Source organism: Mirounga angustirostris, unplaced genomic scaffold, assembly GCF_029215605.1.
Source record: "Mirounga angustirostris isolate CCGP_5_RB_7025 unplaced genomic scaffold, mMirAng1.0.hap1 SCAF_1, whole genome shotgun sequence".
NCBI classification, from domain to species: Eukaryota; Metazoa; Chordata; class Mammalia; order Carnivora; family Phocidae; genus Mirounga; species Mirounga angustirostris.
This window is the reverse complement of record NW_026991709.1, coordinates 75,104,827-75,249,005: the sequence shown is the minus strand read 5'-3', so window position 1 is coordinate 75,249,005 and position 144,179 is coordinate 75,104,827. Positions and strand designations below refer to the sequence as shown.

The window sequence follows — 144,179 nt, the reverse complement described above, 5'->3', positions numbered from 1 at the left end:
GTACTGAATGGAGCACTGGGTGTTATACACAAACAATGAATCATGGAACACTACATCAAAAACTAATGATGTAACGTATGGTGATTAACATAACATAATAAAAAAGAAAGACTAGAAGGAAGTAAGGAGGAAAGTGTAGAGCTGAAGGTTTTATGTGCTTAATTCACAACCCACTTCTGCATATTTAAGTGGAATATTTTTCACAAAAGAAAATTAATCTATTTGCCTTTCTTTACCAGTTTTGTTTCCAGTAACTACACTTGTATTAACTGTCCTCACAGAAAGTCTTGTCACTACCTTTTAAGGCAACCAACGTTTACAGGAATCTCTGAAGAAAAAATTTTCTCAAAAAATTTTTTAAATATTTTTTATTCCTAAAGTTAAGATATTGTCTAAGAAATATAAAATGTTTTTTTCTAGTTTTCATTTTTAGTTTTAAAGGATAACAGTTTTAAAAGAAAAAAATTACACATACTTTGACTATGTTTCTGTCTTTGAACTAAAGTCATTTGAAAAAATAAATAAATAAATAAAAGTTAATATTGATAAAAGAAATGTTTGAATAAAAATTACCTGAGTGTAGATGCATCCTTAGCACAGAGGATGGCAAAGTTACCCAGACATGACAGAGTGAATGCTTTTGCAAATACACAGATAAAACTAGTTCATTACTACTTAAGATACTGACTCAAAAGATTTTATTGTCTCCTTGCTTTTCGTTCAAATGTGAAGCATTTTAGTGGAGACAGATGAGAAATTTTCCCAGAAAGAAACCTGGAAACCCCCCAAAATGATAAAATACCAAAAAAAATTAATAAATTTTCTGCAGTCTTCTGGGTCATGATATTCACTCTTCAATCTTTTGTGGTAGGCAATTTGCTCAGTGTGAGCATTTCCCATCAAGCCAGGCTTTTCTATAGCCCCGACCAAATGAAAGCTGGCAGACTGTGCCATTTGTCTTGAGTATTGTCTAACACAGAAAGAACAAGGGGTGGTAACCACAACTTTGTACTCTGTTAGTGGACAAATGCTTATTTGAAAAATGTGTCAAAAGACCACAATAAGTCAAATGGTTGGCTGCTTTGACAAATATGTGTATGGAGAGAAGCTCACTCTAATCATAGATAATTTAGATCAGAAAATAACCTTAGAAGTAATTTAATCTTTCCCATTTACACACAAGGCAACAGATCCAAGGGCATCCCAGAGAGAAAACTTTTCAATATGCTGCCAGTGATAGAAGGACATCAGTGTTTGGTCTTCTGGGGTCAGAGGTGTTATTTAATTTTAACCTAGAAAAATGTCGTAGAGTTGGATTTTGCTGTATCCCACATCCACGTGAAATCAGAAGTTACATTTACTACTAACATCCTAATTTTGCAAAGTCCTCAATGAATAGTCTCATTTTTCCTCACACGTTTGCACTATGCTAAGAACATTGAAAATCTCATTATTTCACAGGAAGAGCAATGGAGGCCCACCAAGTGCAGTTGATTTTGACTGGCCAAAGACAAAATGTGAGCCATGGGTAAAATCCAGATTTTTTGATTCCCAAGCTTCTATTTATATCTCTGGGAAAATTTGTTTTTCAATGGGAAAATCCCTATAAATAAATAACGAGGATTTATGCAATTTTATTTTCACTGCCAAAAGAACTGCTCTAACTTTCATTGACTTTTTTTTTTAAGATTTCATTTATTTATTTGACAGAGAGAGATAGAGCAGGAACACAAGTGAGGGGAGTGGGAGAGGGAGAAGCAGGCTTCCCAACGAGCAGGGAGCCCGATGCAGGGCTCGATCCCAGGATGCTGGGATCATGACCTGAGCAGAAGGCAGATGCTTAAGGACTGAGCCACCCAAGCGCCCTTTCATTGACTTTTTTTTTATTATGTTAATCACCATACATTACATCATTAGTTTTTGATGTAGTGTTCCATGATTCATTGTTTGCGTATAACGCCCAGTGCTCCGTGCAGTATGTGCCCTCCTTAATACCCATCACTGGGCTAACCCATCCCCCCAACCCCCTCCCCTCTAGAACCCTCAGTTTGTTTCTCATTGACTTTTAAAACCACATTTAAGCAACATGGTCTAGTAAAATTGAATTCCATCTAAAAAAGAGAAACTTGATCCCTCTTCTCAACCCATATCATGTAAACCAAATGTATTATGTTCTGATTTGGTTCCTCTATGTAGGACAAAAGGCTCGTTCCTTCCCATCAAGGAGGTCAGTTAGATGACAGTAACCTCAAACTCTCAAGCTGGAAGGGAAAATAGAGAGCACTATTTTAAGTTACTATTTTTCAAACATAAAGAAATATATAAAAGTTTCAATGATGTTGTTTGCCTAATAAATCAACATTAAATTTAGCTCCCCTGATTCTCAGATGAAGAGCTATTTCCACTACAAAATACATTGAAAATTTTAAAGAAAGATCAATACAAGTTACAATATTACAAGAGCAGAAACTTATTTTTTCCAACTTTACATGGTAAATATTTGTAGATGTCATAGATTAAATTATTTCATTTAACCTAAGTATCATAAATATGTTAGAAATCTGATAAATACAGTCAATGAATAATGTGGGTGTTAGCATCATCCTCCTGAAAATACTATGTAGATTTCCCCATGCATTATTTTTTTCCAAATCTCTGCAAACACGAATTTCCGTCCTAATGTGTTATTCTCTGAGCCATTCTCCTTTCGTAAGTAACTTATTCATGATCTCATTGGATAAAAATACTGTTTTCTTTCCCCAAATGTACTTTAAGAATATGCACATATTAGTTAATTGATTGTATTACTATTTATACATTCGCTACCTTTGGTCATAGAGTAGAAGTAAGAAAAATGTGCCTCATAATTAGAAAAAAAATAAAGTGTTGTTGAAATAAATTTAGTATAATGTTGGTTAAAATTAATTTACTTGTGAAGAACAGCCTCACAGATTACATTTAATTTAAAACAGCAACTTCTGAAGAGATGTTTAATGATTACATCGTACTAATGCCTTAAAGTATTATTTTGATACTGGCAGAAAAACCAAGGCAATGCAAAGAGGAGGATAAGGATTATTTACCCATCTGTAGGACTTTAGACTCATGTGTACATACCTTGGATCAGATATGGCCGTCCATGCACCAATTCCAAAAAAATCAGTACAGATAACAAAGTTAGGAGTCCAAAACAAAGAGTGGCTGAAAGGATCTTGTTCATGTTAAAAATCTTCTTCTGTGCTAGCAGAGAAACTGGACTCTCCCAGTCAAGATGCATACTTCAGTGGCTCTGGAATGCTGCAGAGATCACTTTTAAAAGGTGGCAAGTGAGCTTCAACTACAAATGATCTGGACAAAGAAAAAAAAAAACTTATACAATGTAATGCATTCTGTCAACATGATTCACTACTTGGAGAAGTGACAAGTTTGCTACTGGGTCAATAACAGGAAGAACCCAATCGATACATCTCATACCTGCCCATTTCACTAAAAGCAGGCATTCCTATGCACGCCCACGCACTCAGACACATACACAAGCTTAGAGCCAAAATTAGCAATGTAGAACCTGTTGGTTAGATTTTCATAACAAGGAAATGGGAACAAGGCCTTTCATTTGACTAATTTAGAGCCCCACGGAGGTCTTCCTAATAGCCCATGTTATTTGCACCCACCGCTTCATTTTTAACCAAGCAAATAGATTTGAGTTGGGAAGAGCTCAAATTGGAAATGAATGATAATGGGAACATTAATGTCTTACTACATTGAAGAAGGATGGTTTCATTTTGCTGCAACCAGCACTTCTAGAGATTAAAGCTAAATCTAATTAATTCAAAGTTGGCAAATGTCCCGTCAATTACATTCTTTAGTGCTTGTTTTAATTGTAACGGTTTTCTTTTTAAGTCAAAGTCTTTCAGTATATCAACAATTTCAATTTTATGGCTCCAAAGATGTACTAATGACCTCTGGCCTTGGCATTTACTTCTGTCGGAGGACTCTCAATGCATTAGCTCTAAAACTGACTCAGTTCCCTGTGCATAAAGGGCAGCACGTGATGATGTGTAAGAAGTGCAATATCCCAACTTTTCGTGAACCCATTGCTTTAATAAATTCCCTGAATAAAGTGTCAACTACTTAGTTTGATATTCAGGCTTGTTTTTCCTTCATAGGCTCATTTCCACTACATGTCCTTCTGCACCAGTCACAGTAGGCTTTTAATTCCTGAACATATCTTGCACTTCCTCACTTCAGAGCATTGCTGACATATTTCTGTCTACCTGGACTCCTTCATTCCACCACCATTTTACCTACTCATCCCTTAAGCCCCTGATCCAATGCCACCAGCTCTGTTTAGTCTTTTGGATCTTTCTCTTTTTTGCTTTCAGACGTTAACAATTTTTCTTTTTACCTCCTTTGGACTACCACAAAACTGCTTAGGTATCTATCATTACTCCAAATCCATTCTTCCTTTCATTACAGTTACGTATCTTGTGTGTCTGCCTCTCCTATTAAATTATGAATACTTGGAGGGCAGTTCTTGTCATAGACATTTCTGTCCTGATTTGCAAATTTCAGAGCGATTCAAAGGAAAAACAATGAAAACATACTTGATTTGTGAATAAGAAGTAACTGAAATTTCTGGTAATTTAAAGGCAAAAATGTATAATGCTCTTAAACTTTATATCTAGGTATCAAGCTAAATGAATGGAAAGAAAAATTGCACCTCCTTAAATGTCTGTTTTCTCTTGAGCCTAAAAATTCAAGAACAATGTGTTTGCAACTTGATCCTTAAAGCTTATCATACCTCAGTGTTTCAAAACCTTCCATCATTCAAACATATCTTGATACCATCTATCATTACTTATTTAATAAGTTATTTGGATTACGTATTTTAACTCTAATTTTTTTAAAGTATGTCAATATGGAAAATGGGAAATGAGTATTACTTAGTGAACAAAGAATATACAACCATGATGAAAAATAGTATAATGGCAAATAATTATTAAAGAAAAAAGTAAAAACAAAATATAAAATACTCTGATAATAAATCTGATCAATCATATATAAAATATATTGATAATAAATCTATTAATCCAAAATGAAGACCTGGCAATAAATAACAAATGAAATGCAAGTTAAATATGGGTCAGTATTAAAAACATGTTCAGCTCATGGTTCCTTAATTTTAAAAAAGTGTTTTTAAATATAAATAAGATTGTTTGGATTTTTAAAAATTTTTGTGTTAAATAGCAGCACAAGGAACCCCAATTCCCATGGAGTTTGCCTTCTTAAAAGAGGCAACTTAATTTAATTGCCTTCTCTGATAAGGTTGGGTACTGATGGCTCATTTCCTTTTTTTTTTTTTTTAATTGACTGAAAGGGAACTTTTTATTACTTTTCTGTACAGAAAATTCAACAGCATCCACTCAGCCCAGTTTGGTGGGCAGTTCTTTAGCCTTTGTCTTTTCCAACTTGCTAATTCAAGCCACCGACTTTGGACCCAGGACATTGCCTCTCCAGTGATGGTGGATCTCATTATATCCGCCATTGTAATTGGTCCTGATACCTTCCACCAGCTTAGCCAGAGCTCCCCTGTCTTCCGAGTTAACCTGTGTGAAGGCAACAGCGATGCAGGTCTTCCTGTAGACCAGACGCCCCAGCCTGGCCTTCCCCTTGATAATGCAATAGGCAGCCCCCATCTCATGACACAGGGCGGGCAGGAAGACAACCAGCTCAGTGGGATCCACGTCATGTGCAATCACTACCAGCTGCGTCTTCTTGTTTTCCACCAAGGTGGTGACAGTATTAACCCCAGCTCAAAAGACAGGCGGCTTCTTAGCCCAGGCCAACAATCTTGGCTTCTTCTCTTGCTCTGTCTCTGGGCTAGTTTAGGCATTTGAGTAGCTGTTTGGTGGTCCAAGTCCTAGGTGAACTGGTTAATCCCGGGAGGCACTTCTAGACGTTTATAGGGAATAACCCTTTGCTGCTGCAGCCAGATGTAGCGGGGCCATTTGTCAAAGTGGGTGAGGTCCCTTTTGGGCTGGATGTCCCATCTGATGCCAAGATTCTTGGGCCTTTTCTCAGACCGGGGACTGACCATTTTCTTGGCCTCCTGCTTCTTTACAATAGCAGGGGCTGGGGCCGCCTTCTTCCCCTTAGCCTTCTTTCCTTTCAAGGTCTTGGATGGCTGGAAGAAAGAGCACTGATGACTCATGTCTAAACAAAATGTTATGTATGACTTTTGTTCCACAAACATTTGTTTCAGGAAATCTCATGTAACCCCCCTGAATCTTCTGTCATATTTTAGCTGATATTGGCGAAGTGATGAAAAATAAGTTCCTTATCTGACCATTCCATCTACTTTGGGGAAAAAAAGCCCACGAATATCCTTAACTAAATCTTTTATCTCTCAGTCTCTTAATAATCAAAATATTTTACTAAATTCTTCTCATAAGTATATAATCTAATTAGTTGTTCAAATAAAAACAAACTTTCAAGATTGATTGTATTAAACAGATAAATGAAGTTAGAATATTTATTTCTGGAGTCATTAGCATACACAGTAATAGTACATAATTGCCACTAATTGAGCCATCATCCATGCCAGGTCCTATTCTAAGCATTTCACATATAGTATAGTCCCTCAAAAATTATAAAGTTGTTTTGATTTTTCACCTTTTACAGCAAAGGAAGAAAGTTATGGAGCCAAAAGGAAACCTAGATCTACCTCAGAGTCATACCCTTACCCACCCATGTCCATGATTGGGAAAACATAGAAATGGAAAGTGATTGGTTGTTCCAATCAGAGAAATCCCAATTTTAAAGGAAACTTACAACATTTTGCTTCAAATTTTCAAAAGCAATCCTCTTGATCACTTAGTCTGTATCTCAGTTACTGCTTCTAAACATTTCTATTTTGTCAATGAAGACATTGTCATTATATTATAATGTACAGATAACTCTAAGATTCATTTACATCTTAACTATTCTCATAATGAGTGACAGGAAAAGCACAGATAATTAGGGTCCATATGGTGACTCAAATACATTTGAATAATTACTTTCTGACTCTATTAAACAGTTGGGCTTTTTTCCCAGTGAGTAAAAGAAAATTCAACAATTTCATTTTGAACTGCCTCTGACCCCGTTATTTCTTGGTAGAATTCCTAACATACAGTTAAATGAGTGAAAAAAAACAGCAGAGAGAGGGAGAAGGCAAAAGTAGAGGCTCTGGCATTCTGATAGATGTGTGCATGGATTTTTTTTTCATTTAAAAGAGTTCAGAAAGCCCTTATTTGTCAAAATAAAATAGAAATAAAATAGAAATGTCTATTCAAATACCTTTACAACTTTTTAAATTGGGTTATTTGTCTTTTTATTAAGATGTGAGAGTTCCTTATATTCTGGATGCCAGTCCCTTATCCAAAACATAATTTGCAAATATATTTGCACATTCTATGGATTGTCTTTTTACTTTCTTGATAATGTCCTTTGAAGTGCAGTTTTTATTTGGATAAACTCCAATTTGTTTATTTTGTGTGTGTGTGTGTGTGTATTTTTAGTGTATCTAAAAACCATTGCCTAATCCAAAGTCATGAAGATTCATGACTGCATTTTCTTTTAGAGTTTTATGCTTTTAGCTCTAAAATGTAGGACTTTGACCCATTTCGCACTAAATTTTGCATATGTTGTGCCATATGGGTCCTACTTTATTCCTTTACATGTGGATATCTAATTGTCCCAGCACCTTTTGTTGATATGTGGCTTTATTTCTGAACTCTCAATTCCTTTCCATTGATCAATTTGTCTATTCTTATGTCACTACCATACTACCTTTTTTTTTTAAGATTTTATTTATTCATTTGACAGAGACACAGCGAGAGAGGGAACACAAGCAGAGGGAGTGGGAGAGGGAGAAGCAGGCTTCCTGCCGAGCAGGGAGCCTGACATGGGGCTCGATCCCAGGACCCTGGGATCATGACCTGAACCGAAGGCAGACGCTTAATGACTGAGCCACCCAGGCGCCCTATACTACCTTTTTTTTTTTTTTAAGATTTTGTTTTTAAGTAATCTCTAAACCCAATTTGGGACTCAAACTTACAACCCTGAGATCAAAAGCTGTATGGTCTACCAACTGAGCTGGCTAGGTGCCCCTACCATATTATCTTGTGCTTTGTAGTAAGCTTTGAAATCAGGACATGTGAGACTTCCAACTTTGTCCTTTTTCTGGATCTCTTTCATTTTCATATAAATTTTAGAATTAGTTTGCCACTTTCTATAAAAATGGCAATTGGGATTTTGATAGGAATTACATTGAATTTGTAGATCGATTTGGGAAATATTACCATCTTAAAAATATTAACTCTTCCAATCCATGAACATAGTCCTTCTAACTGTTTATGTCTTTAATTTCTTTCAAAGCTATTTTGTAGTTTTCAGTGAACAAGTAATATCCCCACGGAATTTGTTTATTTTTTAGTATAGAAATAAAACAAAAGTATTTTGTCACTTCTTTACTAAGAAGAACCATGAGATATAGAGACCTCTCTGGCAGAATCCAGGGCAGAGTAATAATCATAATAACATATACACTTAATATTGAACACCAGTAAGAATTAACATTCAGAAAGGGCTTTATACCAGTAGATGGGCAAGGCAACAGAAATTTCCAGGCATAGACATATTGTAATGTGGGAGTTTAGCCTGTTTTCAAGTAGGACTTTTGATAATGGTTGAAAGCATAAAAGATGTCTGAGTAGAAGTGAATAGAGACTTTGATTCTGGTCAAACTGGAGGCTTAAAATCAAGGTTCAGATAGAAGTTTCTTCCCTTATAGCACATGATGCAAAACAAAACATCTTTAAAAAATGTAACTGAGGTGAAACCACAGTCTATGGGAACAGATAGAGAGGAAAAACTGGGTTAAAAATCCAGGATCTCACTGGGGAGGGTATGTGCTCTGGTAAGCGCTGTGAATTGTGCAAGACTGTTGAATCTCAGATCTGTACCTCTGAAACAAATAATGCAATATATGTTAAGAAAAAAAAAAAGAAGAAGAAGAAGAAGGTAGCGGGAGGGGAAGAATGAAGCGGGGGAAATCGGAGGGGTAGACGAACCATGAGAGACGATGGACTCTGAAAAACAAACTGAGGGTTCTAGAGGGGAGGGAGGTGGGAGGATGGGTTAGCCTGGTGATGGGTATTGAGGAGGGCACATTCTGCATGGAGCACTGGGTGTTATGCACAAACAATGAATCATGGAACACTTCATCTAAAACTAATGATGTAATGTATGGGGATTAACATAAGAATAAAAAAAAAAATCCAGGATCTATTAGCATTGTCTAAGTCTACAGATGTTAAGCAGCAGGAAACCAGACTCTTAGAATAGCAATCAGAGGAAGAAACCATCAAGAAAAAGGTTTAGGCCTCAGTTTAAAAGATAGACACCCTGGCCATCAGCAAATGCCTCTAAACTCACCCTCTTCCTTCAGCTACCATGGTGATAGTAGCTATAAAGATGATCTATCCTCACACCAGGAATTAGAATTTCCGTTTGCCACTATCATTTAAACAAAACTATCTCTCTCTCATCTTAAACAACAATAAACTTTACTAGACTACTCACAGTGTCTTCTAATTACTGTCCCTACTTTCTCTCTCCATCAAGGCCGAACTCCCAGAAATAATTTCCTTCCTCTGGTTCTTTCCCACATATTTACTTCAGCCCACTTCAATTTTGCTTTTACCATTCTGTTTCCAGCTCTACAAAACAGCTGTCTCCAAGAATCTCATTACTGCCAAACTCAATGAACCCTTTCTGGTTCTCCTCTCCCTGGATATATTTTTCAGAATCTTCTTCACTGACCATAGCCTTCTCATTGAAAAACTCCTTGGTTTCCTCCTACTTTTCTAGCCATTCCTTTTCAGTTTCTTTTAACATTTCCTCCTCCTCTGACCTTTGAAAGATGAACTTTGTCAGAGTTTTGTTCTAGATTCTCTTTTCTTATCATGCTTCAATCTCTTCCAGGAAATGCATAACTTTAATTGCTACCTACATGCCAGTTACTCCAAAATGTCTGCCTCTCCTCACCTTTTTTTTGAGTACCATACCTGGATTTTTTTTACAAGGTTCTCAACCACATCCAAAAGTGAACCCTTCATTTTTCACTCTCATGTTTCACTTCTCTTCCAAAGTTTACTACCTGAGTGAGCAGCATGGTCATTTACCCAGTCATTTATTCAAGAACTCTTTTCCTCTCCCTTATTCCCCAACTTTTCTACCCATTTGCCAAGTTCTGTCATTATACCTCTTAAGTATTTTTCAAATCTTTCCACATCTATCTTTTTGGCATCTTCCTAGACTAGAAAGCCAACATCTCACACCTATCCTACTGACATACCATTATTACCAAGTGTCCTTATACCCACCATCACTCCTCTTTAATCCATTCCCCCACAAAGCTTTTAGAATACTCTTCTGGAAATGCAAATACCAGTCTGTAATATTCCTACTTAAAACTCTTCAACCCTTCTTTGTTACACTTAAGATAAAGATTGAAAGTCATAACACAGTCCATAAAGTCCTGCATTATCTGCCTCTACCTACATCTTAAATTTGTCCAGACCCATCTTTCCCTTACTACAGTTCAGCCACAATGATCTTTAATTCTTCAAAAATGTCAAGCTACTTTCTCCCACAAGGACTTTGTGTCTGCAGGGAGGCACACTCCCTCTCCCTACTTAGACACACACACACACACACACACACACACACACACACATATTCCATTTTAAGCTTCAGTTAAAATTCCTCAGCAAAATCTCTCTGATTTTTCCAGTCTACGTGAGTCTGCCTGTCATAGCTCTCACTGCACTGTACATTTCCTGATTAGTGTCTCAACTCTGAAAAGTTACTATGTATGTTTTTCTGCATTATCTGTCTTTATTGCACTATCAGATTCAATATGTCATGGTTTCTGTTTGCTCTGTTTATAACCATATTGTCAGCAACCACAAGAGGACCTGGTACATAATAATCCCTAGCAAAATATCTAATGATTAAACAAATGAATAAATAAGTAGAGTAAGAGTCCATTTGTAGTGCTGTTTTGCTTGGGTACCTCCCATTAGTTTGACTATTTCAAATCCACCTACTAAAGGGAAGAAGGCTACTGACTCTTCTAGATGCAGAATAAGGCTATTTCAAGGAAGATGAAAAGACAAATGTTTCCAAAATAGAAAGGGCCGAGATTTACAAATTCTGAGTCTCAGTGCTCAGAGGAAAAGAGGACAAGAGAAGGCAAAGCCTGGCATATTTCTGTTGTTGTTTTTCTCCTAAATAGAGGAAATAGGTGGCATTGAGCAAGTGAGGTGAAGGGGGACCAAACATGACTTTCATGTAATAGGCAAATTAACTAATATGTGAACATCTGTATAGGCCATGCAATACATTGTAATGAAGTTCACTCTGCTTGAGAGAGAATGTCAATATCTGTGAGGAAGAACAGTGTTGAAGCCAAGAGATGTCAGAAAAGGAAAGTGACAGGCATCCTACAGATTCACTGGAGGTCTGAATCAAAGCTTCTTCCAGAGGAGCAAAAAGCATTTTTTTTAATGAGAATCTCTTCAAATGAAGATCTTCCCTGTAACTTCTGTGCCTTTTCTCCTTGTGCGTGACTCTTGGTCTTGAACTGCAGATTAAAGGGTTTGTCCCTTAGAAGTGTCTAACTCATAGAAGAATATATCTGTGTTTGACCACTTTCCTGCCTTGACGCTTATTAGGAACTAATCTCGGGAGTCCTGTTAGCTCTTCTCTGACCCTGATTTCAGCTTTCTCCTTTCTCTTACTCTGAGAGCTGATTTAGAACTTGCCTCACTGTGCAGTGGAGATAGGAGAATATTTTCAAGAGACCATTCTTTTGTCCACACAGTTCCCATCGCCTAAAAGATCCTTATCCTTCATTATTCTACACGGGAAACTCACTAAAAAAGGAACAGTCAGAGATCCAAGATTATATTTTCCAATTAAGAATTCCTCGATCTTCTTTGGGCAGAATTAATTGCTTCTTCTTCCATATACTTCAAGGCATCATATAACTTGTGTTATTGAACTTGTTGCATTATGTTTGTTACTAATTAGGTCTGTGTGTGGGTCTCTCTCTAAATCTGAATTGCTTAAGCATAAGGATAATAATTCCTTATTGTTCATTGTAACATATACCACCCAGCCTGTGGTAGGAATTAAATGAAAAAATAGATGTAAAATATTTAGCATGACTCCTGGCACATAGTTTGTGATTGCAAATGCTAAAGTGAATAATAATTCCACCACTGATTATCCTCATTTAAATAATCTCTATTTACTAAAAAAATAATTTTAAGAAAACATTATTCATCATAGTAACGCACTTAAAGATATATTTACATTGTCATCCAGCCAGGTTAAATGTTCTTTGGTCACCTAGTTAAGAAAAAAGTTAACACCTTCTGCCTCTGCCACATAACATTGGTACTTCCAAGCTCTGGGCTTCAATCTCTCACGTAAAATGGTGAGGTTAATTATATCTGACATCTCTTCCCCTTGAACATTCCATGGCAATATTCTGCTGAACACTTTCTTAAAACCTATTGTTCTCTATTTGTAGTATGTATAATCATCTTGATTAAAAAAAGAAAAAAGATAATTCAAGATTAGTTTTGTACATTAACACATCCAACATAATATCTAGCACAATAATAGAACTTACAAAAAATTCATTGATGAATGATGAAAAAGTCACTGCTTTGTTTAACTCTGAATGGTTACTCTTTGCCCTCATAAATCCTGTTGTATGCATTTGAGTTTATCACTTCTTTTCCTTTCATTTATAGGAGTGACTGCTTCCTTACCCATAATATGTCACCTTCCTCTCCTTGACTGAGCCATCTCCTCTTTTTTAGGTGAATTGCATCAAGTCATTTTGGGTGACCAAACATATTTATGAATTTACAGAAGACTTAGTCAAACCAGCAGGAGAACTTGTTCCATTCTAGCTGATGGCCTGAAGATTTGAATGAAAAACAATAAATTCAAACATCCTTGGCTTTACATAATCCACTTTGCTCAGTCCTATATGATTCACAGTGCTACCTCACTCTCCACAAATTTCCTTTCATTTCTCACCATAATATTTTTTCAAGATTTCACTCTCAGAAACCTTCTATGTTATCAATACATTAAATAATGAATAAAGATAGATATTGAACAATTCAGTTTTATTAACTAAATTCTTGGTGATATCGATACATTTATAGAACTTCAGTCCAAAGAGCAGTACTTTAGGGAGAAGATGCCATTATTGTAATGAGATTTCTTCTCTTGACACAAACCGTTAGGTGGAGTCAATATTTATGAAGCTTTTATCCTGACTTGTGTAATTTGTAACTCCTGCCTGGGTATGACTTTTCATCTCAGTTGTTCTTAAGTCCATTAACTACTATAACAGGATGAACTCAGATTTATTGCCACTACCTGGAGCTTTGCAAAGAGGTGTGAGTTGAAAGCAAGAGAGTCCTTGGAAATTGGAGGACAGAGAAACAATCAATTTTGTTGGCTGTTGAGATTCAGCTCCATAGATAGTTTTGGTATAAGACACCCCCATCAGGTGCAACTTACATCCCTTGAACAGATATTCATTCCCTCTAAGAGGGAAGAATTTAAGACAAGATTTGGACAGTAGTATCTAAGAACACATTCCCTTTCAAAAAACAAAAACAAAAACCTCATAGTTGATTCACAAGTGTCTATTTATCCCCAACATTATGACCATCAGTGAGGTAAGTGATACGAGGAATACAATCACTCAAGAAGCTGTGTTCCATAAGGGAAAAGACCCATCAATAAGATTCATAAGGTCTAAATTCAATCTCTGATATACTACCCATGAATTTCATGACAATTGGTGAGTCCTGATTTCTTTTTCTTCTTCCACATGCAGTGTTCTTCCTAATAGTTCAAGCTGATGGTACAGTGAGCAGTTGTCTATGGAGTATTATGTGCATGGCCCTGACCCACATCCAATCTATTTGTAGTTACAGTTTTCACTCTAGCAAGACATAGACTAGGGTGAGCACACTTCTTTAGATGCAAGTTGGTACCAGATCCTTCACTGGAAAATTGCAGAAGAGAGATATGGCTGATGACTTTAAAAGGAAATCTAGTAGAGCTCCCTGAAACAGACTTCATCCAGTGAAAGACAGGGATGTGGAAAATAAATATGCTGGCTTTCTTGACCTTGACTGGGACAACTGTGACGTATGTACTTCACTGTCACCCCAAGTTCCCTAGTGGATTATGCTCCATTTGCCCACAGTGGTAACTTGCTTGATAACATACTGTTTGGGCTTGCTTTCTTTCCCAGGCTCACTTCTCCTCTCCCCATCAGATTTCTTCTGATATTTCCTTCCAAATAATTTACTTTCATTTGAATCCCTGTCTCAAGGTGTACTTCTGTAGAAATCAAATCAAGAAACCACTAACACAATGTGAATATAATATTCACATTTCGTTTTAACCTCGATAAGGAAACTCACCAAATATATTTATATCATTTATCTTTTCCCTCATTACCCCATAAGATAAAGAAAGACTACATTGCTTTAAAACATAAGGAGTTATGTTAAAATAAGTTAACTTCAGAGATAAAATCAACCTGCTCACTGATTTCACTGTCTATAAATTAGACATAATGATGATTGAACTCTAGCACATTTTATAATTAGCAAACACAGTCTTTTTGTCATGTATTTTGTTAGTTTATAGCTATTCTTGTTTTACCCCAAAAAACGTACATCAAAAACATAAATACAACAGTTTCCACATTAGCTTCAAAAATTGCCCAAAGTATCATAGAGATATTAATAATAATCCAGAAGACGTGCTTGACGGTTCTTAAGCTGCTTGAGCACTAAAAAGTCTCTTCTGGTATGGAGGAGAAATTTTCATGCTTAAGGTTGCTGCAGATTTCCTATTAACTAATTCCCTGAAGAAGCTCTAGTTCACCTCTGGCAGACCGTTCCTCTTCAGCACATGAGGGATGGGCTGCTGACGGGAAGCAGAGTGCACCGCACATAATTAAACGAAAGAGATTCCTAGTAATTACGTGACAAGAAAGAATCAGCAATCTCTGCTCCCCAGTTTCATTAGCTAATGAATGCCTGGACAGGCACTAAGTCATTTTATTGATGCAGAATTCTGTTCCTACCACTCTGTGTGAATATAGAATCATAGATTCTTGAAACCTGAGCTTCCTTTGAATCCTTAGCTTGACTTTGAATGTACTCCATGGTCTGGCCTCAACCTGCCTCTACCGTCTCCTTGCTGACCATGGCTCCATATGCCCTCCATATTTCTAATACACTGTGTTTTAGCCCAAATTTTTCCAAAAAGAAATCCTGAGACAAAATTACGTCTGATGTTTTACTGGAGGGTATTAAAGGCTGGCAGAATATACCACCTCAAAATACGCCACTTTGACATAAGGATTATTTAGAGTTAAAGACATTTGAAAATCAGCAGGTGCAAGAGGGGAGCTGTGACTCCTCTTTTTCTACCTGAAAGCAGGAGATTAAACCCCAGATAGGAAATATCCCTCCAATATCAGGGGGGATAAGAGCCTTTTTGTGCCCTTGCCTGCTAATTCCAACATCTGGGTCATCTTGGTGTCTGTGACCTCTGATGCCTTTTTTTCTTAATTATTCATCACATTTTCCTACTCCTTTACAAGTTTTTGGTAGATGATTTCTTTTTTCTGAACATTTTGAAATACACATTTTTAATCTAATTTGGATTAGATTTTTTTTTTTTAAATCAATTGTTGACTTTTGTCCTGGCAGATAGTTATTTATTAGAAGCTCTCTTTCCTTCTGTCAAGGTTTGGTTTTAGACTTTGTTAGATTACCTAAAGAGTAGCCTTTGCAAGTAAGCTATCCATATAACTTATGGCCTCTTTGGTAACTTACCTGAATGCCAAATATATTAATGAGTTCTCTCCATTCTGAATGGGTCTTTAATCTGACATTTCTATCATCTAGTGACCTCTTGAATTACCATTCCATCCACTGTTCTAGGGATACTGCTCTCTGTTAGGCCTCGCAGAGTTTCATTTTGCATATGTGCAGGCTTCGTCCAAGCACTTGGGAAATCCTATGTACAGTAACCTCTTCAGTACCCTACCCCACACGTTCCAATCATGTCAGCAGCCCTGCACTCAATTCTGTGCCTCCCCAGAGAGACTCTGCTTGGATTACACCCCCTTTATTTATTTATTTATTTTATTTTTTTATAGTGAGAGAGAGTGAACATGCATGGGGGGTGGGAGGGGGACAGAAGGAGAGGGAGAGAGATTCTCAAGCAGGCTCCATGCCCAGCATGGAGCCCAATGTGTGGCTCTATCTCACAACCCTGAGATCATGACCTGAGCCAAAATCCAGCATTGGACGCTTAACTAACTGAGCCACTCAGGAGCCTACGCCCTTTTTATAAACATTAGAAAATTGTACCAAGCTACAGAGTTGGCAAGAGACTGGGAGGCTCACTTCATGTGTCTATCTTTCCACAGGGATCATACTACCTATTGCCTAGGACTTGAAAACAGTTGCCACATATGTTTTCTCTAGCTGTATAGTTGCTTATGCAGGGAGGATGTGTTTTGAACTATTTACTCTATCCTAACCAGAAATGCAAGCCTAAATAGGTTTTTAAATTTTGAGTTATGAAATACATAATATTTCCTATGTAAAGGAAAAAATCGAAAATAATACAGTCACCACAGTACCACACCCAGATTCAAGGTCAACATTTTTCCATATTTGTCTCAAATATGTGGCCCTTTCTCAAAGAATTGAATCTTCACAGATACAGTTGAAGTATACTCTTTTGGTTATCTATGGATAATCTATATTATTAATGATCTAGATAATCTATATATCTATAATATACCACTTTACAGCTTATTAGCTTTAAACAATAACATTCATTTATTTGTTTAATATTCTACAAACTGGGCAAGATCAGTGAGGACATGGTCCCACATGGCTTTACCTAGAATGTCTCAGGTGGGTTTTGAAGAAAATGCTTGGCAATTATCTTGGTGTTAGCTGTCAGTTGGAAGCTCCACTAGAGATGTTGGCTGGGCATCTTTATTCCCTTTCACCTAGCCTCTCTATATAACTAGTTGAGCTTCTCACAACATAGAGATATTAGGACAGTCAGATTTCTTTTTTTTTTTTTTTAAAGATTTAATTTATTTTTTTGACAGAGACATAGAGAGAGAGGGAACACAAGCCGGGGGAGTGGGAGAGGGAGAAGCAGGCTTTCCACTGAGCGGGGAGCCCGATGCGGGGCTCGATCCCAGGACCCTGGGATCATGACCTGAGCCGAAGGCAGATGCTTAACGACTGAGCCACCCAGGCGCCCCAGGACAGTCAGATTTCTTACAAGTCCACTGACTTCTTTCTAAAAGTAGAAGTTGCCTAGTCTTCTTAGTGTCAGAACTTACAAGTCTCAGAATGTCACTTCTGTTGCATTTTATTGATCAATGTCATCAAGGTCCAGCCCAGATTGAATAGGAGGAGAATCAGACTCCACACTTTGATAGCAGCTACAATGTCATTTTGCAGGATGGCATATGTGATAGGAAATGATGCTGTGGTCACTCTTACAGATACAACCTTTGGCACATATTCCTCACATCCCCTACTTCTTTCCCTCAGAGGTGGTCACTGTAATTGATATGTATCCTTCTTTTTTTTTAAAAAAAAAGATTTTATTTATTTATTTGAGAGAGAGAGAATGAGAGAGAGAGCAGGAGAGGGAGGAGGGTCAGAGGGAGGAGAAGCAGACTCCCCGCCGAGCAGGGAGCCCAATGCGGGACTCGATCCCGGGACTCCAGGATCATGACCTGAGCCGAAGGCAGACACTTAACCATCTGACCCACCCAGGTGCCCGATATGTATCCTTCTTATTCATATTTTTATACTGTTAGCATAGCTCTTTCTAGCACTGAATCCCTTTTATACATCAAGCATTTTCCACATAGAGCCAAGCAAAATATTGAGGAAATTTCACAAATGTGTTATAAGACAGGGATTCCCTCGATGTGTTTACCCAAGAATCTGCTAAGGCCATCACATTTCTGATGGCTTGAGCTTCACAGATTCATCCTTTTTCCTTCTCTCAATTTGAACTTACAGCCCTGCCTTTCTAGTTATAGGTATCATGGGAAAAATCACATGTAGAAAAAGTTTCCTAAATTATGGGTCTCGTGCAGAAAAACTAACAGTGTGGTTCATCCTTTAAAGGTAGATTCCAGTCTTTGCCAGGTTGAAGCTCTCCTCTTTATTAAGACTTTTCTCCATATATAATTTTTGTTGTTGTTGTTAACCTTTGGTTGAAAAAAATACCTAGAGATAAAAAGTTATACTGATCTTAGTGATTACTTTGTTAACCTTAAAAATAAAATAGCCAGTATTTTATCAGCAAAATGGGTTTACTGAGGAATAGCAGAGAATTACAACTTGGAACGTGCAAGCTATGGAAAAGCCATAGGCGAGTCCCACAAACAAGAGAGAAGAGGGTTATTTCACAGAGAAGAAGAAGGAAGTTGGAAGGGGTTGTTTTGGGTGAAAGCAAGAGTTCAGGGTAATGATGGTTTCTCATTGGCTGACTTGCAAGGGTAGTTGATTACTTGTAGGAGCAGCAATGTACATCTTTCCCTTTTGGGGCCTGTAATTGGTGATACTTTCTTGTTGATTATGCTTCTGTTGGGGTCTGTCATTGAAGATTCTTCCTATAACTGACATTTGAATGATGGGGTTCCCCTTTTTGTGCGCCCCCTTCTAGCCTCGCATTGCATTTTAGTGAAGTTTCCCTTTATTAATTTTCACAAGTTGTAAATAAGTTTATCACAACTGTACTTGTGTTCATTTAAAACATAAAATATGCTTTATGAGAGATTTGTAGTTTATGCAGTCTGCATATAATTGATGTGTATATGAATTTATGAAACTTAGCATAATAACTCCAGCGTACAAAGCTCAGAGGTTAGGCACGTTTTACCATAGCTCATACTACTGAACTTGGCTTTCTCGTGTTAGTTCATGTTTCTCCTTATGCTATGCTCCTTGCACTAATCAATACTTGTGCCTGTATGCTTAATATCCCTGGATGTGAAAATGGTTGACATCCTACCCTAGTCCCTGCCAAATCTTCTGGATGAGATTCTCTTGCCCTGGCTCCATATAGACTCACTTTCTTCATCACTGTTTGGATGGAAACACCTCCCAAATGACAGTGGTGCCCATATATTTTTTTTTTCTTTTCCACATTAGAAATGTATTTACCTGCAATAAATGAAAGGCCTTTAAACAAAAAATAGGCTTCAGGATACAACAGTATAAGCTACAGATTTCTCTTTCAATGTGAGATTTCTCTGTTTCTCTAAAAATTTTTAAGTATGTCTACTATCTATTAAGGTCTCAGTTTTTTCTTAAAACTCATTTCTGAAAAACACATTTTTATTAAAAAACTTATTTTTAGGGGCTCCTGGGTGGCTCAGTTGGTTAAGCATCTGCCTTCAGCTCAGGTCATGATCTCAGGGTCCTGGGATCAAGCCTGTGTTGGGCTCCCTTTCCCTCGTACTGCTTGTGTGTGCACGCCCTCTCACTCTCTCAAATAAATAAAATCTTTTTTTAAAAACTTACTTTTAAAAAGATTTGTTTGATCAACATAGTCATTATCTGCTTTAATCATTCTTTTTTTTTTAAGATTTTTATTTATTTATTTGAGAGAGAGAATGAGACAGAGAGAGAGAGCATGAGAGGGGGGAGGGTCAGAGGGAGAAGCAGACTCCCTGCTGAGCAGGGAGTCCGATGCGGGACTCGATCCCGGGACTCCAGGATCATGAGCTGAGCGGAAGGCAGTCGCTTAACCAACTGAGCCACCCAGGCGCCCTGCTTTAATCATTCTTTACCAAATACTTTATCCAACAATTTATTCAACACATATTTTATGAGCAGATACTGTGTGCCAACACTATTCTCAGGATATAGTAGTGAATCATACAAAGTTCCACTCCTCTTGGTAGACTGGATGGACACAATAAACAAACATTTAAACGTATAATATCTGCAGAGATAACTGGTTTGGAGAGAAAAAAAGAAGCATGAGCAAGATATGGAATGACAGAGATTAAGTTATTATTTTAGATAAAGTCAGGGAGGGCTATCTGAGAAAATGGCATTTGAGCAGATACCTGAATAAAAATAGAGAAGCACATCCTGCAGTTATTTGGCAAGGGGTGGGGCAAGGATAGGGGGCTTTCCAGGAAGAGGGGCTAGTTAAGTGAAAAGGCCCTTGGGAGAAAATGAAATAAGAAAAAAACGAAAGACAAAACAACAAAAACTTTTCAAGAAGGAAGGTAGGATCATATCTCTTAAATAGTAATAATAAGTTACTTAGAGAAGGGCTGAAAACTGAGCTTGGGATTTGACATCATGAAGGTCATTTTTTATGCAATAAAAAAAATTTTTTTGGAGTGGTGGGCCTAAAAAGTATGACTGGAATGGGTTCAAGAAAGGATGGGGAAGTAGCAAGAGGAGATCATTGGAATAGATGAGTGTTTCAAGGAGGCTCGCTGTAAACAGGTGCAGAAAAACGTAGTAATAGATGAAGGGGAATTTTAGGTCAAAGGAAGTTTTTGTTAAGGTGCAGGAATAACAGTACACTTGAATGTTGTTGTAAAGTATTTACCAGAGAGGAAAAATGATTACTGTTGGAGAGTAATATCCTTGAAAAAGTGAGAGGATGGGATGTAATCGAGACTGATATTCAGCAGATGTGAATAACTACAGACATAATGATGGCCAAAATACTAACGCTTTCAGGCTGGTTTATAATTTAATGCTGTCTTGAGCCCCCTGACTGCCCCGACCCCCACCTGGACCACATCTCCTTTTCCTTGGGACTCCCTGGGTCTTCTCATCATCCAGAAACCAAAGGGTAACAGCTGGAACAGGGGGAGGATCCAAAACCAGCTCTGTTGCCATGTTTGTACTTCCACCATTCTGGTTATTAAGTGTTTTGAATATCACCCAAGGATCCAGTGCACAGTGGAGGTGTTAGTCTTATAGAGGAGAAATAGACAGGTGGATTGATAGATTTGGAAAGGGTGAGGTTGAAAGTCCTCTTTTCAATTCTTTTATTTTCTTAGTAGTCTAAGAAACTAAGAGTAAAGAGGGGCAAGGGATCGTATAGGTAGGAGAGAAGAAGATGTGCAATTAATGTCTAATGGCATAAGAAGAAATAAATTGGTGTGGGCAATATGCAGAATTTATAGTCAATTAGCCATGGTTGGGATATTGCCATGCAAGTAGGAAAGAGGAAGACAGAGGTAAGGGAAGTGAGAGTATCTTGTAGGGTGTGATTATAAAAATAGGTCATAGACTAGTTAAAACAGAAGTAGGAGTATAGAGGCAAGTGAGAATCAGTACCAAGGTGGTAGGGCAAAGAGATGATAGGTTCTGCTGCTGTTGAAGAATTGTTGGAGTTGGGGTATTAGTAGGAGTAAGTTGGGGAGATAGAAATGGTAAGTGGAGAACGGCTGTTCAAGATTGATGAAGGAGCACAGTTTTTAGTAATGCCAAATTCTAGTGAATGACCCTGAGAGTTTTGGGCTAAGATGGGGTGGGGTAAAAAAATCACTGGGCATAAGGAGGTTAAGAAAAGAGAGATCAGGTTGGGAGAAAGACTGTCTATGTAGACATTGAAATCACCAAGTTACATGATGATGGACACAATGAGAAAGAAGCTATCATCTTGAAAGAATAAGAAGTTACCCAAGGGTATGTAAATAACTACCATAGGAGATGTAGGGAGTCTGAGGGTATGAACTTCAAAGATGCTAGACATATTTAAGAATGGGGTGCCAGGCACTGTTCTAGGTATTAGGGATAGTAGTGAATAAAACAGATGAAAAATCCCTGCCCTCATGGAGTTCACCATCTTGTACCACTTGGCTGTCTCTTGAGTGTTCTGGTTTTCCTACTTGACTTTTTTTTTTTTTAAAGATTTTACTTATTTATTCATGAGAAACAGAGAGAGAGAGAAGCAGAGGGAGAAGCAGGCTCCCAAGGAGCAGGGAGCCCGATGAGGGACTCGACCCAGGATCCTGGGACCACGACCTGAGCCGAAGGCAGACGCCCAACCGTCTGGGCCACCCAGGCGCCCCCTACTTGACTTCTTATGGCCAAACTCTCCCCATTCCAATCCATGTGTTTTGTTATTCCCAAATTTCCCCTCTTCACATAGAAAATGTATCATATAATTCTCCTTTATAATAATCTACTCAATTAGTGGTTTGATACTATCTTATAAATAAACTCTTATTTCTCCCTGTGGCATTTGAGTTGCAATTTAGCTCTGAATTTCTTGTTTGAGATCTGCTTAAAATTAGGGATTTGTACCTCCTCTGGGAAGCCTATCTTTTGATTCTTTTTACCGCAAAATTGAGTGCTCGCTTCGGCAGCACATATACTAAAATTGGAACGATACTGCAAAATTGACATTTCAGGACATTAAAATACATAAACTAGTTATAGGAATTCACTATGCATTCATTTCCTTTTAAATCATCAAAAGACATTTAGTCATTTCAGTCTTGTGCTGGAAAGTGCTGATCCTGTAACCCCGAGCTCTAACTGCTCAGGTCAGGGTTAGATACAGAGTAAGGGTGGAGGTGGAGAAGGATAGCCTGACTTTTGCGGGGATTTCCAGGTCATCTGGTCCAGCAACAGAAAGGGGCTTCTGGTCACTTTTCATTACTTTTTCTGTTGAAGGCGGCTAATTCCCTAAATAATAGACATGACTTTGTATATATTTATTTGTTTTTTCTCTAGGGCAGAAATGTGGATGTTTTTAAGGAAAACAAAGCAGTGACCCTTTGGCATATCTTATTTACCATATCAGTCAGAGTCTAAGCAGAAAACATAAGCCACACTCAAAATGGTTTAATTGAAAAGAATATAATGAAGGACTATTACAGAGGTGTGGGTGTGGTTCAAGGAACTAGCAATGGGTGGTAAGCCTTTACAACCCTAGGCCTGAAGGGGCACTGGAAGAAAATGGTATTATTAGAGACCCATGAGAGCTATAGCCATGGAAAAGAAGCTTCGGGACAGGCATTATAATCAGAAGGCCAGGGTATGGCCAAAACTTTGGCCTAGTTCGAGGGGGAGAAGAGTGTAATTCATAGGCTGGTATTTCTCTCCTGCCTTCTTTTGATCTTCTGACAGCGCTTCCCATTGGTCTAACTCAACAGGAAGCACAAGGCAAGGAGGTCCTGGTGATGTATTCATAAATGTCAGCTCCCAGGGCAGAGTATGGCAGAGAAGCGGAGACAATGGATTTGGAGAGGGAAACCAAAAATATCTATTACAAATATTCTCTACAACCATAAAGTAAAAAAAAAAAAAAAAATCAGTAGAAGGCAGGAACTTAAAAATCACCATACAACTACCTTCCTAATATTATCACCTTCCTATTCAAACATTTAACTTACTGAGTGTTCTTTCTGCTTAATACTGGTCAGCAAACTTTTTCTGAAAAGGGTCCCATAGTAAATATTTTAGATTTTGAAACCTAAGAGGCCAAATTGAAAATATTACATTGTATTGACATAATCACTTAAAATTGTAATCCTAAAAGAATAATCCTAAATAATAATCCTAAAAGAATAATCCTAAATAATCCTAAAAGAATAAAATGCAGTCATTAAAATCCAGTGGGCTTGGGGCTCCAGGGTGGCTCAGTCAGTTGAGTGGTAGGACTCTTGATTTTGGTTCAGATCATGATATCAGGGTGGAGGGATCCAGCCCCACTTCAGGATCCACTCTGGAAGCCTGCTTGAGATTCTCTCCCTCTCCCTCTGCCATTCCCCACCCTTCTATTCTCCCTCTCTAAAAAAAAAAAAAAAAAAAAAAAAAAAAAAAATCCAATGGGCTAGATTTGGCCTGTGAGCCATAGTTGATCACGCTCTGGCCTAGAAAGTCCTAGAAAGTCTTCTAAATTTTTGTTAGCCTACATCTGCCTATTTTTTAAATAGCCAGTCCAAATAAAACCTCCTCCATGTGGCCTGCCAGACTGAGACTCTTTGAGTTATGAATGAAAGAAAATCAATTTTTACAAGCTTAAGAGAGTAAAATTACTAGCTTAAATTTGAGAGGATGTTGGAGGTAGATCCCGGAATCCAGGAGCCGCAGGCATCCCAGCTATTCCAGGCATTGTAGTATCAGAACATGCCCTCTTTATCGCTCTTTTCTTATCTTTGCTCTTTCTGTAGTTTGGTTTCATTGTTACTAGTGAGGGCAAAGCTTCCCCATAGAAAACATAAAGTACTTGTCCCTCTTTAGGCAATAATCCCAGGGAAGTATTCTGCTCGACCTGTCTTGGTCACACACCCACCCTTCGATGAACATGTGTGGGTGGTGGTGGGGGTGGTGGTGGTGGTAGGGAGGTTCTATGACTGCACAGGCTTGGGAGAAGAGCCCACTGCTGAGGACGGAGTCCCAGAGGGAGGGAGAATTCTATTGCCAGAAGATGCAGACAGGATGTCTATTTTTGGGAGATGGAAATGTCACAATTATAGTCCAATATGTGACATGCCATAAGAGAGACCATGTCTGAAATGTCTGAAATCCGTTTTATCACCCCCAGTACCTAACATCACATTTGGTAGACAGTCGTGCGTTTTTGATGAATGAATGACTCAGTTCCCCAGCTGGTTGTGAACGCTCTCTTCTCTAAACTGGCCCAGATATCAGCTGTTGTCTAGTTCTACTGCAGGTTGTCTTGGAGGTTTTCCTGTCCATATGTTATCCTTTCCCTAATCCCGGGAGGCAAAGAATGCCTGAGACAGAGCCAGGCAACAGGAATCTCAGCCCCGGAACCAGAGCACAGAATGCTGTAGACGCCGGTGACAATACCGACTATGTTCTGGGTAACCCAGGTGGCCCTTTTGTTGAGGCCTTCAGGACACAAAGGCCCCACCGACAGACGCGACCCTCCGAGGATAGGGAGGCCCGGGGGCGGGGGCACAGCGGGAGCCCCAGCCTCGGGGGCGTCGCACCGCCCAAAGGAGACAGCAGGGAGGCGGCCGCGGGCGCCGATCTTCGCTCACCAGCCACTCGCAGCTGCGGTTACAGACCTGCAGCCTCCCTCCCCCTCCCCACCCGGGCCCGCCCGCCTGCCTTTCTGTCTCCTCTCTCCCTCCGTACTGGACGGCCCGGGTCCATTTCCGGGCTCCGGATATTTGGTGTCAATCGGGCTGGGGGCGCGGGAGCAGGTGGCTGCGGCGGGGTAGCTGGGCCGCCAGCCTGGGGCGCCGGGACGGGTCTCCCGCCGCCTTTGTCGCCAGCCCTTCCGCGGCGGCCGCTCCTCCCCCCGGTCGGCGCGCGCTGCCGGCCGGACTTTGCGCCGCGTCGGGCGCTGCTGCTGCGCGCGGGGCCGCGCTCGGGGCCGGCGGCGGCGGGCAAGCGGGCGGCGAGCGGCGGCCGGGACCCCGGCCCAACATGGCTGAAGTCACCATCGACCAGTCCAAGCTGCCCGGAGTCAAGGAAGGTAGGGGCCGGGGCGCGAGGCGCGCGGGGCCCCTCGCCTCTCCCAGCCTGGCTCTCTGCGGGCGGGGAGGCCGTCTTTTTGGACCCCGAGGCCCTGGCGCCCTGGTCGGGGACAGAATTGACTGAGGCTTTACTGTGGTACCTTGGGCGAGTCATTACGTCCTGAGCCCAGTTTCTCGTGTGCGAGGAAGTGGGGGGAGAGAGGATAGCACCACCCTCAGCAAGTGGTTGTGCAAATGTTCTAGCGAAGAGCAAAGCGTTGGTGAACGCTCAAGAGCTGGGTAAATCTGACTTACTTGTGTCCTTAAAAATCAAGGCCCAGCCTAGCTGGCTTGAAGGCTAGGAAGTGGGGAGGGGTTGACACTCAGTTCCTTGTGGAGCCTTTGTTTTGAAACTTGACTCTTTCCCTCCTTCTCGCCACTTTTCCTAGCCCAGCGCCTGGCTGGCTGACTTTCCCACCTCCCTCAAGGTTTAAAAGTTTAGTCTTGGCACAGCCCAGCGTGGGCAGGCTGATGGGAAGCTGCTATAAGCATTTTCTTAGGAAAAGCAAGGGGTAAGGGGGAACGGAGGACTGACTGGTGACCTTGATTTTTTTAAAGGCTCTTTATACTGATGTCCTGGGAAATTACGGTTGATCAGTACTGGTCTGGTTTAGCTACTGGCACTTAGCCTTTTGACTTCCCTCCCCTGCTCTTGGTTGACTGCTCCAAGATCTAGCATTTTTTTTGTTGTTGTTGAAATTTTGGGTGCTGGAGCACCTTAACCTTTAGTTATCTTTGGCTCTTCTTTGGCCCCGGAAGTGTGGAAATCCCAGAGTGCTATCCAGGCTTGCAGAGGTTGTCTTTGTTGTGAATGTCATTTGTTTCAGTTGAACAATGTGGCCTGGGGTGTCTTGGGAATGTGGAATTGAAAATAATAATTTTTGCTTTCTTGGAACTGCATGTTTCACTGACAACTTGATTTGACTCTGATGGTCTTGTGGGTGTTCAGGCCGACCCCAAAGTACCAAGTAAGCTTGACTGCTTTTTTTCCCAGAGTTCGAAACACTGGGAGATAGAGTAACTGGTTTTATGTAGAATTTTTAATGGGGCCAGGCTTGTCCTATTGTTCCTGAAGGGTATTAGAGCTTAGGCCTGAGATCTTTCAACCTTTCAGTTTCTAGCAAGGCTTTGGTGAAGATTCAGGTATTCACATTCAAATGTAGTTTTCACAGCACTGTCAAGTCTGGTGCCTGAGTGAGAGGAAAGGCAGATCTACACTTTGAAAGTCCTAGTCTGGGGCGCCTGGGTAGCCCTGTCGTGTACCGTCTGCCTTTGGCTCAGGTCATGATCCCAGGGTCCTGGGATTGAGCCCCACTTCGGGCTCCCTGTTTGGCGGGAAGCCTGCTCCTCCCTCTCCCACTCCCCCTGCTTGTGTTCCTTCTCTCGCTGTCTCTCTCTCTCTGTCAAATAAATAAAAATCTTTAAAAAAAAAAAAAAAGTCCTAGTTTCTGAGATTGTCTGGTTGTACTTAGCCTTTTGGGTAGGAGTTTTATGGACAGATGTCTGTATGTTGGACGTCCCTAAAGAAAAAGTGACCCTGTATAGTGTGTCGTGCTTCCTTGGGGGTGGGTGATGAGTAGAGTGAACACTGGAGTTCAAACACAACCTTAACAGGTAAAGTATTAATCCTGTGGTGCTGTGATTTTACCCAGCCCCTTGTACCTGTCGCTGACCTGGAACAAACTCGAAACTCACTTTCTGTATATGCTTTTATATGACTCTTAGGTCTTCTGGTTTCTAACCAAGACATGAATGATGAATGATTTATTCTAGTACATTCTCAAGGAGTTCAAAAAAACACTTTTCATCTAAAAATGCAAGATGTTTCTATTCCTAAACTCTGGAATTTTTGCACATTCAAATTGGCTTTCACTTTGCATAATGTGGTGTTTGGCAATCCAGTTTGCGTGATATGGTTAAGTAGGAAGGAAATTTGGTGTGGCTCTTTCATTAAGTTAGAATTAAATACTGATTGATTTTGAAGGTGGTCAGAAATTGTTGAGATCATTGTCTTTGTAAGCATCTGACTTTTCTGGTTCCAAGATCCTCAAAGGAAATGATGTATTAGGCTAGGAACCTCCTATTGGTGGTGTAGTTTTTGATCTAGGAAGTATTCAAGTCTTAATAAAGGGTATCTTTCTCTAATATAACTCTTAATTATGGCCCAGTAACTCCCTAACAATGCCTTTGAACCCTAATTTAAAGAGAATAAAGGTGGTGCCCATGTTTGGATAAAACATACACATTGAGACTGTTCTTAATACTGAAACTCCAACTCAGTTTGTAAGGAAAGTTTAGTGGTAAATTGCTTAATATCCTGGCATAGATTTTTAAGCTCTGTTTTTAAAAATCTGTCTCCTCCACTTCTCTTTTCAGTCTAAACTTTGGTAGATTGATATACAATTACGATTTGGGGTCATAGGGTGGATTTCAATAGAGATTAAGAATAATGCAGTGGATGTCTGTGGCTTCCCACTGCCTTTTCTTTGGGAGAGGTTGAGGAGCCTTGTGACCTTTGTTGTGAACATGTCAACAGAGGTCATGGGTAACAGCTGACATCAGGGAATATTTTAATATTTTAAAATTTTCTTTTCTAGGTTAAAATCCAGTGCTTGCTTGTTTAGTTTTAAGGTGGTCAAAGATGTTCATCATTTGGACAGACCTTTAAAAAAACCAAAGTTACAGCAGTATTTTTACCTTAGGAAATCTCTTAAAATAGGAGATAAAGGGACACATTTGAGTTCATATGTAGGTGAAAGGAATTAAGTTTAGCTAAATGTCAACACATCATTATTTCTGATTTAAAAGCACATTTGGAACACATGCATACTTTTTGTAATGGAAATACTGTTGCCAATGTTTAGGAATAGTCCTTTATTTCTTCTGAAACATTTGAGCTTCTACCCAACAAGATTTGAAATAATTCCAGCTGTTGTTTTTTAAAGTATAACTCAAATGCATCATGCAATTTGCGAATGTTAGACAAAGGTGTAGTCAGGTTCCAACAGTATTCTCTAAGTTTCTTAGTTTAGATCCGAGCTGGGTATGTATTTTTCTAAAAGTGAGTGCTTTTCTTCAGTTGACAGACTTAGGTTTTTGGTCAATTTTAGCTTCTTTGCTGAATTTTCTTTCTTTCTTCCTTTTTTTTTTTTTTTTTAAAGATTTTATTTATTCATTTGAGACACAGAGATACAGAGAGACAGAGAGAGAGAGCATGAGAAGGGGGAGAGGGAGAAGCAGGCTCCCCCCTGAGTCAGAAGCCTGATGTGGAACTCCATCCCAGGACCCTGGGATCATGACCTGAGCTGAAGGCAGACGTCTAACCACCTGAGCCACCCAGGTGCCCCCAAATTTTCTTTCTGACACAATAGTCCAGACCTCTCACTTTCCTTTTTTGCCCTTTCCACTTAGATTCCCATATCACTACTTAATTTGGAGTAGCTCATTTATCATCATACTCTTGACCCTTCTCCTGTCTAACAGAGTTTTGACCCTTAAAGTGTTGGTCCAAGAGCTAATGTTAGCCTGTCCATCAAAGCCATTTCTAGACCCTTTTAAACTTTTACCAACTCCTTTGTAATTTTATAGGCATTAGAGTTTTCCCATTTATAACCATTTAGCACAATACACCAACCCTCCCATCAGTTCCCAGTGCCAGCCTTCTTTCTTCTTCTCTTGCAGCAGTAAGAAATGCAGTATGTATTATATGTCTGTACTAGTCTTCAGATGGAAAGTTCCACCATCTCCAGAGTTGGTTAACTCTGTGTGTGGGTGCACATCTGAAGTCAATGCACCTAGTGATTTTTCTTGAAGTAAAAGCAGCTAGCTGTTCTGAAAGAAAATATTTTTTCTTTTATGAAAGATAAAGTGTAATACATTTTCAAAAATATGTCTCGAAAGCACTGATTCATTTTAGGTCCAGGACACCCCAGTGACCTAATGAGGTAAATTAAATTAATGGTACAAATCCAGAATTTTAAGGGGAAAGATACAAAGTTAGGTCTGGTGTAGTAAGTTAAGCAAGTTTTCCCAGAGATTTTAAGCATATCACGTGCACACTAGGCATGTAATGTGAAGGCATTGTCTGTGAGATATATAGCATCTGGTTCCAGGGCAAACTCACTTTCTCTTTTCTTCAAAATTCTATAGCAAGTTTTTATTGTTACTGTTTTTTAAGGAGACAGTGGCTGGATCTACTTGAGTTGGGAGATTTGTATCTTATTTATCTTTCTTTACCCTCGTCTGGCTTTAACATAGCCAGGAAATATTCAGCAAATATTGCATATGTGAGTGAATGAATGAATGAATGAGTGTATTATTAAATGCTCCCTGTTGGTTCAGGAATCATACCTCTGGCATAGTATATTATTATTATATATTAAAAATAATATTTATATTCCTTCTCAGAGTCTCGGCTCCTAAAGGGCAGGGATAATGCCTTTTAACCATGGGCTCACAGATCACAATGCCAGAATTAAATTTATAAAAATTTTTTTTTAATTTTATTTTTTATACCAAACCTTTTAATCTTTTTTTCTAATGTTTATTTTCTCATAGGTGCATCTTAAAAACAGATTTATCCTGTATAAATATATAAAACATAAAAAGTAAAAAAAAAAAAAAAGCTATGCTCTTCCTTCTGTCCTTGGAGGTAATCATTATTAAGAATAAAATTTTAGTGAAAACACCTAACAAATGCTCTTTTGTGGTTTTGATTTTTATTTGAGTAATAGGTTTAATGCACTTATCTCACAATTTGGAAGTTGGAAAGAATCTTAGATACATATTTAAAAAAAATGTGTGCCCCCTGTTGCACAAGGGTAGTTACACAATAAAACATGCCCTGTCGTGCATGGACATGATCTTCACTGTAGTGGAGAGGCAGTTGTGTAGAGTTCAAGGAGTTGCTGTAAAGAACCCTCTAAATTCATACTGCACCCAAAATGCCTCTCACATAAAAGAAAAAGAAAAACTCTTCCAGTATGTTGTTATATGCAAGGATGCAATACTTTCTTGCTTGAATGAATTTTAAAAAATGGATATAGCTGTCATTTGTAAATTAAGATTTTTTTTAATAAACTTTTTAAGTCATTGAACTTTTTTTTTTTTTAACTAACAGGTACCTAAAGAACAACTTCTTCCTTATGTCAAACTGTAAAGTTAATTGATTTTTAATCAAAGGATCTCAGAGTAGAAAGCATTAAAAACCACTAATCTAAGCCAACCTCCTCATTTTCCGGAGGAAAGTCTGAGGGCTAGGATGGGGAAGTGAGTTGTACGGAACTGCTGAGGTTAAGTAGCTAGGAATTAGCACATTGGGACTAGAATTAGAAACATTTAAAGCTGCAAATATTCTCTCCCTTCCTACGTTCTCCCTCCTCTCCCATTTTCTCCCTTCTCTCCCACCTTTTCCCTTCCTTTTTCTTCCTTTTCCCCCTTCCGCTCGTCATTTCTGTCTTTTAAATTATTTTGTCGATACTTAAGATTAATTTCTAATGTGTTTCATTAATACTGTCTTATGCTTAGAACAGTAGAATGAACATAATGACAATTTCAGAGATGTTTTGAAGTTATTTTAGGGATAATGTTTGATATGAATGTTAATGAGTTAATATCGGCTTTATTTTATTTTTTAATTAAAACCTTTTTTTAGGTTTTATTTTTGATTCATCAAATGAATTACTGAGTAAACTATGGGAGGTCACACTCCTGCCTCAATGCTCTATCTAAAAAAAAAAACATGCATGTCTTCTCTGCTGTATTCAGCCTGATGGGGCTCAATTTTAAAGGCTTGGGCACTTTGAACATAGAGAGAAATAAACTCAAAGAAAGCCATAGGCCGTGGTTTTTCCACAGTCCTTGTCAGGGGTATAGGAGTTTTTAATGAGATAAATGAATTTGTCTTAGTGATAAAAAGCTATGTAATATTCTGCTCATAAAGAAAGCATTTATAGATACCACAAAACTTTAGTAAACTCTGCTTGAAATCTAACTACAGGAGCGTATTTTTAAAATGAACCATTAAAAAAAAAAAGAAAATAAAAAATAAAATAAAATGAACCACTCTCAGTCATGGGGGAAAAACAAACCTATCGTAGCTATATTTGCAGTTTCAGAAGTAGCTAGTGGAAGGTCTATTGAATTAATATTTTTAACTGATGACCCACTTAAAGGTGTCCTGTGCTTCAAAATGTAAAATTAGGATACCCTAGATCTTGAATAAGACCTACAAAGGATAATTGGTTTATACATGCAGAAGGACCTTGGGGATTATTGGGCCATTTATTCCCAGATGTTTGAATTTAGAAATCAGTGCAAAAGAATTCCCAGATATTACTGTTAGAAGTTATGACAAACACACACACACACAACCATTTATTTTGATATCCTTTCCTTTACAAGAAAAACCCCCATATACATTAAAGTACATATGCATATGCATATGATAGTTGGTAACCATACACTGACATAAAAACAGTGAAAAGTTTCTCATAAAACAGAACCAGGTGTAATCAGTTTTGTTTATATAGCAGTGTTTTTTTTCTTTTTAGTCAAGTTCATTGAGGCATAATTTATATACAGTAAAAATTCATCCTTAATTTACAGTTCTGAGTTTTGACAAATGTATAGTCTTGTAATTATTCCAACAATCAAGATCAGTATAGTTACATAACCCCCAAACTTCTCTACCCTGTTTTCCTGTCTCCCACTAGCCATTGATTTGTTTTCTGCCGCTATAGTTTGTTCCTTTGCAAAAATGTCATATCATTTGGATCATAGTAAGTACTTTTTTGAGTTTAGCTTCTTTCAGTTAGCATAATGTATCTGATACTATGTTGTATGTATTAGTAATTCTGGTTCTTTTTATTGTTGATTTCCAGGGTTTGGCTGTACCACAGTTTGCTTATCTGTTCACTTGTTGAAAAACATTTGGGTTGTTTTCACTTAGGGTGGTTATAAAGTCCCTATAAACATTTGCATATAGAGGTTTTTTTTGGTGAAAGAAAATTTTCATTTCTTTTGGGTAAGCACCTATGGTGGGATTGCTGGGTCATATGGTGAGTGTATGTTTAGCTTTATAAGATACTGTCAAACTGTTTTTTGAAGTGGTTGTACCATTTTGCATTCCCACCAGCAGTGTGTGTGAGCTCCAGTTGCTCTCCTTGCCCAGAGTTTGCATTGTCAGGGTGTTTGTTGTTGTTGTTGTTGTTTTTAACTTTTAGCTATTTTATTAGGTGTGTAATAACACGTGGCTTTAGTCTGCGTTTTTCTAATGACTAATGATGTTAAGTCTCTTATGTTATTTACCATTTTTATATATTTGTTGAAGTGTGTTCTAAGCTTTTGGCCCCTTTTTTAAAAAAAATTAGATTGTTTTCTTTTTATTGCGTTTTGAGAGTTCCTTATATATATTGTGGAGTCAGGTCTTATATCAGATATATATTTTGCAGATGTCAATGGTTTTTAAACCTTCGTGCAACATTAGACTGTTCATGTTGAGAGCTTTACTATAAACACATTCCTGGCCCTACTAGATACCAGCTAAATCTCTTGGATATAGTCCCAGGAGTTTGTAGTTTTTATACCCCGATTATATACTTGGACTTACACAATGGACATTTGCAACATACTGACTGAAAATACTGTGGTCACCCTAGTGCAGGAATCCTCCCTACTCTAATCTCTCAAGCTTCTGCAGTGGCAACTCATTTCTCTGTTAGTGTTCAAGAATGAGCAGCATTTTTTTCCCTCTCTAGTAATTGAAATTTGTTCCTCTAAGGTAGGGGTCTGCACACTATGGACCATGGACCAATGCAGCCTACCCACCACTTGTTTTCTCATAGCAGGTGAGCTGAGAATGGGTTTTACGTATTTTAATGATTGAAAAAAAAAAAGAGGAAGAAAGATTGGTGACATAGGAACATGCTATGAAATTCATATATCAGTTTCTTTTTTTTTTTAAAGATTTTATTTATTTATTTATTAGAGAGCGAGCGAGAGAGAAACAGCATGAGAGAGGAGAGGGTCAGAGGGAGAAGCAGGCTCCCCGCTGAGCCAGGAGCCCGATGTGGAACTTGATCCCAGGACCCTGGGATCATGACCTCAGCCGAAGGCAGTCGCTTAACCAGCTGAGCCACCCAGGGGCCCCATATATCAGTTTCTATAAGTAAAGTCTTATTGGAACAAAACCGTGCTCATTGTTTGCCTATTGCCTGTGGCTGCTTTCATGCTACGAAAGTAGAGATGAGTAATTGTGGCAGGGACCATATGACCAGCAAAGCTTAAAATTTTTATTATCTGGTACTTTATAGGAACAAATAGTGGGTTTTTTTGGACCATTTTTGATGAAACTTTAAAAAATCTTCCTTATTTAACTTTTTTTGATACTTATCACCATGAGCATCAATTATAACTTTTCTTTAATATGTCAGTGTTGTTGGGGACTATTGCTGATTGAACTCTTATGATAGTGTATTTTATATTTGTAGTGACTTTTAAAAATACAGACATACCTGATTTTTTCTTTTGAGGAAGAAAAACTTTACACTCCATATATATTTCTAGGTACTTCAAAATTGATTCTCTAGATAGAAGCCATGTGTAAAATAAGAGTATGTCATATGCCAGCTCTGAGTAAGGGTCTGTGGGCTTTCATGAGTGAAGTGCATGAATAAACAGATTGAACTTTTTAAAAAAGTTTGCTTATGATTTTTAGCTTATTGCTTATCACTGGCTCTCTTCAAAATGTATTACTGACGTTTGCATGAAGGAAGTGTTACTTCGTCTTCTTAGAAACTTCTGTCAGAAGTACCTAGGTTGATTTACCACTCCACTTCGAAGGCTTAGTGTGTAATGATTGTTTCCAGTCTCAACACAGCTCCTCAATGACCAAATACCAGGGGAGTCTCCATTGGACTTTTTTGGCTTTTATTTTTCTAATGAGTCATAAAGGCTGAGTCACTTTCCATTAACTTTACTTCAGGACTTTTAACTGCATATAGAAAAAGTGTGAGTGGTTTATAAGGGTATCTTTCCCTCTTCACTGCCTCCCAATCAACAACATTTGTTTTTGTCTTTGTTTTTTTTTTTAATGACTATATAGAGGAGTCCATGATTTACTTTATTGTATTAATTACAGTAATATTTTAGTAGCACTTTTCTATCAAATGCTTTAAAATGTTAGTTTTTTTCTTTCATATTATGAAGGTCTGTAAAATATAGAATGTTAGGGTTGACAAATACTGTCAAAAGTCTTTATTGCCTAGGTGGGAAACCTGAAGTAGAGAAAGAAGAGACTTGATTAAAGATCATTGTCGCCCCATCTGCACTTCTTGAGCTTGGTCTAACATCTGGGCCAATAGCTATTTGGAAAGAACTGCCCATTCTCAGTGTCTACATTTACAATCACTTTCTGGCTTTGCCTACAAAAGGTCCCTTATCCTATCAGTGATGGCTAGATTTTAACTTGACATGTCTGCTTCTCTTGTTTTCCCAGGTTTCCATGGTCAGACCTTATTATTTCAAATTGGGTTTTAGTGGACTCACAAAGCATTTCTTCTTTTCTTTTTATAGTTACCCCATTAGAGATTCACAGAGCCAGTCTTCATAAGGTCATTTTGGCTGTGTGTGTATGTTGGAGAAGAGAAACTGGAGATTTAGAAAATGGTTGGGGAGCCATGGATACACCCCAGTTTACTGTGCTTTTAACATCCCTGAACTCCAGGAACTTGGTGTCAGTGACTTTCAAGCTCCCCACACTAGGATAACTACTAGGCTTAAAGACAGGGTTGCCAAAGAATTTATAGGCCAAACCTAGACACTGTGAGTAAAAGGGATGATTCTAATAATTTCACCAGAGTGGATGGATACTGGTAATCACACAACTAAAGGAGACATTGCTGAAATACCACGGGCAGTTGGATGTGATGACTGAATGAGGTCCTCTTCTGGATATGTGAAGTTTTCATTGGCATTTAAAACCCAAAGGGTACCTGTCTATCATAGATTGTCTTGAGGTTCTAAATTTGTTTTCTGTTTCATAATTGATTACTATGTAAAACATGAAAACTTATTCTTTAGATTATAGAATAGAAATCATTAGGGTGTCATTCAGCTATTCATATTTGGGTTTATCAGAATTTTATTTTTTTTAGTTTTCTTTCTGTTCCCCATTTATGGGTTCTCTCCATATATTCCCCCCAAAATGTAAAGAACAGATGTTGAAAAGATTTGTGCCAATTAAAGGGAGGTAAGAAATGCAGACATTTCTGATTCCTTTACTTGGCAATGTGTAATATGCCTATCATTTTTTTTTATTTTTAAATATAGAATAAGACTACCTTTTTACTCTGCCAAGCATCTTTTTAGTAATTGAGCTCTTCCTAGAATTATTTTGCAGTATTTGCACTAGTTTACTGATACATTAAATAATTCATCCCAATTGAAATCAGACTTATGGTATAAAATTTAACTTCAGCAGACTGACTTCTTTCTAAAGGGAAATACCTTGAACCTAGACTTGTAAGACCTGGTTTCACATCTCCTATTTACCACCTATTAGGTGTAAGAACTCAGAGATAACATGCAGTATCTCTAAGCTTTAGTTTCCTTAGCTGTTTATTGGAGATAATATTCACTGTGCCTAATACATGGGCTTGTGATGACAGTTAACTGAAGAAATGGATATGAGAACTTTCTGTAAAAATGTAGTGGTATACAGTCAAGCTCTTGATGACATTACTGTTCAGATTGCCTTGTAATACTTTGACTTTTTCACTTCTTCCAGACTGTTGTTCCTGTGAGCCCTGTTGCTCTACCTGGAGTTTCTTTCTCCACTATCCAAATTCGGCCTGTTTGTACACCCTCCCACCCCCACCAGGTCTCGCTCAAGTGCTCATTTTCTGTTAAGTCTGCCCTGCCCTGTTTCTTCTTTTCTGTGATTTCTTCAACCCACTTTGAACTACTTACTTCCTAAAGCAACATGATCATTCTCTGTATTAATTTACTCTTTCTCTCTCAACATGAGACTGGCGGCTGACTGATTTCAGTATTTTTGGGGGATCCTTACATATAGGAGATATCCAGAAAACTTGTCAAACTATCTGACAGCTTGTGCTCAGTGGGCAGACTGACCTGAGCTAACTGAACTGATGACACTAGAGTAAGAGCTATGATCATTTGCATGAATTCATAGGGGTAGGAAAAGAAGACTAGGAACAAGTCGCTTTTACTTTTTGTTGTATTTTTTTTTCCATTTCTCAAATTTCTGTAAGATGTTGATTGGTATTGAGGTTAAATCAAGGCCTGAAAACACACAGTAATTTCCTTTGCAGACAGTGAGCTTACTTGTTTATGGATTGACTTTAGTTATGTAAAATAGTGCTAATGTTTGCATATTTTCCAGGAATGTTATATGGTATCATTTTGTCACTGTTACTAGAGAATCCAGTTAAGTTTCTTAGATGGTGTTGGGGTCCATTCATAATTTTTATGTTTACTATTTTCTCTCAGATTTATTTTGACATAAAGGGAGCAAGTTTCTTATAAAGCTTGACTAAACGGATCAAGCATAACACGTGTTTTTAAAGTTCTTGATTATAAGGGGAGATAATTGTGAAGAATCTGAAAGTTTTGGGTTGGAGACCAAAGAGATGGATGCAAACTTTGAGTGATTTATGATCAAAAGAAGGTGGGAAAGCATGAGCAAGAGCTCAAGAGTTTTTGCTTTGGGCATGAATATGTCCAATTGTACTTAATTTGGAATGATTTTCTAACTTAGGGCACACTGTTGAGTCTCTTTCAAAGAGCTTCATATGATATATTAGGAGTTAACACTGCTTTCAAAACAGGCAGTGCTATAAAAAATAAATTTATATTTGTAGGCAGCTATTATTTTAATTTTTTAAAAAAACCACCAAAATAATTTTGACTCCTTTAAAAAACAGTGAAGCAAGTAAATCCTGTAGAGCAGAAAGGATTTGGACAACTTGTCTTCCTGTTCACAGACGCAGCTGCCCCTGATTTTCTTTCACTTCCTCTGCAGGGGAATTACATGATAACCAAATATACTGTAGAATGTACTGAAGCCAGTTTCAGTAGCATTGCAGAGAGAAATCCAAGGCATTTTAACACATTCCACTCGAACTTAAAACATTTGGTGATCTCTGAGAAGCATTCTGAATATGGAGGGTGCTCACTTTCCCAGACTGTACTGTGATCATCTGGCCCCACATAAGCCTTTTAGTTAATGACACAGTTCACATTTATATTCATTGAACACTAAATGACTGATAACATGGTCTCATTTTACGAAGAAAGCAGTATTTGGTGCAGGAGAAACACAACAGTTATTCTATAGGGTAGTCTTTTATATAGGCTGTGATGATCACATTTTTGATGATATGCTTGTGTCCAAGAGACAAGTGTATATCACTTACTCTGAATCAAGTACATTTCATGCAACCCTATGTCTAAGGTGGATGAATTCTTTTTTTTTTTTTTTTTTTTTTTAAGATTTTATTAGAGAGAGAGAGAGAGGACGAGTTGGTAGGGGAAAGCGCAGAGGGAGAAGCAAGTTCCCCGCCGAGCAGGGAGCCCGACCTGGGGCTTGATCCCAGGACCCTAGGATCATGACCTGAGCTGAAGGCAGATGCTTAACGGACTGAGCAACGCAGGTGCCCCAAAGTTGGATGAATTCTTAATTTGGACTGTTTCCTTACAGCTCAGGACATTGAGGTTTTAATTTGGAAAGTGACTTGTCAGAGGTCATGTGGTGAGCTGCTGACAGAAGCAGAACTAAAATTCTGTCAGATGTCTGGAATTAAGAACAAGGCTCTTTTGTACTTGTGTGTTCCTTATATGCTGTAGTAAAGTTAGCCATATTTCCATACACTGGGCAAGAAATATCTATATTTCTTATAGTAAAGATACCAAGATGTCATGTGGATTTGGCAGAAAGTCTTCACTAGAGCAACTCAAAGAACAGAAATTAGGAAAATCCATCTAGTTTTAGGCATGCACTGTTTTTACATGTTAGTGTGTTTATATTTTGACCAGTTATACCTCTACTCATACCCTCCTGTCATTCTTGAGGTTGATTAAACTATTAATTATATGACTTTCGTATATAATTCTACTTTGCTTTCTAACTCGATATTCAATTAAAAAAAATTTGAAGTGATGGAGCTTATTAAACATTTTATACATACTGATTTTCCTTTGACTCAGGCCCACAATATGTGTAGGAAACATTCTCCTTCAGTTGGACATAAGTTAGAAAGAGCTATAGAAATGTAGTAAGCTGTTGATTACAGTTTAATTCTTTGCCAGAAAACATTTCTACACATCACAAGACAAAGCAATGATTGCATATTCTATTATAGATTCTATGCTAGACAAGTGACTAGATCTGTGTTAATCAGTGACTTAGTTAAGGGACCTGACTGGAAGAAATACTTAATGGGACATAACTATGGAACCTAAGAATTCCTTAATTCTGATGCTGCCAGTAATAATAGGTTCCATTTATTGAGTTTCCTTTTATTGAGTGACAGATGTATTCCTTGGCCCCTCACTTAACCTAATTCAGTTCTCAAGACATTTATTCTCATTTTACAAAGGAGGAACCTGAGGCTTAAAGAGATTAAATAACTTGCCCAGGGTCGTTTATAGCCATTAAGAAAGCAATATTTGAATCCTGATCTGTATAGCTCCAAAGTTTGTTTTATTTTGTTTCCCTCTGAAATAACTCTTCAACAGTAGGAAAAACCCAAAACAGAATAATGTTGCCACTTTATATACTCTTTATTTTTGTATTATTGAAGAAATCTCAGCTTTCTTATTGGAATTTACTTCTATGCTTCAGGTTTTCTTCTTTCTTACCATAGTAGTAGCTGTGTTTCCAGCTCTCTTTAGGAATAGGGAACCATCAAAAGTGCACATCTAACTTTTAAGTACCATTAAAGTGAACACAAATTTTTCTCAATAAAATAATAATAATAATAATAATAATGATGATGATGATGATGATAATGATAGGGCCTCCTAGGTGGTGCAGTTGGTTAAATGTCGGACTCTTGATTTTGGCTCAAGTTGTGATCTCAGGGTCTTGACATCAAGCCCTGCATCAGGCTCTGTGCTCAGTGTGGAGTCGGCTTGAGATTCTCTCTCCCTCTCCCTCTGCCACTCCCGCTTATGCGCACATGTTCTCTCTAAAAAATAAGTAAATCTTTACAAAATAAAATAAAATATCCCCTCTGATGAACTACACAGAGAGCCAAAGTGGTTGACAGAATCACTTTTTTTTTTTTAAGATTTTATTTATTTATTTGACACAGAGAGAGAGACACAGAGAGAGCACACAAGCAGGGGGAGCAGCAGGCAGAGGGAGAAGCAGGCTCCCCGCTGAGCAGGGAGCCCGACGCAGGGCTGGATTCCAGGACCCCGGGATCATGACCCGAGCCAAAGGCAGATGCTTAATCGACTAAGCCACCCAGGCGCCCTGACAGAATCACTTTTTAAACTCTTGGCACAACTCCCTGTTATCAGGGTAGGGATTTTCTAGGTGTGCTTTGAAATACAGGCCAACTTCTTTCAATTTACTGTTGGGTTGCTTCCTTCTGTTTAGACGGTATTTCTAGGAAATCTGATTTAAATGTAAGCCAACTTGTATTATAATTAGGAAGATAAATCTCTTGATCTTCTGGGGAGGCATTCCCCTAAATTCTAAGAATGTACCCATGATCTCAAGATATCTTGTAGAAAAACACATTTCTGGTCAGTAAACATGACCAATTATTGAGCATATGGCAGCATACCAGAGTGAAATTCCAAAAATCTCAAGATTTACCCATTTGTTTTTTATTCATACTTTTAGATTTATATGATCTAAGATCACTAGAATTGTGTGTAGAGTTCTGACAAATGGTTACCAGAGTGGAACTGTGAGTAGTACGATTTGCTTTATGGGAGCAAGATTCTAAGAGAATCTTTTTACCATGCCTACTTACCCCATGACTGATACTTGAAACAGAATTTTGGGGCGGGGGGGATTTTGAGTATTACTCTTGATTTTTTTTTAAAAATTATTTTTTTAGAGAGAGTGTGAGAGGGGAGAGGGGCAGTGGGAGAAGGAGAGAATTTGAAGCTGACTCCATGCTGGGCAGAGCCCCACTCAGGGCTTGATCTCATGATCTGAGATCGTGACCTGAGCCGAAATAGAGAGTCAGACGGTTAACCAACTGAACTACCCAGGCGCCCCTTACTCTTGATTTTTTGAAATTGAAATGTGTTTACTAATCCTAATAGCAAAGAAAGTGCTAGCTAAAGTATCTCCTTGCAGAAGAGAAGTTGAAAGTGGAAATATCTGACTCAGGGTAAATAGAATTTGCAGTAGCTAGTACTTAAGGAAACTCTCTTGTCATATGAAGCCAATAAACCAAAATGGTTTTCTTTTCTTGGTGTAAACTTGTACTTAAGTTGGGTTGGATGTGATCTTTTGGGTTTTAATGGGCATGACTGGGTTTATCCTACAGGGGTTTAAGGAGATGGGTGGCTTTTCTTTCTAGGCTAAGGCAAACAGAAACCAAAACCATTTGAGGACTGCCAAACCATTTGAGGGCTTGTTTAAATGCCAGGAAAAGTGCCACTCAAATAGTGGAACAACAGAAGGTTGGAGTTTCTTTAGGGATACATGCAATAAAAATAAAAGCAATAAATTCTTACAATCTGGATATTCTTAGTGGAAAATTGCTTTGAAAAAAAAATCTGCTACTGCTTATCTAAAGGTATTTAAGTATTTTGGGTATCTTGAGGACTGCTTGTGGTTATTAAGGGTCTGTTGTTTTCTACGTAGAAAGTCTATCTCCATCAGAATAATTTGTGAATACTTTTTTTTTTTTAAAGATTTTATTTATTTATTTGACAGAGAGAGAGACAGCGAGAGAGGGAACACAAGCAGGGGGAGTGGGACAGGGAGAAGCAGGCTTCCTGAGGAGCATGGGGCCTGATGCAGGGCTCCATCCCAGGACCCTGGGATCATGACCTGAGCTGAAGGCAGAAGCTTAAGCGACTGAGCCACCCAGGCACCCCAATACTTTTTTTTTTTTTTTTAATGTACAAATTTCCTGCAGTGCTCAAGTACTTATAGTGGCTGCTATCACTCCCATATTTCAAAGAGCAAACGTAAGTTATATTAATTTGTTCAAGATTATTCATCTACTGAGTGTTACAGCCAGGACTGCAATCAGAGTAAGAGTACTTAGTTACACTGTACTGCATCCTTATGCAGTGAGTATTCACTGAATACAAGTGTTCTGTGTAGTGTATTACAGAAAACACTGTGTAAAGAGTTTCATCATTTTCTTTTTTAATTTTTTTTTAAGATTTTATTTATTTATTTGACAGAGAGAGAAACAGTGAGAGAGGGAACACTGTGCAGGGGGAGTGGGAGAGGAAGAAGCAGACTTCCTGCTGAGCAGGGAGCCCGATGCCGGACTCGATCCCAGAACCCCGGGATCATGACCCGAGCCGAAGGCAGCCGCTTAACAACTAAGCCCCATCATTTTCTAAATGTAATTTTTTTTTTAAGATTTTATTTATTTGAGGTGGGGGTTGGGGGGAGGAACAGGGGAAGGGAAAGGGCAAACAGACTCCGTGCTGAACACAGAGCCCAGTTCCCTGCTGGATCCCAGGACACTGAGATCATGACCTGAGCCAAAACCAAGAGTCTGAAGCTTAATGGACTGAGCCACCCAGGTGCCCCTCTAAGTGTAATTTTGATAGCCATCTTTTTATGTTCAATTAGGAAATTTTAAATCCATTTAAAAAATAAATCATTTTAAAGCAGGAGTGATTTCTTTTAAATCATTTTTGTGATATTAAAAGTAATTATTTAGCTGCTGTGTAAATTCATATATTTCTGAATTGTTCTGAAGTGGAGCATCCACGTGAAATGTAATTGTTCTTTAAGGAGTGCACCAAAGACAGTAAACTTAGGAGAATCTTCTCCACCTTTGATCAGTTTAATTTTCAAGGTCATTTGAGGTTCACAAATGTACATTTGCTAATTAGAATGCAGAGTTCTTCAGTAATTGGTTAAGTAAGTATTAGTGTTCCGGTGGGTTTATTCAGTAGCCCACCAGTAGGTGTATTTCCCAGAATTGAATTCCTTTAACTGTATTAAAAATCTGTTCACTTTCCTTTCTAAGTGGAGATTTGCTCACTTTGTTTCTGTGACATAAATCTGCAGAGTAGTTGTTTGATAAATGTAGAACAACTTTTGATTTTTTTCACTCTGCTGAAGTTAGCAAAATTACCATCACTTTATAGTTGAAGAAAAAGGAATAGGAGAAATAACCTTACAAGAATTTTGAAGATAAATCAGTGGCTAACACAAAACCAATAATATATTCAAAACCCTTGGTTGCCCATACTGTAAAGTGAGTTACATCTGTTAGTTAAAATATAAGTGCATATGCACGTGTGTGTGTACACATGCCACGGATGATAAAATGGCTTTGAATGCTACTGAGTGGTTCAGTTGTCTAAGTTAGCAATAACCGATTTATCACACTGTGATTATTGTTTAGAGCAGTGCTGTCCAATAGAGCTTCTGTGGTGGTGGAAATGTTCTGTATTCCACACTGTCCAAAATGGTAGGCATCAGCCCCACATAGTTATTTAGCACTGAAAATGTGGCTAGTGAGACTGAGGAACTGAATTTTTAAAATTAATTTTAGTTAATTGGAAGAAATAGCTACATGTGAGTAGTGGCTACCATATACAGTATGGGGAAAAGATTGTGACCCTAGTGGACAGAATAATGATGGATCAATAGAACATTCAGATTTGGTCTAGTTTAAGGAAATCTTTTCTAACATCTGTTCCAACATCGGATGATGTAGATGTACATCATATGGGATTTTGAAGGGAGCCTCACTCATGATCACTTGGTGGGAATGCAAGGACAGACCCCAAGCACCAGTTTGTTGGGAAGGCAGACCAAGTGACCTCTAGGTTGAGCTCCTTTTGAGATTATGGGATGCTTCTTGAGAAGAAAGGAAGCTCAGTTTCAGTGATTTGCGTTAGTATCTAGATCTGCTTTTTCTGAAAATAGACAAGGTCTGAGTTGTAACTTTTCTTGAGTAGCTTTTTTTTTGTTACTGCCAACACAAAAAAGTTTGGCTTCAGAGTACTGATCCATAAAGTTGATGCCTGCAAACACAGGAAGCTTGTGAGGTTGTTTGTGTTTGTGGGTATTTTTTTATCCTTTATGATAACTTGAGTCAGGTATTTCCTTATGGGAAGTCTTACCTGACAGTTCTACCAGGATGGGTAAATACTGCTCTGTTTCTACCCTGCTACCTTCCCTCCCCCCCGCTTTCTCACTTTTCCTCTCACCCTCAATCTTTTGCTCTGTCAGATGGAAATTTCTGACTCAGGCATTTTCACTTTTCCAATAAGTTACCCAGTTACTCTGTGGTCTCTGATAATGATGTAGATGGTTTGTGATATTAAAGTAGTACTTCTGATTTGAGGACTTACATTATCTCAGCATTTTCAAAACCCACTTGCCTGCAATCTAGTGTGTCTGCGGTTAACTATAATATATCCACTTGCCAAACAAGTGGTTTGGGTTACTGGGGTTTTCATTTAACTTGGAATTTGGGGGATTAGAAAAAAAAAAAAATAACTCAGGAACCGATTTTAATAAATTGCATCAGAGTGAAATGTTGGGATTAAATCAATTGTTTTGCTTTTTAAAATGTCTCTTTATTGTGCTTAGTCTTGTGCTTTTGTTGAAGGGGTGTGTGTGTGTGTGGCTAGGCACACGTTTAAAACTCATGCTTCAACTATTGATGATGTCCATTATATAATTTAGTGCTTCCTATTTAAGTTCTAGCATTATAACAATTTAGTTTCTTGTTTGCTGCTAGTAAAACTTTTTTTTTTTTTTAAGATTTTATTTATTTGTCAGAGAGGGAGAGAGCACAAGCAGGGAGAGTGGCAGGCAGAGAGAGAAGCAGGCTCCCCGTGGAGCAGGGAGCCTGATGCCGGACTCAATCCTGGGACCCTGGGATCATGCCCAGAGCTGAAGGCAGACACTTAACCGACTGAGCCACCCAGACATCCCAAAACATTTCTATTCAGTGAAGAACTGGTGTTCTTTGTTTTTTAGATAATGAAAACTGAGCAACTTTCATATTTCCCTGCTTGCTTTGGTTCTCAGGAAGATCAGATACAAATTGGGGGCCTTATGTAGACTTTATATTTGCTAACATACTTTTTTCCTTAACAATAACAAAAATAAACCTTTGATTCTGTTACCTTAAGGAAACAGTATAATTAAACTGAATGAAGAAAACATTGCTAGTGCAACTCATTTTTCCTAGTAAATATTTGTTGTTTCATTGTTTAGATGTGAAAATTAGATTAAAAACATATATTTTATTATAAAATATTATTAAAAGGATTATAAATAATAAGACTACCCTTCATGGTAGATAAATTGGAGAATATAGAAATGCTTAAAAAGGAAAATGAGTGACATTGTAATTCTATAGTATATGATCAGTGTTAGGATTTTAGTGTTTATCCTTCCTAATATTTTATGAAGTTGAAAAGTCAGTTATGTCATCTATAGTCAGAAAGTCTCCCAAGATCAGCCCATATAAAGCAGAGTACCTTTACTTGTGCCTAGTTCATATGATAAGCCACATGGATAGTCATCTATCTATAGGGTATATAAAACAACAGATTTCAGAGTGCCATTGTTTATACAAAACACCCCCCTCTACCCAAAGCTGGAAATAGGATCAGTGGATAATCTCTATAGATTGGCAAGTTTTACCTTTCTAAAGACCCTTTTACTTAGAGTTATTTCCAGGGGGACTGCGTTGAAAGGAAATGGGCTTCCTGGGGCTGAAATATTTAAGAGGGTGGTTATTTGGACAGGATAAGGCTAGACTTGACAACTGCTAAAGCTCTTTCTGATAATCAGTTTCTATAAAGTGATGAATCAGCACATTTTTATGAACAATGTTTGAAGTTTGGAAATATTTGAACAAACTAGGGAACCTGGCCTATCATCCAGGGCCTTTATTATTCTTAGAGATATTCACATGAGATTAAGATTCTTGATACTCTAAAACAGTTTGGTGCCGTCACCAAAGCAGTGGCTTTAGCAGACCAGATATTTGGTAAACTTTGCAGAAGATCCTGAGTTACACTATTCTGGTCCTTGTAGAGGTTTTTATGAAAAGGGTAGCTTTCTATCTTTAATATTTGTGGCAGGATAATTCACCTGGAAGATGTTTTCCTGTTACAAAGATCCCCTGCCCTTTTTTTTTTTTTTTTGCTTCTTCCAACCTTGACCTGTTTTCATTTACCTTAATTTACTAACACTTTCTAATTTTCAGGACTATTTGGCAGCCTGCTACTGTAGAGTATTTCTGAAGACATGAGGAACTTTTTCTCAAGTGATTCAGGACGCTAGCTCCAAGATTCTGAAAATTCCTATCAGCACCTTAGTACAGATTGCATTCTCTGCTTCAAAATGCCATGTACATCCTATGTATCCTGTTGGGTTATTTAGCTTAACACATATCCTCCTGTATAGATACATTTTTCATAGTCTGGGGGTCTAATCTTAGAAATAACACTTATTTGTGTGATCTTGGCATTGTTATTCCAACTCTCAGAGCCATCATTTCTTCTTCATTAATTGAATTATGCGTTTAATTGCGATCTAAAGGGACCAACAATTGACCATCTGTCTGAGTGTACTACCTTTCTAGATATTCTAGGATTCTATCAGCTTCTATCCATTATAATACATATATCTGTAATTTGGGTGACGGAAGCAGAAACCCTTTACTGTTATTTTATTTTTAAGATTTATTTATTTATTTTAGAGAGAGAGTGAGCAAGAAAAAGGGCAGAGGGAGAGAAGCAGACTCCCCGCTGAGCAGGGAGCCTGACACGGGCTTGATTTCATGACCCCTGCGATCATGACCTGAGCCAAAATTAAGAGTCGCACACTTAACTGAGCCACCCATGCACCGCCCCCCCCCGCCTTTACTGTCATTTTAAGTAATGTGGGTAGACATGCAGCTCCTCAGCCTTTTTTCAGGTGAGCTGGAAGGTGATGATGGCTCATATCTGCAAAAAATGCAGTATTTAATTGTACATCATTATTTTTATTAGTCATCTTTTTTCTTAGGAGCCCTCCTTTCCACAAGTATTTATTTGAAAATCATTATCTCAGGTATTGTGATAAATGTTGGAGAGAAAATGACCCATAATATTTTTCCTGCCTTGCAGGATCTTGAATGTATGCTGGGGAAACAGATAGGTAAAGGTAATTATAATCTGATTAGTGTTATAGTACTGTATTTACTATATGCTGTGAAATCACCAGGGGAAAAAAAAGCATAGGTGAATCTGCTGGGTGTGTGAGAGTCAGTTGTGATGGTTTGGGTTTTATTCTATATGATTGGATTAATAGAGAAATGACATTTGAATGAGGGTTTTGAAAGTTGATTATGAATTTTTTAGACAGTGGAGAGGTGCCTCAGGCAGACACTCACACAATCTGTATTATGGTGACTAAGCTTCCTTCAGACTTTCAAGACTCTCCTGTTCTCTGTGTTCTACACCCACACCAACCAACCAAAACATAAACCAAAACCAATAACCATAAAAATCCCCAAACAGTTGAAACATTGGTTAATAGTACTTGACTCAATCATTTGTACAAAATGTGGATGAAAGTCTGTCTTTCATAAAGGAATTACGGAAATCTATGTGCACTTTGCAGGTAGTTTAGTAAGGGGGGCAGTTATACTAAGGATAACTATTACAGAAAAGTGGATCTGACTTAATTCTATCATGGGTCTCTTCTCAGAAGGATCCTCTATCTTCTAGACAGAAGGAATAACCATACTATATGGGATAGAACAGGGGATTTGGAGACTTGATCAGAAAAGTAGTCCTGCCATTGGCTACTTTGACTAGGAACAAAATAAATGAGGACAGAACACAATGTCGTTTACCAATTTTTCATCAGCCAAAATTAGGTGCCACTCTCCTCCTTCTGTCATACCGTACTTGGATTTTGTTAATTTCAACAGGATGGACATCTAGGACACTAAAAGTCAGAAGAATCAAAGGTTTCAGTTACCCTTTATTCGCTAGTAAATTAATTGCTCAAACATCACTGAGATCTTATTCTCATTGTTTCAACCTTCTGCCTGAAAGGGAAGTTTAAATTGTCAGAGTGGTCAGTGACTCAAAGCTATGTCTGCTATTTTGGGACTCATTATTGGGGCAGATGGTTAAGAGAGTGTCCACAGTCTGCAGCTGGGCATCCCTAAGAAGCTCCCGGGCTGATGGTGGTGGTACTGGGGGTAGGGGTCCGTTTTGGTGTTGGTATCAGTGTTGGTGATATTGGTATACTCTTAGTCCCTTCGTTGGGGACTTGTCATTAGGGTGTTCTTTTGTAGGGCAACAAACAAAGGCATAAGGATTTACATATGTTATTTCTTCATTCAAATTGTCTTCAGCATCTCTTGGACACAGTAGTCTGAAATTCATTAATACTGTTTTTGCAAAGGGAGGGAAGCTCATTGATGTTGGGTGGAGAGTGGGGGACGTGGGGGGAGATGGTTAGATCCCAAAGGGAGATTTTCCTCAGAATTTCCCACCATACTCACAGCTGAGGGATTTTCTTGTAGATCACCCATGAAACACTGCAAATGAAAAGAACTTTTTTATTGCCCTTGTTTTTCAGAAGTGAACACAGACTGATTCCTCGAGACTTATTCTTGGGAGATAGACAAAATAAGTGAGGTCCCATTTTTTTTAGGAGACTCTCTGAGGTCCCATTTTTATTGCTCTATTTTGGGACCTAGAATCCACCTTCTGAGCGCATGTACCAGCCTTACCTAAATTCTTTTGTATCCGCTATTTCAGAGAACTGAATGCAGATTTGTCTTATTTACTATTACTCTTTTCTGACATAATGAATTATAGACTCATTACTTCTTCCAGGAGTTCTTTGAGCAGAAATATTTGGGGTCAGAAGAACTTGGTTTGGTTTCCAATTCATTTGTTTATTTGTTGGGCTATCTTGGTCAAGTTACTTTATTTCTCTGAGCCTTCGTTTCCTCATAAATAAAATGAGAATATTGATAAAGCCTTTACCTTCAGGTGGTTAGGAGGAATAAATATGAAAGTACATTGTCATCAACAGAGTGCTCCATCAGCATCAACTGTGGCAGCCTGTCATTACCAAACTTTTCAAGACAAAATGTGTTTCTGGGATATCATCCTCATTCATAGAGGCAGTTTTCATGTGTACAGAACAAAGGAAAGCAAGTATCATCCCTGCTCTCAGTGTAATGAGTATGTATTCCATCTGCTGCTAACAGCATTTATGCAAAAATAGAATAATTCACAAGTTATACCAGAACATAAAAGGCAATACAGACACAGTTGAAAGAAATAGTTTCTAGTGAATGTATTATTAATCCAGGCATTTGTATGTGGGTGGAAGCTTGTAAAGATTGACTCATTAGAATTGTATTTTCAGAAAGTTTTGGGATGTGGGTAAAAGGACAGAAGGGGAATGACTTCTTCACTGTTTTTGTGGTTTGTAAGAGTTAATTGGTCTCTCCACTGAGAATGCCTACCCCTTTTGCCCTTATAAGAATTTTAACCTTCCTTTGAAATTTGTTTTGTATGCTAGTTACTTTAAGGTTTCTTGATACCTCTGTCTGAGTCACTCCCATTCCTTATACTTACCTCCAGTTCATAACAAGCATAACTCCTCCATTATTTATGCCTTCAAAGAATATTCTGTAGGTCTTTATAACATTTATTAAATTATATTATGTTTATGTACTTTTCTGTCATCTCTACCTTCTTGATGGCTTGGAGATGATTTATTTATCCTAAAAGAGAGCTCAGCAAGTGTTTGTCGAATGAATGTTTTACTAGATACATGCTATGTCTTTTATTTAGGGAGATTCATAAATGAATGAAAATCTCTCTCTTCAAGGAAAATGGATGGGGGGGGTTGTGTGTATAAAAATCCCACTTATTTCTGAGATTTGCTTGGGTTAATGTAAACTAATTCATTGTATACTTATGTGCATATATCTGGATTAAAAAAATCACTAAAACTCTCTTTCATTTAATGGGAATGGGAAGGTTTCTAGTTTTTATTTAAATGATATTTGAAAATTTTACAAGTCTCGGTGATGCTGTCATAACAACAAGCTTAATTCTATTCACAAAATTGTGTTCTTCTTTTGTCTCTGGCATTTTTACTGTTTTTTAACTTTGTTGACCAGTGTTTCTTCATTGTTTTTCCTATTAATATCTCTTGAAGTGTTACTACATGCTACATCCAGTGTTGATTGTGTGGAAGGTGCAGAGAGTAGTCCCACAAGGTCCCTGCCCTGAAGAGTTTGCAACTGGTTGTGGAGGCAGCTGTGTATTTGAATTGAAGGATAAATATGTTACTTTCTGTTGATCCTCTTCAAAAGCAAGGAGGCAGAGTTGCATGGTTATCAGTTTTCAAAGGAGACTTAGCTACCATGCCCTAATTGTGGGGAAAATACTTGGGGTTAGAGGGAAGTCTGAATAGGAATAAGGGGAGTGATGGCATTGCCTTAATGGCAAGATCAGCCTGGAATTTGGGTGAGTGAAAGTGAACATAGGAGGGAGAAAGTTTGAGAAGGGGGAGGATAAGAGTTCAGGGTCCAGGGGTACATCTTTTTTTTTTTTTTTTTAAAGATTTCATTTATTTATTTGACAGAGAGAGAGACCGCGAGAAAGGGAACACAAGCAGGGGGAGGGTCAGAGGGAGAAGCAGGCTTCCCGCTGAGCAGGGAGCCCAATGCGGGGCTCGATCCCAGGACCCCGGGATCATGACCTGACTGAAGGCAGTCGCTTAACCACTGAGCCACCCAGGTGCCCTTCCAGGGGTACATCTTAAATTTGCCTGCAGGGAAAGGTCAGGTATGGTGAATTTATTCTGTTTACCCTCAGTAAGGTTTATACTGTTTACTTGGAAGTAGATTAGGGAAGGAGCAAAGACCTAGGCTCTGAACTTGGCCTGGCTATGACATTTTTCTATAATTGCCCGTCTGGTTACTGATTTACAAAGCTGGCTGGGTGTGTGATTGTTTTCCAGCTTGTAGTAGAGTCATGCTGTGAAGAATACAGAGGCACATCTTGAAGGGAACTAAAGTGGATGCAGAAGAAACTGGATTAAACACATAATACTTGGTATAAATGAGATTATATATTTGGAAGTTCTTAGTAAACTGAAGTGCTAAGTCAGTGTATTGACAGTACAACTCTATGTATGAGTGTGTGCACTTCCTTGTAGTCATTGAAGATCTTCTAGATTCTCTTCTAACTCAAGCCCTAACCCAAATATGCTCTAAGAAGATTTAGGATCAAATCACAATAATTGAATATAATTTGTTCTTGTTTAAATATTAAGAAATCATTGAGAAGAGTCATTGTTACCATAGCCAGTAATTCATAAACTCCTTGCACCTGTTATGATATGTTAATGTGTCTCCATGTTTATGATTTAGCAATATATGCTGTTGATGGAATTAAAGATGTCGATTTTTAAAAAGTTTGTATTTAATTACAGAATTTAAAATGTAATATATAAAATATTACAAAAAGCAAAAGAAATACAGAAACCCACAAACCTATTGGTCAAATTTAATAGATGTTACTATTTGCCTTAATTGCTTTAGTCTTCTCTATTTTGTTCGTAAAGCAATAGAACTTCATCTGATACAGCAGAGACACTCCTGCCCTTTGTCTCTCTCTGTAGGTGAACACAATTCTAAATTCAGTTTGTTTCAGTGTTGTATATTAAAAACATATTTTTATTACAGGTGTTTATAGCCATAAACATTGTGTTTTTAATGTTGCACTGACTAAAAGAAAAAGATATTAAATATTGCAGTTCTTCACATGGTTATCCACATGGAAAACTGCAATAATTTTATAGGTTTTTAATTTTATTCAGCATGACATTAAAAATATATAAAATATATTGTTTGACATAACTTTCTGCCCTGATAACATAAATTGAAGTGGCTTTTAAGTTTTTTTGACTGTAACCTACAGGATGATTTATGTTTTATATTGTGGCCTAATACACATCATATATATGTATATATACCTGTGTGTGTGTGTACATGTGTGTGTATGTGTGTAAAACTGAAAAAGTTTCTCCACATACTATCGTTTCCTCCACTGTGTATGTTATACTCTATTCTCTGGCCTATTCATTTGTAAATGCTTGTTCTAGTCTTAGTAAATTGATTTTATGACCTAATAATAGGTTGCCATCCATGAATTGGAAAATATTAATCTCAAGAATCAATCTAATCTTAATCTAAAACTAATACTGACTTTAGTATACAGACATAAACTTTCATAGTACAATAAAAGCACTTCAGATAATAAGGCAGCATATTAAAATAGCATTCTTTTGCACAAGATTTGATTACATCCATTTTGGTTAATTGATTCTGAATATTTGTTTTCTGGGAACTAAATCCTACATGTCTTAGCCATTTAATCAATTACTATTAATTAGCTAAGCATTTGGTCAGTATTGGATGTCTCCTCTGGTCTTTCCCAGCCTCCTGGTCTGCCTGAAGTCCGGGAGAGCTTTCACGGTGTCAGGAAAGGAAAGAGCTCTTTCGGGCTCAGGCACTGACTTCTCGCCTTGTCACTAACAAACTGCATACAACCTTAGTAAGTCCTTGGTTCCTTCGGGCCCTCATTTTCCTCACCGAGTAATCGAAAGGGTTAACTAGCTCATTTTTGAAAGCACTTTCATTCTCTGAAATACAGACTAGGATCTGGGACACAGTTGTTAGAATTTGCTGAGAATATATCTGATGTTAAAGAATAGGACTTTCTACTGGAATTACTAGTTTCACAGTTGCATTGGAACAAGGGGTAAACAGGTCATATATAGTTTAAATGGTTCTTGGGCAGAAATGATTCGTAAAACCATTTTGGAGTAACCTTAATGTCCAAGATCTACCTACTTTTTTATTGCATTATTTCTCAGGTACAGGGCTACATGAATGTATAATGTCAGCATATGTAAGTGCTAAGAATGGCAAAGATGTGCTTCTTTATTCCATGTTAGTTAAATGTCCTCATAGGCAAATCCAGAGCTGCAGAAAGAAATCTATAACCTCTGGTATTCCTATGGTACAGTTTTCTGAGTCCTACCTATTGTAGTAGTTTATGGCTTTGAGGAATTTTCCTTTTTTAATGTGAGTTACATGTTTGGAATAGAGTAAGAAGGTATCACCTAAACTACATGTCCTTAAGACAAACAAATAAAAAGCAAATTTCATGATACGAGTCCTTCGTAAGTATTGTTTTATGTATATGCTTGTGTTAAGAAACAGGGGTTTTGGGGTAGAGTGGACCTTGGAGACCATCTCTTCCCATTTGCTTCTAAAAAGATAGGCCAATGAGTGCTCCTGCCTGGATCTCCAAATCGAGGCAACATTAGGGGCAGGTTTCTGTATCCCCTAAGGTTCCTATTTTCTTTTGGTATACAGATTCATTTTAGGGAGCTCTACATTTAGAGAGACCTAGGGAGCCAGTTCTAACTCATGTCTGAGGGTGTGGACCCATTAAAGAATGTGATTATCCTTGAGGTAGAGATCTGTTCCTAGTCCCAAGGGACTAATAAAGGGGTGTTTTTCCTTAGGGACACCAGGCTAGATGTCAGTCTCTGGGAGAGGATCCCCTCAACCCTAGATGACTGAGGCAAAGGCTAGATTTCTCTTAACTCCTCTGACAATGCGAGAACTCAGTTTTCTCTCAGCTGCAGTATGCAGAACGTTCTTGTCTCTTGAGTTATGGCAGCAGTTCTTGCCCTCTCTTAATAGGTGTGGATTAGAATTTCTGTACCTCTGGGTTCTGATTCTATGGTTAATATAGTTAGGCCAGGGACCAGAGCTAACCGTTATTTTGTGACACCCTGTGCTTGGCACTGAGCAGGTACTATGTGGATTTTTGTGAATGAAGACTTAATACTAACTAGTCACTGTTTTGCATTGCATGTTATAAAGTTGATCATCCTAAAATACTTGAATTTATTTTTGAAGTAAACACAATTCTTTTTTTAACATATATTAAAATATCACCGATGAGTCTTCTTGTTTGCTTTTCTTCCTTCATCCTCTGCAGTGTGCCGAGATTTTGCTGTCTTAGAGGACCACACCCTGGCCCACAGCCTACAGGAACAAGAGAGTGAGTAATGGCCCTCATTATGTTCCTTCTGTTTTCTTTTTTAGTGGTAGCTTGAGGCAGGTTTCTTAGGGTGAGGCAGGAGAGAACAGCGTCACCAGGCCACACTGTCGCATCTATCCTGAGGGATTTATCTAGGCAAATGTCACCTGCGTGGAGAACGAAATTCTGGGTATTTTGAAGTATGGCATCTGCCAGGGAGGAGGAGACTGTTGGGTAGATGGGAGGAAAAGAGGGACTTGAACCTTTTCTCTTGCCCTAGTGTTACAGGAGGGAGACACTATCTGGCATCTGTTCCTTCCCCTAGAAGAGGGGCCTGAACCAGATCTTTCCAGGCATTGGCAGTATCTAGATTGAGGATTTTTCTTAATATTTATGTATGTAATTATGGAAGCTAAATCTAAGCTATATATGTTATATAAAATACATATTTGTGAATATGTAATTTGAGACTCATTCATGTGTCAATATAAAAATTAAGTCTTGAAAAATGTAGTTTATAAAGAGAGTGTCAACTGTGGAGCAGGAGGAGCCTTGGCCTTGGCCTTGGAGTATTTGTGTGGAAGACCTGGTACTATCACTGTTTGCCATGTGACCAAGGGCAAATTACTTAACCTTTCTGATCCTCACTTTTATTAATGGAAAGATAAGAAGAGTAATTCCTCTGCTGCCTGTTAATATAGCATTATTGAGAGCATACAGTGAAGTTGTGGATGTGAAGCTCTTTTTAATGGAAAAGCTCTTCTTCAGTTATTGTGAGGCATAGGATTAATAAACCCAAAAAACACAGCATTGTCATTCCTCTCTTCAATCTTTCTTTCCAGTCGAGCATCATTTGGCATCGAACATTCAGCGGAACCGTTTGGTCCAACATGATCTCCAGGTGGCTAAGCAGCTTCAGGAAGAAGATCTGAAAGCTCAGGCTCAGCTCCAGAAGCGCTACAAAGACCTGTGAGGATTTGGGGTGTGGGAGGGAGTCATGCTGGGACTGGTTTTCTCTGTGGAGTCAGCAACCAGGGCAGGGAAGAAGACTCTGTGTCTGTCCCTCTCATGCCTTTCACTATTAGATTATAAATCCTGTTGTGGCTATCCCATAGTTTTCTTTGATTTGAAAATTTTTGTTCACTGATGGAACACTTTCTAAGTTTTGGGACATGTGGATTCTAGTATGAACTCTTAACACTTTTAACTGTATGACTTTGAGGCATTTGGTCCACCTCTCTGAGTCTATATTCCTTCCCTATAGCATTTGGAAAATAATCTCTGTCCTTTTTGCCTCATAGGTTGTTTGGGGGAGTCCAGTGAAATACTGGCTATCAAAGAACGTTATGAGTTGTATTGGATTCCTTTCCTCTTTCCTGGTGGTGTTTGCTGCTCTTATTTTCCTTGAACCTCTTGCTTTTCAGGGAGAGGCAGAATCTTCTGGAAAGCTCTGAATTACACCCTCAGTTCTTTTTATAACTTCTGCAACTAACAAAAGTTCTTTCTCAGTCTTCTCTTAATAGGTTAGAAAAATGGAAAGATCACATCTAAAGTCTCTTCCAGCACAATGACTTTTTTTTTTTTTTTAATGTGCTTTGAAAGCTCACAAATTGCATTACTTGAGAGTGGCCCCTATCCCTAAATCTCAGATGGTGGATTTTATCACAAGGTATTGTTTGGAGGAGGAAAGGGTAAAGGAAGAAGTGAAGGGACTCTTAATTTACTGTAGTTCATGTTCAAAGAAACAGGAAAACCTATCATTTTTGCTGTTTTGAGGAACGGTTTGTCTTTGTTTTATTACTCATAGAGAGAATTTTAGTCATCATTTTGTTCAGCTTCCTTAGTTTGGAAATAAACACTCTCACTGACTCTTGCTCTGCCTGTTACCATGAAAGGCACTGGAGACCTCAGATAGGAATAAAATGTAGCCACTGCCTTTAAGGGCCTCAGAATAAAACTCTGAGCATTGTAAATCTACAGATACCTGCACAAGCCACAGGGAAGAATTGGAGAATATGTTTCATGCCCATGAAGAGGGGAGAGACTGGAAAAACCATCCCAATGCAGACAGTACAATTAATCTGAACCTTGATGGTTAATTAGAAGTGTGTAGTCGTAGCTGGGGAAAAAGATTCTAGTCAGAGGAAGTAAAAGGGAAGATAGGAGGTAAAAGAACCTGGAATCTCATGGTAGCTACACGAAGTTTAGTCTTGCTGGACTGCAGGGTGTGAATAAGGGCATGGTAGGGGATGAGGCCAGAAAAGTAGACAAAAGCTGGGCCAAAAAGTTACATAAGTTATATTTTTAGGAATTTAGATTTTGTAGATTTTATATTATAAACAGCAGAGAACCTGTTAGGGTTTTCATTTTGGGGCCTTCTCTGGGGGCTGGATCATTGAAGGATTGTGGGGGCAGCTGTTAAGCAGTGGTCAGATGAAAAGATGGCGAGGCTTGATTTGAGGGTAATGGCAATAGAATTAGAAGAGAGATTTGACGCGCCTTTGTGTGGCTCAGTCGGTTAAGCGACTGACTCTTGATTTCAGCTCAGGCCCGGATCCCAGGGTCATGAGATCGAACCCCACGTTGGGGTCCATGCGTAGGGCAGAGTCTGTTTGGGACTCTCTCTCCCTCTGCCCTTCCCCCCTGCTCTCTCGCTCTCTCTCTAAAATAAATAAATAAATCTTTAAAAAAAGAAAAAAAGAAAGAGACTCGAGATGTGTGGAGCTTCAGGGTCATAACCAGAGGGAAAGTCAGAGCCAGAGCTAGAATAATATTCTAGAGTTCTCAGTTATTGCCCTTTACAGGATTCACAATGCTTTACTCTGAAGGGCAGTTCTGAGGCTGGCGCAGAGGTTTAAGATCCTAAATTAGGGTAATGATCGTATAAAGAGATTATTCAGAGATTATCGAGATAAAACACTAAATATAAATGAGGATTCCGACAGTGATGGATTATAGGTCTTAAATTAGAGGAGAGCCAGGTATTACATTTCTCCTTGGGACTTCAGGGTTTTAGAGGTATTTAGAGCTGAAATAAGTAAGTTAGAAAGGAAGTTTTTCTGATTTTCACACCCTGGTAATTTTGACGTTTGCACATCAGTGGATGAATGAAATGCTGTAAATATTAATGACCTGGAACGTCTCACTCCGTCTGCATCCTGGGGCCCCTGTCCAATGTCAGGTTTGCCAGTTGTTGACTACTCCTTTCTCACTTGATTTTTCTTCCTCAGAATTCTGTATAATTGGCTGAGTGTACTGGACCTGGTCCTTCATGGAAGTATGATTTGAAGTTATTAAGCTCAGCTTAAATCTCACTTCTTTAATTTTTTTTTATTATTTTTAAAAAATTATTTAAATTCAATTTAGTTAACATATAGTGTATTATTAATTTCAGGGGTAGAATTTAGTGATTCATCAATTGCATATAACACCCAGGGCTCATTACATCAAGTGCCCTCCTTAATGTCCATCCCCAAGTTACCCCATCCCCACACCCCCCTCCCCTCCAGCAACCCTCAGTTTGTTTCCTAGAGTTAAGAGTCCCCTATGGTTTGCCTCCCTTCCTTCCTTCCTCCCTTCCTCCCTCCCTCCCTCCCTCCTTCCCTCCCTCCCTCTCTTCCTTCCTTCCTTTCTTTCTTTTCTTTCTTTCTTTTTTCTTTTTTTATAAACATATAATGTATTATTTGTTTCAGGGGTACAGGTCTGTGATTCATTAGTCTGACACAATTCACAGTGCTCACCATAGCACATACCCTCCCCAATGTCTATCACCCAGCCACCCCATCCCTCCCACCCCCCACCACTCCAGCAACACTCAGTCTGTTTCTTGAGATTCAGAGTCTCTTATGGTTTGTCTCCCTCTCTGGTTTCGTCTTGTTTCATTTTTCCCTCCCTTCCCCTATGATCCTCTGTCTTGTTTCTCAAATTCCTCATATCAGTGAGATCATATGATACTTGTCTTTCTCTGATTGACTTATTTCGCTTAGCATAATACCCTCTAGTTCCATCCACGTCGTTGCAAATGGCAAGATATAATTCCTTTTGATGGCTGCATAATATTCCATTGTATATATATATATATACCACATCTTCTTTATCCATTCATCTGTCCATGGACATCTGGGCTCTTTCCATATTTTGACTGTTGTTTATACTAGGAAGTACATCTATGTCACTTTTGACCTTTAACATTTGATTTGGACTTGTCTTCTCTGCTGAGCTTCTGCTTTCTTCCCATCTGTTATCATCTGCATATAATTAATAGTTGCTAACTCCTGTACAGATTTTACATGAGTTTGGGAGATCCGAGTAGAGAAGTCTTTGAAAACTAAGACCATGATTTTGTATATGATTCTTAATTGTTAGAAGTGAGTAAATGAAAAGACGATGTATAAATAAAAATTGTTCTGAGTAGATTTTCAGTTCTTTGGTTTGAGTGGTTAAGAATCCGAAAATATTAGACCTATAAGATGAAGTCGTTAAGTCCACATACTTTTATAGCTGGTAAATTGCCCACGAGAGGGCACAGCTTTCTGGCTGTCAGTGACAGGACCAGAAATCAAGTCTGCAGCCACCTTCTGCAGTGGTTTTCCTGTTGATTCTGAGGATCTTGCCACCCCTTACTTGTGCTGTCTTACTTTCTCTTCCTTCCTTTCTGTCTTGTGTGTGCATAACACATGTGTACACACCTGCGTGTACACACACATCTTCCACCTACACCTCTTTCCAAGCATGTTGAAAGTGACCCATTTCCATATAGAATAATGAGAATAATTTTTATCCTTTCAGTTTTGTCAGAATAGAGTATATGGGTTTTAATTCCTTAATTGCAGTTAGGATTATTGCCCCTACAGCACTTTTGAATTACAAAATGTTGTTTGTTAAACATGGAGTATACCACCAAGACTGAGATTCACTGAGTATTTTTTTTTTTTTTTTTTTTTAAGTAGACTCCACACCCAGCATGGAGCCCAACGCAGGGCTTGAACTCAGGACCCTGAGATCAAGACCTGAGTTGAGATCAAGAGTCGGACACTTAACTGACTGAGCCACCGAGGCACCCCTACTGAATATTTTAAGTTCACTTGGCAGGGGGACAGTGAGAAGATATATTTGTTTAGGAAACAGACCGCATCCATAAGTCACAAATGTAATTTTATTCCATCATCTTTTTAAATAGTAAACTCTATGCATGTTTCTGCTCTTCATTCTTAGCTAACAATTTTATGTAAAGGTTGGTCTCCAGAGCTATTGCATTCGGGAGTTTTGGGCTGTCCGTCGACTTTTCTTGAAACCTGAAGCCAAAAGACATGTGCACTTGTAGCCACCTCTGAGAGATCCAAATCCTATTTTGTGTTTGAATTGCTGTTTTAAGGATCTGTTTCTTCCACCAAAATCATTCTCTTGTTTCTTCCACCAAAAAGTATTGTGAGCCTCTGAGTGCAGAATGAAGATTTCCTTATGTTTGTATCCTCAGTGTTGAGCATAGTGGCTGGACCACAGCAGCTGTTATTTAAATCTTTGTTGAATGCATAAATGCCCAAACAAAACAAACTGTGCTGGCCACAGTATTACATTTGATTTTCTTAGGGGCCTGAGTATTAAGAAAACTGGCATCATCCAGAGAGGTATCTGTTGGGAACTGAAGCTGGGGAGGAATTTAAGTATTAGTGAAACTGAAAAATACATCTAATTTAAAAATTTATAGAAATCACTTTAAAGTCATACCAGCACCTCTAAGTGACCACAGTGACATTTAGTGAACTCTCTCCCAATTTTTTTCTGTGTACTCCATATCTATATTTCGATATTTGTGGACATTAATCTCATAGTTGATGTCTCCTTTGCATATTCTTGAGAAAACATGCCTCTCTGTAGAGTGGCCCCAGTATGATGAGGTGATTCAGTAGGGTAGAAAAAGCATGGGACTTTCCATTGTAGTGTCTGGGGATTGGATTCTGGTTCTACCACTTATTTTCTCTGTGATCTTAGAGAAATGGTTTCACTACTCTGGGCCCCAGATTTTTTATCTGTAAGATGTGATAATATCAACCTCTTTGCATCACTCTTGTGAGGATTAAGTGAGATAAAAAATGTGCTATGGGCTCATAGTGAGTATCCAGTAAATTGTGTTATATTTATAGAAAAATCATTCCTTATTTATACTATTTTCACTTTTGTTTTTTAGTGAACAACAAGACTGTGAAATTGCTCAGGAAATCCAGGAGAAGCTGGCTATTGAGGCAGAGAGACGACGCATTCAGGAGAAGAAGGATGAGGTACAACCTAAATAACGCCCCTCCTCCCCAGCACAGAGGAAGGGCTGCTTTCAGTATTCACGGGCTCAGGGTAGGGTTCCCGGAAGGGCAGCAGAGCTCTTGTCTTTGGGGGTGCATAGTCCAAGTATTGCCTTCCATGGACCACCTTTTATTGCCCCTTGATAACCTAAGTGAAATCTTAAAAAATGACGGTAATTCAACATAAGGTGTGAATTAGTTTCCTAGGACTGCTTTAACAAATCACCAGAAACTTGATGGCTTAAGACAGCAGGAATATATTCTCTCACGGTTCTGGAGGCCAGAAATCCAAAATCAGGGTTTTGGTGGGACCCTGCTACCTTCTGGGAAAGATGCTTCTTTGCCTCTCCCTACCTTCTGGTGGCTCCTGATAGTCATTGGCATTCCTTGGCGTGTCACTGCATCCCTTCCGTTTCTGCCTCTCTTGTCACATGGCCTTCTTCTTGTATCTTTGCGTCCTCTTCTTGTAAGGGAACCAGTCATTGGATTGAGGACCGGCCCTAGTCTAGTATGACTTTCTCTTAACTTATTACATCTGTGAAGACCCTATTTCTGAATAAGGTCCTATTCTGAGGTACTTGGTAAAAATGAATTCTTAGGGGACACTCTTCAACCCAATACAGGCTGTATGTCTGTGGGTTATTCCTACAGTCTTAAGAGAGAGCAGACGGGAGTGTAGGCTGAACAAGAGTCAGGGGGTGTCATTGTGAGAAGCCAGGAGCCACCGTTGCTCTTACTCTTCGTTGTTCGTGGCTTCACTCTCCTGTGGGTGCTGCCTCAAAGAACTAACTCATTTGTTTGATTCTGTAGGTATTTTTAAATTGTATTGTTTTTAAAGCTGAAAATGACTAAAAGTAGCAATAGCGTTTTGTTGGTAAGAGGACTTGAATTTGCAGTTAAATATTACTTGCCTTTGTGTTGGACTTTTAGCATTTTTTACAAACAGTTCTTGTTCAGTTTGTATTGATTCTGTGTCTGCCTTGCTGTTCTTGGCCACAGATTAAGGTTATATTTAGGAAGAAAATGATTTATAATTTTAATAATAGAATGACCATATGATTTATTGTATGTGTACTCAAATACTTTTCTGGGTTAAAGGGGGTGCTATTAATAATTACATAAACTGGGCCTGTCCTGGGTACCAGCACACGTGGTCACCCTATTAAATAGGTGGGATGAGGGCCATCAGTAAACTAGCCTGGATATATTGCTGCTCCCACAGAGCCATCCTTGTTCCTGTAAGACTCCTTGTTCTATGCCAGGTGAGCATGAGACACCTGGTATGTGTGTATTTAGCTGTGTCTTTAAGAAACAAACCATGATTTTGTGATAATCAGAACTGCAAGTAAGAATTAGGGGTTGCTTTTTAGCCTTCCTGTTATCAACACAGGAACTCTTTCTTACTACAGGATGTGTTGCCTCTCTGTAGTCAATACTTTGCTTTGGGGATGGAACTGGGAACTGAAAGAAGTGATTATATTTTCTAAACAGGAAAGCTTCTATCTTAAAAATAACAGAGTAATGAAGTTGGCTTCTTATAAATGCTACTGGTGTCCTGTGATTTTTTTTTTCCCCCCATTCAGGAAAAATAGGAAAGAAAGAGAAACCAAAACACTTTATTTAGGCATGTAGAATCTAAACAGCAATCACAAGAAATAGTCTCATGGTAATACTAGATAAAGTAAGCAGTTTAGTGATTAACTCTTTTTCAAATGAACTAATTAAGACTTGAAGAATCAGTGACTAGTCCCCAGCTATAATAAGATGCCAGAGAAATGTCTGTATAGTTCAGGTCCCCTGACTGACTGCTTCTGAGACAGATGTCCTATGACACAACAGAAAACATGTAAACTTTGGAGTTAGAACGCTCTGGATTTGAATCTTAGCTCTTTAACTTTTAGCTGTGACTTTCAGAATCTCACTTAACCATGTAGAACCTCAGGTTCCAAATTGGAAAAGCCATGATAATTGTACATATCCTGGAGGGCTGTTGTGAGGTTTAAGTGAGATCATGTATGTAAGGCCTCTGGGACATACTAAGTTAATAATTTCTCTTTCTTTTTTACTTTCTTGCCAGTCGTTTCCACACCACTAGGCCCTTTATAACAGCGCTGATTTCTCTTATAGAAAGAGATGTGTGCTAAATTAGAAAGGGGGAAATAAACAGGCTTAAGTGTATTCCAGTCTGGTGTGATCTGAGCAATCCTCAAGCATTTCCTTGCCTTTGCTAGCCTCCCAGCTCGCTTGCCTTCCAGTACTGTTTGACCTGCTCTGATGGCCCCATTCCCCAGTGCAGTGGAGAGATTAAAGGAGAAATCCAGTTGGGGGAGATTTTGTGAGACTAGCCTTAAAAACTCCATTCAGACTCTTTGATTTTCCAGCTGATGCCTTAGATTAGAAGATGCCTACCATGCCGAGATATTCTCTTATCAATAGATAGGACTCTTGGGCGCCTGGGTGGCTCAGTTGGTTAAGCGACTGCCTTCGGCTCAGGTCATGATCCTGGAGTCCCAGGATCGAGTCCCGCATCGGGCTCCCTGCTCGGCAGGGAGTCTGCTTCTCCCTCTGACCCTCCCCCCTCTCATGCTCTCTCTCTCTCATTCTCTCTCTTAAATAAATAAATAAAATCTTTAAAAAAAAATAGATAGGACTCTTAGTTGACTGGTATGTTACTAATATTAAGTGAACAAAATTTGAGTAATAAAGCTTGTCATTGAAGGATGTATGATAATGCCTATTTGTTTATTTTAGTCCCTGTGCCTCACAGAGGAGACTGAGACTGAGATGAGATAATAGTGGAAGTTTTTCTGGCCAGCTCTTAAAAAAACATTGCCTGTTACTCATGAACTGTCCTAATTCTTTTTTAAAAATGTTTCTCTGGGGGCGCCTGGGTGGCTCAGTTGGTTAAGCGACTGCCTTCAGCTCAGGTCATGATCCTGGAGTCCCTGGATCGAGTCCTGCATCGGGCTCCCTGCTCGGCAGGGAGCCTGCTTCTCCCTCTGACCTTCCCCCCTCTCATGTGCTCTCTCTCTCTCATTCTCTCTGTCTCAAATAAATAAATAAAATCTTTAAAAAAAATTTTTTTTTCTCTGTCTATGCTCTTCTATTTCCTTGTAGAGTCTGCTTAGCTAGTAAGTTCTTACTGAACAGCAGGGCTATGGAAAATTCCTCTCTGATCACCCACATCTCATTTTCAGAGATTTTTGGGGTCAACTCTCTTCAGTAGTTTATAACCCCCAAACAACCAGATGTAGAATCCAAGGCCTCTTTTCCCTTGGGGCAGAGTATTTTTCCTGAACAACATTGTACATGAGAAGTTATACAACTCTGTGTGGGTGAATTACCATTTCTGGCTTTGTTATGCTGTAATTTTATTGTGCTTTTTAACAGAGCATAGATGTAAGGAAAGTAGCATTTCCATGCAGGGAGACAGATGTAGAAAAGTTTTTTTTTTTTTTTTTTTTTTTTTTTTTTAAAAAAGCAAGGAAGGGAAGAAAGAAAGAAAGGTCTTCAATATTCTTATCAGATTGTAGCCTCCCCTCTCCTGCTTCTCCCCTACTTTCCCCCTTCTCTTTCTTTTTTATTTTTTTCTCCCATCCTTCCTCCCTTCCTCCCTCCCTTCCTTCCTTTCCCCCTCCCTTCCTTCCTTTCCCCCTTTCTTCCTTTTTTTTTTTTAAACTTTTTTACGTAGTGTGACTATGGTTAGTTGCATTGCTCTCTAGGCCCCTGTTGAAGCAGGGTTATAGCCTTTGGGAATACTGGACTGTATGAGTTTGTAACTAAGAAAAGTGGGCTAATCCCATTGGGATCATTCTCTTGGGTTATAGCATAAGCATTTGTCATTGTTTCGTAAAGCTAAGGAATGTGTGTTTAGTTGATTGAAGTTATTTTTAAATAAAACTCTTAAGCATATGTGTGTGTGTTTGTGTATGTGTGTGTGAATATCTATAGATACACATGTGTCTTTTGAACCTAGATCCAAATATATGTGAATGTGCAACTATTTTAGCGCAAAACTTTTTTTTTTTTTTTTGCTTAAGTAAACAGCATGACCATGTTATGAAAGATCTGTGGCACTAGTCCAACAGTTTGAAGCCATTTATAATATGAACTGTTCAGGGATAGACTTAGTAACCAGTTTACATTAAAAATTAATCTAGTGTGAACCATGGTACTTTTTCATAACATTCTTAAAGTGATTAGAATTTCATGTTCTAAAAGAATATTTATGTAAGTTGGTAATATTTAGAGCATAGCTCAAATAACAGTACATTTTAGCTACAAAAAAAAAAAAAGATGCCCTATGTTTTGGCACTTTAAAAATAAGATTATACATATATGGCCAGAAAGGGGGCATGAGTAGAAGGTTTTTGGTTGAGAAAATTCTCCTCTCTTCTTATCTTGGTCATAAGGATGTTTTTACATCCATAGAATTGGTATGTTGTTTTCTGGTCTTACACCCTCTGAAGATTATACCGGTTATGAGTTCCCTACTGAATTAGATGTTAATTGCTAGTTGATAAAGAAATGTAGCAATCTAATGGAGTGGCTTTCTTTTTTTTTTTTTTTTCTTTCCAATAGTCATTTGACAATCACATTGTTAGATTTCCTTGATTGTTTTTATGCCAAAGATTTCCTCATTTTGAAACCTACTACCATTGAGGAATAGAAGTGGAAACTTTCAGGGAAAAGTAACCCTGATATAAAATCATATAAACCAAAAAATAGCCTAAGGAATCCAATATAATAGTTTAGTAATTTTTTAAAAATTTTATTTATTTATTTGAGAGAGAGAGTATGAGCAGGGGGGAGGGGCAGAAAGGAAGGAGAGAGAGAACCCCAAGCCGTCTTCCCAGTGAGTGTGGAACCTGGTGCGGGGCTCAATCCCAGGACCCTGAGATCATGACCTGAGCTGAAATCAAGAGTTGGACACTGAACCCCCTGAGCCCCGGTGGTTTCCTAATTTGTCATCTACTTGGGAAAGATGTTTTAGGCTCCTCTGGGCTCTGCTGCACCTTGTTTGTGATATTGCCTCTCTTAGAACACTCACCTTTGCATGTCTTAAATTACACTAATCATTTTGCTTCTAAAACTTAATAGGTAAGAACTTTGAGAATATTGGCCATATATCCTGTTTCTCTATAGGTCTGTAGGAAAATGTTTGGCTTATTGAAGGCAATCAGTAAAACTATGTTTTTATTAAAATGACTTTTTTTCTAGCATCTAGAGATCCTTAACTGTGTTCTGTCCTGTGCTCACAGTTTCACATTTTCAAGATTTGGATACAATGGTGAATTTTCATTCCAATAAGTGTATTTACCAGAAAGTCTTCTAATTATGGAGTTTTTTTGTGTTTTGTGTTTTTTGTTTTTTGTTTTTTTACACATGAGCCCACAGTAAGCCTACCTGATTAATATGATTAATTAAAAAATAATTGAAAATGACTTCAGAAGGGCTTATGAGTTCTTTTAGGTTTGTTTTCTCAAGTTCTGTTTTGTGAAACAGTAATTCCATAAGGTTTATACTTTTTATGTAAAAAGCTTCTTTCTCAAAATAAATTTGAGTATATTTAGGTTATAGGAAGATAACAGGTTTCTTTTACCAAAGTTTTAAAGTAGGCTAATGTGCTTTTTTTTTTTTTTTTTAAGATTTTATTTATTTATTTGAGAGAGAGAGAATGAGAGAGAGCACATGAGACGGGGGAGGGTCAGAGGGAGAAGCAGACTCCCTGCCGAGCAGGGAGCCCGATGCGGGACTCGATCCAGGGACTCCAGGATCATGACCTGAGCTGAAGGCAGTCGCTCAACCAACTGAGCCACCCAAGCGCCCGCTAATGTGCATTTTAAAGAGTTAGATGTAATACATGCTTTCCACTGAGTGCCTTGTGTTTTTTGGAGAACCTTTAGAGACTGGGGTTCTCAGGAACAGAGCTTTGGAAATGCTGTTCTAGACTAACCTTTAACAGGAAAGAAGCTGAGGAGGACCAGGGAGGTTGTTTATGTCGCGGGTGACTAAGCTGCACATAGCACCGTGACTAATTGCCATCTTCAGTTTGTTTCAGGGGAGGTTCTATCTCCTGACATCACCTCCCTGAAGGCAGTGCATAGTAATACTGGAGAGGGGGGAGGGGAACGCACTTGGGCCATGCCTCAGCTCTTAACACAGCAGTCCCTTGTCAGTGACGCCCTGATCCTTTCCCTCATAGGCCTTGGCAGCCTATCCTCTCACCCAGAAAAGAGCTGAGAGCTTAAGAGAGCAACAGGTGTGGGTGCTAAGGTGCATAACTGTTACTTTCCTTGATGAAAAGCACTTTCTTTGACTAGCTAATGCCCAGTCAAAAAGCGGCATCATCCTTGTTTCTTTCCTGGTTCTTCACACAGAGAACACGGCTTTTTATTGTGTATTCATTAGGACAAAATTCACTAGCAGAAAAGCAAGTATAAGGTCTCTAAAGCATAGTTTAATTTCATAATTTCTGCGGGCAGTTGGACCTGGTAGTTTTCCTTTATATTTTTACTCCATTACGGCAAGGGAAATTTCTTGTTTCCTATAAAGCAAACCATTTGTAGTATTAGGTTCTTAGTAAACATGACGGCAACTCAGGGAAATTTTGCATTTTCTTCCTATTCTGCAATAAGAAGTATAGGGATTTGGAAAACTCTTCTATAATAATACTAGCTTTGGGAGAACAAGTTATCTGTCTCTTGAACTGATTGATATATTACTTTTTTTTTTAAGATTTTTATTTATTTATTTATTTGAGAGAGAGAATGAGATAGAGAGAGCATGAGAGGGGGGAAGGTCAGAAGGAGAAGCAGACTCCTGCTGAGCAGGGAGCCCGATGCGGGACTCGATCCTGGGACTCCAGGATCATGACCTGAGCCGAAGGCAGTCACTTAACCAACTGAGCCACCCAGGCGCCCCGATTGATATATTACTTTATAAGACATCAAATATGATGGACCTGGCACAGGGGCTATACCTGGTAACAGGTTTATTAAAATGATGCATTAGGGAATCAAGACGTTTGACTTTAAGATTGATTGGTAATGTATGTGTATAAATCGATGTGTGTGTGTGTGTGTATATAATATGTAGATATAGATATGTACATATATCTATAGATATGTATGTATGTGTGTGTATATACATGTCCATATATAGAGAGATGATTGAGTAGTTGATTGGTAGAAAGGTATGTATATCTTTCACAAAAATTTATGAGAAGCTTCCAGCATAGAAATCAGTTAAAGATATTATATTAATAGTATATTCGTAAGTTTAAATTTAGATATTCATTTAACATAAGGTCGGATTTGTAAGGCCATTTTGGTGAACATTAAAAGCTGAGTGTGTGGATAATCATTGCTGATTTACCTGGCTACGGCATCCATCATGTTTCTACACTGACATGAAAGTAATTGATTCATTCAGATGAATTATCTTTGAAGTTTGCCTTCCAGTCTTAGTATATTCTTCATTTGACTTATTTGGAAAATTGCAAAAGGGAGAGTAGTAATGAATTCTTGCTTCAAAATTTATATCAACATCTAAGCACTTCATGTATTCCTTATTATAAATATAAAGTAAGCACCTCAAACTACCTATGATTGTTATTTTTCACCAGGGAGTGCTGTTGCATATTTGTTTGGTCTTTAAGAATCTGGTGACACCTAGGGACCGTCTTTCCCAAAAAGTGTACATGGAACAAAGTTTATGTGCTGCTTTGTGGGTCTTTCATAGAAATAAGCTTCAGAGTCAGAACACTGTTACTCTCTAGCTCAAACCTTTAGTAACCCTTGATCCCTTACACTGTGGACTCCAGACTTGTTGAGATTATGTAAGGAGTGCCTGTGATCCAGTCTCAGACTGTTCTTCTAGCCTCATCTTTCTCTGTAACACCCCACCTCCTGTGTTCTAATGGACTGTTGGTTGTTGCCCATTAAAACATTCATGTTTTTTCTGAGGTTGTTCTCCCTCCTTACTTTGCCTATTGGAATCCAGTTCAAAACCTAACGCAAATGCAAAGACTTGCACTAATTAACTTAAGCAGAAATAAGACTTGCCTCTTTTATACTCACATTGACATTTTTACCCTCTTATTGAGGCATTTATGATTTAATGGTATTGTAGTTATTTGCACATACCTTTGTTTTCATACAATGATGGTAATCTTTTGGGGGGCAGGATCAGAATGTTACTCATCACTCAATAACTGCTAAAAACTTGCCTGGAGATGAAGCAAGGGGGAGACAGAAATAATACTGTTTTCTCTTTTTTCAGTTAAGACAATGGTACTCTAATGCAAAGCTAAATCAAGGATCAGCTGAAGAATTCTTTTATAAAGTTTTAAAATTAAATTATACACACTATTTATAAAGTTGCATAGATTACTGCACTCTTCTCCATCCAGACTTACTGAATCATCAGCTTGGAAAAAGGGCCCACAAATAAGTATTTTAGAAATTCTGTTGTATAGCCAGCTTTAGGAATACTAGGTTTGTAGGTCTCCAGATTGAATTAAATTTAAATTTCAATTAAAAAAAAAAAAGCCTTTCTTGTTCATCTGGATCATGTGCCACTCCTGTTGAGCAGTTATGTATGGCATTTGAATAGCATGAGCTTAATGCCAGAAAGTCTGGAAAGCTATGGACAGAGCCCACAAAAGCTTGGCAATGGAATATCAAACCACTGACTTGTAGGGCTACTGGATGGAATCTGTTCCATTGTAAAAGATTTGTTCATTTTCTGGTAATATTGATTAGCATTCTCTTTGTACTTGCAGGACATAGCTCGCCTTTTGCAAGAAAAGGAGTTACAGGAAGAGAAAAAACGAAAGAAACACTTTCCAGAGCCCTCTGGATCCAGTGCTTATGGAGATAGTTACTATTATGAAAATGGAGGTAACAATGGCTACGTTATGATTTACTCTGCCCTTAGACTCAACCATAAGACACCCCTTTAAATTTGTCTGTAAAGTGACCTCAGGGCCCATGTGGATTTGTGGCCAAATACTCCCTGAATCTAATGAATTCATCTGTTCCTTAGTTGAACGACCAGAGCTATTTTTATGGCTCTTAAAACAACCGTGGTTTTGTAAGATTTGACATGCATTCTGTTGTGCTGTAGCCACTTGGAATGCTGTACTACATTCTAAGCACATAAACTGGGGTGTAGAAAATGGGGATGAGTCTCTGGGCTTGATCTTTCTCAAGGAGTCTGGGCAGAATGTCCGAAGCCGCAGAGTGCCACTAATAATGAAGATGGTACATCATGCATCAGTTGGGTAACAAAGCTTCTTTCCATGCCTCTTGTGTTTCAAACATAGGCCAATGAGAATGTGTGCTGATGACAAAATTAAATTCAAAGATACTGTGTTCATTATTTGTCCTTGATGCTTCCTTGCTGTTTGATTGCCATACAGAAAAATTCCTGAGGGAGAGAAGTCCCTTCCGAATTTCTCTTCTCTCGTGTCTGCTTTTGCAGTGTGGTGGTGGTGATGGCATTGTCGTGGCAATTGTGGTGCCGGTGATTCTTTATCTTAAAAGTGTGTTGGGAAATGAGTATTTGCAAGTATTGGTCCATCTCTTTTAAAGATCTGTCAAAGGAAAGACATTTCTTACCTAGTATCAGTGTTTATTGTAGTTCGGCTTGGAGACCAGACTTAGGATAACAAGTAAGTAAAACCTAAAGCATCTTCTAGAGAGTAAAGATACTAAGGTCAGTGATTCCCAAGGCCCTTGTGAGCTAATTATCAATTACTTCTCTATAATTTCATTGGAAAAAGGAAGTAGGTATTTGTCTTTGACGAGGAGAATGAAAGGGATGCACATGTAGATGTTAGGATTATTATAGTTGAGTACAATCTTGCCCAGTCACGCTCTTAAATTTGTTGTTATCGGTAGAGCTCGGCTCTATTGCAGTTAATAAGCAGGTTGATTCTCTATTTATTGTTTGTGCTCTTCTTCCATATGTTAAATGCTCAGCTCTTTTTTGAAAGACATTTTCCTTATGCTGGTATTCCTAATGAAATCATGTATTACATCATTTAAAAAGAAAAAAAAATATTGCCATATATTTCTGTGCTAGACACCAGAAGGTAAAGAGTTTATTCTTGAGCTTTAATTAAAAGCTTAGAAATGTGCTCTGGTAGTTTTCATTTGTTTTTATTTTTATTTCTGCTCTGGAATCATGTTCACTGCAAATAAAAGCAGCTGTTTAAAACTATAAAGTCTATAAAAACATTAGGATGGCAAGTAATTAAGTATACTAAAGTATTAATTTGGCCTTCCTCTATTAAAACCTTTGACTGATTTCAATCAGGGCTCAAATCTGGTTGTTTTAACCAGAGTGATGTCATCCTCTAGGGCAGGAGACTATGTTAAGAATTCGGTTTTTCAGGGACACCTTAAAGTAAAAAAAAAGAAAATCGTGAAGTTGTGACCTCCTGAGCATATGCATATAAATATTAGAATTCCTCTTCAGTTGTGTTGTTGTTGAGAGTTTATAGATTGCTGAACATGTGTGATCCTCATTCATTTGCCTTTGAGTCAGACCAAGTTCCATAGAAACCACATTATAATTCAGCTCATATGCAGTGGTCTTTTCCCAACACATAGGGATATTATTTAATTGCGCTTCTCTATCTTTATGTATACTATGATTTTTGCCTTAATTACATAATAATTAAAGTAGATCATTATAGAAATGGTTTTCTTTTTCGCTTTTATTTTACTTAAGCTTAAATCTTAAAAATGATCATTTATAGATTTTCTACAAATTTGAAATTATCTAAAACATATGTCAGATTTATATCAGCTGAAAAGGTATGTCTTGTTCCTTTGCGAATCCATGTTTTTCTTTCAAAGCCATACCTGTATCATAGGTGTATTAGTAATTTTTTTTAAGTCATGGTCTTTGGAGTTATAAGACCTTAGTTCAAGTTCCATGCCTTCCTTAGAATAACTGTAGTGTTGGGAAGTTATCTACTGTAAACACACTAACCTTTTTCTCATCTATAAAATGGAGATTTTAAAAATACATCCTTCACGTGGATGTTGAGAAGGTCAAATAATGTAATTTTGGTGAGGACTTAAACTCTAAAGTACTGTTGTTTATGCATATATCAGTATTATGTATATAACAGTATCTTGCATATCTATGCAAAAATCATCTTATTCTGAAAGACAAACATGGAAGCACACAGATAAAATGTGTACATATATGTATGTGTGCATATAAATATATATGCATTGGCTATAAGTAAGTTAATTATATTTGCCAAATAACTTGGTCCCAAGAAACATACAAGTCTCAGTCCTTTAACTGGATAGGGTTTCAAAGGATTCAAACAGATTCCCCAACCCAAGTCTTTTCTTTCCCAGGTTTAAAGATACCACAAATGAACTAGACGGCATATATTTTTTCCTGTCAACTCTGTGAAAATATAGTGCCAGCTCTGTGCTAATTCTTGGAGCACTTCTACTTACTAAAGTAGAAGTACTAATATCAGTTAACTTTTTAGAAAGAATTAAAAGCAACAACAAAACAATCATAGCCTCACATATCCATGTCAGAAATAAAAGCCCTTCTTGTTTTTTGGGGGGCAGGAAGGCAGACTTCATTCATGCAGCTCTCTGTGAAACACTGGTATTAACACTAAACCATAGTTCCCCAGATGTGGTCATCGTTTAAGTAGCGAGTCAGTAGTATATTAATAATTCACAGCAGGGCGCCTGGGTGGCTCAGTCGTTAAGCGTCTGCCTTCGGCTTAGGTCATGATCCCAGGGTCCTGGGATCGAGTCCCACATCGGGCTCCCTGCTCCTTGGGAGCCTGCTTCTCCCTCTGCCTCTCTCTCTCTGTCTCTCATGAATAAATAAATAAAATCTTAAAAAAAAAAATTTAAAAAAAAATAAAAAAAATAATTCACAGCAGTAGTCAATTGATTCTTTCTCAATTGTTAAGATATACTTAAAATAATAGTTTGGTAAAAGAATAGATACTTCTCTGTCATAGAGAATAATTGTTCTGTTTCACTTTTATGTAAAAAATAAATTTAATAAATTCTGCAGATAATTTTGTAAACTTTTTAGAAGACAGATTTTAGTTTAGATGTCATCTTTGAAGCAGATTTCCGTTTCTTCTGGAAAGCTCGAGAGGAAACAATTTGAAGTTTTTGAGAACCCTTATGGCATCAGTGATACATTTAGCACGTATCTCCTCTTCCTCTGTTCCTTTATTCGATTAACAATAACAAACTTAAAAAAAATGAAACAAAACCCCTAAAAATTAAGAAAATGTATAGTTCATTATTTCCTCTGTATCCCATCAAATTGGGGTAGCTCTTGCAAATGCAGTTCAGCTAGTGGGTAATTTCAACAGGGAATGTATCTTAGCTAACTTAGCCGTTTTCTGTGGAATGAGGATGTCTTTTTATTACAGAATGTACTTAGAAAATGTTAAAATAAATATGCCTTGCAAAGTGCACAGTAACATCCTTCCTTTGTTTTCATAGTATGCTCCTGCCTCAATGAGACCTAACAAAAGCACCACTCTGTGTGCTATTTTGTGTTACATTGAGGGACTTGTATAGTTAGCACACTCTGTATTTTTCTACAAAGGGTACAGTATCATTTTTTGGAATGAATGTCAGGGTGGAAGTGACTCCTCTTCCCGTATTCTGTTATGGCATCCCTTTTTAATTTTTTCCTCTGCGGAAGTTAAGGAAGTTTGGGAGCAGAGTTATCTAAAGATAACAGAGTCATTTACTCAAAATTCTCTATTCCGTCCTTTTCCACATTGAACTGCATGGCAGGAGAGAGTGGGGAAATACTAAAATCTGGGTCATTTCTCCAAACTAAATGGAAATTAGCAACATTCTGATAGAGATTTATTGTCATTTCCAATAAGAATATTTGAAAGCCTCTTCCTGGAAAACTTAGTTATCACCAGGCTTAGTTGTTCTCTGTTTTTAAGACTCCCTCACCCCCTATTTTCTCCCTAAAGTAGTTCCAAATTGGTGTTATAAGTAGAATTTAACATTTAATGGCTGTGGGTTTTGTTATTGGCAAATATTAAAGTATTGTATTAACTCCCTGGTCATAATCAAGCTCTTCCTTCAGATACATTTCATATAATTTTATTTTAGTCTTTTACGTTTTTGACTGGGTACCCAGAATCCTTCATGTATCCACAGACTGTTCCAATAAATGCCTGTCCCCTCTTTTCAGTTTGTTAAGTGGAAAAAGTAGTCTTCTCCATTTTAAAATACATTAAACTTGGGCCCCATCTTTCCTGTATAGTGAGTTCATACTCTCATTAAGTTAACCTGCATTTCTATTTTTCACATCCCTGCACTTCCACTCAGACCAGCCACAGTCAAGGAGGGCAAGGGAATTGGGTTCTGGAGTCTCAAGGTCATGTAGACTCCAAAGTGATGGAAACCATGTGAAGCAAAGGAACAAGAAACCCAAACATCCAATGGAGAACTTGGAAGAACTAGAAGATCATTGTTCATCAGGGAGATTTCTCTCATCCTATAGCTTGGGCAAAGTGAGGGCCAACTCCCAAATTGACACTGAGCAGCGTGAAAGGAAACGGTCTGATCATGAGAGACTTCGGAGACCTCCGCTTCCCAAGATCAGTGGTGAGGTGTTTCTGAGCACTGGATTTGATGATGGGGAGGCTAACAGTATCCATCGAACTTGGAATTGGGAAAAACAGTCCAGACACCAAGACCAACTTTCACCCAAGTCTTCACAGAAAGCAGGGCTTCATTGCAAGGAAGCTGTATATGGGAGGGACCATGGGCAAGGTGAGCACAGAGAAAGGAGACACAGGCCCAGGACTCCTCCCTTCTCAGAGAGTGAGGAACAGCTCCAGCTCCGTGACACAGGTAATGAAGGACAGTCACCTTGAAAGTCCTGGTATCATGTATATGCATACAAGCAAATGTATTTAATAAGCATCTTAAGCAACCTATTCTTTCTCTCTAGTTTGTACTCATGGCTTTAAAATGAATCCTGGAGCTAAATATTATAAAAGGTATCTACTTAATAACAAGTTTATACTAAGAGGAAAAATATTAGTACCTTTTTCCTGCTGCCTTCTAAGAAAATACACCAATGCCTTACAAGGTCTTTTAGCCCCAGATTGCAGTGGAGGTGCCCACCCCAGCTACAGTTCTTCATGTGCCAAGACCGTATACCAGAGAATCAGATACCAAATCAAAGCTCCTGAATTTCGGGTTGTAAGTCAGATGTGTTGACACTGCCTTCATAATATTTACCTAACTAGAAAACCAACAAGGCTGGAAATACTAGCTTCTCTTGGTCTCATCCTTCCCATTTGTAAAGTGAGAGATTGAATAGGCAGTCTCTTATAACAGCATATTTCTAATTGTGGGCCTTAGGCTATTTTTGTCAGAATCAGGTGGGCTGTTTCCTAAAGAGGCAGCTTTCTGGATCTCATATGATCGTTTCTGTAGTTGCTCCTGGTGATTTGGACTTGTTTTAGACTTTAGAAGCTGTAACCATCTTCGACTCTAAGGCTGCAGTTGGTGTTCTGAAATGTCAGCATCGGGTATGTTCTTGGCATTTGTTTGCAAGGAGGTGAATGTTAGACTTGAGCCTCAAATTTCTGGCATCTTTGAGGTTTAACTCTGACATCCTTCATTGACACAGTAATGGTTCTCTCTGTTCTTACCTGGAAACTGCTGTGGTGATGTTTTCCTTGTGGCTCTACCACTCACTGTAAGTCGTAAATAGACCATAATCCTCTCCCTGGTTCTATTTTACTCTTCCTGAAGTTTTACAGAGACACAAGGGTTACTGGGGAGTACCATGGAGGCATCTGTTCTTACTTTCTTCCTTATCACTGCCCAGCCAACCTCTACTTCTGGGTCTGGAACTGGCTTCTGTGTTGCAGATTCAGGTTGATTCAGTTGGTTTCTTCTATCATGTTATCTCTGCCTTTGATGTTAGTCATTTAAGTTATTAAAAGACTTGGTCATAAAGAAAATGAAACGAGTTCAGCAACCATATTGAGTATCTGCTGAAAATATTCCTGCCTCGGGCTTTATGTTTGGGGATAAATGCTTGGATCTGAGCCTCAGGGGCATAAGTCAAACCAGAAAGTAGAATGAATGTAAACAAACAATTGCAAATTAGATATACTTTGAACAAAGAGCTATGTGGGAGTAGAGGAGGCAGTGATATAATCTATCTATAGTAAGTTATACTATCTATACCCAAATACAGAAAGACATGTTGGAGTCCTAACATGGGGGAGGATTGCTCCTACCTCTACATTCCTGATTCTGTGATTCTGACTTTTTAAGTGTGCTCTGAGGGCCGGTTAATCTTTATGGCTTTTAGTTATACTTGAGGCTTTCTTAAACAGGCTTAGGAAGGGTAAAACTAATATGAAATGAAACACTGATTCACAACCCTCCTACTGGAATTGTGGGTAAACTCCCTCTTCCCTGCACTCCCCACAAGTAGTTTAGAAAACACTGTGGCTAGGCAGGTACCAAAATGTAGCTGCTAATCTGTCATTTTGTATTCAACTTTACAAATTTTACCTTCCTAGAGACCTGAGGCATTTGATTTTGTGACCCCCTAGAATAGAAGATTACTGGCAATCTTAAAATGCAATTATTAAATACTGGTGTTTATTCTTGTTTTTGTAAAAGCACAGTTTAACTTAAAGTTGTTAGCATAGGCCAAGGTTTTATTTAAGTTAGTAATGAACAAACTAGCAGGGTGACAAAGAGCTAGTTCTCACAATTTGCATAGTCAGTTGAAAAAGGAATGCAAAATACAATTGCTAAATTAAATATAAGATTAGTTAACTTTCTAAAGGTCAGTAAAACCCTGTCTCCTTGAGGGTAACTTTTCTAATGAGCTATTAAATCATAACAGCTTATTACTTCCTGCAGGTTAACTTCTAGCCTCTCAGGGCCATAAAACATTTGTACCCTTCTGCTGTGACATTCCCCAAGCTTCAGACTGGCTTATTGAAAAAATATTCTTGCATGATATCCAAGAATCTATCAGTCCTCATTTTACCTTATCCCAAGTTTGGGATAGATGTGTCTTCAATATTAGTACTTGCTTATTGTGTGAGAATTTAAAGGTAAGCTTTATTTGTGTTTGTTGGGGGAGGTTCTTGTGTCCTTAAACTGGAGAATGATGAACAAAAGAGACAAGCAAGGATTAGATTAAGAATTGAATGTGCAGGGGCGCCTGGGTGGCTCAGTCGGTTTAGTGTCCAACTCTTGATTTCGGCTCCAGTCATGATCTTAGGATCATGAGATCGAGTCCCCTGCCGGGCTCTGTGCTGAGTGTGGAGCCTGCTTAGGATTCTCTCTCCCCCCTTCTCTCTGTCTCTAAAAGAAAAAATAGAAGAATTGAATGTGCAGCCGTTAAGTATGGCTGCCCTGATCTTTTTTTTTAAAGATTTTATTTATTTATTTGAAAGAGAAAGAGCAAGAGAGCAGGGTGGGGGACAGAGGGAGAAGCCGACTCCCCACTGAGCAGGGAGCCCGACTTGGGGCTCGATCCCTGGGATCATGACCTGAGCTGAAGGCAGCCGCTTAAACCAACTGAGCCACCCAGGTGGCCCTCACCTGATCTTCTGAAAGCTAGTTTTTGGATTGTTTAGGCTATTGAGATAAGAGCAGCCATTCTATTAATTTCCTTTAATTAACTGTACTTTAAAAATTTTTAAGCATCTCTGTTTTCTATAATGTACAGCCTTCCAATGTAGTATCTGAAGTTCTTCTTACATACTTACACGAGCTCTTTTTACCTCTGGTACAGCGCATACTGCATTTAGTGAGCAGTCCTGCCAGAAATCTAATATTGAGATTTTCTGCTTGTGAGACATGTAAATTCCAGTGATGTATCAATAGTTCAAATAAACTGTTTCCCCACTAGATATTTGGGACTTAGAGAGTATTACCTCAAATACTTACTCATTAACTATGCATTCATTCATTCATGCATTCATTCATTTATATTGAGGTATAGTTAACATACTATATTAATTTCATGTATACAGCGTAATGATTCAATATTTGTGTATGTTGCAAAATGTGTCACAGTAAATCTAGTTAACATCATATACAGGTACAAATTTTTTTCTTGTGATGAGAACTTTTAAGATGTACTCTCCTAACAATTTTCAAATATGCAGTACATTATTATTATCTATAGTTACCATGCTTATTTATTTATAACTGGAAGTTTGTACCTTTTGACCCCCTTGACCCATTTTGCCCACTCCTTACCCTCTGCCTCTGGCAACTGTCAGTCTCTTCTATGTATCTATGAGTGCTTTTCTTTTTTTATTTTCTTTTTTCATGATTCTCTATATAAGTGAGGTAGTAAGGTATTTGTTTCTCTCTAGCTGACTTAGTTCACTTAGCATAATGCCATCAGGGTCCTTCCATGTTGTTGCAAATGACAAGATGCCCTTTTTTATAACTGAATGATATTCCATTGTGTGTATAACATCTTCTTTATCCATTCATATGTTGATGGACCCTTAGGTTGTTCCCAGGACTTAGCTTTTGTAAATAATGCTGCAGTGAGCATGGGGGTACGTATATCTTTTTGAGTTAGTGTTTTTGTTCCTTTCAGAAAAATACCCAAAAGTGGAATTGCCGGATCACATGGTAGTCCTATTTTTAATTTTCTGAGGAACCTCCGTACTGTTTTCCACAGTGGCTGTTTCAATTTATATTCCCACCAACAGTGCACAAGGGTTCCCTTTTCTCCACATCTTCCCCAACACTCATTATTTCTTGTCTTTTTGATAATAGTCATTCTAACAGGTGCAAAGCGATACTTCATTGTGGTTTTGATTTGCATTTCCCTGATGATTAGTGATGTGGAGCACCTTTTTGTGTACCTGTTGGCCATCTGTATGTCTTCTTTGGAAAAATACTTATTCAGAACGTCTGCCCATTTTTAAATCAGATTGTTTTTTGCTATTGAGTTGTATGAGTTCTTTATATATTTTGGATATTAACCTCTTATCAAATTTGTAAATATTTTCTCCCATTCCATAGGTTGTATTTTCCTTTTGTTAATGGTTTCCTTTGCTGGGTAGAAGTGTTTAACTTTGATGTATTCCCAGTTGTTTAGTTTTCCTCTTGTTGCCTTTACTTTGGTGTCAAATCCAAAAAAATCATTTCTGAGAGCTTATGTTTTCTTCTCAGTTTTATGGTTTCTGGTCTGTAATCCACTTGAGTTAATTTTTTTATATAGTATAAGTCCAGTTTCATTCTTTTGCATGTAGCTGTCCAGTTTTCCCAGCACCATTTACTGAAGAGACTGTCTTTTCTCCATTGTATATTCTTGGCTTCTTTGTCATAGGTTAATTGAACATATATCCATGGATTTATTTCTGGGCTCTCTATTCTGTTCCACTGACCTATGTATAATTTTCTTTTAAACTGCCTGGAAGTGACAGTCATATCACCCTGTCAAACCAATTAAGTCTGAATGTCTTCTAAGTGTCTTTGAAAGATACTAAAACAAAATATTTTCTCAGTGAATTCTGTGATGTAGAGTAAGAGTGGAGAAGGTTTAGTGTGTTGAAATCTGAGCACATCCCACTCTGTTGTTTCTTTCACTGGTGGCAAAATGGAAGGAGTAAGGCCTAAGTGTGATCTTTCCTGTGAGACTCAGTGAAGCTTTGAGCTGCTTAAAGAAGTATCAGTTTCCTATAGATGGGAGAATAGTATCACAGCCTTTTTTCTACCGACTTTGTCCAATTTCCAGTTCCCTATCTAATTTCATTTATTTCCCCTGAAATACTGTTTTCTAGTTATGACCGAACTAATGGTAACTCAGGGAGGTTTATATTTCATTTAAATATGGTCCACTCTTGGGAATATCTCTCTTTTTCCTGACTGTCCCAAACCACTCAGAAATCTGGATTAGAGCCAGCCCAGCCCAGCAATATAAGAGTCAGTAGCTCTAGAGATGATGGGAAGTTGAAGTGGATTCTGTATTCTGAATAAACAGGTGCTAATAGGCCTGAAGCTAAGAAAGCCAGGTTTAATAGTCTGTATCTGTGGGGAAGACAGATGAGTCCGTGGCTTTTGGATTTACCACAAAGCTAGGTATAAAGCTCTATAAAGAGAGACTTCACCAGATAATTTAAATTTCTTAATGTGCCCAGAATTTAGTTGTATTTTTTTTCTTCCCTTTTGTCAGTGTAGTGAGGCATTTCGATAAAAATTGTTTTAATGTATGGTTATTCTGATGGCTATAATACAGTAAACTAGTAGTTTCAATGCCAATTTCAAACAAGCATCAACTATTAGGATTTAAAACAATCATCCAGAGTACCAACGGCCGGATTTAAAACAATCAACCAAAGTACCGACAGCCAGATCTCATCCAGGCTACTTAAATTAGAATCCTTGAGGTTTGAGTCAAAGATTTTTATGTTTATTTAAAGCACCCCAAGTGAGTTTAATATATAGCTAGGGTTGACAACCACTGATACAAAGAAGTAGGCAATTAGGAGTAAATTTTCTTTCTCCCTTCAGTAGTTCATTTACTGGAAGTCACTGTTCCAGATGGTTAATCTTGTTCATGGCATTAGAGATTTGTATTACTTCTGAATACAATACATTCACATTGTTGAATAATTGTAATTTATACAGGATACCAAGAGGGATATATCTGCAGTTTTGAAATAAACATTAGCAGTTACCACTTGATTAAAAGTTATAAAAGGAATACATGTTGCTTATAACATTTCAAAGTAAAATGCCAAAATTTCCCATCAGTTCCCCATGTACCTTTTCCCTCAGAGGAATAGAAATCTAAGGTCATTCATTATGTTCTCTGGTATTTCCCTTACGTTATATCTTGCCTAAAATTTAGCTTTGAACTAATCAAAGCTGTAGGAAAGATCTAAAGGCAAGTGGGTTTGTTGACCATCAGAGCAGAAGCTATGGTGGAGTCACTGGTCGGCTCAAAGGTACTGTCACATAACTCCCAGGTGATACTGTTTCTCTTTCCTCTGAAGTAAAGTATGCAAGGCTGAGTTAAATAGAAGGAAGACCCTCATTTCATCCAGTCTTGACAGTTTAGCCTCTTTAAAGCTCCCAACTCTGTACCTTTCTTTATTTTTTATTTCAATGACTTCACCTTTTTTTTCACTTGCTGTTTTGCAAAAGCCTCACTTAGAGTTCATTGCGTGATTTTCTGCTGTTGAAGAAACTATGTGAAAGGGGAGTTTTTTGCCTGGCAGTTTGTGTGGGTAACTTTGTTTCAATGTGTGGATAATCTGCCTTGCCACTTCTACGCCTAGGGGAAAAATTATTTCAGGCGCACCCTACCCTGAATTCTGTGGTGGTCCCAGTATTGTCAGTGGTAGATACTAAAGAAGAACTTCTTTAAGTTTTGCACCTTTTCAGAAAACAAGTGCAGTTGCCTCATTACATTGAGTTTTTCTAGGAATGAAGCCAAGAGGGATGAAAGAAGCTGTCTCTACTCCATCACAAGTGGCCCACAGAGATCAAGAATGGTATGATGCTGAAATTGCCAGAAAACTGCAAGAGGAGGAAATTTTGGTGAGCAAATTTTCATGCAAAAGTTTAGGTGATAATCACTAGGTTTTCTTGAATTGAATCATTCTTGAGATTATGTAATAGGCATAATGAACCTTTATGAGTTGAGAAGCTGGTATCTTTTTTTATGGGTGGAAAAATCCACACAATGGGAATAGACTGTCCAGTTTCACTTACTGAGTAAGCATTAGCAACAGAATTCCATATCCCTCTCTCTCTGTTATTGAGTTCAGATAATCCTTTAGTAATCTGCTTTGGAATTTGATAAAAATAGCCCCTGCTCTGGCTGGTGAAAGTATACCAACTAAACTTGAGGGATGTTAACTACAACTGGTTTGAAATACCGGTTTATTTTTTGGAAGGTTTTTTTTTAAGATTTTATTTATTTATTTGACAGAGACACAGTGTGAGAGAGAGAGAGAACACAAGCAGGGGGAGTGGGAGAGGGAGAAGCAGGCTTCCCGCTGAGCAGGGAGCCCGATGCGGGGCTTGATCCCAGGACCCTGGGGTCATGACCTGAGCCGAAGGCAGATGCTTAATGACTGAGCCACCCAGGTCGCCCCTTTATGGAAGACTTTTTAAAATGGACAGCACAAATGGACAGCACAGATTCTAATTAAATTACTCTTTTGTGTATTTTCTATACCCTAGGCTACCCAGGTGGACGTGAGAGCAGCTCAAGTAGCGCAGGATGAGGTGAGTTCATATTAGTTAATAAGTCTGTTTAGCCAGTACTCTTTAGAAATATCCCAGGAGTTTTTGCCCACAACTCTGCAGTCAATGGTATTGACTGGATTTTGTTTAGGAAATCGCTAGACTTCTCATGGCTGAAGAAAAGAAAGCTTACAAGAAGGTCAAGGAGCGGGAGAAATCGTCTTTGGACAAAAGGAAGCATGACCCTGATTGGAAGGTAAGTTCTGTTTATTGTTTTTCTGATTTTTATAATGGGGACTTTGCTTTTAGGATAAGTTCTGCGACTGTATTTAGGGTATACAAATTCTCTATTGCGTATATGAATCTAATTTGTAAAAGTGACTTCATTACAAAAAATCGTAATTCTTCAAAGTAACTGTGAAAAGATAACTGCTAAGATTGAAAACTCATTCCATTGATTTTAAGATCAGTTGAGGTGCAGGTGCCTCTGGTCATGAGCAATCTTAGTTTTACTAATATTTACCTTACAGGAGAATATAGTATTTTCACATGCTTTCCTATTTCTCCAGTGGCCTTTTCTTTCTCTTTCTCCTTTCTCTGTGTGCTTATATTGTCCATCCATGATCACATACCCATTATTTCTCTTTCCTCTGACATAACTTGATCCATGGCAGACTGGTAGATACCACCAGCAACCATTGCTTATGTCAGAGAGTAGGAACTGTCTAGCAAGAGCCTGGACTGTCGTCTTCCCCTCATTAATCAGAAACACTAGACAAAATAGTGACTGCAGTTTATTCTGCTGTAAAGTAATGTAATTATTGTACGTGGTGGTTGCACGTCCAGTTTCACGGACTTGACTCTTTAGTTACTGTGTGCAGTGCACCACTCTGGACTTAACAGGGACGGTCAAAGATATATTTTCCTCATAATACTGTATAATGTAGGAGGACAAACAGGACAGTGTAGACAGCTAACAAATACAAGGTCAAGCTGGCTGAAGAAAGCAGAGTAGAAGAAGAGCAGAGTTGCAGGGAGGAAGAATTCCTAAGGTAAAGGGTTTTCAGAGAGGGAATTTGTACTAGGCCTGGGAGGATGCAGCTAGGCTGTGTATTCGTGACGTAGTGATGTTTAGCACTGTTCTCTCTTTCTCTCTCTTTCGAACAAATTCCTCCCTTGGGTCTCTGGTTCTGTCTCAGTTTCAGCACTGATTAGGAGGAAAAAGAGGACTTAGAAACCATGATAATAGCATTGCTCTACTGTTTCCTGCTGCTCAGTTATTCAGTTGTCAGTCTGAAAACAAATGAAAGCATTATTAATTATGTATAGGTCTCTCTTTCTTTTACCCTCTTAGTAATTCAGGATTTTTCTTAACAAATGTATTTCATTTTAGTAGAAGGGCTCCCATATGCTTCTGCTATATAAGTTAAGCTACAAATAATTGCCTGGGAGTTACTCAATTCTTTGTTAGCTCAACCATGAAGAAGTTAAGTATTTTTAAGAATTGCAAATCAGGCAAATAAAAGGGGAAAGCCACATTTCTAGCAAGTATCAAGACTTCTTTAATTTCTACATTCTGTAATTGGTGCTGGTATAGTTCTTCTCTTAGAAAGGTTGGATTGAATGTTCCTTAGTTTCCTGGCTTGAAAATCGCCATCCCCAAGTCAGATGTTCAGAAATAAGTTTAAGAGCACAGACCTACATTCCGTAGACTCGGGAAGTTCTTGTCAGCTGCTGCGCAGCTATTATGTTAATAATGGGTAGCTGGCACACTGCTGTTGGGGAGCATGTTCATGTGTAGTTAGCCCACTGATCTGGCTGCCCTGACCGCTTCCAGTGTACGTATGTGACTATAATTTTTTTTTTAATCTCTGAGTGGCCATGTGTAAAAATACTGTAGGTTGTTTAACTGAATATAAGTGTAAGTTGAAATTACTAGAGTTTGACATGATTTAGATATTTTCTAAACCTAACAATCTTTCTGTTTATTTGCCGTTTTCTATATGTGTGTTTTTCTTTCTCTCTCTTTTTTTTTTTTTTCTGTCCTTAGCCAAAAACAACTAAATCGGCACACTCAAAGTCAAAAGAGAGTGATGACCCTCACCGTTCTAAGAATGACAGGCCAGCACGGTAAGATGCCACCTGAAAAGGGGAGTGAGGAACTTGACTTTGGGGTGAGTAAGGAGATGTGGATTGTCTGAGAAGAGTGTTCTTTAGAGAGGAGATCCAGATGTCGGCAGTTGTAAAGTGATATCAAGTCTTGCAGGATTATTCTCAAACTTTGTTTCCATTCTTAACCTGGATCGAACAAGTCAAATCAGGAAGATTGTAATTTTATAGAACCTAGGGCGTATAAAGAATGATGTGTTTTTTGTTAGGACCAATTCTTGTCTTTGGATTCACTGTCCTCAGCTAAGGAGGGATGAGCTTAACCATTTTCCCAGTAAAATCTCAGGTTTTAAAGTTCAAAGTTTTACCTATGCAGGGCTGGAGTTTCATGGTCACGCTGGTGTGTGCATGACATTTACACATGCTTAAATTAGTTTCTGCATTCTCAAAGTCTTGGCAAACACTTATTTGAGGACATGGTAGACTATTCTAAATCCCACTAGATCAAATAGCTGTGGTTATGGTGTATGTACTTTCAGACTTCTCTCAAACAGTCTGGGGTCATAGTTCATGGAGCAGTTGCTGTCTTTCTACCTCATACCTGAAGTTGGCAATATTTAAGTCTCTGGGGAAGCAATCCTTTTTTTTTTTTTCTTTCTTTTTGTTCTTTATTGCTTTCCGTTGCTTTTCAAAACAAAACTTGACTGGAATAGAAAGAATATTATATACAAAAAGACAAAAGTAACACTAAATTTAACATTTGAAAACTCTTTTAAAACTTTGAATATTGGTCCTAATTATTAATTTATGTATTAACTTTTATCACATTGGAAAATATACACTGTTGCCACTCATTGCCCACACTTAAGCTGCTAGACGTGTTGACTTAAAGTGAATATATGTAGGGTCCTTAAAAGGCCAAATTCTTTTGGGATGCCTGGGTGGCTCAGTCAGTTAAACATCTGACTGTTGATCTCAGCTCAGGTCTTGATCTCAGGGTCATGAGTTCAAGCCCCACATTGGCTCCTCCACGCCCACCTACTTAAAAAAAAAAAAAAAAAAAAAAAACTGTATTCTATTTTTAAACCCATGGGCTTTTAGAAGATAATATCCTTCAGAAAACTACATCAGGTTTGTAAGGCTCTTAGGGCAACAGTAGTATATTCTGTCAGTTGTTTAAAGTTGGTTCTTGTATCTTTTAGTTAAGCACATGGCCAAAGGTTTTTTTTAAGGCCGACTTTATTTTCATCCCTGCAATATCCAAGTAAAGTAAGAAGTAATTAATCTCTTCTCAGTATAGGCATGGTTTATTATGTTTTCTTTAGTCAACTGAATTAAAATAATCTTTTGGGTTTTTCCGAGTCTTCCAAATTTTGGGGCTCTTTAGAACACTAATAATTTTGACATCAGATATGATAGACCAATCTGGGATGTCTATCTAAAAAGATGTATTAAAGTTGAAAACAAGTTTCTGAAATGTAATAGTTAACTTTAAAAATATTTGGCATATTGAAGAGTGAATAATCAAATGAGCCTATATTAAAAATAGCTATTATAAATGAGTGAAAGTGACCTATGACTGGTAGAACTGAAGTCTTTTTTGACTTGAAGGGAACACTTGTCTTTATCAGTTACAGAAAGAAAAGTCAAAAATACCATATCATTTGTTATGCTCACATTAATTATGTATTATATATGTATAACAAAAGGATGAAAAAATAAAAAAAAATAAGCCAAATACCGTTTGCAAGTATAAGATACACACGTGTGTGTGTGTGTGTGTAGTCTTGAATGCAGATACTGCTGCTGATAAAAATACACACCTGTGTAGCACAGCAGAGTGTAGTAAAGAGCACACTGATTTTGAAGTGCAGTTGAGTTTGAGCCCCACCCCTGCCACCTAACAACTGTCTGAGCTTGGACAGATCACTTACCTCCTCTAACCTAATCTCCCTCTAAAATATGTGTGTGATACCTGCCCTACAGACTTGTACTGAAAGTTAATTGAGATCATCTGAGTAGAACCCACAGCACAGTCCTCAGTATATACACAAGTTTACATCCTGTGCTGACCTGTGTCAGACTCCAGATACCCAGCAAGAGACCTGGTGCTTAGGGACTGAGTGGGAGATTTAAAATCACTTGTCTTTATTCTTATATGACAGAGCCCTTTGTACCAAACTCACCATAACTTTCTGAACTGCAGTATACTGACGCCTTCCACATGGCATATATGGTTACAAAAAACATCCTACCACGTGGTTATATATTTGATGTATTCTGTTACCTCATCTGGTTCCATGCTTTAATGCAACATTTAAGTGTACCTCTGAGAAACAACAACCAAAAAAAGGATTTTGTTCTTATCTTCATCAGTGCCAAATGTTTGCAAGAAAATCTCTGTAACATGATTTTAAAATAATTAAAATTTTGGAGTAGCAAAAATTCCCCAGTGTTTTTTACATTTTGTCTTCTTTTGACATGAAAAGTTGCCAATGTAGGACTGTCCTTTCCTTCTCTAAGCTCTGCTTTGCCACCTAGTGGATTGAGCGACTTTGCTCTAGATTTTATATGCTGACCCATGTCTTCTCCCTCCCCTTTCCTTTTTTCCTGTCCTCCTGCTACCCTCACCCTCTCTCCATTTTTCTTTCTTCCTTTCTTAACTTTCTTTATTACTTCCCTTCTATCCTTTTCTTTTTTCTTCATAAAACCTACCAAAACAAAGTCGATTTCTCATTAATGGCAGTGGTCACACATCTCATTTATGTTTGTTTCTCTAGTCCTTAGCACAGTGCCTCACACATATTAGGTGCTCAGAAAATACTTGTTTTTATTGAATTATGTGCATCAAAGCAAAGGAACAGTAAAATAAAATAATTTATTCAAGGTCCCGCAGTAGACAAGGAACTAAGATGAGAATTCTCCTACACTGTAGCTTTGCATTTCTACCAAAATGTTTTACCATGTATTCCAATGAGAGGTGGAGTTGTGGTCACCACTTATTAGAATATCTCTTTAAATTCTGACTTCCCTTCAGGCCACCACCACCTACCATGACAGAGGCTGAAGATTTGGATTACACTCATTTTACAAACCATAATTCCACACGTCATTTCTCAAAATCAGAATCCTCCCATAAAGGTAAGAAAAATATATATGATCAAGCTTAGGATTTTTTTTAATAATCCTCATGCTATGCTGGAAATATCAGATGATATCTTATAGATTGCTAGAGTGGCAAAATAAGTTATCCTTCCTTTTGGAAGATTATTACAGTATTCTTCATTTGTTAAAAAAAAAAAAAGATAAAACAGGAAACAAAACACCTTAACCTGAATGCAAGATTGTATATGTATGTGCATTTTCCTCCAGGGAGAATTTGTAGCTTTCATCAGATTGTTAAAAGGGTGACTGTAAACAAAACAAAGGAGCAAAGGGAAAAGAAAAAAAGAGAGTCAAACCAAGAAAACAGACTCTTAACTATAGAGAATAAAGTGATGGTTATCAGAAAGGAGGGGCAAGGGGGGGATGGGTGAAATAGGTGATTGGGATTAAGGAGGGCACTTGTGATGAACTCCAGGTGCTATGTAGAGAAGTGTTGAATCACTATACTGTACACCTGAAACTAATATTACACTGTATGTTAATAACTAACTGGAATTTAGATAAAAAGTTAAAAAAAAGAAAAATTAAAAAATAAAAAATAAAGTACCTACATACATACATGTACAATTCACACAAAAGTTTTATCACACGAAAGAAAATCAGGGCAAAGGAGATGAGGAAAGAATATGAAGTCTAAGTTGGACCAAATCTTTATTGTATTGTATTGTATTTCATTTTGTTTTATATGTACCAAATCTTTAAAATGAAAGGAATAGATAGGTGAGATTCAGTGGGGTGGAGTCCGGAGCCAACTACTAAGAAGACGTCTTTGGTGCAAAATGGTGGTTTATTAAAGCATGGGGTCAGGACCCATGGGCAGAAAGAGCTGCTGCACAGGGGTTGTGAGGGGTGACTGATTATATACTATGGTGTTGGGGGAGGTAAGGAAAAGGGAGGTTTCAGGAGAATTTTCATCTGCTAAGGAGGACCTACAAGATACCAAGATACCAAGATACCGGAGGCCTTGCCATTGTCAAGTTAATGTTGTTTTTCACCTCTAGCAAGGCATTAACATTAAGATTAGGAGATTCCTGGAAGAATGTCACACATGTCCCACTCAGGAGTGGGGGGGTGGGGGAGGTTGTAGGTTGTCCGCTTATGTTTTGTCTTCAGCCAGCCTTCTGTTGCCTCATCAGTTGCATGTAGCTGTTCTTCCAAGCATACACAAATTCACTTATGTGTATTTTTATGATACTCATAAAATGAAATAATGAAAAGGTAATTCTTATATTAATTTTTTCATCTAAAAATGGAAGTGATTTTAATAGTGTCAGTGTTGTCAGGATCATATAAATTAAATACATGAAAGCACATTGCAATAGACTTTACAAATAGTGGGTCCTGTAAATTGATGTCTGTTGTTTGTTACAGCTTTTGAAGATTTCTTAGGTCATGTTTTTATTATCCTTTTCCAAGTCTTCCCAAACTTAATTTTTTTTTTCCAGTGGTCATTACAGAATATCAATGTACAGAGCTACTCCAGACTGACTAGATCAGAATTTCCAGGGGAGGGAGGTTGCCAAGCATTTATATTTTTTTAGAAAGCTCTCCTCACCCCAACCCTCTCCATTCAGACATTCATCCAGTGTTGATCCGACAAAAGACATTATGTAAAAGATGGAATTAGTTGGACATTACCAAAACAACCCCATACACTACAATTTCCATCAGTTGGTGGACTTTCCATCATGGCTGGCTTAACTGGAAGTATCTCATGATTTTTTTCCCTCAAATTGATGCACTACTTTTTAGGGGAGGCCCTTTGTCTTTGACATACATTTGATATATAATACTGAAATAACACAGCGACTCTGTATGTAAATATTTTACAGTAAAGAACAAAGAAAACATGCATAGAAATAAAGATAAATGATTTTGCCTGAGCAAGGAGAAAGCAGAGCATTTCTGAGGTTTTTCTTTAATGATGTTTCTTCTTCTTTTCTCCTTTCCAAGGTTTCCATCATAAGCAGTAAAACCCTAGGAATCTGCCTTGAGAACGGACTCACTGTAGCAATCATTACTGGATGATATAGAATGCGTTCCACACTCATTTTTTTCCCTCCTGTGTTTGTATTCCTGGGATTTATCTTCAAGTGTTCTTCTGGCCGTAAATAATTTTAATTCATTTAAAAAGTTTTGGTTATTCCTGATCACTTGGGCAGTACAAGAAAATCTAGCTTCTGAATATTGGCCACCTCTCTGCTGCATATGCTTCCTGGGATATAGTATCTAAAAGCTCTGTAAAATGTCATTTTTGTTAGGTGTGGAGTACTGGTATCTAGAGACTAGGCTTTATTTAGCAGTTAGAATTTTGTGGAGATTATGATCAGAGTAAAACAATGTTTGGATGCAATACAGAATAAAAGAATATAAGAAATAGCTTTTTTTCGTGCGTTAGTATATGGTATATTGAAGGATCTTTTGCTTTTTGTATTCTTCAAGAAAATAAAAAAAATGACAACCATAAAGTATTAAAACAAACAAACAAAACCTGGAACAGTTGGAACATGTTTTTGACCACCAGGACTAGCAGTTTTGCATATCCTTATAAGCTCTCCTGGGAGAATTGGCCCAGATGTCATTCTCTGACACTTTCTCTGCTTCTGCTGAAGAGCAAATCTTTTGGAGGCCTCTGGGCACTGGGCTATTTATTAGTATTTATTGGCAAAAGTTTAATTCTATGAACTATTAACTCAGGTCTGTGCAAAGTCAACTGAAAGTGAAAAAGTGAAAAACTTTGTACCCCTTCTCTTCTATTACATTTACATATAGAGCCCAGGGAAGTGGAATTGGAAGGATGTTTATATAAGTGATAATGCCAGCATTCTCTCTGGACATAGATAAGTTTTCCTCTTACTTAAAAAACAGTGGTGTTTGTTGGCAGCCACTCAAAAAATATTTTATCTGTCAGTAATCAGATTAATTCAACATGAAGTTGAAGTAGAGAAAATGGTTCTTTACCCGGGTATTGGCTTTACATATTCATTAGTGATACATGGCATTGGATTCCTTTGTACAGGACCTTTAAAGCCCTCTTTGAGAAATCTTGTCTTTGTCCAGCCCTTAACCTTGTGGAAATGCTTATTTTCCCATACTTGTTAGTTAACATAAATGGCAGTCACACTACACATATATAAAAATGTCCCTTCGGCTTGACTTTCCATTATTTTTCATTGTATAAATCTGATGTTTTTGACATTCCAGTGTAGTGTTTGTTTAGGAAAGAAATACGCAGATGACTAGAGAAAAAGGTTGTTAATCCATTCTTTTCCCACTGGGAACTGCCTATTGTTTGCCTTATCTTTCGGGATAGTCTTTCAAGTCAGGCAATATTCAGGAAGCTATTTAGAATAGTTTCTCAGAGTGGATTTGGGTCCTTTCATTTTGAGAAAGATCTTTAGTTCATAACGTTTTTGGATTGCAGAAACTTGGGTAAAAGGTTGCTAAGAGTCAAGTTTTAGGGAAATGATCATCTAGAAAGAAAGAAACCCTAAAAGATGAGTCATTTTTAAGAAATGGGGAAAGAGAAAAACAAACAGGACTTTGAATGACGCTGATGAAATGAATGAAGCAGAGTTAAGTAAGCAAGGGCTGATGAGATGGAGGTCCTAGCCTTAGTCACATTCTATAGGGTGCTTTCAGTATCCAAAACTTAGGCCTTGTTGACTTCTAGTAATGCTATGTTTTTCTTTGTCTGCCCTGTGATTTTGCTTCATATTTTAAAAAGTTTTTTTGTGGTAACTTTAAAGAAAACACAATGTATTTTTATTTTGATAGGCAAATGGGCAACATCATTTGCCATATTTTTATTTCATAAATGTTTATTTTTCTATCATGCAGTGATCAGATTTATTTACTTTAAAAATTCTGCATTTGTCTTGCTTCTCATGTACTTTATCCAATCATATTTATTACTGTAAAATGCTATCTGGAGGTATTTTCATTCAAAAAAATGTGAGGCCATTTAACATTTAAGCCTTGGATGTTAGTGTTTCAGCTGTCTTAGTGAGCGGCCAGAGGTGATGTAGTTCCCTGTGACACCCAATTCAACATCTGTATTGAAAATCTGTTACTTTTTTTTTTTAGGTTTTTAAAAAATTAGAATTTTAAAATATTTTTATTTTTTTTGTAAAGCAAACACTTTTTAAAGAGTATCAGAGTAATTCTTTTCTTCTTCTTAGTTAAATCCTCTAATTCTCATTCAAATATTATAATTATTATCTTTAAGACTATAGAAGTAACTAACAACTATATTAAAAGGAACTGCCAAACATTCTTCACTGTGTTCTCTGCTTTTCACTTGGTTGTATTTCTATAAATGTGGGAACGTTTTGTTCCTCTTTATACCACTGGACCACACACAATTTAATTTTTAGGCCCACAATGTATTATGCTTTAATGTTGTGATGTAAACTAATATGCTGGCCTTGGCAATCTTTCTGTACTTCTTTTCTCTGGAGGCCCCATTAACACTAGTATTGCTGAATGAGCACAGTATGTTTTGAGCCTTATCATAAGGCTTCTGGATGTGTACACCCTCTTCCCCCAACCTAACTTTTTGTAATTCATTGCTTGGAAGCAAGGTCCGACAAGGGTCAGATTAAATGTTCTGAGTTGAAAAAAATTTGTAGTGTGAAACCATTGTTAGACATAATTATTTTGCAGGAGACTGGACAGTTGCTACATATGCTTTGAAAGAATATTGAGATTTTTAGAAAGTGACTTTGCATACCTTTGAATTACTTTTTCTTGAGTGACTTTACAACAACCAGCAACAGACTAACGAACTTCAAAAAAGGCATAGGTTTTTGATCATAGAGAAACATCTAAATTAGAAAAGAAAATATGGATAGATGTTTCCCAGGAGGAAAACCTTTTCACATTTGCAGCGGCCACTTGGATCTCCATCAACATTTTCCAAGGTGACCTTGGGCCTTGTGTTCCACTGAACTCACTCTAGAAAATTGTGAACCGGACCTGTTTTCCCCTTTCCTTCTCTACTATGGTCTGCAGCCGAACTGGATGGTGAATAAAGTCATTGCTGACTCTGTCCACACATTTCCATTGATGTCAGGACTTTTCAGTATAAATATAATTAACTTTTAATGGATAATTATTTTCTTCAATACTGTCAGATATTCTCTAATTTTTGTCTTGTGCCAAATTGTTCTTTGGAAACACCTGCTATATAATATGGTGCATTCAGTTTACCACATCAGTGGTTAACATTTTAGGGCCTTGATTTTTAATGGGTGTTGCCTTTGTATAAAAATCACTTTGGGGAATATCAGGATTAGTCATTTATTCAGTGATGGTTTTTTTGAAAGATAACTGGTGACTGGACGTAAGAGCTTCCCTCTCAATAAGGGGAGTGAGACCCCCGTGTAATCAGCTTTCCGAGGGACTGAGAACAGAATAGAACTTGCACTGAAAGGCTTTTTTTCCCTTTTGGGGAAACAGTATTTGTGTGAAAGGAACACCGTTCAGGTAGATTTCACTGCAGGTGGTGTGCCATATTCTCATAATGCAGGCTTTTTAGAAACAATCATAAAATAACCAAAACCTGGTCTTTCAGCCAAAAGGAAAAAAACAGATTTTTAAAGTACTTTGTCCCTTACTTACTGCTCATAGTCAGAGAAGCGACTAGATAAAGTGGTCCCATTTTCTCCTCATATCTGGTGGTGCCTGTGAGTCTTAAAGCCATAACTGCTTATCTTACTGTTGATAGAATCCTGTTTTTCTCCTTTAGCTTACAGGGAATGTGGTCAGGGAGAAGCGAACTGGAGACTGTTCTGATAATGCTGCACGGGGCACAGTGTCACCCAGATTCCTGGTCAGAGAATCTCATTTATCTCTGATGATACTTAGGATTATTAAAGGGGAGAGTCAAGGCTTTTGTTGCTCCTGACATTTAACTGTTGTTAGAAATGCTGCAGTTTTCTTCCAGAGAGGTCAAAAAGGAAGGGGTAAACTGGGAAAATTTTACTTCTTACAGAGTCACTTTTCTGATGAGGCTTGCACTTTTTGCCAGCAGTGTCTCGAGGAGCAGTATTGCCTTAAATTAGTTTGATTCTGACCGAGTCAGTGCACTGTACTTCCTATATGTGAATGACCGTCAACTCTCCATTGAGATACACAATTCACTGGTGATCCGCAAACATCCTTGCCATCAGAAACTCTGGATTCCCTCCCACTGAGCTATGGGTGACCTATACACTGATAGATACATCATTTCATTGAGTTGCCTCTCAGTCTGTGAACGAGCAGTGGCATGGCCAAAACAGGCTGGCGGAAGGAGAGTGAGAATTCCCTTGCCAGATGCTCCCGGTTATCACTTCCTGAATAGAGAGTTGACTGTCTTTCTGTTCAAAGTGACCATGTAGAAGATACTTCCAAAGGCTGTATTGTGTAGCAAAGTCAATTATTGTTTTGTGAGGATTTCACCAACCCTCTTGTGTTTTTAAATGCATACCATTGACAAAAAAAAAAGAAAAAAGAAAACCAAACGAAACAGAGACATTTACTTGAAATGGGAGCTCCTTAGATGTGAAGAATGTTTCTATTTTATTACTTTTAGAAGAAAATTAACCAGGAAAATTTTTGCTGTGGTAAGGAAAACACCAGAGTGTTTTTATAAGGTTGTGTTTGATGCCATAAATTGACAGAATCATCTAAGTAATCATGTTGATTTGTTGGAAATATCTAGTGCTGGAAACCATCTTCTTCCCTTCTGTATCTGTGAATACTGCCTAGGAGCATGTTCCTAATGCATTTTATATGCTATTGTTTATTCTTGGCAAACTAGAGGATGGGTTTCTCCTTTTGAATAACTTGCAATAGCAAAGTGAGCCGGCACTGCCAGCATTTCAGATGAGGACCGAATTAATTAGGCATTTTAGTTAGTGCCCCATTACTCATTGCTGAGGTTCATATAGAAAGAAGAGGAGAATTGAAAGACAGGGTTCTTGAGGGACATGTCCTTCACAAAAGAGCAAGGACTAAGAGCAGTAAAAAGACAGCTAAGAGAATATACCATTACACATTGCATACTTAGGCTATATTTTTGTTGCAGTGAATTTCAGACCATAATTGCTAAAATAGTTTCTAGCTATTAAATTTAGTAAGAGGGTTTTTGATGTCAGAATTTTTTTTTATTTCTGATTGAATTAGCCCCTGAAATCACTGAATTAGCCCCTGAAACTTTAGCTCTTGCTATAAACTGAAAGCCAAATGCCCTTTTTCAGAAGTAGCTAGATTTTTCACCTGCCTCTTAAAGACAGCCCAATATTTGTTTCATGAAGTATTATAAATAATGAGGAGATACAGTGGGAAGGTAGCATATAGGTGTTCCACAATAAGAATTCTCTATAATAGGGTTTTCCTTAAAAAGAATCCATCCCAGAACAACATTATATTTTGAAAAGGTGCTGGATTATAAAGTACAGGAGTATGCACATATAAATCAAGTTGCTCAGGAAATGAGAGGTGGTGCTGTCATTTGTCTTAAAATTCAGAAAAGTGCTTTCCTGAGAAAAATTGCATAGTGCCCAGGCAGTTTTGGATTCTTTGGTAAGAAGCCCTTTGGCATCTGGAATGTGGATATGTTTAAAAAATGAGTGAGATGTTAACCCAAGTGCTCATCAACTTGTAGCCGAGCCCCAGAAGGAAAGGCAGCTTTGAAATAGCTACTTCATGGAACTGAACAGAACCTTGATGGAATCCAGTTGTCTGTCTGAGGACAGAAAACAAAGAGGCCACCTCAAACCACATGCCTATTTAGAGATTAGATGAAACTGTGAGGGACACTCTCTGGATGCCTTAAAGGTGACTGGTGTTGAGTACTGGTGGGTATGTACACACCCATCTGGACTAGGCTGATGGAAACCGTCTATTTCCGTTCACCTTCACACAGCACAAGTCGTTCCTGTTGATGACCTCATTGAGGAACACGAGAAACATGGTGCTGTTGACTTCCGTGTGTCTTGGGAGGTTGAGGTGGTCATGTCAGTCAGCACTCTCCAGTGCTCACGCCTCCCTTAAATGCCAGTTCTACATCTACATTAGTTCATCTATGCAAGCTTATGTTTTTATGGTTTGTTTTCTACACTCATGTCCCATTTGATTGTTTAAATATCAGGTTTAACATTAATATTATGAATAATTTTTAAACCAAAGTATGTATATGTCTGTGTGCTTGTTTTCCTGGATGGTTTGAGGCAAACACCAGTCTTGTCCTTCTCTCTTAATAAAGTCATCCATTTCTTAACAATGGTCTCATGTTTTCTTTACTGCATTCAAGACTTGGGAAGCTCTGGGAGGAGGAGTATTTTTTCTTTATGAAGTAACCCTAATAGATATTTGTTTAAAAACAGTAGAATTTTCTCTTACTCCAGTTGCATCCACATTCTGTAACCATGTATAGCACTGATGATGATATCTAGTACGTGGAAATTGTCAACAAATACTCTCAAATCTGATGCTGATACCTAGTACATTGAAGTCCTCAACAAGTATTCCTAAATCTGAAGTTGCTTAGAGAAGTGGCTTTGTTTTGTGTGTGGTGGTTGGTGTCTTAGTTTGATGTATGTGGGTGAAAAACAGGAGTGGATATTCACAGAATAATCTGTATGACTAAAGACTCCATGAGTGCAGCAACTCAAGTCTGCACTGTACCTGGTACTCTGTGGATTTTGAGAAAATAGATAGAAGTACAACTACCGCTAAACTTTTTATCTTTTTTTTTTTTTTTTTTTAAGATTTTATTTATTTGTCAGCACAAGCAGAGGGAACGTCAGGCAGAGGGGGAAGCAGGGTCCCCGCTGAGCCCGATGGGGCTGGATCTCAGGACCCTGGGATTATGATCTGAGCTGAAGGTAGTTGTTCAACCAACTGAGCCACCCAGGCGCCCCTAACTTTTTATCTTTACAAGTTTGTTTCTTCTTTTTTTTTTGATTGATTAGCCGTGATACGGAAACCGATGCTGCAGAAATTAGGAGGTATCTTGAAAATATGATCCTATTTTTCATGACTACTAAATTTTTAAAGAGATAACTAGCTTCCCTGGAGCACATTCTCTAGGCCTTAGTTTCTTCTCTGGCAAATATAATAGGAAATCTAAACAATCTCTGTAATATAGCTCTACTGATCTCACTACCAGATGCATAAGACACACCAGTGACATGCAGTGTTGAAGAAAGTTGGTATATTGATTTCAACCTTCCTTTTCTAAAGAATTGCTGGATCAAAGTTGACCGTGAAAGAAGTAGACATATCTACAGGCCAATTAAAAAAAATTAAATATGCAATTAAAGTAGCTCCTTTTGGTCTGCAGTAGGAGGAGGTACCCAGTATGATTGGGCGAATTTTGTGTAAAGTGGCTGAGTCTGATGTTAAACTGTGGCCATGTGTGGAGAGCTCGGCACACTAGAAAGCCCCCCCCCCCCTTTTTTTTTTAAGATTTTATTTGACAGCGACAGCGAGAGAGGGAACACAAGCAGGGGCAGGCAGAGGGAGAAGCAGGCTTCCCACTGAGCAGGGAGCCCGATTCGGGGCTCGATCCCAGGACCCTGGGATCATGACCTGAGCAGAAGGCAGACGCTTAACCAACTGAGCCACCCAGGCGCCCCTAGAAAGCCCCTTCTTAAAACACAGGCAGCCAGGAGAACATTCACCTCCTACACCTTGGAAATTGGGTGAAGTCTTTATAGAAGTCTTTGGATTACTACAAGTCACAGGGTAGGGGTAGGGATTTGGCTCCCCATTATATCTGGGTTACCTGCTTAAAGACATAAAGGCTTCAACATAGTGTACTAAATACATCAACAGGAATAAGGAGACCTGGGTGCTAGTCCTGGCTTTGAACTTGGTTCAGGACCTTGGGACACCACTTAACCATCTCTAACTCCGTTCTTTTACATAACAGTAATAAGCACATTGCAGCAGTCTAACATTCTAGAATTCCTGCTATCAAAGGCTACGGGTTCCTTTAAGTAAATGCCCCAGAAAGAGTAGCCCCATACAGTACTGAGGGCCTGGAAGGTCACAAGGGCTTCTTAAAACACTTGGCTGAAAGGCCTCCTATCTGGTCATGTGTTCTTTTAAAAACTTTTTTTATTTTTGATAAAACTGTATCGTGTACAATGATGTTCTGATGTGTGTATACATTGTGAAATGATTAGCACAGTGAAACTAACACAGCGTCAACTCCCTCATCCTTTGCTTTCGTGGGGCTGTGTGTGTTGGGGGTGGGTGGGGTGAGAGTGCTTGAGAGCTACTCTTAGCAAATTTAACGTATACAATACAGGATGATTAACCATAGTCACCAGGCCGTATGCTAGATCCCCCAAACTTAAACTGAAAGTTTGTACCCTTTGCTGACCATGCGTTCCTGGTTGTACTGTCCCATTGCTCTTACTTCCACAACCAGCAGATTGCCAAGAAACAATTTTGGTTTTGATTCTATTCTCTATTCTCTATTTCATTCATCTCCATTCGAATCTTAATTTAATTTTCTTCTTTCTAATAATTTTCAATGTAGTGGTGTTTTTTTTTTTTTTTCCCTAGCTCCACAAGATGTAAAGTTAGGTTATTGATTTGAGATCTTTCTTTTTAATACATGCATTTACAGTTATAAATTTCCCTCCGAGTATTGCCTTTGTTGCATCCCATAAGTTTTGTTATGTTGTATTTTTTGCTGTTTTTTTTTTCTTTTCTCCCTAAGTATATTCTAATTTCCCTTTTGATTTTTGTTTTGACCCATTAGTTGTATAAAGATGTGTTGCTTAATTTCCACATATTGTAAATATTCTTACTTTCTTCTCTTGATTTCCAGCTGTATTACTTTGCAATCAGAGAAGATACTTTGTACGATTTCAGTCTTTTAAAATTTATGTAGACCGTTTTATGGTCTGACATAGTTTCTCTGGGACAGCATTCCATGTGCACTTGAGAAGAATGGTATTTGGTTGTTGGATTGGGTGTTCTATATATTTGTTAGATCTGATTGGTTTACAGTGTTGTACAAGTGCACTATCTCCTTATCGATCTTCTACCTAGGTGTTGTATCCAAAGTGGTGTATTGAAGTCTCCAACTATGTATTTCCCCTTCAATTCTGTTAATGTTTGCTGTATTTATTTTGAGGCTCTGTTTGGTGCACATGTGTTTATAATTGTTATGTTTTCTTGATGAAATTGACCCTCCTATGTAATATCCTTCTTTGTCTCTTGTAGCAGTTTTTCACTTAAAGCCTATTTTTTCTGGTATCAGTATAGCCACTTAGCTCATTTTTCCTATCTTTTCACTTTCAACCTATTCATGCCATTATATTTACAGTGAGTCTCTTGTAGATAGCATATAGTTTCTTGTGAGTTTGTATGTCTTGTGAAAACTGGACAGTTGAATAATATGGTAACTCTGGACGTCATGTTCTTCCTTTTCCCCAGGGTCTTTGTTTTTATTTTACAGTTTGATTGTTGAAGGTTGTTGAAGGTCAACCTTCACTAGTCATTTGTCTAGTGACTTTTCCTTTTTTTTTTTTTTTATTAGAGATTGTATTCCCTTCATTTGTGGTCTCTATAGTCTCTGTTCCTTAGGTTTTGTTCATCTTGTGTTTGATGGAGATTTTCTTGAACACTAGAGGTAAGGAAAAGAATCTCTTTTAAGGTCTTTGCAGATTGGCTCTGTTCTGAAGCCTTCCTTTAACACTTAGCTGGATTTTCACTGAGCCTAAGGTCCATCTGAAGTCAAAGCTTAAGAAGAATATTTTCTGAGTATTCATTTTGCCTTGGACTTGTGCATGGCTTTCTAAATTTCCCCGTAAATATGGGTATTTTTTTTGTTTCTGTTTCACAAAGAAACTTTCTGCACGTTTCCCTCCTAAGACGTAAGCTGTCTGTTACATGTCTCAACTGTAATGTCTTGCCTCAGCTGTCTGCAAATTGTCCATTTACTTTTACAATGTTTTCAAATAATTCCCACTGCTTTTCTGTCCTCAGTGAGTTCCAAGTTAGAGAAAACAGAAATGAGCACCTTGCACCACACCTTCAGCGAATTCCCTAGTCAGGTTAGAACAGATGTGCAGATAAATCCTGCTCTGCTTCCTCTGGAACCAGGAATAGAGTCCCCCCAATGGAAAGGCAGGCTGCTGTCTTCAAGCCTGCTGCCCAGCCAGAGAGCGGATAGGGCAAACGCAAGCAAGACACTGAATGCTTTTCTACTGTGTTGAAGTTAAATTTTCGTGAATCTATGTTCACTTGGTTACTATAAGTCTTTGATTAAGTTCCAGAGTTCTGACAGTGTTGGTTCTGATGATTTCTGCTTGTGTTTTTTATATTTCTGTGGGGGGAATGGAAGCTTGGAGCTGTGTACTTGGTCACTTTACTTACATCACTCTTGGCAATTTCTTAGAAAGCAAATTGAGTCATTTTTTAGATCAGTGTTGAAAAATTCATTTCATTTTGTTTTCATAAATGAATCATGGAGTACTAGTTAGCCGACAAAAGGAATGAGGGAAATCTCAGCCATAGGCTGATCTCCAGGATATATTTTCAAACGAGAAAAGCAAGGGAGAGAAAGCATTAAAGTTTTCTACCACGTAGTTGTAAGAGGAGGGGAGGGGAAATGATGCTACTGTGTATGCATTTTTTTTATAACAAGTAAAATGGAATGTCAGCATTTTTGAAGTTAGCTCTAAGGAGGGAGGAGAAATACATGTGTAGGGGGGAGATGTAGAGCCCAGGCATGGTGGCATATACCTTATTTTGTAGATCTGATGTTAGAACCAGATACTTTAAATAATTTTGAAACAAAATTTTATACATTAAAAGGAAACTTTAAAAGTCAAAGTAAAATGAAACAATGAACTTAACTATACCCAGTTGGTACATAACCACACAGAGGGAACTATTTCAAATGATTTTATCTATATATGAATTTATATCTTCTCTCTTTCCACACACACACACACACACACACACACACATATTTTTTAGAGTTAATCTGAGATCATGACCTGAGCCAAAATCAAGAGTCAGATGCCCAACTGACTGAGCCACTCAGGCGCCCCCACGCATACATATTTTTAACAATATTTTCCACCATTTTTGTTCACTGAAAATGCCAAGAAACCTAGAAATAATGGATACCCTGGTAGCAATGAACATTTTTTCATACTCAAATCGTGGTCTTGAAATATTTCCTACCAAAAGAAAATAGACTTTCATAGAGATATGGCTAGTTTTAGGTGTGAGTTTAAATTTACAAGATAAAACTGGAATATCTTTATTACCAGATAGCAAAGAAGTTATCGAAGACTACTAGGGTCATATCAAATGCTCCAACCAGCCAGAGATAGGAGGTTGTGCATTAATAAAGATAATAACTGAAATGAATAAAAGCATATCAAATATGTTTAAATACATGTCTTTATAAGCATCTTTATCCTCTTAAAATAACCCTTACTACTTACCTATGGCAGATGTTATGGGCCAACTCATTATTTTTGAAACTGGTGAATAAGGGGAATAATTGGGCATTTATCCTGCCTGTTTATATAAATAGGCAGGATAAAATGATAGAATAAATAAAAAATGATAGAATGAGATCATTTTGCAACCCTCAAAGAACTAATAGATTTAGGTAATGATTACCAACATTTGGTATCATAAAAGGAGAGAGAATTGGATATTATATACCTCTAAATGGATATAATAATACTAACAACAAAATTACCAAGTTTCTAGATTTATCTACCAAACTATAGGAAGTAGAGGGCATTAATGAACATTTTAAATAGCAAATAAGGTTGCAGTCTACAAAATCAGACTGTGAGAAACTTTATAAAACAATAGCAAAAATTCTCCAAAATGAAATATATCTGTGAGGAAACTGGAGAGAAGGAGGAGTATAAGATGCAAGCAATAATTTAATTACAAATAAACTGAAAATAGAATTCATAAGGTGATGGGGAAGATGTGCACACTGGCTGGATATTTGATGATATTGAGGACTTAGTGTTGATTTTTTAGGTGTGATGATGTTGGGATCAGATTGTAAACAAAAAGAGCCCCTATGTTTCAGAGATACACACTGATGAAATGGTATGATGTCAGGGGGTAGGAAGTGAATGAGATACAGGTAAGAAAAGATCAGCTGTATATCAATCATTAGGAATGGGTAAATCAGGTATATTATAATGTTCTCTCTACTCATATGTGTTCAAAACTGTCCACTAGTAAAGTTTTTTTAAATGACTGAGAAACTTTTCAAACTAAAACTATGGGAAGTCACACTCTAAATATGTATGTGTTCTTCAGACAAAAGGAAAATGATCATGGATGAAAGGTCAGAAATACAAAAAAGAATGAATATAAATGGAAAGTATATATTTGTGGTAAGAAGGAACAAGGAAATGAGTATAGAGTGCATAGTTGGCTTGGTGTTTGGGGATTGGCTGAGTGGATATACTGCATTTTGGATCAAGTGGAGCATTTACAGGGACATGAAAGTTGTCTACATTTTGGCTTATTGACATGGCGCCCAGGGCAGGTGCAGCTCCATTTGGGGCCTAGAAAGTTATTTCAACAAGAGTCTTACTCAAAATCTAATGAATAAATTAATGAATGTTAGAAAGAGTCTAGCATAAGGATCAGAGAGGCCACCCGGTTGGTGTGTTTTTTTGTTTGTTCGTTTGTTTTATTATATTCAGTTAGCCAACAAATAGTACATCATTAGTTTTTGATCATTAGTATTCAATGATTCATTAGTTGCACTTAGCATAATCCCCTCCAATTCCATCCATGTTGGTGTAAATGGTGGGTGTTCATTCTTTCTGATGGCTGAGTAATATTCCATTGTATATACGGACCATATCTTCTTTATCCATTCATCTGTTGAAGGGCATCTCGGCTCTTTCCACAGTTTGGCTGTTGTGGACATTGCTACTATAAACATTGGGGTGCATGTGCCCCTTCTTTTCACTACGTCTGTGACTTTGGGGAAAATACCCAGTAGTGCAATTGCTGAGTGTAGGGTAGCTCTATTTTCAACTTTTTGAGGAACCTGCATACTGTTTTCCAGAGTGGCTGCACCAGCTTGCATTCCCACCAACAGTGTAGGAGGGTTCCCCTTTCTCCGCATCCTTGCCAACATCTGTCGTTTCCTGACTTGTTAATTTTAGCCATTCTGCCCGGTGTGAGGTGATATCTCATTGAGGTTTTGATTTGTATTTCCCTGATGGTCAGTGTGTTTTTGACCTATCAGTTGCTTTAGATGATGTTTGCAGAAATGAATATTTCAAATGAAATGCCACACATCTCATGTTCAGAAATTTGTGAAAGAGTTCTCATATTTTTTTGCAGTTTTTGTGAAGGCAGCGAGTGGGGGAGAGTGGGCCCACTCAGAAGGGCAGTGCGTGTCACATGGCATGTGTGCTCCCCTCTCCCTTCACCCCCCTTCACGGCCCTTTACTCACTGAATTCCCAGCAGTCACAAGTCCAACTCCAACTCCCTCTCACCCTCCAGGGGCCCTCGTGGAGAAGCTGTGGCCATGACACACTAGTCCACACCTAGCCTGGGGAAAGAGGCGTTCTTAACTCTGACAAGGTCTGAAAGCACAGCTACTGTCCTGGTCACAGACCTCTTTCTCTGCTTCCTCGGGCCCCACGGCCAACCTCTAGGGAAGCTCACTCAGTGGTGCAACTGACACCTCTCAATATGCTTGAAATGAAGCACAGGCACTTCCCACCCTGTCGCGTCTGCGGGAGGGGAACTGGCCGTTCCCAGTACTTAACACATCACTAACTCTACCCTAAATTGATTTAAAAAAAAAAAAAATCGGCAAACTCTTCTCCCATCTTTACTTTCCAAGTCTTTTTATGCCCCCAATATATATGCAAGATGATTTCGTGAGTCATGAACTGTTTTTTAGCCACCTACTTTGATGTGTATGCATGGTACTTTAACTTTGGAATGAAGCATCTATGGCATGTTGTAAAGTAGAAACACTATGCAAACCAAATACATAATTTAGAATTTTTTCATAACCGTATGTAAAAAGGTGAAAAATGAAGAGGTGAAATTAATTTTCAAAAGATATTTTTATTTAACCCAATACATCCAAAACATTATCGTTTCAACAAGTAATCACTATAATTATCAATTAGATGTTTTGAAGTCTGTTTTCCCATTATAATTCTTGAACTGTGGTGTGCATTTTACACTTAACAAAACCTGTCAGTTCTAAAGAGGTGTATTTAAAGTGCTCCGGAGTCGCCTGCTGTTCGAGACAGCACAGAACTATTATATGCAGCTCACATGGAGACAGACGAGTCCTACTCGTAACGTGTTCACTAGCCATTATACAATAACGGAAGTGAAAACATAAACTGCAAGCTGATTGATAAATATGAAGTGGTTTTTTTTTTTTTTAAACTCACCTGTCTTTATGTTATACCGCCTTTCGCCAGCAGAGGGCGCTCAGAGCTGGCAAGACAGCCTAAACTTTGCCCCGTGCTCTGAGACAGGGCATTCTTTGAACTAGACTGGCTGGCTATAAAAACCGATGCACTGTGTCAGTTAGGAAAAATCACACTTTTACAAAAACAACACTTTACCTATGAAAGTATCAGATGATAATTAAAGAAATTTTTAGAATTTTGATAAGTACAATCTAAATCAATTAAAGCATCATCCATAGACCCACCGAAACACAATTACAAATCCTTTTCACCACATTCTGTTCCAAGCCCTTTTCTGTAGAGAGGATTTAATTCCATGTCATTGTAGTCATATTAAAAGGAATGTGGGGTTCAGGGATCTTTGAGCATGTTCAAATGCTGATGGGAATGATGAACTAGAGAGAAGAGCTTGAACATGGAGAGAAATTGACCAATGAGAGAATAAAGTTCCTGTTCAAGAGGGGAGCCAGAGACACAGAGTCACACACATGCTATATGTGTAACAGACAAACACAGAGGAGGGGTTGGCTGGGTAGATCACATCGGAGAATGACCTCTTCTACATGACCTATTCATGCATGACCACGTGTGATACGATGGCAGGAGGAAAGCGTGGCAGATGACCTGGATCTGGTGGTGGGAAGTGGATGGAGTGTCTATAATTTCTTTCTTTTGTGTCCTAGAAGGGGATTGATTCTCAGTGCCGAGAATGAGGGGGCAAGGTTGGAAGCTCGAGGCATGTGAAATAAGATGCAAGTTCTATTCTGCACCAGAGAGTGGGATTTAGATGCTTATGGAAAATGTGAGGGCCTGGAAAAATGCCTGAGGGACAAGATGGAGGGACTGACTGGGAAGCGCTGAGCACCGGAGATTGAGCGGGCAGCTGTGACTGGGTTCTACACATTTATGGCAGCGTCGGTTGTCATGGCTACTTGGTTTGTGGCGGCTGCCTCGGCAGCTTATGTGTGGAAGCAGAAGACGGGGCTGGTGAGAAGTGATCCACTGTTGATGTGTAGGCGAGTCTGTGCAGCAACGTCAAAGGGCCAAAAGGAAAGAAGGAGGTTGAGGTGAGGCAGCATGAGGTCTTGGAATGAGGCCCCGGGGCACAGAAGTGACAGTCTGTGGGAAGAGGGAAGAGTCTCCAGGAGATCATGGGGACCAGAGTGCGGGGGTCGGGAAATGAGGGAGTGTAAAGGATGAACTGTTTTGGTCAGAAGGAGGATATCTTAGATATAGAAAAGGACTTAAGCCCAAGGACTAAGTGATTGAAGTGGAATGCAAAGAAAGAAGACTGTAGTTTGGGGTCAAGGACATGGGATCCTAGGTTGTCTAAAGTGTTATTTACATAGATACTGAGGCCCAAAACGTGAAAGAAGGCACTGTCACGGAGGCCTGCCTTAAAAGCAAAGAAAACAGATCTGGGAAGGACAACAGTTTCGTGATGCCGATCTCCAAGGTAATCCTTGGGTAACCAGGAATTTGTGTCAATTTCTAGGCATAGGACTTGGCAATGCTGCTAGAATAAAATAAGAATACTTTCTAGATAGTAAATTTGGACTGTTTTCAGGCCATGCACCCTGGGGTTCAAGAGCATCAGACAGATTTGGGTTTGAAATAGGTTTTTGATGCTCTTGCTGGCTGTGGGGCTTGACCAAAATATGTATCAGCTCTGAAAGTTAATTTCCCTATCTATAAAATGTGGATAATAATATAATCTACTTCAAAATTTTATAGTGCCTTTTACATAGAAAATATTCAATAAATGACAGTTACCATAATCAAAAGTAAGAGAAACCAGGTATGTTTACTGATAGAACCCAGAACATATTCAAACTAGACGGATCCTCTGAGTTTATGATATATCAAGCTTCAGTTGTGGGCCCAGGGAAACAGAGAAAGAAGCCAGGAGCTGTTCAAGATCATTTGGCAGGGTTAGCAGGATCGCTAACTCCTCGCTAGAACCAGAGCATCATCTTCTTTCCTTTTGTTAGACTATCTGGCCTAAGTCCTTCTTAGTGTGGGCATTGCTTACTAAAGAACCTTTACCTGGCTTCCCTGAATATTTCTCAGTGCAGGGAAATCACCACCGCTCACAAAAAACTGCTCTTTTTCTTTCCTCTCCTCTCTCTCTATTTGAATTTTCTCTTGGTAGCTTTAAGAGTTTTTCTCCTTGGTAGCATAAATCTGTTTTTCTTTATTTCCAATCATTTGACTTTCTTATGCCCTCTGGCAATTCTGTTTTCTCTTGGATGTGACAGCTCTTCAGACATTTGAAGCCAGTGACTGTGTCTTCCCTGACTTTCCACTCCACTAACCTCGACACCGCTGGGTCGTCAGCGTCCTTTCACAACAGGGCCAGGCCTTTGCACTTCCCATTGCCTCCCTGCCTGTTTTCATCCGTCTCTGTCCCTCCTGGCACCTCACCTCCAGGCACGGTCTGAATTCCACAGCACTGAGCAGGGCCATCGCCATCCTAAGTTTGGACACAGTTCATGCAATTAGAGCCCACATAGATCTTCTGTTAAGCTTTCCATCTGTTTCCTCGCACACCACTCTTACGGACTTCTCCAGAAATGCAGATGAAGTTGGCAACAAAGGGCAAGGCTGGCTCTTTCTCCAGGTTACATTTCATTTTGTAGATTTGCCTATTGTCTACCTTTGATGATGCTGGGGGGATCCTGATCCTGGGAAATTGGATTTCTGTGTAGATTTGAAGAACACCGGCTAAGACTTGGGAGACTGGCAGCTGGCTTCGCTGAGAGACTTGGAAATTATCCTCACACTGAAGGCCCCGGAGCCATGCCTCTGCCCGCTCACATGGGGAGGCAGGAGGGAAGGGGGCCCCACATGGCCTCTGGCGGCATGCTCCTTCCTTGCAGAAGATGAGCTGGAAACAAAGAGCTTGCAAACTGCCCTGTTTGTACGGGCTCTGGCCCATGACCGCATTTTTCTCATCAGAAGCAGAAGTATTGTTTCTTTTTGAGAAGGATTACTTTTTACTTTTCAAATTATACCCTTTCTACTATGAATTTTAGTGTTCTTTAGTTTAGAAGATAGATGTGCTTGTAAGTGGATTTTTTTCTTTATTTGCTTACTTGGAAAACAAAATTTGGTAATCTGCTGATCTACCAAATTAGGGACCATTGTTCTCTGACTTATTTAGATACATTAAATAAATTGAACAAAAAATGTTTTACTCTGTAAGGAAGGAAAAACTTATCCTTGACCTTCTTAGGGTCCCTCACTGGGTCTACAAAAGATAGATTTAGCAGGAGAAAAGCATAAAATTTCACTGAATCTTTACATGTACTTGGGAGCCTCCACAAAGTATAAAGACCTGAAGAAATTATCAGAGCAGGAAGCTTTTATGCCTTTTAGACAAAGAAATAATAAATCTGTGAAGAATCGACAAGACAGAGGAGTTAAGCTATTAAGGCAGAGTGAATGGTGAAGAGGTAACTAGAAAGATCAGGGTTAGTTTAACAAGGTCGGTTGGAACAGATCTCTCGACCCCCAAATCCCCATCATGAGTGATAAGAGCAGCTACCTTCCTGCTCGTCGGGGAGAGTACCTTTCGCATGGCAGTCTCCTGACCTGTCCCAGGGAAGAAAGGCAAGAGAGGAGAGGTCAGGGTGAAAGTCCTAATTCTGCCGTTTTCCCAGACTCCTGCAGCTGAAGATATTCAATATGCCAAGGTGTTGTATTTTGGGGGGTAGTGCTTCCTGAGCCCATCAGCTTCCTCTGAACACTAGTTTTCACTTAATAAATAGTCCCTAGGGGCGCCTGGGTGGCTCAGTCGTTAAGAGTCTGCCTTTGGCTCAGGTCATGATCCCAGGGTCCTGGGATTGAGCCCCACATCAGGCTCCCTGCTCTGTGGGAAGCCTGCTTCTCCCTCTCCCACTCCCCCTGCTTGTGTTCCCTCTCTCGCTCTCTCTCTCTGTGTGTCAAATAAATAAATAAAAATGAAAGAAAGAAAGAAAGAAAGAAAGAAAGAAAGAAAAGAAAAGAAAAGAAGAAAAAAGAAAAGAAAAGAAAAAAGAGTCCCTAAACTCGAACTCATTATTGTTAGGATAAGAGAGCTTTGCCAACACTAACAATCTCACAGCTGACAGCAATTCCATGATGACTATGAATTCCCACGCTGCAGAGGAGAAGCCTCTAAGTGGCAGAACCAACGTGGCGAGGTAGGCTTGGCTTCTAACGGGCACGCTGCCGGGTGATTGCCTCTCTGGGTCTTAGATCGGGTTCTTGAAATATGGCTGGTTAGCCACATAGCTGTGCAACGGAAGCCGGCATCTGCTAGAAAGTGGATTAGTTAAGTAGAGCTTCTGTGTAGCCTTGGGCAAGTCACTGCACCTCTCTGGGCCTTACTTCACTCCTCTAGGAGACTATGTAGTGTAGCTCTAAAAATTACGTTTTTAGCCACGTCGATGAAATATAATAGGAAAATATAAAGGACGGATAATACGTGAATGAGAAGAAATGAGGCCACTTCCTTCACATCTGTGTTTGAGGCCCGAGGGGGTTCTCTCCTAATGGAAGTATGTGGTAGTTCTCGGGACAAACCCTTTTGCTACAGAGGGGACTGGATGATCGGAAAGAAAAAAGTCATCAAGTAAGGTAAGTAAGACAGACCCTGAAATCGGTTGCTGTGTTCGTGGTGTTGGTGGAGAAATGACCTGCCCATTCATCAGGTAGGCCGGGGAGGCAGAAAGCAAGCCATCCGCCCAGCAGGAACTGGGTTATCTCGGTAAATGCCGAGATCGCTCCCATCTTCCTCTGCCCTCTTCCACTCGGTTTTAATTGACAGGTTCAGCGCTTTTTGATCTACGGCAATTAAGAGGCAGTTTGTGCTGCGGGAAGCTGGTCAGGACTTTGAATCTGACACGAGGCTGGGAGGGAGAGCTGCAGCTGCCTAGGGACCTGGGCGGTCAGGGGAGGGCAGGACTGAGCGCTCTCCCCCAGAGGCAGGCGGCCCGGTGCAGGGCACGCCGAGCGAGCAGAGGCAGAGGAACGAGCCGGCAGAAAGAATCCCATCACATCTGCCAGAGAGCGTGCGCAGAAGCCGCGGAGCTCCCGCAGCTGCCCCGAGGCCGCCCCTGCATACGCTTCTCCAAAAGCACAGCTCATCCCACAGGCTGTCAAAGGGAATGGATAAGGCTCTGGCGAGTGCAACGACCTCTCTGTCCCTTTCTCCTTCTCTCTCTTTTGAAAACTCCATCTTTTCCAGTGTACCACTTGCAGATTATTAAGAAGTAATATTCTGTACAATGTTTATACATTCTGGAATTTGGGGCGTTCCAATTGGATCCCATTTATTTCTTGGGGAACTCTGCCACGACTAATCTGAAAGCTTTTATAAAAGCAAAAGATGTTTCTTTGCCTTTTCAGAGCCAGATGTTGAAAGGAAACGAAAAACTGCTTCATTCCAAATTCAAAGAGTCTATTTTGCTAAAAGCCATGCCTGAGGCAGAAAAGTAGTGTATCCATTTCTATATGAGAAGGGATATTTTAATCTCCTGATTCATGACTCTTGGGCCACATTCTCTGTTTACTGTCTCATTCGGCCTGTGACTTCATAAAGAGAAAGGGTCACTTTCTCAGTAAGGTAATTTTGCTTTTCATTTTCTTATATAATCACACCGTAGCTATTTGGGATTGCACTCTCAGCAGGAAAACATTTAACATTTTTAAGTAAATATGTTTACTGCAATTAAACCAACTCAAGCTTGTTCATTCTGAAGGTTTGAGTTTTGCTAAATTTTTTTTAAAAGATTTTATTTATTTTTGAGAGAGAGAGAGAGCAGAATTGGGGGAGGGGCAGAGGGAGAGAGGGAAGCAGACTCCCTGCTGAGCAGGGAGCCTGATGCAGGGCTGGATCCCAGGATCCCAAGATCATGACCTGAGCTGAAGACACTTAACCAACTGAGCCACCCAGGCGCCCCCCCCTTTCTTTAAAGATTTTATTTTATTTTTGAGAGAGAAAGAGAGCAAGAGCAAACACGAGTAGGGGGAGGGGAATTTTGCTAAATTTGTTTTAAAAACATACCTTATGTCCCAGAAAAACAACTCACTCTTCTGTTGCAGATGTCCACATTTTGGAAACTGAGGCCCAAAATGATCACAGGAACCACCTGGAGTCACCCAGTTTGTTGGTGGCAAACAGGTCTTAGATTCCTTGACTCCACCCCTGTGTTCTTCCTCATTTCTTGACTCCACCCCTGTGTTCTTCCTAACCAGCAACACCACCTCTATTTTCTTTTTCTTTTTTAAAGATTTTATTTATTTATTTGACAGTGAGAGAGAGCACAAGCAGGGGGAGTGGCAGGCGGAGGGAGAGGGAGAAGCAGGCTTCCCGCTGAGCAGGGAGCAGATGTGGGTCTTGGGATCATGACCTGAGCCAAAGGCAGACACTTAACAGACTGAGCCACGCAGGCGCCCTCCACCTCTATTTTCAAGTAAAAATCTACCATCCAGTGATAAGCAATAGATGATTTCTACATTCTGCTTATTCAGAATGTAGTCAGAGAACAGTGGAATGGATACCTGCCCCCATAGGGAGCAGAATGTTAAAATGCAGAATCTTAGACCCCATTCCAAACCCATGGAAGCAGAATCTGCATTTTAAATTGGTTCCTAGAAGATTCAGTTGCAAACTGAAATGTGTAGCACAGGAAGTTTTCAAACAAGACCTAAAATTTAATTGGTGGATGTATTTTGTTAGGGTAAGCTCTTTCGGCCTTATGGGATTGTAAAATAACATATTGTGCATATGTTTTCACTTCAACTCAATAGGCTGTTGATAATTCTTTAATTTAGCTTGTTAGATGACAAAAGTTTGGCACTGGAGATGATAAAGAGATGGTTACTTGGGATCAAGTACAAACTAGGGATGATCTCTAACATTATTACACTATGAGTTAAAGTGAAGCCTTTTCAAGGCCTGTCTCAATTTGCTGTATAACAGTAGAGGACTGTGGCAGGATAAAAAGGCTTTTAGAAATGAAATGGGGAGACGTGAGACTGGGCTCTCATCGTCTGAGAAATAAGACTCAATTAAAAGATACTTTGCAAACATCAGTTGAAGGCAGGGAACATTTTGTATCCTTTTTTTTTTTTTAAGATTTTATTAATTTATTTGAGAGAGAGAGAGAGGGCACACACAGGAGCAGGGGGGTGAAGGAGAGGCAGAGGGAGAGCAGACTCGCGCTGAGCAGGGAGCCTGATGTGGGACTCAATCCTAGGACCTGGGGATCCTGACCTGAGCCGAAGGCAGACGCTTAACTGACGGAGTCACCCAGGCAGCCCTCGTGTCCTCTTTCTTTTATATGAATTTTGATATAAGTGGTAAGAGGTCTGGCATCACAAACCTAAACCTTTTGACTCCTTCTGTGGAGCATGGAGCAGGGGTCCACTTCGCATGCTGGACTTGGATCTCTCTGTTACTTCCTCTCCTCCCCAGCCCCAGTCTCTGCCTGTCCTCTCCCCTCTCACTATTCCAAGAATTTACTAAAGCACCTTCTTCAAAACCATTTTCTGTAATGCCAATGAAATGACTTTTAAAACAAAACAAAACAAAATCTGAGAATCTTACCCCTTACTTAAAGCCCACAATGTCTTCTATTTTTTTTTTTTTTAAGATTAGGTAAGAACTTTTTAATTGACCTACACTTTTTTTTTTTTTAACAGAAACACTGCTTTTAATTCAACAGAAGGTAAACTCTAGGCAACCGTCATCTTTCCGCCTAAAAATTAGCAAAACTGTTGAAACGAGGCAAATGTTTCCCCTATACATGTTACATGGCTCCAGTTACAAAAACAAAAAAAAAATTATGGAAATGTTAAAACATAAAAATGGAAGTCTGAGATTTTTTAAAAGGTGTATTAAAAAACTCCCACAAGACCTATCAATGTTGTTCCTTGTTCCACAAAATAGCACCAGTAAGAAGAGCAAAAGGAATTAAAAACCATTATGATAGCATTTCTGAAATGCAGCTTTCAGACTTCCCCATTCCCTCTAAAAATGAATAGAAAAGGACTTTAAAATTTCTAGAGGGAGAATTTGAATGTTCGCTGTGATTCGACTATTACCCAATTCATCAATGCAATGTGTGATCTTTGATTGGGTCCTGGATAGAAAAAGAAAATTCCTATAAAGGACATTAATGGGACAATTAGAAAAGTTTGAATGAAATATGCAGTCTATATCAGGAGAAGTAGCCCATCAATGTTAGTTTCCTGATTTTAAAAACTAAGATACTGTAAGATAATGTCCTTCATTTTAGAAAGTTGCAGTCAACTTAGAGGGAAAGGGGGCATTTTCCTATCTGCAGCTTACTTTTAAATGGTTTTGAAAAAAATATATAATACCCACATAAACAGAGAAAGAGTGAAAGAGAAACAAAAATACAGATAAACATGTACAGTAAAATGTTAACATTTAGGGAATCTAGGTGAAAGGATTTTAGGATTTCTTTGTACTATTACTGCAACCATTCTGTGAGTCTAAATTTTCATGTAGATCATCCTATTGCTATTAAATTTATGCCGTAAGATAGTGATCCATGAAATATCTTCATGACTCACTTTTGACTAAGATGAAGGCTCATCAAATAATAGGCACACTGTGATTCAAGTTATATAAGCCATGTGTACATGCATATTTTAGAATAAAAAATAGACTGGAACAATAACCTTGTAAATGTTAAAGATTCCTTAGCTGTGGGATTATGGGTAATTTTAATATATTTTAATATATTTTCCTTTTGCTTGTATTTTTTCTTAATTTATTCAAATGACTGTATTATTTGTTAACATGAGAAAATAAAAATTATTATACTTGCAAATTAAAGTGGTTTTCCTTGTATTTGGTTTCCCTTGGCTGCTAACATGGGAAAAAAAAAAAAAACCGGAAAAAAAACCCCTCTTCTTTCCCAAACTTTAACCAATAGTTCTCCACTTTAACAGTGGAATTTTAACTGTAGTTGCTAAAAATGGATAAACTGAGTGGTTTGAATAAAGTATACAGTTGCCTGAAACCCACTGATGAAGGTTCTAGAAAGTGCCAGAAAGAACAAAAGTCAGGCACAGAGAAACTCTAAGGAAACAAATGCCCTATATTCTGTCTCTATTTAAGGGACATGAGTAGTTACATATTTGTTTAATGAAAATTAATCCCCAAATAATTGAGCTTGCCCACAGCAGGATAATGATTGTGCATGGAAAGGCAATTTGCTAACTTGGAGTTTTCATCTAAAAACAACAAAAATTATAGAATTGTAAAAGGCAAGGTGCCTTTTTCCTTAGGCTTTACCTGTATCTCTTCTATCATCAGCCTTGAGAGAAAGACCTTCTTTCTTGAAGATTTTTTCAAAGATTTATTTAAAATCTTTTTTTGATTTATTTTTTAAAATACTTTTTAAATACTTTTTTCCAAAATATTTATTTGAGAGAGAGAGCACAAGCAGGAGGAGTAAGAGGGAGAGGAAGAGAGAATCTCAAGCAGACTCCACGCTTAGCACGGAGTCCACCGTGTGGCTTGATCTCAGGACTCTGAGATCAGGACCTGAAGCCAAAACCAAAAGTTGGACGCTTAACTGACTGCGCCACCCAGGCATCCCAAGAATACCTTTTTTCCCCTTAGTTTTTTCTAGTTAAAAGCCACAAAAATGTAGATAAGTTAAAAAATACAGAAAAGAAAACAGAAGGGGAAATTCCAGAGCAAAAAATAACAACTCATCTACATTCTTCTCAAGCCAAACACACACCTAAATGCACATATTTTACTAAAATGTGATATTAATTTGTAACACATCCTTTAAACTTAAATTTTGTGAATATCTTTCCATGTAAGTGTTCCACTATATGATTTTGCCATAAGCAATTTAAACTAGTTCATATTTATTTGATATTATTTCATTTCAAATTTTTTTTTCTTTCCTAATTAGAGACAACTTTTTGGTGACTATCCCTGTAGCTAAATATCTGTGTACATTATTAAATATTTTCTTAGGATAAATTCCTGGAAATATAATTACTGTGCATCTTAAAAGAATTTTGATATGTTTCTTCCTTCAGAATGGGGGCAATGCTATATACTCCCACTTTGAGAGATACCTTTATCCTGCATAATCCTGGACATTATTTTTAATCTTGTCAACTTGATTGCTGAAAAATACTATCTGTTCTTTTTTCTCCCCTTTTTTTTTAAATTTAAATTCAATTTAGTTAACATATACTGTATTATTAGTTTCAGGGGTAGAATTTAGTGATTCATCAGTTGTATATAACACCCAGTGCTCATTACATCACGTGCCCTCCTTAATGCCCATCACCCAGTTACCCCATCCCCCCACCCCCCCCTCCAGCAACCCTCAGTTTGTTCCCTATAGTTAAGAGTCTCTTATGGTTTGCCTCTCTCTCTGTCCTCATCTTATTTTATTTTTAATTCCCTTTCCCTATGTTTCTGTTTTGTTTCTTAAATTCCACATATGAGTGAAATCCTATGGTATTTATCTTCCTCCGACTGACTTATTTGGCTTAGCATAATACCCTCTAGTTCCATCCACCTCGTTGCAAGTGGCAAGATTTCATTCCCTTTGATGGCTGAGTAATATTCCATTGTAAATATATATACCACATCTGTAACCATTCCTCTGTTGATGGACATTTGGGCTCTTTCCATAGGTTGGATATTATGGACATTGCTGCCATAAACATTGGGGTGCATGTGCCCCTTCAAGTCACTGTGTTTGTATCCTTTGGATAAATACTTAGTAGTTCAATTGCTGGGTCATAGAGTAGTTCTATTTTTACCTTTTTGGGGAACATCCAAACTATTCTCCAGAGTCGCTGCACCAGTTTGCATTCCCACCAACACATTGTGAGAGGGTTCCTTTCTCCACCCCCTTGCCAACACCTGTCATTTCCTAACTTGTTAATTTTAGCCATTCTGACTGGTGTGAGGTGGTATCTCATCGTGGTTTTGATTTGTGTTTCCCTGATGCCCAGTGATGTGGAACATTTTTTCATGTGTCTGTTGGCCATTTTTATGTCTTCTTTGGAGAAATATCTATTCATGTCTTCTGCCCATTTCTTGACTGAATTTTTTTTATTTTTTGGGTGTTGAGTTTGATAAGTTCTTTATATATTTTGGATACTAGCCCTTTATCTGATAAGTCATTTGCAAATATCTTCTCCCATTCTGTAGGTTGCCTTTTAGTTTCGTTGATTATTTCCTTTGCTGAGCAAAAGCTTTTTATCTTGATGAAGTGCCAATAGTTTTAGTTTTGCTTCGGTTTCCCTTGCCTCTGATGTGTCTACCAAGAAGTTGCTGTGGCCGAGGTGAAGGAGGTTGCTGCCTGTGTTCTCTTCTAGGATTCTGATGGATGCCTGTCTCACATTTAGATCTTTCATCCATTTTGAGTTTAGTTTTGTGTGTGGCATAAGAAAGTGGTCCAGTTTCATTCTCTGCATGTGGCTGTCCAATTAAATACTATCTGTTCTAAGTCACAATTCGTGATTAATAGAGAAAGTAACATTTTTTGTCCTATGCTTATTGGCTATTTAGTTCTGTAAATCATCTTTCATTTTCTAACTAATACTAAAATGCTAAAATATGAGAATGCCACAAATTGAGCTTGTTTTTTTCTCTTTCCTTTTTTTTTTTAAACAGGGAACCTATTTTCAAATGCAGTCTTAGAAGCAAACCATATGTAAAATAGATAAGGTGTAGTTGTATAGGGTTAGAGCAGGGCTGTGGGAGCTGGAGGACAAAAGTTAGCTATAGGTTTTTGAGCAGGGCAGCAGAAATTTGCAGAAAGAGTGGAAGGGAGAAAGGACTGGAGGCAGGAAGACCAGGTAGAAGACATATAATCATGCAAATGAGAGAGACAGGCCTTAGGTATTTATCATGGACCAGGAAAATTACAAGACAACCTGATCACTGTTTTTCTCCTTTCTTCTTACTAACTCTTTAGAAAGGTCTTAAACCTTGGAGAATGTCCCCATATTTAATTGTTAGACATATAGGAAAAATGAGGAAAACCAGGATTATAACTTGATTATTGACTTCTTGAATGTTCGAGTTATGGGGATATAAGAGAACACCTAGTTCTGTGCTTTTCCAGCCCGTATATGCACATGAATCACGTAAGGATCTGGTTAAAAATGCAGGTCTGGGGTGAAGACCTAGGTTCTGCACTTCTAATAATCTCCCAAGGGATGACCACGCTACTGCTCTAGGGAGCACGCTAAGAAGCAAAATCTGGCTCAACTCCTGTATTTACTAGGGACTAAGAGATAAGGAGACCTCTGTCGCACTTACCCGTATGGCCGACTATTGGACCAGAAACCTCCCCGGGAAACACGCACGCGCATGCACGCACGCGCATGCACGCACGCGCATGCACGCACGCGCACAGCTTCTCGGGATGCTGGATGAAATATAATTGATACTCTACTGAAAGCACAACTGAGGTTTCAATAGGACATCAGTTACGAAGCCGGAAATCTCCAGGAACGCAAAGGAGAGAACTGAAAAGGAGAATGTAAGTACATGAACTGCCGTGGAACACGGTGAGAACTACTCACCTAATTTTCTGCGTGAATTCCAAAGAGGTAAATAAATGACTTGCTCAAAATTACATTCTTGGAAACCCAGTGTAAGCTCTTGCATCATTATCCAACAGAAACTGAAGACGATTTTGATAAATAAAAATGGAGGAAGACCCGCATACCAGATAGTAAAACTTACTATAATGCTATTATTATTTTAAAAAGAAACAACAGGAATAGACAAAATCATCAGTAGATCCGTGTAGAGAGTAGAAGGAAACATAATTGAATGTAAATGTAAATGTATATTTTCTTAGTATCTGAGTAGGCAAGGAAAAGGATGGATTATTTAATAAATGGTAATGGGATAACGGACTTTCCTTTGAAAGAAATCAAGATAGGTATACAAGATATAATGGCACATTGCAGCCTAAATGAAAAAAGTCAAATAAATTAATAAGTGTAAAATATGACTGTGAGAAGAAAATAAAGGAAATTTTTTTTTTAAAGATTTTATTAATTTATTTGACAGAGAGAGACACAGCGAGAGAGGGAACACAAGCAGGGGGAGTGGGAGAGGGAGAAGCAGGCTTCCCCAGAGCAGGGAGCCCAATGCGGGGCTCGATCCCAGGACCCTGGGATCATGACCTGAGCTGAAGACAGTCACTTAACCAACTGAGCCACCCAGGCGCCCAAAGGAAATTTTTTGTATAAATTAGGTACTATACCTGGTATGTAAAGTCTTCCAACAAAGTAATAAGAAAAACACAAACAACCCATAGAAAAAAAGTATAAAACATATAAACAGATTGTTCAGAGAAGGTATGCAGATGGGAAACCTAATGGTAGTCAAGAAAATGCAAATTATTACTGCAGTGCCCACTCTGCTTGACCAGTGGCAATTGATCTTAGGTTTGATTTATAAACTCATGAGGGAAAGAATAGGCTTTACTCAGCACCAATTCATTTCACTTAATGACAGGATAAATTAAAGGCAACCACAGATCATGCGTGACACCAATATAGTGGAGTCTTTTGACTATTAGGCACACCTTGCAGAGTCTCCAAGTCATTACACACTCAGGACATGTGTGGTAACAATGAACAAAGCTGAGCTCTTGGAAGCCATCAGCCCTAGATTCTCCACAGTTCCACACACCTTGCTAGTTGTACTTCTGGTACAGCAGCATCTCATCAATATTATTTACTTAATACTTGGAAAATCATCTTGATGATAATGTGCAGGGTTGGCCCAGTACATTTTCCTCCAGCTGCTTATTACTTATCTTGGATCTGCTATAGCTATAATTCCAGTTGTTAGTTTTACAAGAAGGACTTAACCAGCAATTAAATATATGTATCATAGGAAAGAGTATGAATACATGTATACCAAATTGATCCAGAAAATCTGGAAGAAGCAAGAAACTTAATTTTACTTTATAAGTTCTTGCAATTTCCTTTAAATTGTTATAGCAAACATGTATTACTTTGGGGTTTTATTTTAAAAAGTAGCTGGTTTCAGGAACTTTGTTAAGGAAATAACTATCAGTTAATGCTAAGTCTGACCCAAAGGTTAATAATCTGTGAAAGTGACCACAGGATGGCTCAGCAGAGTCCCAGATTTTCAGAGGACATTTGGTCTTTCTAAATGAAAGCCGTTGGTATAATTATGGGGTTTTTGCACCTTGCAGAATTATTTCTTCTATGGGTGTCCCACTTCCAGGAGAATGAGATTTTCCAGTAACTGTCAAACTTCCCCAGTAACTAACTGGGCCCCTGAACACTTGGATTGGCCTGAGGTTTTTTCAGTAGTAAAAACCTCTAACTTCAGGCTCCTGAGGCTGAGATAGATATTCAGTTATATCATGTCTCTTCACACGAAGTCAGCATTCCCCAAGAATCTGGTGAAGTTCACCTGGAGGCTTTTCTGGTACAGCAACATTAACTGTCCAAATGTAGGATAAGTTTCCAGAGGTCTCAGAATTGAGGTCCTCTGGCTGTGACCAGATGTGATCTCCAACTGCAGGTTTTAGCTCAGTTCTTGATGACATTGACCTCACCAGAGTTGCCTGGTGGTTCCTGGTGCTCACTTTGAGACCTTCAGTTAGTTCTGAAAAAGTTTTCAAAGGGCTGCATCTAGAATACTCACTAATGACTGCTGGCTTTTGCTTTAAGTTGAGAGGACAAGCAACATCCCCAGCATGCTCCAGAAGATCTTAGAGAGTCTGCGCTCTTTATCTTGGATCGCAATGCTCTCAGTGGCCCTTAGGGCTATGTTCTTACTGGGGGTTTGCTTCATGAGAAAGTGAGAACAAAGATTTCTGGGGGTTACCACAGCATAGTCAGCTCAAGGGGCAGCCGGGCATCTTCGCTGGACCTGGAAGTACTTTACGTGCCAAGATCTGCCTCCAGAGGAACATATACTACTGTGGGATCAGGCAGGGACAGAAGAGTCTAGGATAATCATTGGGTGTTCTCACAGCTACTGTGAGCTACAGAAACAGTTCTTGGCTGCCTCAGGGTTTATACGTTATCTGGAATTCCGTAACTTTGGAGCTTTTCAGAGATGGTCTGAGGAACTTCCAAGCAGATATCCAGATTCTGGGGCCTTTGGGGACACTGCAGCTAGATTCTGTAGCCCTAAGTCCTATAAGGCCAGAGAGGACAGTCTTAGGGTTAGAGAGCTCTAAATGAAAGCAGAGTGTTTAGAAAACCCACTGGAATCTTCTTAGAAGAGGAGAAGGCTACTTCTCTCAGCCACTTGATCTCCTGGGAGCCATCAAGCCAGGAGGTCCCCAGTCTAGAAAAAGTATCTGTGTTCCCCGCCCTCACTGTGGTAAGAAAAACCACTTAAACTCAACCCTGTGGGATCAGGGTGACTAGTTGAAATTGTGTGCAGGAAGTTCTGAAAAGCTAGATTTGTAAAGCTAGACACTACCTAGATTAGATCTGTTCTGGAAGCAATTGGGAAGACCCATGGTGAGGTTCTGAGGCCTTCCAGATGCAGTGGGAAGAGAATAAGAAAATCTCCCATTTCCAGGGATGAGATTAGTCCTGGAATGCCTGCCATTCCATTACTGGCTCTCAGTAAAGAACAGCTTTTGCTGATGGGCATGGCTGTCTTTCTTTGGCAAATTTTCACAGGGTTTGGCCTATTTAAAAGGACAACCCTAATACTTAGAAGATCCGTGGGTATTTAGGTAAATTATTTATGGCCTGAAATCTTGTACATTCACCCTTCAAAGGAGTAATGCAAAATGGAGGAGGACTAAGTTCTGCCTCAATGCATAAACCACGTTCAGCATTCTTACAGAATGGTCTCCACGTGGAGTCTTTGGCAACCTCTGTGGTTTTTAAACTTTTACGACCCAAGCATTGCTCAAGGTGAAGCAGGTGTCCATGGAATTTTATTTTAGTAGTAACTTCCTGTGGAGTGGTTGTTTGGTTCTCTTCTCTTATTAGGGTATATCTGGGCTATTTTTCAGCAGGAGAACACTGGCTGTTATGATTATTTCAGATCCTAAAATAATACAGCAAGGAGGTGTTACTTTAATTTTGTTGGAAAATACATTTAGGCTATGAAAAATTAAATCATTTAGCCTAGGTGACACAGTAGACAGCCGAATCTGTTTACAAGTTCAAATTTTACCTTAAATTTACTTCTTCCGTTAGCTCTGAGGTTCTGGAACTTTAGCATGCATCAGAATTACCTGGAAGCATTTGTAAAAGGCAGATTTCTGGATGCCACCTCCAGTGTTTATGATTCAGTGAGGCCCCCAAATTTGCTTTTCTAACAAGTTCTCAGCTGATATTGATGCTCTTGGTCCAGGGACCATATTTTGAAAACTACTGCTCTAGACTATGCCAAGGTTTTGGAAACTTTTGGAAGTTCATCTACTACAGTTTTGTGTTAGAAGTTTATATTGCTTTTTAGCTTGTAGAGTGCTATCAACATCTTTTGTATTGTTATATACCCGTGAGTAATCTACAGATAGTTCTAGGTCGTGTTAGATAGAAATTTTCATTTTTTAGATTCTTTCAAAACAAAGACTTTAGCTCCAAAGGAATGCATGTAACTCAATAATTTGGTTTTATATTCCTGTGGATACAGGACAACATCTTGCTTGGGTATGGCTGAAATAATTTATCCTCTGACATCTCTGGAACGGATCTGAAATAAAACAACATTTTTTTTTCCTTTGAAAAGAATGGAATTTAAACCTGAGTATGCCCTTTGTGTTTTGGGAATATTGAGGACCACATTTCTCAGCTTTCTGATATTTCTGACTACTTAGCCCGGACTCCTTGCTCAGTATCTGTGTGATCAGGCCTAAGGCCCCACCTCCAGAGCATTCATGTTTTTCATTTGTCAAGTCAGAGGGATGCTTCTGTGTGGATCAGATTAGATAAGAGATGTGGCAAGGATTCATACATTCTTCTGTAACTGTGAAATGGCATTATTGTAATTTTAGAACACTGAAATGAGCAGGGGCAAAACTATTTTGCTAGGATAAATAATCTTCCTCTAGAAACATCAATATAATGAACTACTAGTCCTATTGGAATACTCACAGATGAGTGGGAAAGCTCTGCTAACATTCTTAACACCTGTGGGCTACACGTGTTCCCCATTTCCGAGGTCTTGACGATACTTGATTACTTTTTTTTTTTTTTAAAGATTTTTAATTTATTTTTTGACAGAGAGAGACAACGAGAGAGGGAACACAAGCAGGGGGAGTGGGAGAGGGAGAAGCAGGCTTCCTGCTGAGCAGGGAGCCCGATGTGGGGCTCGATCCCAGATCCTGGGATCATGATTTGAGCCGAAGGCAGACGCTTAACGACTGAGTCACCCAGGTGCCCCGATACTTGATTACTTTTAAAGGGTTATGTGTTACTTCTGGCAACACTCAGTGGGGTTTCAATATGACTGCTTATTGGAATCCTTAGAACAGTTCTGTTAGGATTCACATATCCAAGGCTTAAGCTGAGTGTAGCCATAAAATTCAGTCTCAAGTATACTTTACTGGGTGGCCTATTAGTACTATTTCTTTCTTTCTTTCTAAAAGACATTTAAGCATCATGCTGTTTTCTGGAACTAAAATATTTAACATTTAAAATAGCATTGCCTTTATCCTTAAGGTAACATTAAAATCATGGTGTTCAGTTTTCATTTAATTCTTCACTAAATGAGAGTGTGAGTAGCTGAAAGAGACCAACATTTCTGGGGGGCCTTTTGAGAGGCAACAGAAATTGGCTGCTATTGGAGGAAACCCCTGAACTCAGAAACTCATTGTATATTCTGTATCTTTTTGCAGAAAATACCTAAATTACTCATAAAGCTTTAATGAACAAGGCAATTTTTGAAGCTGAAAAGCAAAAAATAGTGTTGAAGCTCTCCAAGTGAAGATAAAGTTGTTCCTCAACGCCCCCTTCCCCCCTTCTATTTTTGGCCCAGTTTCTAGTGGAAAGCTCTTCTAAAATTGCTGCCCTTTCATTTCCTCTTTTCTGAGTGACTGAGGTGTAGGGAATTTTGTTTTTCCTTGGATAACTTCAGAGAATATAGCTTTTGCTCACTGGATTGGGCACATGTTTGTGTCTGTACTATTTTCTTGCTCCAAAGGGCAGGACATGGTCATCGGCTTTTTTTCACTCTTCTCATCGTACCCATTCTGTGGTCATGTGGCAAAGTGTATACAGACTGGCATTCGATAGGAAATCCTTTATAGCATCAGTCAGAATCCTGATGGGAAACGGGAACCATGTTAGTCGTTTAAAATAGAGTCGACTTGATTCAGGATATCATTACACAGTCATTGAAGACCTGGTGACCTAGAATACGAGCTACAGCAAGAGCCTGGGATGAAGAGGAAACAGAGAAGATAAGGGACACAGTGTGTGTGGCTGGCTTGGGGAATGCAGCAAGAAGCTGCAGGCTTGACGGGGCCTCATTACCGCTACAGCAGCTAATGGGGCTGGGTTGGAGGTGAGGCAGGAAGTTCTCTCTCCACCTGCCCCCCTTCCAGTGTCACTGGGCGCTGCCTATTGGCAGAACTTCTCAGTCAGCCAGCTGGCATGGGAGTCTGGGAAAGATAGTTTGCATACTTTGAACCCCAGTGTCTCAGAATATAGAATCAATTTGGAGGTAGAAGCTGATGGATAACTAATCAGCATAGTCACAATAAATTTTAACACAAAGAAAGTAATTTCTCAGTGTACTATCTCCTTATTAATGTACCACCTACTGTCACTGCAGGGTTCTGTAATTAAATATACAACAAAGTTTCATCAAATGACAAATGACTAATTTTAAACTCTATATGTTTTTCATTCTATAATTCGTGAGTTTCTGTCTATCTCTCTGTGTCTTTGGTAGGTACTATTTTAAATTACCATAGTATGACAAATAATTATGCATATATGCATATATAGGGTAATTTGGAATGGGATTTTCACCTTCCGTGCTGATTTTAGAATTTAGTTAATCCCTGCATAAGGTGGAACCTCACAGTATCTAATAGTCTAGGATACAATTTCAAACAAAGTAAGGCAATTTAAATAGAACCAAAATATATAAGAATTATTTTTCTCTAAAGAAAAATTCGAGAACAAAGAACAGAATTTTTAGAGAAGGACTTCAGAGCTCATCTAATCAATGAAACTTAAGTTTCTAAAGTTGTTTCTACAAAATAGTCAATTCTTCCCTTAAAGATTTTAGTGCTGGACTAAGACACTAATGAAAAAGATAAAATAAATTTACTCAGTTTTCTTAAACTGCATGCATTGAAAATGTGTCAGGAATGGATGCATAAACGGTACTCAGAGAAATGAGAATGGACGAAATTGGCACGTTACCTCAGCTCATTCAGAGAGATATAATTAGAACGCACACTAAACAAAAACCAAATATGCTCTGAGGTATGCTCTGTCTATATACTGAGGGGAAAGTATTGAATTTCTTCAATGGAGGAAATGACTAAACTGTTTATGACAGTGAGGCAGGAAGCACACCTAGCAGCGCAAGGATTTATTGAGGATTTCTAAAATGGAATATAACTGTGGCCTACCCTTCATATCAAAGAGCTAAGAGAAAGGCCAGAGCCAGAAAGCAGGTTTAGGACTTAAGTTTCTCCTCTGTAGAATAAAGACAGGAAAACAAATGATCTTTTGTAGCTCACGTGTTCTGGTGTTGCTCTTCTTACTGAGGATAACAAAAATTGCTTTCAAAAGGAGAAAATGGATTTGCTTTCTGCTCAGTGCCCCCTCATTTAGCACTCAGACCGCCCTGAACCCTTAAGCACAATCTAAGATCTAGTTAAGTGGCAGCATCTGCATCTCCCAAACGTGTGTGTGTGCACGTTTGCTCCTACCTTTCTCTTAGCAGGAAATGCCCTCTCCTCTTTTCCCTTCCTCTCAAACAAAATTCAACCTATCTTTCAAGACCCCGTGCAGATTCCGTGAGTTCCATAAACCTCTCCAAGGTTCTTTTTGCTTTATTCAGTTGCTTCTTTTTGCCCCTAGAACGTTTTGCCCTTTTATTTTCTGTCTCCTACACAAATAGTTTCTTATTCAAGGATATGTACTCATCTGATGATTCTACAGTGGACTGCAATAGATGAAAGCCTTACATTCTTTTCCCCAGAAAATCATGCATATTTGCATACAAAGAATCTTACCTAGAATTTGCTAAGAGCAAAAGGTTTTTAAAGGTAGATTGTTTTAGATATCTAGTGCACCATTTCTTTTCTTGAAAAATGAAATACGTGATCTCCCCCCCCCACCTTCTTTCCTTTCTCCCTTCCTCCCTCCCTTCCTTCATCTCTTCAACTTATTTATCCTTTAATAGTGGTTTCTACTTTATATTTAGAGAATCAAAAGTTTGGGTACTCTTCTTGGAATAGAAGCATATCTTGACAAGGCAAATAGAATTGAAACCCTAAACTGGGGGCCCCTGGGTGGCGCAGTCGGTTAAGCATAAGACTCTTGGTTTCAGCTCAGTCTTGATCTCAGGGTCTTGAGATGGAGCACTGCGTTCCTCCGGCTGAGAGCTCAGTGAGGAGTCTGCTAAAGTTTCTGTTTCCCTCTCCCTCTGCCCCTCCACATGTGCTCTCTCTCTCACATAAATAAATAAATCTTTAGAAACCCTAAACTGATATAGTTACTCTAATAATTTTGTTGAAGAAAAAAATACATTACTCTCTTTCTAATATTGTATCTTTAACAACATTGCAGAATTAAGTAGTGGAAAGAACACTGGACTTGGTGCCCAAACTCATGGGATCAGTTTTAGGATCTACCAGTTAGTTTGTGTGTGAACTTTTAAATTAATGTGATATTGCTTACCCCTAATACAACTCTAAAATAAAAAAAAAAAATCTAAAAAAAACCTATATGACTGTGGAGATCAATGAAACATATATGGGAGCATTTTATTAACTATATTGAATTAGTTAAGTTGTAGAAGTTGTTTTTATTATGAATAAATAAGAATCCTTAGAATGTAAAATCATATTTAAGCATGAGCATCAAATTTCTCTTGGAGTATGAGACATTTCTGACAATTAAAGAAGAACACTTAGTGTCCCGAGTCAGGGACCTTAATCTAAAATGTTTCATGTATTGCTCATTGTAATACTGTCTCATTTTTTATGAAGAATGAGCATCATAGGCATTGAATTGATAGGAGTGGAAGAAACTATAATACAGCACAGTGTAGTAGGGGTCAGTAGTCTTCCTGTAGACTCATCCGTGTCCTCTTCTTACTGTCACTTGGCCTAGCATCTGTGTGTCAGATGTGGTGTCACCAGGTTACTGGGAGTAAAGAGCCCTCATAGTGGTGGGTTAGACATGGAAGGGGAGCCTTTTCTTTTCTGGGTACTTTTTCTTGGGAACTGGTGGTTTAGTTCTCCTCAGAATGGTTAAGCCATGGCTGGTGTTACCTACTGTAGGTTTCTACTTTGTTAAGGGACACTGATGGTTTAATGGCACATACTATTCCCTGGGATTCTACTTGACAGGAGTTTAATGGAGCAGATGAAGTGTCAGCTGCCCCTGTGGTACCCATTGCACTAACATAAAAAAGTCTCATCGTGAATGGGTACCACATAGAATCCCTATTCTTTTTATTTTGTCTTACAAGTCTAAGTGAGGCTTTAAAATTACAGAAAAGACCCTAGAGGCTACAATATATTAAGTTAAACTTATTCCCAATAAAGGAGTGAGATATACTTAATTTTTAAAATTTTAATATCTTACGACTTTTCCATTTACAGGCTATATGATCTTATGCAAGATCTTTTTCACTGAGTCTCAATATTAATTCTAATATTTTTAAAGCCTCAAAGATTCATTTGGTTATTTAAAATAATGTCTTAAAGAGACATATATGTAATGTTTCTCTTTACAAGAATATTATTTAAAAAGGAATTGTAATCTCAAAAATGTCAGATGAATACCATTTACTTACATAAGAATTTTTTATCTGCATGTTCCAGTTTCATGCGCCTAGTTACAATAACTGTCTTTCTGGTTCATAAAGCATTTTAATAATTTTGTCAGAGTTTCCTAAAATAATATTTTGTATTTCTACAGAATAAGAAACTTTTCTGCATGTGTGTCTATGTATGGGAACACATATAAAATTAGGGACAAAGATGTTAATGTCTGCAGTAGGAAGGACCAGTCTACAAATTCCTGATTTATTTTTCATTTATACATCTATCTATACATCCATAGGAAGTAAAATAGTTGTGCAGTTAGGTAGATCATATGTATTTATCATATGACTAACCACAAAGGAGTATTAGTAAGTAGTGCTTATATTCATTTGTTCAGCATTGATGGAGTACATAATATGTGCCAGTCATTGAGAAAGAATGGGGATGTGAAGAAGATAGGATCCATGCCCTCAAGGTACATTGAATCCACCTGCCTAGAGAAGGCATCGGTAAATACATATACTCTCATAAAACAATAAGATGATCTTATAGCTAAGATTAGTTCAATAAGCTATGAGAATACACAACAGGAGAATTTCCCCAGTCCCTTAGGAGAGAACAAAGATTCCTGGGTGATGCTGAAGTTGAGTCAGGAGAGAAGGATGTGCAGAGGTGCAAATGTTTGAAAGAGCATGGTTTTTCAGGGATTCATTCAGAGCATTTATTTCAATATGATTGAAATGTCAGTATTTGGTATATGCATTTCAGTAGGATAAAATGTAGGCTGCAAGGCAAATGTGGTAAAAGACAAGAATGCAGAGATTAGCAGTGCCAGACTGTGGAGGGCCATGCCCAGGAGTTGATATTTTATTTTGAAGACTGTAGGAAGCCAATGAACTGTTTTAAGCACTAGTGGAAATGAGAAATAGCTTGATCCGCTCCGCATTTTAGAAAGATGATCCTGGTAGTGTTGTGGCAGAAATATTAAAGGTAAATATAAACTGTGGGCAGGGAGAAGAGCTGGGCAGGGAATATAAATGGCAGGGTTCTGAAGCTTCAGGAACTGTGCAGGGGAATAGCATCTGAGAGAACTCGGAGACCTTTCCAACAGACTCCACAGGACTTGGTGACCAATCATATGTGAGGAGTAGGGAAGAGGGAAGTATCAAGCATAATTCTTGTGATTTGGATTAGGTGAGGTGTTCATTCTATTGACTGAAAAGGGAGGAGGTTTGGAGAGAGAGTAAGAAGTATTGAGTGACCCTGTGGGGCCTAAGTGGTCTCTGAATAAGTAGATAGAGAGGTTACGAAGGGCATTTGGGGGGGCCAGGTTCCTTGGAGAGACATCTAGGTTAGAAGAATAGATCTATGCTTTGTCAGCACAATGTTAACAAAAATCGAAAGAGTAAATGGGGCCACCCAGGAGGATCAAATACTGTAAGAAGAAAAGAGGAACAAAGGTGGAACTCTGAGAAACACTGTCTTTTAAGGGGTAGCTGTGAGAAGTCAAATCCTGGCAGGAGGTTGAGAAGTGACCACAGATGTGGATGGAATAATTGGCAAGAATTGTATCATGGGAAACTTCCGGGAGACAATTTCAAGTTTGGTCCAGACTTCTACATACTTAAGAGAAATAAAGTAAGATCAAGGCTGAAATGTGTTCCTTTTATTAGGAATGATGAGGTAACTGATCACCATTGTGAGAAAAATTTCCCGGGAGAGATAGGGACAGGCTCATATAGCAGTGGGGTAAGGGCAGAACAGGAAGGAGAAAATGTCAGCTACTTGTAAAGAAGTTGATTACAGAGGAAATCAGTGAGATTAGAGGATGGCTAGAAAACCCTGAAAATTAGAACATTTATTTTCTAATAATAGGAGAGAGAGATTTATACTTACTTATGTGTGAAGAGAAAGGAAGCAGCTCTGCTGTTGAGGATGCAGAAAAGAAAGATGATGTGAGGTTTCTAAGGAAGGAGAGTAAGATTTAAGGCACAGTTTGAAGGATTATGTTTAGACTTGATATAAGATAAACTTTCTTGTGAGGCTGAAGAGAGATAAGAGTGAGTGGGGATCAGCTGTTTATAGATGGACAGGGATGGACTCAAAGCAGGAAATTGGATCATGACCTAAACCTTGTGAAGTAGGAAACGTTTCTTTTGTGAATTAAAAAAAATGATAAAATGCCAATATTTCTGGGGATTTTCAAACTGTAGTTTATTTTCCGATGAATTCCAATGGTCTCCACAAAATTGAAATGGTATACTAAAGATATAAAATGATTTGTCCTGAGGCGCCTCGGTGGCTCAGTCAGTTAAGCATCTGCCTTTGGCTCAAGTCATGATCCGGGGGTCCTGGTATGGAGCCCCATGTGCTGGCTCCCTGCTCAGTGGGGAGTCTGCTTCTCCCTCTCCCCCTGCCCTGTCCCCTCTGCTCATGTTCTCTCCTCTCAAATAATTAAATAAATATAATGATTTGTCCTATCAAAAGTTGTGTGGAACAAGATACTACTGATGCAAACATTCCAATGATTTTTTAATGCCATGGATGTTATTATGTCAATGTGGCACATGTTTACATAGAAATTGAAACGAAAGTTATATACAGTAAGTAGTTGAGAATAGTTTATATCAGAGGTAAAGATGACAGGGGGATGAAAAATCGATGTATTTAATGAAGTGAATGTGTGTCTGGCAGGACTTTTGAGACACTGACAGTTGAAAAGAGGAGAGTCCATGGTCTCTTGTAATGTTGGGCCTCAAAAACAGATTTTTGATGTTATCTCCAAGATATCACATGTGTAATGATTGAATTTTCTAGAGCATAAACATAATTAATTTGGTAAATGCAGACCTTTATATGAATCAGTTTTGTAGCCATATTTTGGCATTTTTTTAAATTCTGCAACTGAGGGCGCCTTGGTGGCTCAGTCGTTGGGCGTCTGCCTTTGGCTCAGGTCATGATCCCAGGATTCTGGGATCGAGCCCCGCATCGAGCTCCCTGCTCCACGGGAAGCCTGCTTCTCCCTCTCCCACTCCCCCTGCTTGTGTTCCCTCTCTTGCTGTGTCTCTGTCAAGTAAATAAATAAAATCTTAAAAAAAAAAAATTCTGCAACTGAAAACCTCAAAAAATAGAAATGGCTTTGACTTGACTTGCTCACTGAGATACCCTTAGGTAGTAAGGTAGGTAGTAAGATTGGCTCTTAGAAGCATAACTGAAGAAGCTTCCATTCCAGGATCACATATTTGAATTTTTTAAATTCTTATTTTGGGTGCATAGTAGAAACAGAAGAAAAGAGAATGTTTGCTGATGAAATTTATCCATTTATTTAATAACATATCAGTTGAATTGTGAAACAATTTAACATGGTAGATCTGTATAAAATCTAATAGAGGCATTATGCTAAATCAATACTTAGACGTTACTGCCTGTTGCACATTTCTGGGTTTGCTTATTGTTTACTATCAGCTGAGTAAGGAATGATTTTTATATGCAGAAAAACTCTACTCATACAGAATGCTGCTGTCTAGATGTCTATGGAAAACCCTATTGAGAGCTAAAAGCAGACAAAAATATTCCTTCCAAACACCTTAAAATAGAAATATACACCTAGTGTGAGGTGGTATTTCACTGTGGTTTTTATTTGCATTTCTCTGTTGATAAGTGATGTTGAACATCTTTTCATGGGCCTGTTGGCCATCTGAATGTCTTCTTTGGGTGTCTATTCAACAGACTTTCAGCACTGGGGTTGCCAGACAATTTTATTTAAATATCCTGGCACACTTGATAGAAAATTACTCAGCCAATAATAAATAATATGGTAACTTTGATAATCTCCACTATACTTTAGTTTGGGTATTAGATTATGTGGGTTTTGGCTGTCCTTCCCCCCATCTCATTTTTTGGCTTCAACAAAAATAAAAGCATTATAACAAATGTACTGTGCTCACTTCCTATTGTCTTAAACGTTCAATCTGTTTTGTTCTTTAGTCCATATGCTTCCCTCAAGTCTGTGTTTATTTATTCATACCAGCACTAAGTCATTTTATACAGTAATGGAGAAGCAAGTTCCTTGTTGAAAAAAAAAATCATTCATCAAGAAATGCCGTTTTTCCAAGATGCGAACATCATGTTCAAAGTACCAATTCCTGGGCACCTGGGTGGCTCAGTTGGTTAAGCGACTGCCTTCGGCTCAGGTCATGATCCTGGAGTCCCTGGATCGAGTCCCACATCGGGCTCCCGTCTCAGCAGGGAGTCTGCTTCTCCCTCTGACCCTCCTCCCTCTCCTGCTCTCTGTCTCTCATTCTCTCTCTCTCAAATAAATAAATAAAATCTTAAAAAAAAAAAAAAGTACCAATTCCTAGCTAAAGAAAATGTGAAGGGAGCCATTTTCAAGGTGACAATAAGATTAGAATATTTCAGGGGCGCCTGGGTGGCTCAGTCGTTAAGCGTCTGCCTTCGGCTCAGGTCATGATCCCAGGGTCCTGGGATCGAGTCCCACATCAGGCTCCCTGCCTCGCGGGAAGCCTGCTTCTCCCTCTCCCACTCCCCCTGCTTGTTCCTGCTCTCACTATGTCTCTCTCTGTCAAATAAATAAATAAAATCTTAAAAAAAATTAATTAATAAAAAAGATTAGAATATTTCATTAAAATAAGGAAGTTACACAATTAGCGAAACTTGAAACACTCATGGGACATTACAGTGAACTTTCAAAAGGCAGTGCTTCTACAGATATCTGGAAGTTCTGGTGAATGCATGTATTGCTCCAGAGAGCAATTGAATTAGTTCCTTAACAGCAACCTAGTCCTGCTGCAATTCAAAAGTTCAGTTCAGAACTGACCTTCTGTTTATTCATACCTCTGAAAGATTAAGAAACTCAGTAAAAGAAAAATAATGTAGATTCCAGGTAGGCAAGTCTTTTAATAAGTCTCCGAAGTAGTTCATATCTTAAAGAATTCCGTAAGGTAAAAACAGGATGAAACAAAATGAACAGCGATGCCTTAAAAGATGGGGGTGGGGTGGGGAGTGGAGTTGGGGGTTAAAACAAAAATAAATTTGTCCCTACTGAGTAGTTGGTACACAGTGCTAATAATAATAACAATTTTAGGCAAAGGCAAGACATGGAATTTGACTGAATGCTGGTTTAAAAAAAAAAAACTTGGGGCACCTGGGTGGCTCAGTTGGTTAAGCGTCTGCCTTCAGCTCAGGTCATGATCCCAGGGTCCTGAGATTGAGCCCCACATTGGGGCCCCTGCTCAGTGGAGAGCCTGCTTCTCCCTCTCCCTCTGCCTGCCGCTCTGCCTACCTATGCTCTCTATCTCTGTTAAATAAATAAATAAAAATCTTTAAAAAAAAATAGGAAACATTGGACAATTGGAGAAGTTTGAATATGCACTAGATATTAGTTGGCATTATGGAAGTATTGTTCACTTTTCTGAGATGTAGTTCATTTTCTGAAATGTAGTAATAGTGCCACAATTTTATAAGAGAATGCCTTATTCTTAAGACAGCATGCTGATGTATTTAGGGTAATAAGAGAGTAAATAAAACAAAACAGAACAGGACAACTGGATATTCACCAAATTTCACTGTATCCAGACACCATTGATTATAAGATGCTTCATTATCATTTAATAACTAACAGAGAAAAATATTGCCAAAAAAATAATACCTGCATTCATACCACTTTGCATTTTATTTTATATTTATTGATGGAGGTTTTTAAGTCTTTTGTGGCAGTTTATAAAATTGTATATCTCTTTGTACAAATCTAAGAAATGAAAACATAAACAAGGTAATTGGTTAAGTTTTCCTGAAGCTTCTCCACATTTGGAGTTTGACTTGTCTGGATTGTGTTTGGACTCAAAGTCATCCACATCCATGATGTTTCTTGCAATATCAGCTCCTGTACCGTTAGGAGAATTGTTGCTGCATTTCTTCAGAGTGCTTCACCCTTCACTCTAAGACTTTCTTCAGAGCTGCAGACACCTGTTTTGCAAGGGTCGAATATGGTTAGTTTTGATGCTTGAACTTATGCTATGTGGTGGCAGCATTACAAGATACCATCAGTTAAGGACACATCCTAAATTTAGAAATGTTGACTGTGGAAAAGTATGCATGTCTTTGAATAGATGAGACTTAATACTTTTAGTTCAATTCAGACCCTGGCAACACTAAAGCTCATTTACTAGATTTTATTTTCACCTTTAATTATGCTTAGTACATTTATCCAGTTTTTAAAGCCATAGCTTATAAAGAGGTACAACTTCAGAATTGAAAAGAGTAAAATAATTTACATATTGCTTCATAACTTAAAAACTGCATTCATGTGTCCCAACTAATTTAATTTTCCAACAAATTGAATACTTGTTGGGCACTCTTCTTATTGGGTACTATTGGATCCAATATACTATTTGGATTGTTGGGTTATTTGTACTGTTATTTGTCCCCATGCCAACTTTACAGATGAGGAAACTGAAGTTTTGACATATTATATGGTTAGACCATGAACAGTAGAAAATGCCGGCATCTGAATTCAAGTGCACTACCAATGAGGAGGGAATGGGGGCCAGAGAAAGCACTGCTGGCATTACGGAGTGAGGCGCCCAGATGCACAGCCTTACAGCAATGCAGAGCAGTGGACCGCATGCAGCTAAAAGAGCTCAGAAGTAGAGTGGTCTAGAGACATTAAGTGTGGCGGTAAACAATGTAGTGGGTGTGCACGATGTTGAGTTGAGGCTTTGAGTTAACCAGTGTTTCTTAATCTTGCTAGGTCTTTTCTGATGAAGAAGCAGGCCAGTTTAGAAAGTTCGACTTTCCAAATAGTTAACTAAATTGTTATTTAGAAAATAAGTTTTGGTGGGGTGGATACGTGGCTCAGTTGGTTAAGTGTCTAACTCTTGATTTTGGCTTAGGTCATGATCTCAGGGTCATGAGATTGAGCCCCAGGTGAGGCTATGCACTCAGCGTGGAGTATGCTTGAGATGCACTCTCTCTCTCCCTTCCCCTGCCTGTCCCCATCACAAGCATGCGTGTGCACACTCTCTTTCTCTCTCTAAAATAAATAAATCTTAAAAAAACAAAGTTTTTGGAAATTACGTATATTCAAGATTAATAAATTATCATGTATTTTACATTGCACTCAAGTGATTGTGACTTTGACACCCTAAGCTAAGCCTTCACTATTACTTTTCTGATTACTAATGTAATATATATGCATTATAGATGATTTAGAACATCCAGCACGATATAAAGAAGTTGAGAATAAAAATCAAATAAAAAAGTCCAAACACCTTATGTGGAATTTGAGAAACAAGACAGAGGATCATAGGGGAAGGGAGGGAAAAATGAAACAAGACAAAACCAGAGAGGGAGACGAACAATAAGAGACTCTTAATCTCAGGAAACAAACTGAGGGTTGCTGGAATGGAGGAGAGTGGGAGGGATGAGGTGGCTGGGTGATGGACATTGGGGGGGCGGGTATGTTCTTTGGTGAACTCTGTGAATTGTGTAAGACTGATGAATCACAGACCTGTACCCCTGAAACAAATAATGCATTATATGTTAATAAAAAATTAAAAAAAAAAATCCAAACACCTAAATAAAATCAATGTTAAAATTTGGCATATCCTTACAACTTCTTTTCCTGTGTATTCAAAAATATAACTGATATAATTAAAGATATTTAGTATCCTACATTTCTCCATAGATGTTACATAGTATTCATTTTATTTATTTGTTTATTTTTTTTTTAAAGACTTTATTTTTAAGTAATTTCCACACCCAATGTGGGGCTTGAACTCACAACCACAAGACCAAGAGTTGCCAGCTTTACTGATGGAGCCAGCCAGGTGCCCCATATAGTATTCATTTTAATAATCATATTTAAATATTCATATTTATGTTACATTATTTATATAAAATATTCACATTTAAATAATTTTAAAATAATCATTACATAGTATTCCATTTTAAATAATAATACCTGATATTCTGTCTAGCTGAATACATTTCAGAAAATAATGAAATTATCATGTCAATAAATATGTATGTTTGTTATGCAGAAAGCGAGAGTAAGGTCTGTTTTCCTGTTGTCTCTTTTAAACCCAAATATATAAAAGCTTAAAGGCACTAGGAGCAGGCTGGGTGAACCGTCCACCTGGAAGTTAGTCATTCCTTTGGGAAGGCACAGGCTGGTGCGTTAGTGAGTACTGCTTCGGAACCGCGTCCTCTGGCCTCCCCCGAGGACACTGTAATCATGAAACCAGCCTCTCTGTTGGTAGAATCTGCCTCTGTTCTGTAATGCTCCGCTTGTTGTGTGTTTAAAGCAAAGATGAAAGCTTTCTTTAGAGCCAGCTGTATGCCAGCTCATAATTCAGCACTCTGGGGATCCCTTCGGAACGTGGAGTGTGAGCTGGCCCTGATGCCTCATCATTAGACTTTTAGATGCTCAGCTTACATTTTGGGGTTTTTGTTTTTACACTTAACAAACTGTGTCAGCACTCTGGGATTCAGTTTAGAATTTGACATCTCTGAGTCTGATGTTTGAGACCATGGTGGGACGAGTTACCTTTTAGTAGTATTGTCTCTATAAAATTATCTTGAAAGCTTCTAAAATCTTTGGTGCATAATTGCTTCATCTGAATGATCCAAGGAGGAGAGAGCAAAGGATGTGCAAGCCTTTTGTGAAGGGACTGGAGCCATTAGGGGGCTGGGAGCATACCTTTGCTGCCGAATCTCTGCCTCCGGTCCAGGCATTCCCAGTCATTGAAAGGGCCTCTCTGCCACTTCTTTTTTTTTTTTTTTAAAGATTTTATTCATTTATCTGCCAGAGAGAGAGAGATTGAGAGCACAAGCAGGGGGAGCGGCAGGCAGGGGAGAAGCAGGCCTCCCGCCGAGCAGGGAGCCCGATGTGGGACTCGATCCCAGGACCCTGGGATGATGACCTGAGCTGAAGGCAGACGCTTAACCGACTGAGCCACCCAGGCGTCCCTGCCACTTCTTCCTTCAGTAGAATCTTTCCTGTAAATCACTATGTAATATTTCTTGCTAGAAACTTCCTTTTGTATTTCCTCTAATCTATTTTGTAGACATGCCCATGCTTCGAAAATGTCAGGGGCACTTACTATCCTTCCTGTGTTTCAGGACTTTCCCTCTATTTAATTGTCTGTCACCGTTCTCAAATTAAGGATCCAGAAATTTGTCCTCACGGGGCTCCTTGCAGCAGGAACATAGGCATGTGGTGTAGACTCTGCCACCCAGAAACTTCCTCTCGAGAGAGCAAGGTGAGAAAGCAGTCACCGCCATGGGAGTCATTTTCAGACAAGCCTAGTGGCCAAAGGGTCTGGCCCTTGGGGACAGCAGTGTCTGAGGTTCTGGCATCTGGAGTCCAGGACAGCTGCAGTAGGCATCCCCGTGGTAGTAATGGTGGCAGTTCCCTGCACTTGTTCATAGTTGCACACGTTTAATTCTGACTCTCTCTCTACCTCAGATAGATTTGGAGTCATCTAATGTGCAAAACCCATTCTTTTTTCTTCCTAAAACAGAAGGAACTTTGTAGCTTGCGGTTCTAAATCCTGAGAAATACACCCTGTCCCCTTCCCCACTGTGCTGCACTATTTATCTCCCCCAGGAAGGGGCTTTGTCTTCTTCTTCTTGACCATTGTCCTCATCTTCATCCACCATAACAACATAGCGCCCGTTGACAGGGTTTACAAGTGCATGAAATCTGTAAACGGTTTTTGAGTCAAAGTAAATTATGTTAAAGCAGCCCCGGGCAGCTCTGTAAGAATTGTTTACTCTCCTCTTGTGAATGAAAGAGGTTTTTCCCTATGCTCTTCATAAATAATACTTTAAAAATTATTTCTTTTAAATTGGTGAGAGAAATCAATATCTCTGTATAATGTGAACACAGGTTTTCTGAACAGGGCTGGCAGAGGAAAAAGGGGAACAGAAAGATTTATTGGTTTGCAAATGTACCAGGAAATGCATATGGTTACCAGAACCCAAGTGAAAATGAAAAGTTGCAGTTTAGATTAAATCCTCCAATTTAGCAGTCAGATTTTGTTTGTCCTTATCTAAGTCAATGTAGTGTAATAGACCTACAAAGAACAAATTGGGATCCTTGTGTTCAGTGCCTGCTCCTTTCCTTATCTCTGTGATTTTGGATAAACGATGACTTTTAGAACTTTGTTCATTTTCAAAATGATATTATTAACACACTGTCTATCTTAAAAGCTTGTTATGGAGGTAGGAGGATGAAGTTGTTAACATTATGACATTGCTTTGTAATTTGTAAGAAGGATTATAAGAATTGTTTTTCCTTGGGTTTGTGTGTGTGTGTGTGTGTGTGTGTGTGTGTTTCTCTAGAATATTGTTCTTCTATCAAATAACTTCTAAGTGCTCCAGAGAATTTGGGATTAAAGTAGGGGACATACCATGTTGAATATCTGCTTCTTTAAGCATAAACTTTTCATTTTCATGGAGATTATATTAGAAAGAATAAATAATACATCCTGTACTTTGGAGAATATTAAAACTAAGAAAAGTTGTCTATATCTCTTAATTAAATTTCTCTGTTAGGATTTTTGAGCTGCAAGAAATAGATACTCAAATCTGGCCTAAATAAACACCCAAAACAGAATCTTATTTTTTCCTTTTCATAGAACTGTGAAGTTCAATGGTTGAATTTTCAGGCATAGCTGGATTTAGGTACTTAAACGCTCTTAGGAGTCTTTCAGATTCTGATCTATGTTGGTTTGCATTTGTACTCTTTACTTGGTTAAGTAAAGTTGATTCCTGCAATCTCTAGACTTATATTCTTTCAGTTTGGCAGCCCCAAGAGAAAGGTGGGGCTTTTCTTGATAGCACCAGCAAAGTCCATGTGCAGTCATTGGCTTAGGCTGAGTTACATGCCTATACTGGATCCAAGAACTGTGGTTGAGGGATGGGGTATTCTGGTTGGTCATGTCTGGATCACATGCCCAATCCTATAGCTGGTGCACTCAGCAGTCTTTGAACTTCAGAGACTTAGAATAGGTGGGAGGAAAGATTCTTAAGAAGAGACTATGCAGAGAACAACTAATGCCCACTTCAACATTTTGAGAAGTAGCCAGGGCCAGTATTAAGAAATATTTGTAGACAGTGCTTAAACTTGCCTCAGTGGAGTTTTGTTCTCTATAGCTTTTTTCTCTGATTTATTTATTGACAGCTTAGACACCACCCTTATTATCTCTGGAGCAGGTTGTTTTGCAGCGTTACCAAGGATATAAATGAGGTTAGGGTGCCCATCCTATCATCGAGATGGACAGATGCATAGAGAGTATTTCTAAGATGGCCCTTTGGAAAACAATAAAAACAATAAAGAGGTTGCAAGAAGAAAATGCTGCAGAATGTGGCCACTTGGGGCCTGCTTTGGTGATTTTTTAATAAAGGGCTCCTAGCACATAGAACTGTTACGTCTTCATTAAGGGTGATGTAGAGGCTGCTACCAAGCAGGCCATACATTCCAGGTGGCCCTAGGGCACCACATATCGGAAAGGGCTCAGAATATATTAGTTTTCAGTATGATGCTTCCTTCCCATGATACATAGTAAAAGTCAAATACAAAATTCCCTAATATCAAAAGTGGATATGCGGAAGTAGGCAGAGCTCTGATTTAGAATTGGAACATTTGAGTCCTAACATTAATTCTGCCAAGAACTTGCCATGTCTCCCAGGGCAAGTCACTTTTCCTTCAAGTTTTTATTTAAACTCCACAGTTAGTCAACACACAGTGTAATATTAGTTTCAGATGTCAAATTTAGTGATTCGTCACTTACATAAAATCACCAGTGCTCATCACAGAGGCAAACCATAAAACAGACCCTTAACTAATAGAGAATAAACTGAGGGTTGCCAGAGGGGAGATGGGGGGGTGGTAATTGGGCTAAATGGGTGCTAGGGATTAAGGAGGGCACTTGTGGCAAGTTCCTTTTCCTATCTTGACCTTCATTTCTTCATCTGTAAATTCAAGGATTTTAATATGATGATAACAAAGGCCACTTTGTGCCCAGTAATTTTATCCTACTAGAAATTATGCATTTTGATTATTTTTTAAATTTAATTTTTTAATATAATACATTTGCAAAATAATGTCAAAGGAACACTGAAATCTCATTCTTACCCCTGCCCATATCTACCATGTTCTGTACTGATCTCTACTTTCATCTATTTATTTCCAGAGTTTATGAAAATTTAAGTAAATATAATTTATATTCATCCTCCCAATTTCTCACATAGAAGTTAGTGTACACCTTTTTTTTTTTTCACTGAATATATTATGGAGCTCTTTTCATATCACTATATAAATCACTTCTTAATTATTTAGCCTCTTGTATTCCATTATTTCCGATATTTTGCTCTTAGAAATAATGCTATGTAAGATAAATTCCAGAAGTAGAGCTGCCAGGTTAAAGGGTAAAGCTTTTATAATTTATATTTTTCAGGACTGGCTTCTCTAGGGATCATAGAAATTTGTACTTAACCTAAATTGTGTAGGAGGGCCTGCTTCTTCACAGTGTCACCAACAGAGTATGTTGAAACACAGATTTTGCTTGTCTGATAGATTAAAAATGGTACCCTGGCATAGTTTTCCATTTTAATTTTCTTATTAAGAGTAAATGTTTAGCAGATTGACTTCTGTCATGTTAGTATGAGGAACCCCACTGACCTGTTTCCCTGTGAAACTGTAAAATGATTAAAACACACACACACACACACACACACACAAAGCAAAACACAACCATTTAAAACCTTTGGAAATGGTTTTAAGGGCAAGCAGAAAATGAAAAATCTATTCAAGAAAATCTACAAAAATTAGGTAAGAATGGCCAGATTCTCTGGTGTTTGAACTCCCTCTCTCTACCCTCCCAGCTTAGTGAGGTGGAGAATTTATTTCAGACTGCTATAGTCAAGAACACAGGGCTCCCTCTCCCCTCTACTCTCAGTAAGAGAACTTTTTTCTAGAAGGAGCAGGACTTCTGCAGTTCTCATTCTGCACTGATACCTATTGCTGAATCTAAGTCTGGGGCAAGTCCAGTTGAGAGGTAGGGATTTTCATTTTATGTTTAGTCCCCACTTGTAAAAAGGAGGCTCTGCCTTGGGTACATTGTTCTAATACTAGGGCCCTGACTGCCCTTGTCCTGGCTTATGAGGTGGTTGTTATGTGCCAGAAGAGGAAAGCCAAGAGATTTCAGGCTACCAGCTGCCCCCTCTCCTCCCCACTAGGGGTTCTGTTCCTATTGTGGGGTTTTCTCTCACAGAGAAGCTGCCTACCTCCAACTCCAGAGCCTTGGCACAGAGATTATGCCTGGGAGGAGAAGCAGGTCATAAAACAGATAGTTACTAGTCAATTCCTAAAGGAACTGACTTCATTTGCAATAGAGCATGGAGAAGTTCAAACCTAAGGGCACTCTCAAGAATAGTGGAGGCTGTGGTGAAAGGTAACTGGGAGGAGATATGTGGGTTTAACGAAGACACAACCTAGACTGGAGGCTGGCTCATTTGTAGGAGAGAACCAAGGAATAAGAGCAGGGAGGAAAGTTCCTGGGGTCAGAACACATATCAAGCACTAACTTCAGAAACTATTCCTTCAAAGGAGACACATTTGATTGGATTGGTTTGTAGAGCAATTTATACCAGAAGACATTGTTGAAAACAATACAACAATAGGTGGGCAGTTGGTGGAGTTTAACAGCTGGGTATGGTCAGGGAGAAAGGAAGAGAGTCCTACTAATACCACTGTCATCCCAGGGTGACTGAGCATACACAAAGCTGTGCCTCCCTGAGGAGCAACATCAGAGGCTTAATGCTGTGAGGGAATGGGATAGGGAATAGACCTCATCAAGATAACCCAATCAGACACTTATCAAATAATCCTCAGAGAAGAGAGACCGCTACTCAAAGTTGCTATAATATATATTTAAAATGTTCAATTTCTGATAAAAAATTATGTGGCATGCAAAGAAACAGGAAAGTTTCCAATCTGCTGCCCTGGCTCATTCAAATTCAATATTGGAACATCAACTCTTACCTAATAGCCTGCCCTATGGATTTCAAACATGCCAGCCCCCACAATCACATGAGCCAGTCCTTTAAAATAAAGCCCGCTCTGTCTCTGTCCCTGTCTCTGTCTTGTCTGTCTCTCTCTCTCTCCCTGAAGAAACTTCACTAATACAAGGGCAAAGAAGAAATCTAAAGGGAATTCAGAAAATAATTTGAAATGAATGAAAATGAAGATACAGATACCAAAACCTAGGGGATACAGGTAAAATATTGCTTAAAAGGATGTTTATAACTGTTAATACTTACATTTAAAAAAGATGTCTCAAATCCGTAATGTAACTTTTAATCTTAAGACCCTGGAAAAAGAAGAGCAAACTAAATCTAACTGCAAGCAAAAGTAAGATAATAAATATTAGAGTAGAGATTAATGAAGTAGAGAATAGAAAAACAACAGAGAAAATCAATGAAACCAGACACTGATTCTTTGAAAAGATCAATAAAATTTAGAAACCTTTAACTGGATGACCAAGGAAAAGGGGAGAAGTTTCAAGTTACTAGAATCAGAAAATGAAGGAGAGGGCATGACTATAGACCTTACAGAAATAAAAAGGATCATAAAACAATACTATGAACAAGTTGGATGAACTTAGATGAACAAATTTCTAGAATGACACAAGCTATTGAAACTGATTCAGGAAGAAATAGACAATCTGTGTAGACTCATGAAAGTAAAGAGATTGAATTAGTAGTTAAAAAAAAAAATTACAAAGAAAAGCTGAGGCCCAGATGGCTTTATTTTTTTTTCCACATTTTTAAAATTTTATTCTTATGTTAATCCCCATACATTACATCATTAGTTTCAGATGAAGTGTTCCATGATTCATTGTTTGTGCACAACACCCAGTGCTCCATGCAGAATGTGCCCTCCTCAATACCCACCACCAGGCTAACCCATCCTCCCACCCCCCTCCCCTCTAGAACCCTCAGTTTGTTTTTCAGATGGCTTTATTGCTGAACTCTACCACACTTTAAAGAATCCATACCAATTTTTCACAAACTCTTTTCAAAAAATAAAAGGGGACCAGACACTGTCTAGCCGCTTTTATGAGACCAGTATTATCCTGGTACCAAAACCAAACAAATATCTCACAAGAGAACTACAGATCAGTATCTCTTTGGGTCTACAGATAAAAGACGCTCCAAAATATACTCGCAAATTAAACATAGTAACATAAAAAAAAATTATACAACATGACTAACTAGGTTTATCCCAGGAATGTGAGATTGATTTAACATCTGAAAATCAATTAGTGTAATTCATTATGTCAATAGAATAAAAACCAAAAAATGATATGATCATCTTAATAAATAGAGAAAAATTATTTGACAAAATACAGTATCCATTCATGATAAAAACAAACAAACAAACAAACACACAACAAACTAGGAATGAGAGGGAATTTCTAATTCTGGTAAAAATCCTCTACGAAAACCCTGCATCTAACATCATAGTTAATAGTGAAAGACTGGATTCTTTTCTCCTAAGATAAGGACCATGGCAAGACTGTCTGCTCTTACCACTTCCATACAACATTGTATTGCAGGTTCTAACTAGGGCAATTAAGCAAGAAAAAGAAATGAAAGTCACCCAGATTGAAATGGAAGAAGTAAAACTATCTCCATTTGCAGATGACATGATCTTACACATAGGAAATCCTAAGGAATCCACTAAAAAGCTATTAGAAGTAATAAATGAGTTCGGCAGTTTCAGGACACAAAACCAACACAAAAATCAATTTTTTTTCTATATATTTGCAATGAGCAATCCAAAAGGAAATTAAGAAAATGATTCCATTCACAATTATGTCAAAAAGAATAAAATACTAAGGAATAACAAAAGAAGTGCAAAAATCATACTCTCAAAACTATAGAACGTTGTTGAGAGAAATTAAAGAACTAAATAGGTAGAAAAATATTCCATGTTCATGGATCGGAAGGCTTAACACTGTTAAGATGGAATAGAATTGAAACTCAAGAAATAATACATCTATGGTCAACTGAACCACAAGAATGCCAAGACCATACAATAGGGAGAGACCAAAGACAAATGGATTTCCATATGCAGAAGAATGCAGTTGAGCACCTGCCTCATAATATATACAGAAAATAACTTGAACTGGATTAAAGGTGTAAATATGAGAACTAAAACTATAAAACTAAAAAGATAAGAAAACATAGGGGTATATCTTTATGACCTTAGATTTGACAAAGGATTCTTAGATACAATTTCTAAAGCACAAGCAACAAGAAAAAAATAAATTGGATTTTATCAAAATTAAAAAGTCTTATTTTTATTTAAAAAATGCTTCAAAGGACACCATCAGTAAAATGAAAAGACAATGCATAGAATGGGAAAAATATTTCCAAATTATATATCTGATAAGGGACTTGTATTTACAATATATATAGAACTCTTACAACTCAATAACAAAAAGGCAAGTAACAATATTACAAAGTGGGGCAGTGTTTTGAATAGAGATTTCTTCAAGGAAGTTATACAAATATGTACTTATTGGTACATGAAAAGATGGTCAACAGCATTAGTCATCAGGAAAATGCAAATCAAAGCCACAATGATATACCACTTCATACTTACTAGGATAGCTAGAATCAAAAAGTCACATAACAATATTGGCAGAGATATGAAAAAATTGGAACCTTTACATGCTGCTTGTTGGAATGTGAAATGGTGCAGCCACTTTGGAAAACAGTGGCTGTTCCTCAAATGATTAAATGTAACATTATCATATGACCCAGTATTCCACTTTTAGGTACATACTCAAGGGAAATAAAAATATGCAAATGCAAATATTCATAGCACAATTGTTCATAATAAGCAAAACGTGGAAACAACACAATGTCCTTTGGTGAACAATAGATAAACAAATAGTGATCTATCTGTAGAATGGAATATTATTTGACCATAAAAATGAAGTATATGCTATGTGGATGAACCTTGAAAACATTGTGCCTAGAGAAAGAAGCCAGTCACAAAAGAGTTCTTATTGTATAGTATAACACGTATTATGTGATTCCATTCATATGAAAGTCCAGAATGGCTAAATTTGCAGAGTCCAAAAGTAGACTCGTGGTTGCTTAGGGCTAGGGAGGGTGTTGGCAGATTGGGGAGTAGAGGGTGATAGCTAAAGCATATGGAGTTCCTTTTTGAGATGATGAAAATATTCTAAAAATCAACTGAGGTGATGGTTGTCATATGCTAAAAACTATTGAATCATATGCTTTAAATGGCTGAATTGTGTGTTGTGTGAATTATATCTCAATAAAGCTGTTAAAATGCAAAAAAAAAAAAGAAGAATGAGTGTTTAGCATCTTTTCATATGTTTAAAGACCATTAATAAATGCATTCAGAGAACTATTTATTCATACCTATGACCCTTTTTCATTTTTGTTGCTTCCCCCACCCCCTCTCCCCTTCTAAGAACTCCTTTTATATCTGGGAGATTAGACCTGTATGGATATGAGCTGCAAAATCTGTTTTCTGTTTGTCATGCCTTTTGACTTTGCTTATGTTTTTCCCTCCAGGCAAGAGCCTGTAATTTTATGTAGGTGTATTAATCTATTGCTACTTTTATATCTTCTAGATTAGAGTCATAGAAAGGCCTTTCCCATTCCTACCCAATAAAATAATTCTCCTGTGTTTACTCCAGGTTCATTTGTGGTTACGTTTCAAATTTTGCCTTTAAATCTTTAATCTATTTAGTGTTTCACTAACAAAAGTATGAAGTATGCATCCAGCATTCTTTTTCTTTTTTTTTTTTCTTTTAGGCAGGCAGCCAATGGTACCAGAATCCTTTACTACAAATCTCAACTTTGCTCCACTGACTTGAAAAGTTATTTTCATTATATAGTAAACTTCCTAATATATTTGGCTTTTTATCTTGGCTTTCTATCTTACACCATTGGTTTGCTTCATCATGAACCAAAGCATACCTTTTTAAATATAGAAGTCATAAAATATATTCTAGTCAACAGAGACACCCTTTATCACTTTCTTTTAAAGAGCTCTATTATTGCTTGTTTATTTATGAACTTTAAAATTAGCTTTATAGTCCCAATACACAGACAAAAACATGCAAACTGTGAAAATAAGATACCATCATCACAAAAACACAAATAACAAAAGCCTGTTAGTTATTTTTTAAATATCATGTACAGTATAAAGAAATCTAGGGGAATTGATATCTTTCTGATGTTAGTTCTTCCTATTTAAGAGGCAATCTCTTCTAATTTGTTCAGTTCTTTTGAAACCTTCAGTAGCGTTCTAAAGTTTTCCTTGTATAAGATATGAAAATTTCTTATGTCTTTCATAAGAATTGTATCTTTCCTATTTATTTGTTTGTTTGTTGCTGCTATTATAAAAATGTGGTTTGTTAAAAAGATTTTATTTATTTATTTGACAGGCAGAGACAGCGAGAGAGGGAACGCAAGCAGGGGGAGTGGGAGAGGGAGAAGCAGGCTCCCCGCAGAGTAGGGAGCCCGATGCGGGGCTCGATCCCAGGCCCTGGGATCATGACCTGAGCCGAAGGCAGACGCTTAATGACTGAGCCACCCAGGTGCCCCCAAAATGTGTTTTTCCTCCACTTAATCCTCTTGTTTGTTCTCTGTGTACATGGATTCTTTTGATTTCTGATTTATAGCTAGGTAACCTGCTACATTACTGAATCTCTGACTTGTAGTTACTTGGGTCAAGGAATATAATCATATCATTTGCAATTATCAGGATGTTGGTGGAGGAAGTCATGGAAAGGGCATGACCACTGGCCGACCCTCAAGCTGCTCCCAGGGAACTGGAGGCTTCCCTCCCTCC

At 38.4% G+C, this 144,179-nt stretch overlaps 2 protein-coding genes and 1 pseudogene across 4 annotated transcripts in view; 1 reads left to right on the top strand and 2 right to left on the bottom strand.

Annotated features, from left to right (window-relative positions):
- Window positions 1-3,339, bottom strand: part of UTS2B (urotensin 2B) — an 18,654-nt gene extending 15,315 nt beyond the window's left edge. The window contains exon 1 of the mRNA XM_045863658.2: window positions 3,118-3,339. Coding sequence (XP_045719614.1) covers window positions 3,118-3,277 — 160 coding nt within the window. The 5' untranslated portion in view covers window positions 3,278-3,339. The remainder of the gene's footprint in view (window positions 1-3,117) is intronic.
- A 2,084-nt stretch (window positions 3,340-5,423) lies between these two features.
- LOC123862865 (large ribosomal subunit protein eL8-like) lies at window positions 5,424-6,211 on the bottom strand (annotated as a pseudogene).
- Window positions 6,212-25,124: 18,913 nt separating this feature from the next.
- Window positions 25,125-95,076, top strand: CCDC50 (coiled-coil domain containing 50). Of its 3 annotated transcripts, none has more exons than XM_045903152.3 (12): window positions 25,125-25,650; window positions 53,948-54,010; window positions 54,832-54,958; window positions 60,177-60,267; window positions 69,071-69,188; window positions 73,653-74,180; window positions 80,767-80,882; window positions 81,531-81,575; window positions 81,685-81,789; window positions 83,584-83,663; window positions 86,680-86,783; window positions 88,761-95,076. In XM_045903152.3, the coding sequence occupies exons 1-12, from the start codon at window positions 25,602-25,604 to the stop codon at window positions 88,778-88,780; spliced, it is 1,446 nt and encodes a 481-aa protein (XP_045759108.1). In that variant the 5' UTR covers window positions 25,125-25,601; the 3' UTR covers window positions 88,781-95,076. The 3 variants fall into 3 exon arrangements, with proteins under 3 accessions (XP_045759108.1, XP_064437503.1, XP_045759109.1); XM_045903153.3 differs by lacking the exon at window positions 25,125-25,650 and adding an exon at window positions 31,268-33,537; XM_064581433.1 differs by lacking the exon at window positions 73,653-74,180 and having other exon boundaries at window positions 25,306-25,650.
- The last annotated feature ends 49,103 nt before the right edge of the window (window positions 95,077-144,179 follow it).

Coding starts and splice junctions, on each gene's coding strand:
- CCDC50 (XM_045903152.3), top strand. CDS start 25,602: ATGGCTGAAGTCACCATCGACCAGTCCAAGCTGCCCGGAGTCAAGGAA. Junction 54,011..54,831: donor CAGCCTACAGGAACAAGAGA/GTGAGTAATGGC, acceptor CTTTCTTTCCAG/TCGAGCATCATTTGGCATCG. Junction 54,959..60,176: donor CAGAAGCGCTACAAAGACCT/GTGAGGATTTGG, acceptor TTTGTTTTTTAG/TGAACAACAAGACTGTGAAA.